The sequence below is a fragment of the Notechis scutatus genome, chromosome 3 (assembly GCF_049901735.1).
Source record: "Notechis scutatus isolate UNSWTSFEM ecotype Mainland chromosome 3, rNotScu1.2, whole genome shotgun sequence".
NCBI lineage: Eukaryota > Metazoa > Chordata > Lepidosauria > Squamata > Elapidae > Notechis > Notechis scutatus.
In genome coordinates this window covers 83,033,999-83,150,132 of record NC_142011.1, presented here as the reverse complement: position 1 = coordinate 83,150,132, position 116,134 = coordinate 83,033,999, and the positions used below count along the sequence as shown (strand labels likewise).

At 37.5% G+C, this 116,134-nt stretch overlaps 1 protein-coding gene across 1 annotated transcript; it reads left to right on the top strand.

Moving 5' to 3' along the window:
* Positions 1-42,433: 42,433 nt before the first annotated feature.
* HFM1 (helicase for meiosis 1) lies at positions 42,434-106,575 on the top strand. The gene is given in 38 exon segments (XM_087959982.1): positions 42,434-42,495; positions 43,558-43,686; positions 44,770-44,862; positions 46,093-46,340; positions 48,097-48,144; positions 48,659-48,729; positions 50,000-50,132; positions 51,203-51,354; positions 62,709-62,786; positions 62,867-63,028; positions 66,396-66,596; positions 66,685-66,773; positions 68,392-68,435; positions 68,528-68,629; positions 69,905-70,050; positions 71,131-71,225; positions 73,892-74,025; positions 81,648-81,695; positions 82,621-82,701; positions 85,203-85,294; positions 87,912-88,018; positions 89,448-89,495; positions 89,928-90,025; positions 90,569-90,700; positions 91,590-91,675; positions 92,001-92,084; positions 93,208-93,365; positions 93,455-93,558; positions 95,383-95,517; positions 96,549-96,644; positions 97,170-97,288; positions 99,798-99,880; positions 101,973-102,076; positions 102,557-102,784; positions 103,830-103,935; positions 104,431-104,542; positions 105,588-105,733; positions 106,387-106,575. Coding segments are annotated over 38 exon segments (4,218 nt in total). The 3' UTR covers positions 106,451-106,575.
* Positions 106,576-116,134: the final 9,559 nt, after the last annotated feature.

Genomic DNA, 116,134 nt, shown 5'->3' with positions numbered 1-116,134 from the left:
CTACGTTTTGTTTGTCTGTGTATTGTTTTTGAAAAGCAATGAAATTTTAAATAGCAAGAAATAAAATTTGAATAATAGAATGAAAGGGAGAAATAAAGAGAAGTTGGAATAAGATGTGAAGTTGAATAGATAACGTAAATATATATATTATAATTTGGAATTATTTTGTATGTTCTATTGGCTTTTTCAGAAAAGATCTTTTATGTTATTATGCCTTGTTTGTTTGTGTATTGTGTTGTAAAAACTATTAAAATTTGTTTAAAAAGAAAAAAGAAAGAAACGGGCAAGCCAATGCCTTTTTCAAATCAGGTGGAACATCCCACTCCACAGTGAGACACTGTAAGTATAGGCAATCTGAAGAAGAAACAGCCCTAGGCCATTATCTCTTGACAAAAATTAACCACACAGAACACTGTAAACTATTGGGCTCCTTGTCCTAAAACATTACATTTACATAATAATAATCAGATTTATTTTACAAATAGTATTACATATTCTATTCCCATAACAAAAAATGATACAGAAATGTATTTACCGGTACCTTTCATTATATTTACAGGCCAGGTCCATTGTCCCCAACACTTCGGGAGCATGACTATTCCATAACTGATAGAAATATTTTATGTAGTGATTTGATGGACTCAAAGTAATAGTCAAATGATTACATCACAAAGGACATTGTTTTAACAGCAAAAAAGGTGAAAGATTTATTTTCTCAATACATTTTTTTAAAAAAAATTGAGATGAAAATACAGGCAAAATTATACTTTTTTTACAGCACAATTAAGTTATATATAGAATAATATTAAGAAACAAATGGTTGTTAACTAAACACTCAGGTTAAAAAACATTTGCAATGTTAATCTGAGATAATTTCATTGTTTTTATTATTTTTAGAGGAACTAGAGGTTTGCTCTGGGAAGATTTCACATTTAATAAGCAATTAACAATAGTGATACTGAAACATAAACTTCATTACAGTAGTCAATAAAATTTAGGTAGCACTAATGAGACATCTTTGAGAAAAAATATTTTGGATCTTATATTAGAATGTCCTCCATGGAATTATTATATTAAAAATAAAAAAATAATTAAAAATGGCTTCCATGTTTATCCTTGGAATATAAGTATCATAATATTTTAATATGCTCTGAAAAATGTTTGTATTTTGCAAGTATTTCATTTTAAAATTATTAAGATTATAGAATAATTTTCCATATTCTTTAAAAATTGGCTGGTTTCAATGTATAATTATCTAGGCTATGCTTCAGTATTGAGGAAAATGTTTACATATTATGTCACATATTCCTAGTATTGGTATAAGTACTAGTAATACTATATATATCAAGGAACTATCCCATTCTAGATATCATTATAGGTTTCCATTTTGCCTCACAGTTTGTTCTGAGGTTAATAGTAGAGAGCCAAGTGGAGTCAAGTATGAGATATGCTTATATCAGTTGGCTTTGAAATGTGCAAAAAATATGGAAGTATGGGAAGTATTTTAATGTTATAAAGATTTTGCTTATATATAAGAAAAATAAGAGTAAAATTTTCAGAGCTCATAAAATTTCCAGACAACCAATATACCAACTGAAAACTGAATGTGCCTTTTAAAAAATGAGTTTTAAAAAATTCTGTAATCAATGGAACGTGCACCCTTTTTTTACAATCTTATTTATTTTTCTCTAGATGTAGTTATGTAGCTATTCCATTTCGTCCCCATAACAATTATATCTTTCCACAAGAGGTTTTCAGGCCTTGATTAATATTGCCCTGTCACTCACATACAGTGGTACTTAAAAATTAGAGATCCCTTTTGAATGTTCAATATTTCTGCATAAATATGGCCTAAAATTTGATCTCTTCTTCCCATAAGCCTTAAAACTAGATAAAGATAACCTAAATAAACAAATGAGTCAAAACATTATACCCATTAATTTGTTCATCAAGGAAAATATCCAAATGTATATTACAGTATTTATGTATGGCATGTACGGTATATATTAATCTCTAAGATTATCAGTTCACTTGAAGGAGAAATATGTCATGACTTAAAGCAGATTTCTGAAAGCAATTGTTCACAAACATGTAGATTTGGATTCATTTTCCTCAATAAATAGATGAACATGTATAATGTGTTGATAAATTTGTTTAATTGTATTTTTTAAATCAGATTTTAGGGCTTGTGTGAAGAAGTGATCATGGTTTAGGTCAAGTGTGTCAAACTCAAGGACCGCAGGCCGGATTTGGCCGGCAGGTGTTTAGATCTGGCCTACGGGGCCACCCTGGAAACAGTGAAGGCCCACGGTGTCTCTGCAAGCAAAAACAGAGCTCAGGAGGGCCGCGTGGAGCCCTCCCAGGATCTATTTTCAGCTGCGACAGCCTCCTGCCGCCCTCTGCCAGCAAGTTCTCGGGAGCCCATTTTCGCTGGCAGAGTGCTCAGGCCACCACAGATGTCCCCAACATGAGTGATGTCAAACTGACCAACCCACCCTGGGCGTGCCCACCCCGACCCCCAAGGTCAAACACAACCCTGATGTGGCCCTCAATGGAATCGAATTTGACACCCCTGGTTTAAGTCATGATTTTGCAGAAATATTAAAAATCAAAAGTGTTCACAAGTTTAAATATCATTGTATGACTGGAGGGTTGTTTCAGATTAATATTTGTGGTTGTGTAGCAAGAACTCATTTTTACTAACAACACCTCACACAGTTCTTCCATCTTTCCAGAAAAAAGCAACAGCCATGAATCAACTCTGCCTCTTTCCTGTTTCAATTTTCCATCTTCATCTAATCTATAAAGCCTATTGTTTTTAAAAGAGCCCAAAACAGAGTATTTGAAGGACATACGTTATCCATTTCCTTCAATGCATATGGATCTTATTGCTTGTGCTGTTGTCTTTTTTTGGGAGGGCAAGCATGTAGATGACAGCTATGAAATTACATAATGTGGGTAAGCAGTACCAATTAAAATGTCTTCCTAAAGGAAAATAAAAGACATGTTTACTTCTTTAGTAAATCCATTAATTAAATTTAATGTTACTCTTAAAGCAGTGGCACCTTTTCTCAGACGTGAATGGAAATCTAAATTGAACTTCTTTAACTATACAGGTTAAACTCGAAAAATTAGAATATCGTGCACAAGTTCATTTATTTCAGTAATGCAACTTAAAAGGTGAAACTAATATATGAGATAGACTCATTGCATGCAAAGCAAGATAGTTCAAGCCGTGATTTGTCATAATTGTGATGATTATGGCTTATAGCTCATGAAAACCCCAAATCCACAATCTCAGAAAATTAGAATATTACATGCAATCAATAAAAGAAGGATTGTACATAGAACAATATCGGACCTCTGAAAAGTATAAGCATGCATATGTTCTCAGTACTTGGTTTGGGCCCCTTTTGCAGCAATTACTGCCTCAATGTGACGTGGCATGGAAGCTATCAGCCTGTGGCACTGCTGAGGTGTTATGGAAGACCAGGATGCTTCAATAGCAGCCTTCAGCTCTTCTGCATTGTTCGGTCTCGTGTCTCTCATTTTTCTCTTGGCAATGCCCCAAAGATTCTCTATGGGGTTCAGGTCAGGTGAGTTTGCTGGCACAATAGTTCCACGGTCAATTAAGCACAGCAATTCCACGGTCATTGAACCAGGTTTTGGTGCTTTTGGCAGTGTGGGCAGGTGCCAAGTCCTGCTGGAAAATGAAGTCAGCATCCCCATAAAGCTCGTCTGCAGAAGGAAGCATGAAGTGCTCCAAAATCTTCTGGTAGATGGCTGCATTGACCCTGGACTTAATGAAGCACAGTGAACCAACACCAGCAGACGACATGGCTCCCCAAATCAACACAGACTGTGGAAACTTCACACTGGACTTCAAGCATCTTGCAGTGTGTGCCTCTCCATTCTTCCTCCAGACTCTGGGTCCTTGGTTTCCAAATGAGATGCAAAAGTTGCTCTCATCAGAAAAGAGCACTTTGGACCACTGAGCAACAGACCAGGTCTGTTTTTCTTTAGCCCAGGTAAGACGCTTCTGATGTTGTTTGTTGTTCAGGAGTGCCTTGACAAGAGGAATTCGACATTTGGCTTCCGGTTTTGCCAGGCTTCGGTGGCGGCAGGGTTTCGCGATCGTGCACGATCCCTGTTGCGCTAGCCGTCTTGGTGCCTCCGATCCCGACGGGTGTGGAGGATAAGGCTGCCCCGTAGAGGCAGCCGAAGATAGGGGGATCCGGACAGGGGTTTGGGGTTTTCGCAGACCCCCTCCCCACCAGGCATAACCCCCTTTTCTCAAGGTGGTGGAGTGGCGGTCAGTAATGGCCGCCACAAAGAAGCCGGCAGCTGGACAAGATCGTGCTGGAGGAAGAAGGAGAAAGTTTTGAAGCGAACGTTTTTTGGCTGAACTGGGACTATAAGATGCATTTAATATCCTGAAAATCTTGATTTTTTGAAAGATACTTTGTTTCCAGAAGAGATTTATAAGCAGCGAGTGAAAGTGCTGAAAGAGAAAGTTTACTCTCCTTCCCTATGGAATTAACAAATGGATATTGAAAAGCCTGCTATTTTATAGAAGGTAAAAATTTAAAGCTTTTTGTTACAAGTGGGAAGGGAGAGGACAAAAGAAAAAATTATATTAAGATTTTGTTGGAGGAGATGCCTGGAAGATTTTGAGATTGGAAGTTAATCGAAATAAGACTTTAAAATACAGATTGGGGTTGTTGTTTTTTCCTTTCCAATTGATATTACCCCAGGAAGAAAAAGTGTGAAGGGAAGAACTTTGTGCTCTGTTTGGATTGTTTGATGACTTTGGGATTTTGGGGAATTGTTCTAAGCTTTGAATTATCCTGGTTGTTCTAAGAAGAAGAAGAAGAAAAAAAAGAAGAAGAAAAGGTTTATAATGGCTTTATCTGTTGATGAACTGAGAGAGGAATATGGTAAAATAAAGAAAGAAGGCAAAGACGCTGTGAGAGAAATTTTTCGCTTTTAGAAATGGCGCTTGCTACTTATCAGCAAACACAACAATTGATGGAGGAGGAGGAGGAGGAGGAGGAGGAGGAGGAGGAGGAGGAGGAGAGGAGGAGGAGGAGGAAGAAGAAGAAGAAGAAGAAGAAGAAGAAGAAGAAGAAGAAGAAGAAGAAGAAGAAGAAGAAGAAGAAGAAGAAGAAGAAGCCATCTTTAACAAATCTACAAAGTTGATTAAGAAAGGAAGGAGAAAGAGAGGAAGGAAAAAGGACATAAGACTTAAAAAAACATCCAAGAAAGAGAAAAATAAGATGCAAAATCAATACAATGTTGGAAAGCAAAAGAAAAGAGAAATACAACAGAGAGGGGAAGCTAAGGGGGATAAAAAGACCAGATGGGATAAGATAGGAAGGAAGAAGGGGGAAAAAAGCCACAAAGGTATGAAACAAGATGTGAAAAAGAAATATATTTTTTTAGGGATAAAGGGTAATGTATAATTTTGTTTCAAAAGGATTCTGCAAGGTACATAAGATAGTATTGTAGTATTTGTATTAGAAATAGAAAATTAGAATTTTATAAGATTTAAGTAAAGATTAAAACATTAAAGGTTTAATAATGATAGATTTTAAAATTTAATAAAATATTAAAAGGAATGTTTAAAATATTTAGTTTAAGTATAGAGTTTAATTGACTATTGTGTGGATGTTAGTATTGAACTTATTATTGTAGCATTTGTTTTTGAAATAGATAATTGGAATGTTATGAGATTTAATGTTTAATTATATATTTAATTACTTTATGGATTTACTATTTTCTTTTTCTCTTAAAAACTAGTAGGTAGAATGTACCAAGCAGAATCAGATAGGGAACTAGGTGTTACCTTAAATGTTAATTTAGGGGAGCGATGGAAAGGCATCATACTTCGATTAGTGATTTCAGGAGAAATCTTTTTTTTTTTTCTACTATAGGGAATGAGATAAATGGATAATTGGAAAAGAATGGACAAAAGATACAAGTATAATGATTTAAATTAAGATGAAATAAATAAAATAGAATTAAGAAGAGTGGAAAGCGGGGAGAAGTTATAATGAAGATATAGAATGGTAAATAAGATAGGTAATGGTATATATGATGAGCATAAATTTAATTGAAGTCCATATAAAGAGAGGTAATCCGGGGCCAAGCTACTTTTTAAAAAGAAGTTTTATGGTTTTGTGTGTGTATGTCTGTTTGAGATTTAATAAAACCTTGGAGGAAAGCTAGAGGAGAATAATTGCAAACAAGACAGAGGGAAATATGAATTTGATGATTATAAAATGGATAAATATAGAAGAAATGTAACTGAATAAGAGCAAAGAGAAATAATGAGAAATCTGCTAAAAGATATTTAAGTGGAAATGGGATATATCAGAACTATATTGTATAAAACAATGTTTTATCTGCCTTGTAAAAATTTATAATGGAAAGAGGTTTAATGTCTTCAATGTTTAATGATGTTTTGTTTGTCTTTAAAAATTAATAAAATCTGTTTTTTTTTAAAAAAAGAGGAATTCGACATTTGAAGCCCATGTCCAGGATTCCTCTGTGTGTGGTGGCTCTTGATGCACTGATTCCAGCCTCAGTCCACTCCTTGTGAAAGTCCCCAACAGTTTTGAATGGCCTTTTCCTGACAATCCTCTCCAGGCTGCGGTCATCCCTGCTGCTTGTGCACCTTTTTCTTCACACTTTTCCCTTCCACATAACTTTCTATTAATGTGCTTTGATACAGCACTTTGGGAACATACAACTTCTTTTGCAATTACCTTTTGAGGCTTTCCCTCCTTATGGAGGGTGTCAATGATGGTTTTCTGCACAACTGTCAGTTCAGCAGTCTTTCTCATGATTGTGATTCCTACTGAACCAGACCGAGAGACCATTTAAAGGCTCAGGAACCCTTTGCAGGTGTTATGGCTTAATTAGCTGATTAGAGTGGGACACTTTGAGCCTAGAATATTGAACCTTTTCACAATAGTCTAATTTTCTGAGATTGTGGATTTGGGGTTTTCATGAGCTGTAAGCCATAATCATCTCAATTATGACAAATCACGGTTTGAACTATCTTGCTTTGCATGTAATGAGTCTATCTCATATATTAGTTTCACCTTTTAAGTTGCATTACTGAAATAAATGAACTTTTGTACGGTATTATAATTTTTCGAGTTTTATCTGTACAAGTGAACTGTCCCCTTGCGTGCTCCAAAGGACTTCTGTATCTCTTTCAAAGTATGCATAGCCCTACTAGAATCAAACTGTTCAGCAGACATCGGTATCTTCTGTATCTCTAATGATGGTACATACAAGGTAACCATGATGGAACTTAAAGGTGCTTGAGCTGGATGTCCTGACCCAAGTCCATAAATGCAGTTTTTGCTTGACGTTGTGCTGTCATTTTGATGTAATTAGGGTTTGCTGAAGAAGTTGCTAATAGCAAAAGTCTGGAGACTGAAACTATATTGTTTACCTTTCCCCTTTGTTCATTTATGGTGTGATAGTGGTGAATGAAGTCTACAACTAAACAGTTTTCTGGCCTCAGTGCTTCCAACATATATTCCTGGCTACTCTTCATTAATAGTAGCCTGATTAATAGCCTGATTTGTTTGCCACACATTTTAAGAATAAAATAATAATAGGAGTGATAGCCTTTCTATTTAGGATCATATCACTTCTGTTTTGTCCAGTAGTTGATTGTGTAAGGTACTTTTTAACCCAAATCCATTTTGATTGTATTATTACAGAAAAGGACATCAATCCTTAAGACCTAGTTGAAAATGTTCATTTCCTCCTCCATCTTATGTCTATGCACATTTTATCAGTACAGTAGCTGTATAGCCAATTTTCTATACTTTTTCCTTGTGCCTACAGTATCTGCTCACTATCACCAACATTTCCTTTATCACCTTTCAGACTACAGTATCTGATTCTTCTTTGTATTCTATAACTTTCTGGTTATAAGCTTTGTCCCGCTCTTCCACCCTGGTGCAGTTCTTTGGACATTTATTTCTCTTTTTCCATTTCCATTTCCATTTGTTGTTTTTAGTGGAGTCATCCCAAAGGAAAAGATTATGCCTGAAAGAGAACTTATTTACCATTACATCATTAGTAAATGATTTCAGAAAGTAAAATATCAATCTTTTTATTTTTAAAACTAAGAATGCCATCAAACCAATAAATTGCAGATGGAACAAAGTACAAAACATAAACTAAATATGTACCTATTCAACTGAGAACTAGAAGTAGCCAGTATATGACAGATTATTAAAATTCAGATTACCCTGTTGACTTGTATTGATGTATGTCGAATTAAAGAACTAAACTTTTAAGCAATTCAGTGTTCAGTAGAATTCATGACACTCATTTCCTCTGTGCGTATTATTGGACAAATGTGCTTCCCTATTGGAGCTGAAAATGTAGAAATCATAGTTCCATGATCACTTTGAGCTCCATCAAGTCACTGGTTTAGAGAAAAGAACAACATCTGGGCTTGTCAGAGCTGGTTAACTTTACAAGGTAGCTCCTTGTAGCAAGACTCCTGGTCAAATACAGACTTTCCACTACATTTAAACTGAAGTTTGAAAGCATAAATACTTTTTTAAAAAGCACAAACTACCTTAAACTTTGTCATTTAGATAACATATCAAATGAAACTATTTTTAAGGCACAGGAATGCTGATAGAGAAAAACAGGTGATTTTTCTATATATGCTTTTTATCAAAAAAAATGGCTTCCAAGTAAATTTTAATGTCCTTGTTGAGCCAGCTGGCTTTAAACACTCGTATTATTGCAGTAATTTATTCATTTGTTTATAACATAAATTACCTCACTGCAGATGCTGTAGGTTATGTACAGGCACAGTACAAAGCACAACATAATTTTAAAAAACCCTATGAAAAGGATAAGCAATAACAATTTAAGAATTATTTAATGTATATACTGTATTTTATATTGATTTTAATAATAAGAAGAGACCAATTCTGAAGGTTTTTCCAGCACCTGCTTTTACAAAAAGAATTTAAAGGGAAATGGAGAAAAAGTAGGCAACTAGATGAGAAAGAACAGATTGTGGTTCAACCCTGTCAAGACTGAGATTTAATAGATTTAGGAATCTCCTGGATTCCATAATTGACATATTTCCATCTTTTGTTTTGAACAGGGTGACATTACCCTATTGGTATATCTAGAGTTTCTCCTGGACTCACAGCTCAAAAAGCAGGTGGCAGCTGTAGTTAGGAGGGGTGGCGGTTGCACAATTGTATCTTGTGTGCCAGTTGCACCCATTCTTGCTCATGGTCAGTCAAACCTTAGTCACCTCCTGTTTGGACTCTGCAATGTTGTCTACAAAAACACCCAAAAACTTCAGTTGGTCCAGAATGCAGTGGTGCAAATAGTTATGGGCCCAGTTCATTATGACAATGCAACACCGCTTGCTTTGTAAATTGCATTGGCTTCCAGTAGATTTCTGGTTATAATTCAAGGTACTGATTATTACATTTAAAGCTATATATGGCATAGGACCAGGCTACTTGTGGGACTGCTTTCTCCCAAGAACAGCTGCATGTTCCCAAAAGAAGGACATGATCCAGATTTTCTCTTTTAAATATTTGTACCATGGGAGACCTAAGCAGCATTTTGGTGTGTGCCCATTCTCTGAAGTGATGTCACTCATATATAACATGGTCCTACTCTGCTTTCCTTTAGAAAAGCTATTAAGACTGGGTTTTCCCCCAAACCTTTGGGGTCAGTTGACAAGAGTCCCCTTTTCATTATAATGCCTGGTTGCCGTTTTATATTTAATATTTGTTCTGTATTCTGTACAGTGGTGGATTTGTCTTCTGTACAGATACAGATAGATAAACTCAACAAGACGTCCATAACAAAATACATTTATTGGTTCATCAGGTATCCTCATAACTCACATTTGTGACGAAGTTCTTCTTTAATGACCAATCCTTTGTATATCTGTCTTGTAGGTAAAAAGATGATTATCTTCTATCCTTTTTCCTCTCATCTCATGGTGATAGAGGTAGAACAGTTAGCATGAGTCCATGAGTTCAGCCAAGAGTGAGGAAAACTCCTCCTACCCATCGAGGGTCCATTTAGTGACCAATCAGGATTACAGATGTGGTCACGTGATATGGATTACATTTCCCAGGATACCTTAACTACATTTACCATGATGCATTCCCTTAAGGGGACAGCTCACAATTGCTACCTAACTATCCAAATCCCATTAATTCTTAAACTGTGGACAACACAATATTCAAATATTAATTGTATCTCTTTTAACGTGATTCTTTTTTTTTTGGTTTACAGTTTGTTTTGTTGTTGTTGCTGTACACTATCCAGAGACACAATGTTTGAGCTGGGTGGGCTTATCAGTCAATCAAATAAATAAATAAAAGAGGCCATTATTGGATCAAGCACATGTTAATTAAAAATGCCAGCTGCCAACCAACTGAGAACTTAGAAGACTAAGGGCAGCAACTGTCAGTATTTTCAAGTGCTATAGAGTGTCCATTTTGAAGGCCTTAAAAGTGTTTCTGGTCAGAAAATAACATGTTTGAATCACAAGTGGAAAACACTGGTGCAGATTGCATTTGCCATGGACTGGGAGTGAGTCGAGGATCACATCTTTCCCATTTCTGTACTCAAGAGTGGTGGGCATAGCTTGCCCTATACTGGAAGAAAAAAATAAGGATTTTAAAAATACCTGCTTACAGTGGATTTTTCTGTCTGTGAAGAATTCACAATAAATATTCTGCTGTGTTAAATTTGGATTTTCTAATTTTTCCTCAAAGGATATCTAATCTAGTTTTCCCTAGTTTGGTACCACATTGGATTATTTGATTCTGTCTGAAGATGAGGAAGAAAGAGCCACACAGGGCATAAAAGATTTCTTCCTGCCTTTTGCCACCATCCTTCCAGCTGATATGGCTTTTTGTTGGATTTGGTATATACTTGTGAAGAGAGAAGCAGATCTTTTCCAGTATGAACACAATGCTAAAACACAAACTAGATACAGAGGGTGCCTTATGTAATTGGAATACCCTTGTACTACATATGAATGCTAGCTTTGGAGAAGATTTAGTATGTTTAAAAACTTTGTCTCATTAAAAGTTTTGAATTTGTTCCCCTGACCCAGTCATCCAGAAATACAAAGCAGTATGAGCCAGTTAAGCATATAAACTAGGGCAAATTATAAATACTGTGTACAAATATTTCCCTACAATTATACCACATGTATCATCTGTATACATAAATCATATATCATTATATTTTCATATTGGAAAACATACATTCACCCCAGCAATAAATAATACTGTAAGAAAAAAATATGTTAAAATAGCATTTTAATAAAATATGCAAAACATATCTGAAATTTCAAAGCAACTGCTGCTTGTGAAATGTTGTCTTGCTACTCTCCTGAGGAATATTCACCCTGAGAGCTGGAAATAAATCAAGTTTTCTTCTCTCAAATAAACAGTTTGGGTTTTTTAAAGATGGTTTTTATTTAAATTAGATCCGATTGTGAACCTTGAATAAAATTAGCTTGTGCTTTTTTGGTTGTATACCTTGTGCACCCTCCCTCAATTAAATTAAATTTTTATGCTGGAACTGAAAGTGGGCTTTGTTTTTCTTTTTCTCCTTTTTTATTTATTAGATTTATTCTTCTAGGAAGAAGTTTGTTAAAAGTATAAAGAAGCTTGTCTCTTTGGGGAATGTAGGCCAGCCTATACCTGTAGGTTGTTTTGGAAATATATGAATGTTCTTATCAACATGAGCACTGATTCATGCACACATAAAAAGGTGTATAATAGAACTTAACATCATATCTTCCTTTAAAAAGTTGGGGAAGGGGAGAAAATTAAAATAATTCAACAAAACATACATTCATTTGTAATATATCACATAATCTTATAGTGAATAACAATTCAGGGTAATGTCTATTGTGGATGCCATCAAAAGGAAGCTGCACAGCACAGAGAAGAATCACACTTATTGCAATGATAGTTGGGCCCTGCTTTAGACGAAAGAGGAGCTCCGACAATATAGAGAGACTATAGGGTGGGAAAGCCCGAGGGTCAAATTTCTTGAACAGTTTTGGAGGGGCTAGATCAGGGGTCTCGAACTCGCGGCCCACGGGCCAATTGCGGCCCACAGGATGATATCCTGTGGCCCCCACCGTGAAAGTATAATATTAGTGCGGCCCGCAGGGGTAATGGACCTCTGAAGGAAGTCCTGCCCACCGTTCCTCATCGTGGCTTCTTCTCCACCCTGAACTTTAACAAGTCCAAGTACAGGTCCAGACTTACTGATGATCATCTTCAAGCCATACTGAGGGTCTCAAGTGCCTCCTCTCTCAAGCCAAATGTGGCTCAGATATGTGAGAGGAAGCGTTGTCAAGTCTCTGGCAGCAAGGAGTAAGCTGGAGAAGCCATGTTCTGAGGAACTGTTCATGATCTTCATTCAATGTTCCATTCATGTGTTCAGGACAGTTCATGTATTGGAGAAATCATTAACTGTTGACGACATTTGAGGATATTTTTTTAACAACGTTTTTTGTGGGATCCCTTATGCGGCCCAGCCTCACCCAGACTCTGCCTCCAGCAGCCCCCAGGTAAATTGAGTTTGAGACCCCTGGGCAAGATAGATTCTTGTAAATGAAAATGACCATGTAGGTAATGTCTATTGTCAGATAAAAACTGGGTTTTCAGAGGCAGTTGGACACAGAAAAAAAAATCAATTTTAAGGGAATAAATTGTTGAGGTAACCAGATTTGATAAATTCAGTTGACAATGGAACATTGTAGTGTCTCATTTTGCTATGTGTTGGTGCCCTTGGACTTAAGCCAGATTTGGTAAGCGCAGCTTCTATTCTTCTGATGATATCATGACCCTCACTCAGATTCAGATTCTGAATCTGAAGAAGGTGCTCCCGCTGAAGCTCTGGAATGTCAGCCTTAGGAGACACCAAGTCAAGAATCACACAAGGCTGATGAAATACAGGCACCATCTGGATAGTTAGAACAGTCAAATGACAATGACCTAAGGCCTCCCAGGCCCAAACCCAGTGAGTAGAGAGGAATGCAGAGATATTCCATGGGGCTTCTTTCCAAGCAAGGGAGTAACTCTCTTGATTGATGATGGTTGACTGCAGTTGATTTAAGAAGCAGCTCTGATCCATGTTCCCTTTGCTGGAAACAATGTCTGATCTCCAGCTTTTGTGTGACATTCCTACAAATCCTATTTGTATAAAAAAAACCTTGAACTTCTGACCTCTGGACTAGCTAAAAACTCTGACCTGGTTCTCAAAACTGTGGTTTGGATTTGGACTATTCTTCTGCCTGCTCCTATTAAAAGCAAATATTTTAGGCAAGCTTCTGTTTTGTTTACGTTCTTTGTTCGCTGTTATATTTTCAGCCTTGAAGTTAAAAGTGCTAATTTCCATTGCAACTGAGTGTGTGTGGCTGAAGCAGGACACATGAGGTAGGATTATAGGACACTCTGTCTATGGGTGAAGATGGTTAATTTGAGTCTGATGGGATTAGAAAAAGGAGAAAAGAGAGCAATCTAGGTCAAGGTGAAGTGGGAAGGCCATGAACACAATAGTCACTTTGAGATGCTAGTTTGTTTTCTCCATTACATTTCCCCTGTTTTACTACTTCTAACAATAACTTTAGCAATAATTGAAAAGTTTGGGGGGTTTGACTTTTGGGTAGGAAATGGTGAACTAGACATTACAGAAAGAACCAAGAGGACAATGCAGCAACAACTGACAGATCAGTTGTAGGCTTGGTCTGGTGAAATCTCCAGGCAAGGAAAGGATGACAGATTGCCCATTTGTGCTCCACATCAGGGGTCCCCAACCACCGGTCCGTGGACCGGTGCCGTCCGTGGAACAAGTCCTACCGGGCCCTGGCTTGCTGGGCGCCGCCATCTTGTTTTGATGAAAAAGTGCTTCGGTGAGCTTTTCCGGGTAGAAAGCCATTTCTACCGGAAAAGCTCATCGCAAGCTGCCGCCATCTTGTTTTGATCAAAAGTGCTTCCGGTGAGCTCACCGGAAGCACTTTTTCATCAAAACAAGATGGCGGCGCCCAGCTGATGTTCGTCCGGGCCACGCCATAAAAAGGTTGGGGATACCGGGCCGCGGCGTAAAAAGGTTGGGGATCACTGCTCCACATGGCTACTCGCCACAAGGACACTGCAGAAAACAGTGGTCCTACAGGTCTGAACATCAGACAAGAGAAATCAACAAGTTTTTAACTATGGTAGAGACTTTAAAGACACTGGGTTTATCTAATCTCATTTTCTAATCGTTTGGATTTCAGCATTTTAAAAGGTCTTATCAGTTTGAGTGAGAAAACATTTATGGTTGACTGTAACTGGCTTGCATTTTTGAAAGGCTTATTGAGGCTTTAAGACTCTGCTACTTCCTTATATATACTAGCTTTTATACTAGCTTCCAAGTCTCTTTATTCACTCTATCAACTTGAACCAATTTGATCTAGAACTTAAGGCACCAGGTGTGATGGACTGTGCTTCCGAGAATTGATAGTGGTGTTTAGATGGTGACAGAAATAGCCACAGATTGATTGAGGTGTTTTTGGCCAATGTAGGTAAGAATGATGGAATCCTAGATATACACAGATGCCAGGAGGTAATTTAATTTGAAAAGCCACCAGGTTGATAATGGAAATGACTGGAAATGAGCCCAGAAAGCTATGGTCCATTTTTTGCTATGGATGTTGTATTGTGAGATGTTTTGACTAAATCTATGACAGCTAGAAGAGCCAGATAAATGGAGTCTTCAAAATCACTTGCAATCTTCATTATCCTTTTCCAATTGGATGTAGAAGACTTGATGGATCACCCAAAATTTTAAGAAATGTATTCTAAGAAATCAACGGTTGGCCATTCAAATTCACACTTCTTGGCAGGAATAGCATAAGGTGCCTGGATTTGAGTAGCTCCCAATTTGGCCCAGTCTAGTTGCCAGTCTGTTTCGTAAGTGAGGAGGTGTAGACTTCTTGGCAGGACAGTGGCTAGTACAGTAGGTGACCCTGTCCTGCATAGTATAAGCAGAGTCCTTCTATTGCCATCTATCCAGCGGTGTGTTTTTTCTTTTTTAAAAAATTTTTTATTCTAGAAAAAACATTTATTTGACATACATTTAAAACAGACAAATCAACATATATGTGTATATACCCTGTTTCTCCAACAATACGGCCTCCCCCAATAGGAAGTCCCAGCATGTTTTATAGGCATGAAATGAAATTAAGACCCTCCCCCCAAATTAAGGCCTATATTAAAACATGTGAAATGGGGGGGAATGGTGGGGGGACTTGCCGTTAGGAAGTACTTTTGTTGCACACCCGGATATGGTGCTGCCTGGGTTGACCCTGATACGAAGTGCCCTACCAACGCCAAGGTCAACTTCCAAGCTGTCACCACCCGCCCACAGATGCAGGGGGGGGGGATTAAGTCACCCCCGAAAAGACGACCTAGCCATTTTTTCGGGGCTCAAAAAAAAAAAAGACCCGGCCTTATTATATGAGAAACACGGCATATATATATATTATTTATTTATTTATTTGATTTGCCAATTGTTTACAAGATAATAAGTATAAGTGTATACATAGTTGTGAATACATGAAATGGGTACATATAAGAAAAATAAAAGAAGAATAAGAGAAACAATAGGACAGGGACAGTAGGCACGTTGGTGCGCTTATGCACGCCCCCTACAGACCTCTTAGGAAAGGGGTGAGGTCAATAGTAGACAGTCTAAGGTTAAAGTTTTTGGGGTTGGGGAAGAAACTACAGAGTCAGGTAGAGTATTCCAGACATTGACCACTCTGTTGCTGAAGTCGTATTTCCTGCAATCAAATTTGGTGCGGTTAACCTTGAGTTTGTATCTATTGTGCGCTCTTGTGTTGTTATGGTTGAAGCTAAAGTATTCATTGACAGGTAGGACATTGCAATGTATGATTTTATATACCATGCTTAAATCAGACCGAAGACGGCGTAATTCAAGGTTTTCTAGTTCTAGAATTTCAAGTCTGGTGGCATAAGGTATTCTACAACGAGTAGAGGAGTGGAGAACTCTTCTTGTGAAATATTTCTGGACTTTCTCAATTGTGCTAATATCAGATATGTAGTGTGGGTTCCAGACTGATGAACTGTATTCGAGTATTGGTCTAGCAAATGTTTTGTATGCTCTGGTTAGTAGTGTGATATTACCAGATATATATATATATATATATACCGTATATACTTGAGTATAAGTCGACCCGAATATAAGCCGAGGCACCTAATTTTACACAAAAAAAACTGGGAAAACTTATTGACTCGAGTATAAGCCGAGGGTGGGAAATGCAGCAGCTACTGGTAAATTTCAAAAATAAAAATAATTAATTTGGGAAACGATCTCACTATCATGAAAGGTTTAATTGATTCACTAACCCAAAAGAAGAAGATGATGATGACAGCGGAGGCAGGAGTCACTCTCTTCCCCTCCCTCGGAGGCCCCTGAGTCAGGAGTCGCTACCGCCGGCGTGGCCCCAGTCCCGCGTCGCCTCTGGATGGGAAAGGCAAAAAGGAAGAGCCGCGGCAGCGCTTGCAACAGCGGCAGCGGCACCGGAGGCTCAGGCTCAGCGGCTCCTGGTTTTGCCCCACCCTTTCCAAGGCAACGCAGGACCGGAGCCGCACTGGCAGCAGCAACTCCCGACAGCCCCAGCCAGACACCTGAGTGGAGATGTAGGGAGAAGGCAAAAGCGATGGAAGATCCTTCAGGGGAAACTGAGGGGGACACTCACCCTTGGTCCAGATGAGCCCCCTTCCCCGCCCCTAAGGAAGCAGAGGCAGCCAGCAAGGGCAGGCAAGCTCCGCTTCACAGACTCCGTCCGTCCTCACTCCCACCCACCCATCCACCCACCCAAAGCCACGAAGTCCCCCAATCGTGCAGCCCAGAATCGCCCTCCCCTCAGGGGGCAGCAACGACGCCCGGTTTTTCCCGAGACAAGAAGCTCCGCCGTGCAATGAAAGCACCCTGGCTCTAGGCTCGCGGGCTCAGAAAACAACGCGAGCTGAGGTGGCTTCGGCTCCGCTCAGCTTCTCCAACATCCGGCACCGCCCTGTTCTATGTGCCGGGCCCGGCAAGTCCGAGCAGCCAGCGCATGGAGCAGGATGGCGCCGAGATCGTTGGCTGCCTCTTTCGCAGCACGGGAGGCCTCCCGGCTGGCCAGCTGCTCTCCTCCTTCTCTGCCTGTTCTGTGTGACCGAGGAGGAGGAGACCAGCCGGCTGGTTGGGGAGGCTTTCTGTGCCGAGGAGGCAGCTGCTGGTGTCCGGCTTTGCTCCGCTTCTCCGGCGCGGCCCTGTTCTTTACTTGGGCAGCCGGGCACCCGCAACGGCGCCCACGGCGGCAACAGGCAGTTCCGCCCGGGCTCCGCTCAGGTATCCGGCTGGGGCTGTCGGGAGTTGCCGCCGGTGCGGCCCCAGTCCCGTCGCCTCGCACCGGCGGCAGAAACTCCAGACAGCCCCAGCCGGACACCTGAGCGGAGCCCGGGTGGAACTGCCTGTTGCCGCCGTGGGCGCCGTTGCGGCGCCTGGCTGCCCAAGTAAAGAACAGGGCCGCGCCGGAGAAGCGGAGCAAAGCCGGACACCAGCAGCCGCCACCCTTGGCGCAGAAAGTTGCTGCCGCTGGTGCGGCCCCAGTCCAGCGTCGCCTCGGGAAGGGAAAGGCAAAGAGCTTTCCTTCCCGAGGCGACGCGGACTGGGCCACACCGGCGGCAGCAACCCAGACAGCCCCAGCCGGACACCTGAGCGGAGCCTGGGCGGAACTGCCTGTTGCCGCCGTGGCGCCGTTGCGGCGCCCGGCTGCCCAAGTAAAGAACAGGGCCGCGCCGGAGAAGCGGAGCAAAGCCGGACACCAGCAGCCGCCTCCCTTGGCGCAGAAAGTTGCTGCCGCCGGTGCGGCCCAGTCCCGCATCGCCTCGGGAAGGGAAAGGCAAAGCGCTTTCCTTCCCGAGCGATGAGGGACTGGGGCACACGGCGGCAGCAACTCCAGACAGCCCAGCCGGACACCTGAGCGGAGCCCGGCGGAACTGCCTGTTGCCGCCGTGGGCGCCGTTGCGGGCGCCCGGCTGCCCAAGTAAAGAACAGGGCCGCGCGGACCATCGGAGAAGCGGAGCAAAGCGGACACCAGCAGCCGCCTCCTCGGCGCAGAAAGCCTCCCCAACCAGCCGGCGGTCTCCTCCTCCTCGGCCACACAGAACAAACAGGCAGAGAAGGAGGAGAGCAGCTGGCCAGCCGGGGAGGCCTCCCGTGCTGCGAAAGAGGCAGCCAACGATCTCCGGCACCGCCCTGCTCGGCGCGCTGGCTGCTCGGACTTGCCAGGCCCGGCACACAGAACAGGGCGGTGCTGGATGTTGGAGAAGCTGAGCGGAGCCGAAGCCACCTCGGCTCGCGTTGTTTTCTGAGCCCACAAGCCTAGAGCCAGGGCGCTTTCATTGCACGGCGGAGCTTCTTGTCTCGGGAAAAACCAGGCATCGTTGCTGCCCCTGAGGGAAGGGCGATTCTGGGCTGCGCGACTGGGGGACTTCGTGGCTTTGGGTGGGAGGAGGACGGACAGAGTCCGTGAAGTGGGGCTTGCCTGCCCTTGCTGGCTGCCTCTGCTTCCTTAGGGCGGGAAGGGGCTCATCTGGACCAAGGGTGAGTCTCCCCCTCAGTTTCCCCTGAAGGATCTTCCGTCGCTTTTGCCTTCTCCCTACATCTTCCCTCTGTTAAAATTCCCCCCACACACACACACTTATTTTCGGGCGGATAGATTTCATGTCTGAGCATTCTCACATGACGGTGGGTCTTTCCCCCCTAAAAACAGTTAAAAAAAGAAAAAACAATATATCCTCACGCAAGAACTTTTCTGCTTCCGATTACCCCCATGCTTAAAAGTTGCAAAGGAAACACGGAAGCAGGAAGCGCCTGCCCAGCTCCAGAGCTCCACACCATTTTTTTTTTCAGAGGGGAATCTGACTCAGTATAAGCCGAGGGGTTTTTTTTCAGCACAAAAAATGGGCTGAAAAACTCGGCTTATACTTGAGTATATACGGTATACACACACACACACACACACACACACACACACACACACATTTTACAGCATATATTGAGCAATGGTTACATTTTTAAAATCTTTATCATTGACATGATCTGCTTTGTTACAATAACTCCTTCATTCTTTTAATGTTTTAATTTCTCTATATAGTTTGTGATTAAATGCACATCTTTTGACATTTGCATAACTTATCTAAATATCAAATATTACCTTTTCTTTAACCACTCATACCAAATGTTCCATATTTCATAATAGTCACTATCTTGTTTATTTTTTAATAGTTTGGTTAGGCTATCCATCTCAGCGCATTCATGTATTTTTTTTAATTACCATATCCACTGAAGGAATGGAAGACACTTTCCAGTTTTGTGCGTAGGTTATTCTGGCTGCAGTTATGATATGCAAAATTAAATATTGATATTTTTTCTCCATGTTTGAATCTATCATACTTAGCAGAAAGGTTTCGGGTTCAAGTTTTAAATTTTGTTTTGTTATATTTAAAATCCAATTTCTAATATTTCTCCAAAATTTCTGAGCACATGGGCAAGTCCACCACATGTGAAAATATGTTTGTTGTGCGTAGTTACATTTCCAACAATTGGGTGGTAGGTTGGGGAACATCTTAGCCAGTCTTGCAGGAGGTAGGTGCCAGCGATGAACCATTTTATATAAGTTTTCTTTATACGAGACTGACATGGTTAATTTGTAATTTGTTTGCCAAATGTGTTCCCAGTGGTGTGTTTCAAACATTTTTTACCAACGGTTCGGTGGGCGTGGCTTGGTGGGTGTGCTTTGCGCACGCGCATGCACTTTGCGTGTGCACATGTGCCACACTTTGCGCAGGTGCAGAGGCTTTCTGACTCACCTGCAATCCTGCACTCTCCCTGTCGCTTCAGCAGCTGCCATGTGGCAATCTGCTGTGCCGCACAAAGCAGCTGCGCTTCAAAAGCAGGGAATAAAAGTTAGTATGGGAGCCCCAGTGGGCGGGTGGGCCCAACAGCAGAGCATCGGAGAGAAGTGGCTTGGTCTCTGCTGCTCATCGGCACTACCAGCTCGGTAGAATCAGGCCGAACTGGTAGAATACCACCATTGCATCTATCCTTTTCTACTTGGCTGAGGCAAGGTGACAGATACTTTGCCACTCTCTCTCTTTCATCTAAGAAAGTAGATAACTTATCTGTTAGCCCAGGGGTCCCCAACCACCGGTCCGCGGACCGGTACCGGTCTGTGGAACAAGTCCTACCGGGCAGCTGGTTTGCTGGGCCGCATCTTTTTGATGAAAAGTGCTTCTGGTGAGCTTTTCCGGTAGAAAGCTCACCGAGCACTTTTCATCAAAAATAAGCGGCTACTTGAGCTTTCCGGTAGAAATGGCTTTCTACCGGAAAGCTCACGAAGCGCTAGCGCATCTTTTGATGAAAAGTGCTTCCGGTGAGGTCACCGGAAGCACTTTTTCATCAAAAAAAGATGGCTGCGCCCAGCTAATGCCGGTACCAGGCCGCGCCATAAAAAAGGTTGGGGATACCGGGCCGCGGCATAAGAAAGGTTGGGGATCACTGTGTTAGCCCACCTAAAACCACATTTGTGATTGGTGTCACATGACTTACCTTCAGATTGTCCTATTAAAATCTTGTGGATCTAACCAATGTTTATATCACCATTATTCTTTTGAATAATAGAAAAGCTATTGTCCCCCTTTTGTGGGTCATTCCATCTTAGAAAACACCCCACTGTTTTCTAAATGTACCAATGTCTCCTTAAGAACAATAAATAGCACTTTTGTGTATCCATAAATCACTAACATTATTGCAAGGTATTATTTCTGTGATGTTCTTCTTTAAACTCTTCCAGTCCTTGAAAATATCCACTTCGGAATTCAATAGCATATTTTGTTATTATTTCAAGTACTTCAGTATTATTCAGTAAGCAAACTAAGTCTAATTCTTTACATGCTGTTCTACCTAACGTAGAACATCTACCTAATGCAGGTCATGCCGAGATATCCACTAATGCATTCCAAATTAATTATTCCCAGTGGTACTATCAAGTTACTAAATATTGGTTTCGAGTTTTTGACAGTAACTTTTTACAAGAAAATTGCTAAAATGTTTCTGTGGGCTATATATTCACTTCTGCATCTAATTTAAACCTTATCATTTTGTTCTTACAAAAGCATTAGCTCTTCCTATTTTCCTAACAACAGAAAGTAGATTTCACCAGTGAATATGCTATCCATGTTTTTACTATACAATTAACAGCATTCATATCATGTTCCTTACAGTTTTAGAAATATATATATATATAGCTATTTTTGCAAAGCTCTATTTATTTCTACATTTAAAAACTAAGTTTTTCAAATGTGGGACAATTGTGAGAAAGGTGAAACCAATGACATTGAGGACAAATGTATACTTTTTTGGGGTGTTGAATTCAGTTTGATTTTCTATTTTTTCCCACCAGAACTGATGAAGCTTCTTGGATGAGAAGCAAAATGTCTTCTTCCTCAGGGAAAAATGCAGTCCTGTTGACTTTTAAAAAAGCACCTTTGAGATATTTTTCCTTGTAATTTCTTCATTTCCATATCATGGAAACACTAGCACCAGAGCATAATTGTCATAATTATTAAAGCAGTCCTATAAAAGCTATGAATTGTACAGGACAGGTACCTCTTTCGGTGTTCATTTGACTTTTCAGACTAGGAAAGACCATGGGTTTCAAAAAGAACAAAATTGGACATACATCGCCTCCTAGTGGTAGTGCTGAATCAAACTTACCATATTTTTCCCTGCTTCATATAAATCGATAGACTGCCAATCTTGCATAGTTTTGTTTGAAATTGGTAGAAACCATTCCAACAGTTTAAAATGGAAAATTCATTTTAGATGATATGTTCATTTTTACTTTCACAATGAGTCCAAGCCAAAAAAGTTTTAAATTCTTCTACCATTCTAGGCTTAATTCTCCCTTCTCATGATTTGTTATAATTGTTCTGAAAGATATATTTATTGCAGCCAATCAAATCAGAGATTTAGAATGGTAAATTATTTCACAATTTTCTCAATTCCTTTGCATAGCAATGCTTTTTTATTAGCAAAATTTGATACCCTAATTGGTAAATGTCTCTGTGGTGTTGGTGCTATCAAATTAATTGGGCCCTATATTTTTATACTGCAATTTTTACTATACCAGAAAGAGAAAATTAATATCTTCTCTCATGGGAAAATTTCTGGGCACTTAGATGAATTCTACATCACCTGACTGGAAAGTCCTTTCTTCTGCTTATATCGCATACCCAGAGTATATTTCTGCTTGCTCACTTTGTTTTTGTTTTTTGTTTTGTTTAATAATAATATCCCCAACAACCAAAATTGTGGTCAAATATTTAATCCTTAGGGACAATGGTAAAAGTGAAGAAAAATTGATTTGACATTACTGAGCTTCTGTGAAGTCTGCAGATGATCTCAGTTCTTACGATCAGTGTAAAGTGTTTTGTGATGTGCTGAACCCTGTAAAAGATCTTTCCAGTATTGGAAAATATACACTGCTCAAAAAAATAAAGGGAACACTTAAACAACACAATGTAACTCCAAGTCAATCACACTTCTGTGAAATCAAACTGTCCACTTAGGTAGCAACACTGTTGTGCAAATGGAATAGACAACAGGTGGAAAGCATAGGCAGTTAGCAAGACATCCCCAATAAAGGAGTGGTTCTGCAGGTGGTGACCACAGATCACTTCTCAGTTCCTATGCTTTCTGGCTGATGATTTGGTCACTTTTGAATGCTGGCAATGCTGTCACTCTAGCGGTAGCATGAGACGGAGTCTACAACCCACACAAGTGGCTCAGGTAGTGCAGCTCATCCAGGATGGCACATCAATGCGAGCTGTGGCAAGAAGGTTTGCTGTGTCTGTCAGGGTAGTGTCCAGAGCATTGGAGGTGCTACCAGGAGACAGGCCAGTACATCAGGAGACATGTAGGAGGCTGTAGGAGGGCAACAACCCAGCATCAGGACCACTACCTTCGCCTTTGTGCAAGGAGGGACAGGAGGAGCACTGCCAGAGCCCTGCAAAATGACCTCCAGCGGGCCACAAATGTGCATGTGGCTGCTCAAACAGTCAGAAGCAGACTCCATGAGGGTAGTATGAGGGCCCGACATCCACAGGTGGGGGTTGTGCTTACAGCCCAACACCATGCAGGATGTTTGGCATTTGCCAGAGAACACCAAGATTGGCAAATTCACCACTGGAGTCCTGTGCTCTTCACAGATGAAAGCAGGTTCACACTGAGCACATGTGACAGACGTGACAGGGTCTGGAGACGCCGTGGAGAACGTTCTGCTACCTGCAACATCCTCCAGCATGACCGTTTTGGCAGTGGGTCAGTAATGGTGTGGGGTGGCATTTCTTTAGGGGGCCGCACAGCCCTCCATGTGCTCACCAGAGGTAGCCTGACTGCCATTAGGTACTGAGATGAGACCCTCAGACCCCTTGTGAGACCATATGCTGGTGCGGTTGGCCCTGGGTTCCTCCTAATGCAAGACAATGCTAGACCTCATGTGGCTGGAGTGTGTCAGCAGTTCCTGCAAGACGAAGGCATTGATGCTATGGACTGGCCCGCTCGTTCCCCAGACCTGAATCCAATTGAGCACATCAGGGACATCATGTCTTGCTCCATCTACCGACACCATGTTGCACCACAGACTGTCCAGGAGTTGGGGGATGCTTTAGTCCAGGTGTGGGAGGAGATCCCTCCGGAGACCATCCGCCACCTCATCAGGAGCATGCCAAGGCGTTGTAGGGAGGTCATACAGGCACATGGAGGCCACACACACTACTGAGCCTCATTTTGACTTGTTTGAAAGACATTACATCAAAGTTGGATCTGCCTGTAGTGTTTTTTTCCACTTTAATTTTGAGTGTTTTAACTCCAAATCCAGACCTCCATGGGTTGCTAAATTTGATTTCCATTGATAATTTTTGTGTGATTTTGTTGTCAGCACATTCAACTATGTAATGAACAAAGAATTTAATAAGAATATTTCATTCATTCAGATTTAGGATGTCTTATTTTTGTGTTCCCTTTATTTTTTTGAGCAGTGTATTTTATGGCTAACAGTTCTTTGTTAAAAACATCATAGTTCAGTTCAACTGGTGAAAGCAGCATGGAATAAATGGCAGAAGGCAAGGGATCTTTTCTCCTCTCAGTTGTGTCTTAAAGGAGTATACCACCTAAGGCAAAGTTTGAAGCATCGATTAGCACAATGAAAGAATGAGTGTGGTCCAGATGGTGCAGCATAGGCTGGGAGGTAAAGATTTGTTTCTAATGCTAAAATGCTTCTTGAATCAGCAATCCACTTAAACAGAATTCCCACCCCAACCAACCCCCCTTTTTTTAGTTAGGTTTGAATTAAAATCTGGTACCTTCAGCAAAATGAGGTATAAAACATCTGTAAAAATTGCAGAAGCCTAAATACCATTGCACATCCCTGATAGTCTTTGCAGAATAGCAGGACAGAATGAGGTCCACCCTAGTAGAATCCATTTGTAGACTGTCTATAGAGATCCAGGCAGGGATGTTAAAAGCACGTTTTTTACACTTAGTTAATAGCCTATATACACAGTCTTTAAAAAAAAAATTCCTGACATAATTGACTTGGACAGTCAAATTGGGAAAATAAAAAATAGCATCTAAATATACCATGATATAAATGTCCAGGACTCCAAAAATACATTGTTCATGAATACAGAGGGTAATTAGACAGTCCTTGAGGTATGACCATGCATTAAAATCTCCCACAGCATGTGTCAAAGCTGGTTAAATACTCATGGCTTTCCTTCATATGGAACAATTTCCAAGCTCTTCAGAAGTCAAGTTTAGTAAAAAACAATATTTGCCTTTGGAGATGTTCCAGAAGACCAGAGATAAATTACAGTGAGTTAATGGTGGTTATCATTTCAGAAGTGTGAAATTGTAAACAATCTTCTATTGTCACTTTAGTATTTTGGGGTCAGGGAGCAAGGAGGAATACACAGGGGAACAATACACCAGCACAATTGCAGTTAATTAAAATGTTACATATTAGTAAGGATTAGCTGCATTGTTAAGTGTCTAACAGATATTTGGCACTTAGGGCAAAATCAGGAAATAATTATCTAACTGGGGTTATAGCTAGGAGTTTGATATCTCACTATGCATACTTAGCAAGGCATGCTGCTCAGTAAATAGAATAAGCTGGTTTAAGCAGCCTCTTTTTCTAGTGTCAACTAAAAAAGTGTGGGTCAGCCACAAGGGATCCTCAAAAAACCACTTTCCATTTGGCAAAGTTGAGCAGAGGCAAATGATTAAAACATTCTAATAAATCCTTTCTTAATGTTGTCATCAACAAATTGGCATACACAGAATATTGTCTTGAAGTTCACTAGATAGGGTTTCCTAAAATTGATTTGCTCAACCTAATTCAACCACATGCTGAACATCTTGGTGAAATTCTTTGATATATTCCTGCACTCACCTTGATATAATCTGGAATTTTATTATTGTTATTGTTATTATTATTATTTATGTGTCAAAAGCTTACAATACAACAGAAACAGGAATAAACATAAATTGAAATACAAGAAATAGGAACTAATAATTGGGGACAATAGGACAGGGACTGTAGGCACAATTGTGAGCTTATGCACGCCCCTTACAGACCTCTTAGGAATGGGGTGAGGTCAACAGAGTTTAGTTTGAGGGTAAAGGAATGGGGGTTTGAGCAGGTGATAACAGAATCAGGTAGTGAGTTCCAGACATTGACCACTCTGTTGCTGAAATCATACTTCCTGCAATCGAGTTTGGAGTGGTTTACATTAAGTTTATATCTGTTGTGTGCTCTTGTGTTGTTGTAGTTAAAGCTGAAATATTCATTAACTGGTAAGATGTTCTAACATATAATTTTATGTACTATGCTTAAGTCTCATCTTAGTCAGCGTAGTTCAAGGTTGTCTAAGCCTAGAATCTCAAGTCTGGTGATGTAGGGTATTCTGTTGCGAACAGAGGAATGTAGTACTCTTCTGGTAAAATACTTCTGGACTCGCTCAATTGTGTTTATGTCTGATATACAGTGCAGATTCCAGACAGCAGAGCTGAATTCAAGTATTGGTCTAGCAAAGGTTTTGAATGCCCTAGTTTGCAAATCAGTATTACCAGAGGAGAAGCTTCATAAAATTAAATTTACGACTCTTAAAGCCCTTTTGGCAATACCGTTGCAGTGAGCTTTGGCGCTTAGGTCATTTGATATGAGAACTCCAAGGTCCTTGACAAAGTGAGGGTCATCAACAAGGTCATATCCACCTAGCTTGTATTTGGTATACAGATTTTTTTTTACCAATGTGTAGGACAAAGCATTTGTTGGTAGAGATTTGGAGTTGCCAACTGTTAGACCATTCAGACACATAATCAAGGTCTTTTTGAAGGACAGTAGCATTGACGGTGGTGTTGAATAGGTTTACATCATCAGAGAAGAGGATGCAGTTGCTAATAAGGTGATCACAAAGGTCATTTATATAGAGTGTAAAGATTGTGGGACCTAGAACGCTTCCTTGGGGGACACCGCTGATAACTGGTGCAGGGTTTGATAGGGTGTTTCCTATTTTTACTATTGGTTGCCTGTTTGACAGGAAAGCAGTAATCTACTTCTGAAGGGATCTGGAAATGCCGTAAGAATTTAATTTTAATAGTAGCTTGTCATGTATCACTGAATCAAATGCTTTTGCAGAAATCAATGTAAATTACATCTATTGCTTTACCCTGGTCAAGAAGTGTAGTCCATATGTTTTTGCAGTGTAGAAGTTGCAAATTACAGGACAATTTTTTTCTGAAACCAAATTGTTTACTGGAGAGTACGTTGCTTGTCTCTAGGTGGAAGGTAATGCATTGATTAATAATTGATTCCATAACTTTGCATGTGACACAACACAACTAGATTGGTCTGTAATTTTCAATCAGGCAGGAATCACCTTTTTTGAAAATAGGGATGACTGTTGCTAAAGACCATAGGCTTGGTAAGGAGCTGGTTCTGAATGATAACTCATATATTATGCTTAGGGGTTCTGCTATGGTAGTGGAGAGCTTTTTTAAGAAGAATGCACATAAGCCATCAGGGCCAATAGATAAGGATGGTTTTAGGTGACGTATTGCATTTTCTATGTTATCTTCAGTAAAGTCAATTTGTAGATCGTTGTAGTTAGTTGTCGTACAATAAGGAAATGTGGGCATGAGCCATTACTGTTTACAAAGACTGAACTGAAGAACATGTTGAAGAGGTTTGCCTTAACGGCTTCATCACTATAGTCTTTCCCAATTAGCTATGGCTTTGATTGTAAAAATATCAAAGTTAGCCATGCATCTCTGAATAAAATTACACAGCTACTAACCATTTCTGACTCTTCTCTATTAAATTCTTTAATAATTCTACTGAACTGGGAATTGAAATTGATTTAATTTGGGGGAATAATATTATTTCTGTGGTAGACATCCTAGTGTATTCATCTGTTTCTTAAGATGTAAAAAGGAAAGTTCTGGTAGAGAGGCCTGACCTTTTCTAGTCTTAGTAAATATAAGTCATAATCTGTCTGAACAACAAATAATCTGTCTGAATACTCTACCCGACTCTGTAGTCTCTTCCCCAAACCCCAAAAACTTTAACCTTAGACTGTCTACTATTGACCTCACCCCTTTCCTAAGAGGTCTGTAGGGGGCGTGCATAAGCGCACCAACGTGCCTACCATCCCTGTCCTATTGTTTCTCTTATTCTTTTATTTTTCTTATATGTACCCATTTCATGTATTCACAACTATGTATACACTTATACTTATTATCTTGTAAACAATTGGCAAATCAAATAAATAAATAAATAAATAAATAAAACATAGCCAAAGAGGTCAAGCTATGTGTCCTACTTCAGACCTGCCTCAACCCTGGAATTGCAACCCACTGATTATTTGTTGATAAGACTTTTATTAAATTTAGCCTACTGGTGGTTGCTTCTCATCTTCATACTGAAGTCTGATGATAAAGAAACTCCTTACATTAGTAACAGTCCTCTGGAGAAATAATCTTCTGTTTGTAGAATCATCATTGTATTCAAACAGTTTTCAGCAAGCAATCATTTTACATCATCATTTGCCTCTGAAAGTGTCATCCACAAGGTAGACCAGATAACATAACGAGGTAAACTAATTCTACTTTACTGTTATATTAACAGTACTGTAAATCTGAAAGTATTTCTCTCTCCTGCCTGTTTTGCAACCCAAAAAACCAGGGAGAGTCTCTTCTGAGCTTGCAGTGGACTAAACTGCCTTTTATCTGGCCATTGTCTTGCCTGTATCTCGTTGCCCAGTTCTCCCAAGATTATTCCCACATACCACTGCAGAATATGAAAAGAGCTAAATTTGGGACAAACTGTAATATTTATCCTCTAGAATTTATATAATCTCCTTGTTCCTTATTTTTAATATTTCTTTTACAAAATTAATTATATAACCCCTTTCCCAGTTTGGTTAGAAATATTAAAAATATTAAATATTGGCTTGTATGTAGGATTGTAAATTGAAGTTTAAAAGGGTTATATTTCTGAATAGAAACAACATATATTCTAACCGCAGGAGGCAGGGGAGACATCATCCAGAAGTACCTCTGATCTCTATTGCTTTCACTTCATAGGGTGTGGGGATCCTCAGCAGCCCTTCTTGGGTGAATGTACGGGATGGGTTGATTCTGGTCAAGAGAGACAATGTTGGGGGTCCATAGTTTGTGATTCATGCAAGGGTTTAAAAGTTAAAATGAGCATCTTGAATTAGACCCAGAAGCCAAGTAAGATACAGCAAATGGCTGCCAGAGAAAGAGGATTTTGGTGATCTTTTTAAACATAGGCTTGTCTGATTACATTGTATTCAGTGAAGTTATTTTCCCTTTTTTTTTCCAGTTCAGTTTGTTTTTCAGTGTTTAGTGTTATTGTTGGCTATATTCTGTTCTGTTCTTTTTTTTTTTAATTATAAACCATCTGGAGAGCTTGGTTACTAGGTACACAAATATTGCAAGTACACAATGAAATAAATATACGGTATATTAATTCATACTAATTTACTTTATTAAAGAAAATGCTGAGTACCAAAGAGAATGGTGCAGTGGTAAGGAACTTTTTTCCATATAGATAATGCATTTTTTCCTTATGTACACTGAGAGCATATGCACCAAAGACAAATTCCTTGTGTGTCCAATCACTCTTGGCCAATAAAGAATTCTATTCTATTCTATTCATTTGTTGCATTGTTTCTATTGCATACCTATAATCTATAATCAGGATCTCCTTAAAGTTTTTTATTTTGTTACAAATACATGTTCTTTCTGTTGGCTATTACCAACTGAGTAAAAAGACTGTATTTCTGGAGCTTTGTTAATAAGATGTGAATAATTCAAACTACTCTGTGAAGAATTCACAGATTATCTTATTTGCATATAGATGAAATGATGCTTTAGTATCAAATTTGAATATTAAATACAATATAAAGTTTTACATTGATACCCTGACACTGATATAAACAGTAAGGTCAGAAGTTAACAATTTCTAACATCTTATCTTTTGCAAATATATGACTGAGAGGCCAAATCCTCTTTGCCATATTGATATGAACTGTTCCAAAGCCTAATATATGAATTAACATGTATAATACAAACAAATCCATAATGACATTGGATTGGGGAAGACAGATACTAACCCAATATATATATAGAAATTGAGGTTACATAAGTAAAAAGAAAAGAAGTATTAGATTGTGGGTGTATAATAGAATAGCTTATTTTTAAAAGTTAATGCTATAGAGAGTTATATTCTATGTACCTAATTTAACTTCGGTTTGACATCTAAAACAGACTTCTCTCGTTTTTCTTTACCCGTGAAAGACCTTCAGTACTCAGTTAAGACTACCAGAACCAGGTTGCAAAAATCCAAGCAGCCTCTAGATGAAACAAAGAGACACAGAAAACACTTTTGTGTGGTTTAATAGTCATGCAGATTTGTGCAACCTGTTCTAATAGCCTTAGGGCCAGGTCTCCACAGGAGGACAAATTATATTCATTGAATGGGCTCCCTTAGTGAACATGGTTTGACATTGTTCCTTTCAGTATTAAATGCAGTCTTGTTTTCCCAGATTTATGTCTTAACTTTATTCTAAAACATTTATAATTGCCTATAAATTTTGTTGGAAGTATTGCTAGCAAATGTAACAAATTCTGTAGCTTCACTCTCTCTTAGTTCAAATCCACATTACCATTTTAATAGTCTTGGTTAATATTTCAGTATGTTTTAAGATAGTAATTTACTTAAAATTAAGTCCTAATGGGTGAGTTCAGTAGGCAATACTCCCAGATAAAATGAGTTCTGAATTGCAGTTTAACTTACAATTTCCAAAATTTATAAATAATACTGGCATTGAGGAAGGGGAAATCAAAAGATATATGTTTTGTTATTACTAGAAAGAATTAATCATTACTTTTGATTGACTGGTATTGATCCTAAACCATTAATGCTCAGAATATTTTTAAACAGAAATAATCTGGATTCCTTTGTAGGTAGCACTTGAAATAAACATTATCTGAGAAACTCCTTTCTTCTGAATATTTCTCGCAATCTGAATTTCACTGCATTAATGGTTTGTCTGAACAGTTTATATAGATATTATTGTTGAAGTATGAAATGATTTCATAGTTATTTTTCACTGCTTTCGTGTCAAGCCCCACATGGCTTGCAAACTCAAGAAGTGAGAACCTCACAGATTTTAGAAAGCCATCTTTAATTCTAGTCAGGAGTAAGAACAATCTTGAAAACTGTAAAAGTAGGTTTTCAGGCAGACTTTTAGCAAGCCAATTAAGGCAGGATGTCTTTGAAATATTACTTTCCCACAGCCTCCACATCTGGGCTGAGTTGCTTATTCTCATACAAACTGAACTCCTCCTACTTCTCAGTCTCTCGCATTTTGCGGTGAAGTGAAATGTTAAATACTCTGTGTAGCAGCAGTGTAGTTACAATAAAAAATAGGAATTCTGGATAGGAATTAAGATCTATTGCAAAATGGGGGAAATTTATTTTAATGTAATGTAATATATTGATATTTATATTAAAACTGTAGCTTTAATTTTGCCAGAGACCTTACATTAGAAATGGATATTGGTTGATCTGGCCCAAGGAACTAATCAGAGTAAGTTTTAGTAGTATTTAGATGGAAAATTTCCAGAAATGCCATTGCTAAACTCGTAAACTTGATGGAAAAAAATCATGGAAGGCAGTGACAAACTATTTTTTTTATCACTACTGTTGGAAGAAATTTCCATCTGGATTCAGTTCTAAGTGGGAAGAAAGACACTGGAAACATGGTGAGTGCTTGGAAAGATGGTTTTAATGGTGGACAGAACCACATGCCTTGGATCTCCTGGTTGAAAAAGGGAAGAGATGCTGAGAGTCCCTTGGTTTTATGGCCTCTCTGGGCTTTGAACTTGCTTCCTGTTCCTGTGGCAAGAAATGTATCCTGATTGGTTGTCAGACTCCCATGGAGCCATGCAGGAGTAGCTTGGTTGAATCTTGCTGGATGATGCAATCTTCCTAGATGCCATGTGACGAGATGGGTAGAGGGTTAATCCTATCATGCCCTGATCCCACCACACTGGTGCTGAAGGGCGGGGGGGGGGGTCAGGGAGCTGCAGGGAGCTGTTTTGTCTTTAAAGACATGTTTCTCCTTTTCTCATCCAGGGAAATACAATATTCTGCCTTTTTAATATTTCCTAGAATATTTCATTCTTCTAGGAGAGGGGTGGGTGCTAACTTTCTACACTGCTAAGAAAACAATGTGGACTTGTCTATGAATTCACTAGAAATTATACTCAACACAAGGGACTATTTACAACGATATAAACATACTTTTATTTCTGCAATGTACAGTTTTCAAAGATGGCATTTATTTCTGTTATAGTGTAAAATCCTCCCTTTTCTGCATTTGTATTTTCAAATCATTGTGTGTTGCAATTACAGTAGTCCCAGAAATTCCCTACAGGGAGTATGACTAAAGCTATTTTACATCTGTTTAAAGTATGCCAAACAAGTAACAAAAGGGATTAACTTATTTACTTCAGTAAAATTATTTTAGTGGCAAATTAAGTTATTACTCTTGGGTATGTCCATTATGCCTTCTCCTGCAAATCTTTGTGTATTGCTTGAGTTATACAATACATTCCGTTAGAGAAATTAATATAACATTGCTTTTGTCAAATACTTATAGGTGGAACCACGACTTCTAGTATCTTAGCATCTCCCAACATCTTCCTCAAATGTCATAAAATTCTTCCCACAGGAACATACCTTGAAAATGTTTTCTGAAATTAAGCTTTTTTCCTACTTAACTACTACATTTGCTGGGCTCTCATATGTATCTATATGTACGTAGTTACGTATTTCTGTGATCCTTTTTAGCTAAAAGTCTATGCCAGGGGTGTCAAACTCACGTTGTCATGGCATTGTCAAATGATGTATTGTGGCTTTTTTCCCCTTCACTAAACTGGGCGTGGGTGTGGCCAGCGCATGGTGCATCCAGCCCACAGGCTGTGAGTTTGACAGCCCTGGTCTATGCCATCTCCAAATTAATTTCCTTGAGCACAAATGCAATGTGTCACATGTACAGTGACCATACTTTCTTTGAAAAAATAAAGGACAAATGAAAAAAAGACAAATCTGAAGGAGATTTATAAGGATTTTTAAAAAATGTTTATAATTTTGCTTTACAAAGAAAAATGTAAGCGGAAACCCAAGAAAAAAAATTAATTAAATAAACCTAAAGGACAATTTTCTGAAATAAAGGACTGTCCTTTATAATAAAGGATGTAAGTTCACTATAGTTCTGTGGCATCTGGCTACTTTATTAATAAAGAATGCAAATTCCAGTTAATTACTTGGAACTAGAGTTTCATTGTTCTTTGGTCTGTAGCTTGAAGGGCCCAGACCTATTGATAATTAGAAATAAATCCCACTGAGGTAGAAAGAGGACAACCTTGTTGCAGAAATAAAGCTGAAGAAAACAAGGCATAAGGGGAAAAGTCCAGCTGGGTAGTGGTGATCGATGTCCAACTTCTGGATGTTCTGAACAGAGATATGAAATGGGAAAGACTGAACAGTTTTACATATCACAATAGGTTCAAAGAGTGTTAATTAAAACAAACTGGTCAAATGGTATCCAGCAATTGAATGTAGTATTGGTATCATCTACATAACTGATTTGCCATGTTTTCTACTTCTATCAAAGCTGGGGAGAGTTGTATTGATTTAAAACAGGCACTCCCTCACTACAGTTGTTAGTGTATTGATTCATCATGGTGGTGGAAGGTTTTCTTGGATGAGGTAAATGAAGAACATTAAGAGGTAAAACGAGCAGATACCTATATTGGGTAGCAGTGATGTAGGAAGTTGCTGAAGGCGGACGATCATTTTAGCGAGGACCGGACATCATTTCATACTGCTCAAGAGAAGATAATTGTTAGGAATCTGTCCACCAATTAGTTGGGTTGGCAATATATAAACCAACAATGTATGTTTGTAGCTTTAAGACAAAATCACTGTATTGATTTATACTATATTCCGATTGGTTGATTATATTGCAAATTACCATAAGAGGGAGCTAAAGATCATAGCTTGCTCTCTCTGACATTCTGTCTCTCTGACATTCTGTTTCTATCTAAGATTCTCTGTTGTATTTATGCTGTGCTTATAGTTTGATATCTTTGTTTACTGTAAATGACAAAGGCAACTGGTAAGAAGACTTTGTAAGTGTATAATCTTTGGACTGTTAAACTTATATGACCAGGACCGTTTATTGGACTGTGCTATTTCTTAAAGTATACCTTAACTCAATTTAGTGTATCTGTGTGTGGCTGAATAATTATTCATAACTACTCTCATAAACATTTCCATGTGCATATCCTTGTTACTCAAGGGTTATTCTGTACATATCATAACAATAATGATAAAACATTTCTGTATTTTACAAGAGCATATCTGGATACAAGAAAAAATGATTGATAATATAATCCTGGATGCTGAATCTGTGGGTTAGATGGCAACTCTAATGTTACTGAGAAATTGATAAGGACCTTTTAGAGCAGGTTTGTCAAACTCAAGGTCCTTAGAGGTGCTTAGATCTGGCCTGCAGGGCTGCCCTGGAAATAGTGAAGGACCTGCCTGCAGTGCCTCTGCCAGCAATGATTCTCAGTAGAGCCACCCGCGGCCATCATGAGCTCCATTTTTGCTGGCAAAGGGTTGGAGGAGGCTGTCTCAGCTGGAAATGGAGCTTGGGCCACCAACATATGTGTGACATTGACCAGGCCACGGCCACCCTGGTCATGCTCACCCTGGCCCCTTGAGGTCAAACACAATCCTGATGCAGACCTCAATGAAATTGAGTTTGACACTCCTGTTTTAGAGTCTTAATGGTGTTTATGACGCTGTTGGATTAAAACTTTCTGGATTTCTAGTTGTCAATGTTGTTGTGCTGGAAAAAATAATCCAAAGTTCCCATCAGAGGGCAATATTTAGGGAAAAGGACTAAGAAAGTGCTTACCCAATCTGACCTGGTAGGACAGGTAGATGTCCTTAGGGAAAAGCAGTCTCACAGATAACCTAGACCTGTATCATATCAGCCTTAAAGGTGATGATCAGAACTTTGAAATGCACCTTGAAATAAAATGAAATCCAGTGTGGCTCACACTGGCTTTTGTTAGGACAAACCTAGGAGCACCCATTACTGTGTCCTGTATTCTGGACTAGTTGAAGTTTCCTTGTGGTCTTCAAGGGCTTAGGCAATCAGGCAGCTTCAATTAGTGGAAGATGGTTTCACTGATCTAGGTTAAAAACTGGGCTGCTAGATATTGCTTACCAGATGCAGGAGGACCTAACACTGTTAATTCATGCTCTCATCATCATGCATGTAGAGTACTGCAATGCCTTTTATAATGGGCTGTTTTTAAAAAGTTCAGGGAAATCACAATAAGCCTAGAATGTGGTAGTCAGTATGGAGCATATTACACCTCTATTGTGGCAGCTGCATGGTTACCATATACCAGTGGTGGTTAACCTTTTTGGGCTCCTGTGCCAAAAATTAAGTGTGTGCTTGCATGCCCGCACTTGCGTGCCAGCACCCAGAAGGCAATGTGCACCCCCACCACGTCCCCTACGCATGCACACGCAATCCCACCCCACCCCATCCCTGCCGCCTCCTTACCTGCACTGCACCTCACAGCTGATTTTCGGCAGGTTTGAGGCTTTTTTTTGCCTCCCAACGGCTTACGGAAGGCTTCTGCAGGCTTCTACAAGCTTTGTAGGCCAAAATCTAGCCCTGTTTCGTCACTTCCTGTTTTTCCAAAAATACCGGAAGTGACAAAACGGGGCTAGATTTCAGCCTACACAGCTTGTAGAAGCCTGCAGAAGCCTTCCTCAAGCCTTTAGGAGGCCGAAAAAGGCCTCAAACACACCGAAATTCAACTGTGAGGCACGCACATGCACAGTGAGGTAAGTTTGCTTGCAGCTTGCATGCCAGCACAAATGGCTCTACGTGCCACCTGTAGCACTCGTGCCATAGGTTCGCCATCACGGCCATATACAATTGAAAGTGCTTGTGTTAACCTATAAACCCCTGTTGACTTGGTGCCTGGGTATCTACAGGGTATCTCCTCCCAAATTTCTGGGATGCCAGGGGAATTGAAGCCAGAAGCTCCTGCTTCTTTATAGCAGAGCCAATACTATCAAATGGATTTTCCACTTGCCCCTTCCTGGTAACTTTTGGAAGTTACTGAAAACAGAACTTTTTAAAAAGAACTTTTTGGTAACATCATCAATACTTTTTGTACTTATTTCTCTTTCCTATTTTCATTTTATTTCTACAAATTGGTTGCATTGCGATAGCTAAGAGCCACTGCAGCAGGATAAAAAACAAATAACTAAATAAAAATAAAGTGCTACAATAAAGGTTAGGTCTAGTGATTACAACTGTACATAAAAAGAATTTATATAAGTAAATGAGACTTTTACAACTAAATTGTTAATAATTACCATGTTTAACTGAAAGCCTTTTTCTTCACTGTAGGAACAAGAAGAGGAGAACATAGAATTAGGTTTTGATTCTTCTAGTTCAGACCCCTTTCTAATCCATGATCTGCATTTTAGAAAGTTCCATACATCAGCACCCATTGTTGTTGAGAACAAGTTATTCTAATTAAATAAACCAGAAATAAAAATTCAACCCCCCTTTTTTTTCACATTTTCCCTACTGGGGAAAAATAGACATCAAGTGTTTTTAAAGTTCTCCAAACTGTCTGACTCATAGTCACAGATGTATTCCTTAAGGAAGTAGCACATGCGATAAAGTTTAATTATCTTTTCACAAAGCATTATGTGGCTGAGTAAGTAAATACTCAGGTTTCCATTTTTTTTCCTCTGAGCAAATATCCATTGTTATTTCATAGTCCAAGAGTGCAAATCCTGAGTGAATTTGTGGCTTGGCACTTCTTATTTTCAACACTGTTTTTTTTTTTTTTTTTTAAAAAGTATACATATGAAATCATGGCTATAGATACAAATTGTAGGTATTTCTGCCTGTGGTACCATCTAATGTGGCATCTTGGTAATTAGCCAAAATGAGGGTAATAGCATAGCCCAGACTGTTTTATTATTTATGAATTTACTGACAGTATTTCTTTCTGGATGGCAATGGTTTAGTTGTTATGACAACATCTTAGTGGCTATAGAATAATTAGGAGTTGAAAACAAATTTGTTTGATGAGATGGAGCAGTGGAGTAGATAGAGATGGCTTCCTGAGGTTCTGATGGAATCTAAGTCTTTCTTGCCCCCAGTGGTTCCTGATCCATGACTTGTCATAAGATAAACTTTTTTTAACAAAAAGGAATTATGTCAGAAGGCAATGGAGGGACTCAACACCTCAAAGTCCTCATTTTGGCCACATCAGCCAGCAACCTGCATTTATTAAGCTTCTAGGAAGATTAGTGTCCATAAAAAATAAGTGTGTGTTTGTATGTGTACCTATGTATACATTTATGTGTGTGTCTGTATGTGTGTGTGTTTACAGGTAGTTCTTAATAACTATTCATTTCGCAACAGTTCAAAGTTACAAGGGCACTGAAAAAAGTGACTTTACAACAAGTCCTCATACTTACAACTATTGCAGCATCCCCACAGTCACATGATTAAAATTTGGTTGCTTGGCAACCGGCATATATTTACAATGGTTGCAACGTTCCCGGGTCATGTGATTGCCATTTGTGACCTTTCCAACCAGCTTCCAACAAGCAAAACTAATAGAGGAAGCTTAATTGCATAATGACCACGTGATTCACTTAACAATTGCAATAATTTGCTTAACAACCATGATAAAAGGACATCATAAGATTGGGCGTGACTCATTTAACTTAGCAGTGGAAATTCTGGTCTCAATTGTGGTTGTAAGTCGAGGACTTTGGGCGTGTGTGAGTGTGTAGGCATTTCCTAAACAGGAATAGAGTTTAACTGAAAATGACAAGCTTTAGGTTGAGTTTTCTGAACCAGCAGAAGTGAGGCAGCCCTGCATAAAATGTTCAATCCCCGGAGAGGAAAAGGTTGTCACTTCAGTCCTGGGAGATTCCCTCTGGCGAACATACCGACAGTATTGGTGAGGTCTAGTGGGAGCCGTGTTTAGTTCTCTTAGGGCCCAATTTGGCAAACACTTATACACTCGGCTAACTTGAAGGGAGTCTTTTTTTGCATGAGCAATCTTACTCAAGTCTGTAAGTGTTTGCGGGACACAATGAGTCAAATGGATGGGTATTGAGGTCAGTAAACATTGTCAAATCACTCCTATCACAATATCGCATCCAAGCAAACTGCCTTGCTTATGGTGGTTTATTGTAAGACCATTAAAAATGCATTGAACAGGAATATTTTGAATAGTTATGGGGGCTTGGGGGTATTTTTCATTTAAAAGGGATCGAGAGATAAAAAACAATCGCTTAGATCTAAGCATTGAAAACAACAACCAAGGACAGTCAAAAGTCATAGTAGCAATGTTTCATTTGTGATTAATAGGCATTATTCTGAAAACTTAAAATAATGTTTAGACAGAACTTGCCAGGTTTTTAGAAAGATCTGATTCTAAAAGATTATTCTCCACATAAGGAGGCAGAACATTTTTTTACACTGTGTGTGTGTGTGTGTGTGTGTGTGTGTGTGTATTATTCAGCTTTGTTCAGGTATTTTCCCTCATCATGATAGTTGTGCTTTTAAAGTTGTAGCAATGTTTCGGCAGAATCTCATCTGCCATCATCAGGCTTCTGTATTGTGTTCGTCTGTGAGTCAGACTTTCACAGCCGTTTTTATATATATATATATGGTATTCAGCTTTGTTCAGATATTTGAATACCATACATGTAAGTACCCGCGAAAACTTAGAAAAATATTTTTATTTGTTTTTCTCGGCGACAAAGTCCTTTAGAATGTGTTTGTCTTTTATTCACATTTCTTCATAGATGAGATAAGTTTTATACTGTTCTTAAAACGGGTTTGACTTTCTGGTGGTGGTGATTTGTCTGTTCATATTGTTCCAGAATACACAGGTTTATAACTTGTTATGTGATCTCTGTGAGGGAAAAAGACTCAAAACATATGGATGATCAGATGTTAAGCTTGGGGGAAATCAAAAATTAAACTGTCTCAGAGCTGTTAAGAGTCTCCTTTGCTATATATTTTATGTGATGTGTGTATTGTACGGGTGTAGAGGGAGATGTCATCTTGGGGGAAAAACTCTGAGGAAAAAAAATGCTCTGAAAAATGAACTGTTTATATAGTTGCTTTAAAGTCTGGTCAGCTAAAAGCAGATGTTACAAATTAAGATGGAAACTTGCCTGAAGCCAAAAGGATTGGAGAGCATACTTTTTAATCATTAAAAAAGTGGGTCTGCTTTTGAAAACTGTGATGGATTAAATCCAGGAAGTTTAACAGTTTAAAATTCAAGTGACTTCAGCAGAAACTCTGTGGCTGAAATCAGTACTGGAATTTTAGACTGCTTAAATTAGGTTGTTTTTAAATTTTTTATTAGGATTATCATAATATAAAATACAAATGAAAATAAAGAGGAGAGGGGAATGTGAAACGGAAAAAGAAGTATACGGTAAAGGTGGAAAGAAAAAAAAAGGCATGGACTTCCAACTTTTTTCAGGGCAGTAAAATAAAAAATAAAATTTCAGCTTTCACTTTTTACTTTATCAGTTTAACAAATACAAGCCATTTCTATTATGAATGCTTAAATTGGGTTGCGTTCACTGCATTTCTTAGGTTAAATATGGCTGTTTTGGTTTTGTATAATTGTTACTAATGGTTAATATTTTAGAGGTTTACTAAAAGTGATTCAGATATTAATATCAAATATATCTGAAGAGATTTCAAATACCAATGAGCCCCCTACTATGAATTAGTGTCAACAACTTTACTCTGATGGACAGTGTTATTCATATAAATATTTTGATCATTTTGTGGCAAGAAAGACATTTTTAAAATCACAGTTGGAGCACTAGCCAAAGCTCAGAATACATATGAGCCAGTTTATACAATTTTTTTTTCTGTGAAGGTAGTTTGCTTTTTATAGGGTGAAATAACTCTGAATTAGTTGCCTCAGATTCTACCGGATGAATCTCAGCTCAGAATTATACATGATTAAACATTAATTGCTTCACTGTTAATTTCTATTAATATATAGAACCATTATTAGAATAGCAATTTTAAGAAATCATTACTGTTTTTCCTAAAACACTAAATTAAATATATACAAAAATTCCCATTTTAAATTTAGCAAATGATTTTAATGATTTAACCCTAAAACCAAAAAATTAAACGAAATAAATACGTTTTATTTCTTTGTTTTCATTTATTTTAAGCCATCCAATGCAAAAAAGCAGAGTGGATTATGACAGGTTAAAATCATGGGAGAAATTTAGTATCATTTCTGCTACTTTTTCCTCACACCCAGTTAAAATTGCCAGACTGTAGAGCTGCAGTTGTGATTGAATCAACAACATGCTCCCTATCTTTAAATCTAACCATCTTCAGCCCTACATTTAGGAATTTAGGAAGGAGAGTTGGCTCTCTGAGCGAAAATTTTAAAGATTTTTTTCCTCAGATAATTGTTTTTCTCAGTTATTTTCCCTCACACTGAGGTACATTAAGCTTGCTTGTTTGGTTTTTCCTCAGCTACTTTGAGGTCTCTAATATTTTCTGTTTAGATTTTAGTGGTTACATTTTTGGGGTATCTTCCTAATCAGCTCCTCCCTCCCTCCTTCCATGCCTGAAATAAAACAGGCCATGTTAACTATTAATTCTACCCTTGATAATATATCACACTGTAGCTTGCTTTGCCTGTTGGCATCTACCACCATGAATACATGAAGCTAGAAAGTAAATAAGCATGACACTGGGGTATGTTAGTATTTCCCAACATGAGCCACCTCTAGAAAGTGAGGATTTCAACTCCCTGAATTCTCCAGCCAAGATAGTCCTTGCTGAAAATTCTGAAAGTTAGCAATATTGGGAAATCAGGCATCAAGCTAGAATCTGGTTTCATGTTTTCCAATATAAATGGTTCTTCTAAGGAGATTGGGTTGTTCCCTGAGTAACTGGAAAGTTTCACTCCATGAAAATAGCTCATGGAGTCAGTGTAATGTCTCACTGCCATGTATGAAGTATAGTATAATCTAAAATTTAGGGGATTATCATTCTTCATGTGATGATAACTTTCTATCCAGAGTAGCTGGGGAATTTTGGGAGCTGAAATCCACATGTCTTAGAGTTGCCAAGGTTGAGAAACACTGATTTAGACTATCACAATTCTCTTCGTGTAGAACTGCTCTGAAGGACATTTTGAAAACTGGAGTTGGAAGACCAGAATGTTATTCCTAAACTGCTCCCAGAATATTACATTTAAAGCCACTTAGAGCCCCTTCAATAGTGACATGGGCAGCATAGAAATTTAATAAAGAAATAACTATGAGACATCTGATTTATAGCAATTAAACTGGCTGCAAATAGATTCCTGGTTAGAGATCAGGTTATTGTATTAATAATTACGTTCAGCTCTGAACCAGTTTCAGACCTAAACATTTGATGTGTAATATTTATCTAAATACTTCTATCCAAATATTATATTCCACCAAAATGGAGGTGGGGGGAACTCACTGTTAACAAGAGTGCATTAGGAGTGGGGTTACATGTCACAAAATGGAAGGCTAAAATGGAGCAGTTATAAAATTTTTGAAAATGTTTTCCATATGCTGCAATTCAGTTTTTAATTATCTGTGTGTCTTATTTATTCAGTGACACATTAGAGGTACTTGAAATAAGAGGCCTGAAAAAACTACATTTCCCAGAATTCCTCTGCAAAGCTTCCTTTATCATGAATGTGTTCCTTTCCTTTCCAAAACAGAAAAATTGAGAACTACTGATTTTACATACTATTACTTTATCTATGTGTAAATGCTTAAATGGCTGCTTCATTTGGTTTAAATGCCAGTAGAGAATCTGAAAACAACTTGAGATGGCATTAAATTTATCTCTTTCCAAATGGGTGAGAGGGAACTGTATTCTTCAAAATTACGTAGCTCATCAAATCAATTGTCTGAGACAGTATTACTGGACAAAATTGTCTACACATTTTGGTAGAGACAGGTTCCCTGAAGAAGGGCTATAGTGTGAGTCTAAAAGCTTGGAAGACTAAATCTCTCTGGTCCCAGTGATCAACCCAGATTAGATCCTGCAATATTATCCTGGGACACATATATTTGTGTTCATTCCTGGAAATTGGGACTGTTTTATTTGGAATTAAAGTGATCAAGAACAAGCATTGCCTCCTTAAATTTATCCAAAGGCCTCCCAGTTTTTCTAAAAAGGAAATGAATCCTGATTTAACTGTGCTTAGTTAAAATATTAGAGTAACTATTTTAAATAATACTTGTTTTAATAATAGATTATAACATGTATATTTTTAGTGAGTATGTCTATATGGTACAGAGTATTTTAAATTAAAACATACCCAGATTAAAATACTCTCAGCAATGAAACTCTTTATTATCACCCACTAGCCTAAACTTCCTCACAAAGTGGCTATGAGAATAAAAAGATGGGGGAAGACTTAATATGAACTAATATGAAATACATAAATATTTATTGCATGTTTTTACAGCTAACTGAAAAATCAGATTTCAGCCATGACAGAACCTGCCTTTTCTTTAGATAACTTGTTTTTTGAAGGACCAGGCACAAAGCAAATGTAAGTTGGCTCAGTGATTGATGAAAAATACTGATAATTTAAAATATGGTGTCAATATTGGCATCTGGGTAATGCAGTATTGGCTGAATACAGAGCCATCATGTATGCTTTCTGTACAATGAAATACTAATCTCCATTACATTAATTGAACATTTCTGCTTAAAATGGTTCTTTTAGAAATAATTGATACCTATTACTTTCATTCTTTACATTCTATAAGCCAGTGGTGGCTAACCTTTTCGACACCGAGTGCTGAAGCGGGAGTGTGTGTGTATGCCTGTGCGTGTTGGAAACCGGAAGAGCACTCCTCAATGCATGTGCGTGGGATGCTGGAAACTGTAAGCTTAGCTTCCCAATGTGCACATGTGCACCGGCCACCTGGTGTTCTGGTTTCTAACACGCATGAGTATACAAAGACCAGCTGGCCAGTGGGCGCATACGCTCCAGGAGCTGCTCTTTTGGTTTTCAACACTCCAACGCATATGAAAACCAGCTGGCCAGCGCATGCATGTGCGCCAGGGGTGCTGCTCTTCTGGTTTCTGGCACTCCCACATGCGTGAAGACCAGCTGGCCGGTATGCATGAGCGCACTGGAACCCAGAAGAGCAATGGGCAATGGCTGGCATGCCTGGAGAGATGGCTCTGCATGCCACTTCCAGCACACGTGGCATAGGTTCGCCATCACGGCTATAGACTATACTGATACAGTTTTGAACATTAATTCCACAATAAATAATTTATTCTATTTTATATTGGGTACTTTTTGGAGTTTCAATTATCTTACAAATTCATTCTGCATCTAAATTGTTTTTCGACATATAGGTTAGTTGTACAAGTAGAAAACCTGTGGGCTTGGCATTATGGTTGGTCACAATTGGCCACCACATAGCAAATTCATATTTAACTGAAGTGGGCTAACAGAAACCTTCAATGTTAAATATAACACTTTTTAGTCAAGTGTAATATTAAAAGAGCAAATTTAGAAGTCAATATGTTTGGTGGTTTCTCAGCAATTTGGATGGAACATCTTAAAGGTTTTTTTTGTGTATGTGTATTTTGAAAGATATCTAGAAAATGAAGAGCCAACAAACTGGGACCTTGCACCTGTTCCATCTGTTTTTGAAATTCCACCCACTCAGGAGCTACAAATGGATTTTGCAAAAACTAACCAAAAAGGTAGAATCTGTGATTAGTATTAATATGACAACTCATAAATGTTAAAATAGAAAATAAAATTTAGTATTTTTGTTTTAGAGAACTTGTCCTGATAACCACAGGAAATTAAATCAGGGTAAATATAGATAATACACAATGATGCTTCTGTAACTTCATTTAATAATCCTATTTGCTACTTATTCCAGGAGAAAACCTGCTATTGGCATCAATGGTGATACTTTTCCAGAGACAAAACAGCCTCTGAGCTGCAGCACAAAACTGTAACTGTTCCAGAAAGCCCCAGCCCAGAGTGCCGCATGAAGTCGCCTCACACCTGACCCAGCAGTACAGAGCAAAGCTGTAGTTGCCCCAGCTTGGCAGTGCAATGTGAATCCATAGTCATCTCCAAAAGCTGCAATTTCCCTAGCCTGGCCCAACAATGCAACACAAAGCCCTACTGCCTTAGCCCAGTCCCAATCCCATTTGCCATCAGCATCCTGCCCTCGTGAGGCCCCTGCCAGTCACCCTCCACTTTGCTGCCCCAGCCACTTTCATCCTGTACTTGCTCCTGCTGCTGACTAAGCATAACCTGCCTGGCCCTTCATTAGGTAACTTCTGGTCACATGCAAGCCTATTATTATCATTCTTGTGGCAATTTATAAATTTAATTGAATAAAATAAATATTTTTAAATCATGCGATGATACGTGCTTTTCGGTGGAAATCAGCTCAAAATAGTTTATTTTGAACAGAAGGTTCACATGTACTTCAATGTATGAATTACTTCTGAAATGTCAGTCTACAAAAAGAGGAGGAATCCCATTCTTTTAGATTTTCTTAATTTTACTGTGATGTTCTGAATTTATATTTCAAAGTGAAATCAAGTTTGAGTTTATAATTTGCTATATTGTATATATTTTGCAAGACTATTATCCATGACAGACGCACATAAGATATAAAAATGTGTTATCCATGTAATTTTTTTAAAAAAAATGAATACAATATAATCATTATTGAACTGACAGATTAATGACAAGCATGATATTGTGTATTTTTAGAAGACTGTTTACAAAGAGAATTATAGTAAATAAAGCCTAAAATTGGGGCAAGAACATAAGCAGAACTTGCCTTATAGAGTCCTTTGGAAAGTAAATATTAATTTATTTTCCAGAAGAAGATGGTGATGAAAGTGGTTACTCAACATTCAGGAAAAGGTATGATTCTATTCTATAATTATCAGAACCATACTACTATTCTTCTGAATGTAAAATATCTGGGAACAATGTTTTAGTCAGTAATTGGATTTGCCTTAGGCAAAACACCTTTTATAAGGGCTTAAACACACAGTTTAGTTTATTAATTAGTTAAAAAACAGCTGATTTGCCAAATGTCTATGGAGATTCTCAATCATCCAGGTCATGGTTGTCCCAAATATGCTTTTTCTAAAAGGTAATTGGACTTTCAACATCCAAAGAAAGTTTCACACCCATTTGCACTCTGATTCAGATAACTCTGAGAGTGACCTCTTACAGCTAAATCCCCAAGTGACCTCTATGACGCTCAGAAAGCTAAGCACTGACTCTCAAAGTGCTAACAACCAGATGACTGCAAAGTGTACAAATCCTTCCATTCCCCACCAATCAATTAGAGCTGAAGAAGCTTCTTGGATGAGAAGTGAAACGTTTCATCTTTGGAACAACTGATTTGCCATCACCCTTCAGTTTGCTCACAAAGACATATCCCATGGCATCTTACAGAATATAGATTTTGTAGTCCAATCTTCGTAGGTTAGTCATAAAAAAATTACTACATGAATAGGAATGTAACATCCCATTACTCTGGCATTAGAAAGTAGTCTTTGGTGATTTGTTACAATTCACTAGATCATCCTTTTTCAGGAATTTCTTTGAAAGTCTAAGTAACCTTAAGCTAGGTAGAGTTCATTTTAATGTGAACTTGATAAATCCTGATTCTCAGTTCAAAGAGGAATGCATATTTTTAATGTATAGCAACCATTGAGTTTTTCCTTCATTAAGTATCCAGATATAAACAATGAAATAAAATGAAAACAAGAAAGGAGTAAATTAGAATTAAATATTTTGTTACCTTCTGTTTTCTTCAGTTCCTCGAAAACCTTAAATTACTACTTCTTGCAATATACAAGTTATATAATTTTTTAGAAGCTCGATAGAAATGGATGTTATGGTGAGCTGAAAAAGCAGATATATGAGAGGTGATCTGAGTAATACCTCTCAACGAGAGCATATACTTACTTGTACTGGTAATGGACCAGTCAGCTGAATAATCAAAGTAATATAAGTTGTTTATAAGGTTTTAAGATTAATTATTAGAAACAATGCAACAGAGCAAAAATATATAATTGTCATATAAAAAGGTATGTATGTTTATGTATATTATAAAAAAATCCTTTGCATTCCTTACAGCTTATTTAAACCATCTTCTTATACATATGCAAATAATGCCAGTGCAAGGATAGAAATGGATACATATTGCAATATTATTAACAACAAAGAGATGAAAAAAGACTTATGGAAAAATAATATCCAGATAGCCCAAAATTCAGATTTTAATTGTCTTTCTATAAATAATACTTTTTCTGCTTCTGCAAATACAAAAGAAATTAAAAAGGCGTCATCATTTCCATGTATTTCAGAGATCTCTAGTATGGAAGGTAAATTATATTTTTTCTACACTTTTACCAGCAAAAGGTACTTAAATTACAGCTCTCATGAAACAACTATGAATAATGTATGTTCATGAACAGAATCAGATTCAGAAATACAGGTTAATCTATTATAATTATGTAGAACAAAAGTTAGGGTTAGGGCTACATTAATTATGTAGGAGGTAAATTGGATAAATTGCATACATTAGATAAACATAAATTAGAAAAAAACGAACCACAAAAAAGTATACATAAGTTAGATAACAGTGAAGTAGTTGTATTAGGGTACAAGAAAATGCCAGTCACATAGAATTAAATATTCCTCAATTTTAAGACCAAATAGAGAAAATGATGATGATTATTTGTACATTCACATCTTCTTTTCTCTTTTTCTTCCATTCCTATAGTTTAATCTAGTTATATAGCAATGAAGAAATATTAAAGTACAAGTAGTCCTTGTTTAATAACCACTCATACAACAACATTCAAGCTTACAATGTTGAATGAGTGATATTTACAGTAGGACTGATGCACAGTTATTACATTGCAGCATCCTATAATCATGTGATCACCATTTTGACCTTTATGGCAAGCAAAGTCAATTGGAAAACCGACAGGAGGTTGCAAATGGCAATCACCTGACATGCTTAGTAATAGCACAGGATTCACTTAATGATAGCAATCTGAAGTGCCAGAACTTGTGCTCTCATGTGATTTCAGTATCAGTTGCTGTCATTTACCCAAGGCTACTTGTATGACATTTAAAAAAAACCTCCAACTGTGTGGGGATTTGGGGTACAGACAGTGCTACCAATTCAAAGATATGTCTTGTCTTAGAAGTTTACTTGATAACAAGGAAGTATGGAAGGAATAGTGTGAAACCACAGGTGATTACTTATAAAATCCTGTAAATTATGAAGGTTTGATTATATCAGAAAAGCTTTGTTTGGAAGCACCCATCATAGAAGCACCCAGAAACAACTATAAAGTTTAAGTTAGGGTTAGAAATTATTTAAGTACAATAAATACATATTGTATTTATGCCTTCAAAGAAGCTTTTTATAAGTGTTACCTTCTTGTAAACTACATTTTGTGAATATGTTTGTCGTACTGAATAAAGCATGGATCATAATTTGCAGATTTCAAATAAATACAAAACACTTATCTCATCAGATAACCTGTTTGAAAATTTTAGAAAACAAGCAAAATTGGTCCAAGCTACTTTGTTTTCATTTGATAGTCCTTTCCAGTTCATGTACAAAAGCTAACTGGATTGGATATTAAAAGTTTCTCCAAAACCGTAAAGGACATACTTGTTTATCATATCAGGAAACAGCTGACAAGTAACTTTCTCCTTCAGCACTTTGTTGCTATTCCCAGCATTGGCTTCCTCTACCACTTACTTCACTGGTGGGGCTAACTTCAACCACCACATCAACCAACATCAATGTTATACCATTGCCAATGGGATTACAGCCTGACCTCAGCATGTCTGTTAACATAGCAAGCTGTAATAGAAAAGATAGCTATTATTTGCATTTTTCATGCTGTAAACATATCAAGATTTATACAGATTATCAATATTTAGTCTACCCTCTCCCAGTTGATTGATTGCACAACCAAGTACAACTAGGTCAGAATCTAAGCTATTATGTTTTTATTTGTGCTGTTTAAATAAATATTGGCTAAAATCAAGTATAATGTGTATGTGAATAAGAAAGAAAGAAAATTAAATCCAACCTTTGTTTTGTTTTGTTACTAGTAATATCTAAAAATGACTCTGTGGTTTTGAGGCCTGTGACTGAAATCCGTATCCTTTTATAACTTATTGCTATAACTATGTAACATTTCTTGGATGTAAATATTAGCATTTTTTAAAATCCAAAAATTCATCATGTGGCTAAAGGATTCCTGTATATGGCTGCATAATATCAGGAAAGCTAATTGAGCAAACTCATCATTATACCAAGGGTCATAATCCACAAGATTAATAATAAATATCTCTATGTTATTCATAGATTGAGGTACAGTGCTATTATATGTGGTCCACTAGCATGGCAGGGTCACTGGATTAGTTTACCCATATAAATGAATAACATTTACATTTGGTAACTTAATCAGTAATTTTATAAATATTTACTACAGATTTTCCCCAAAACATCTGTTTTCTTTCTTCTTTTAGTCTTGTCTTGCATTTTCTCTTTTGTTTTAAGACCTATTTTATGAAGTGCAACAAATGTGGAAAATTTGAAGGTTTTATTCTTATGTTTAGATAAACTTGTACCCACATTTCACTAAAATGTTTCCTTAATACAAGTTTTAAGCCACTCAATTTAGAAATATTTTCAAAGAGTTCCCTTATTTTAATTTTATTCAGTCTAAGGCTTTGGATGATGTAAGTTTGAGCTTTATACTGATATTAAACTATTCTTACATTCTCGGGAAGTAATCATAACAAAAACTAAAACAAAATAAATAAATACCCAGAAGTACCCTTCATCCTTAGTACCCAAATGCCCTGCAGGATAGTAGGATCTTAAGCACCTTCTTCAAGACCAGGAAGTTAGGGTAGAAATGCAGCATCACCTTATATTATGCTCCAGAAATTTGCACATTGTTGTCTTCTATCAAAATATGTCTCCACTAGTATTTATAGCAGCATGCTAAAATCTCAACAGACCTCTTTTTCTTGCTGTGACCCATGCTACAACCGCAAAGGAATAAATATTTTTAGAGTACAATGAGCAAATTTATAAGATATATTTTCCAAAATCTCTTTAGATGTCATAATTGCCCAAAGCTACAATCGAAAGAAGTTTTAGATTTAATGGGATTTACTGTTTGATAAACATTATAAGATCATGTCTTAAGCAATTTATACAGGACAATAACATATTTCAAACTCCTATATTGATAGGAATGTATATGGTTAACAATTTTTATTGTATATTTGTAAAGACAGATTAAAAATTAAAGACATTTATCTGCTGAAAGACTCAAATCCAGGAAACCCCCACTGGCACTTGCACATCTACAATTTCGACATTGATTCCCAATGGAAAGCCAAATGGGTCGCTAAATGCCCAGACATAGGTAGACATATAAATGACTGCATAAAAAAGGTGCCAGACTTTGAACTATCATGTCAACAATGGACAATCCTGAGTAGAATTTGCACCTTACACTGCATCAGCCAGCATTCTCTATATACCATAGAAGGCAGAGCTGGTATTCAGCAGATTCTGACCAGTTCTGAAGAACTGGTAGCGAAAATTTTGAGTAGTTCGAAGAACCGGCAAATACCATCTCTGATTGGCCCCGCCCCCATCTATTCTCTGCCTCTTGAGTCCCAGCTGATCATGTATGTCATGTACTAAATAAATAAATAAATTGTACATAATTTTTTCTCCTATGTGCACTATTTCTTCCTGGGACTTGAGAACTGGTTTTATGTTAGCAATGCTGTTTCAGACCATGCCACATAATCATTTCAAATACCATATATTCTTCACAATTGTTCAGTGGCAAATGCAAAGAAAAAAATAACATATTGCGGTTTAGGTTCCTTTGCCACTCATGTTTTTGAAAAAGTGGGGTTTTTAAAAAGTCAAATTGGATGTTGTTGGTTGCTGTGCTATATTTTACTATTTGTTACTATTTTGTAGCTCCTTTACACGGACAGAAATTTTGTAATCTGCGCACCAACTGGTTCTGGAAAAACTGTGATGTTTGAGCTTGCAGTTACCAGATTATTAATCAAAGTGCCAATACCTTGGTTAAATATTAAAATTGTATATAGTAAGTACATTACTTGTTAAATTATTATTACTGCTCAGGAAACATTTTTGTTTTTGCTTGTTTTGGTTATTGCATGTAACCTTATGGCAGCAACAAAACTATGTTTATATATTTTAATATGATTGATTGATTGATTGATTTTTGTTTTATAGTTGTGCATAATGTGGCTTTGATTTATCCTTTCATAAGTCTTGCTTTGGAAGTCCTCTTAGGACAGTAGTTAGTAGCTATGCCCCTTCGTGACATGATTCAGTGGGTAAGGTTGCAGATATAGGAAGATCTTCCTCCAAAGCTTAGTCCTCTGGTCTAAACTTTGCTTCTGTCACTTTATACTGGAAATTCTTCCTGCACAGAGAAAGGTGACTCTTGTTTAAAGCAGGCAGTGATATGTAATGATTGGGCTGCACTCTTTCTGCAGTGCCCAGAGAGGCAGAAATAGTTCTGCTCAGAGAGTGGGATTTCCTTTGCCTTCATTGCCTTTTTCTATTAAATCATCTATTTTATTGGTTTCACTAGTAAGGAAGATAAATCCAGAAGCTCCAAATTTGGCAAATATTTTTTGTACTTTCTAGTGGCACCACAAATAGGGACTGGAATCCAGCACCTGCAAGGTCTTGCCTGGTGCTTCTCAATATGTTTCTTTCTGTCCTGTAATCAGAATAATTGTCCTTTACTACTGACAGTGAAAATATGGCAAAGTTAACAAAAAAGACATTCATAAGATATAACGGCAGCACAGCCAATCTCCCCAAGAATGTAGAATTTCTCTCTTTAAACGTTGATTTATTACAAAATTAATCTCTAAACTAAAACAAAAAGGTTACTCTTTAAAAAAAAACTTTAGAGAAAAGTTAAAAACTTTAAAGAGTATATAGTTAAGGCTCTGTGAAAGAAGTAGACGACATATAGCATATGAAAAATCATTGGAGTATAGCCCTAAAAGGAGTTGGGACATTCAAAGGAATTTGAAATTGTGAGGGGGGGGTGTGAATGGAAAAGTATTGGAAATATTGTACTGAAGTTATTTTGTGGATGTCTTGTTCTCTCACAATACTTGGTATTGTTTTTAGTGGCTCCAATAAAAGCTCTCTGCAGTCAACGCTTTGATGATTGGAAAGAAAAATTTGGACCCATTGGACTCATCTGTAAGGAACTAACAGGAGATACGGCAGTGGATGACTTATTTGAAATACAGCACGCTCACATTATTTTGACTACGCCAGTAAGTTTCAAAAATTAGTTAATGTAGGTTTGTTAACTAGAAATATTCAGTACCATTCAAGTTATATTTTTATGTTTAGAAATAAAGTCTGATCAGTCTCCAGTTGATTTATCTATAGTTTCACTATGAATTGGTCACATGGCATGCATGAGAGGCTTCTTTGCTGCTGCGTAGAGTAGCATCAGCTAGACAGTCTGAAAAGTTGTTGCAGCCTTACTTTGTACAATGCATTAGATTACTCTGAAATTCTGTTTGGATTTGATCTGTGGTACATATATATATATATGTAGACGTAGTGAGAGTAGTGAAAAATAACACACAAACAGCACACAGATACACTGTACAGTAAATGTAGGTTTTTACTTCCAATAAACCTTTAAGCAAAGTCCAAGATAAGCAGTTCAAGTCATTCACAGGTAAAGCAGTCAGTGTTCAGTTCAGGGATAATCCAAATATCAAAGTCCAGTATCAAAAAACAGTTCAGTAACAGACTTACATCAACGATCAGTAACAGTCAATAGGAGGAACGGCAGCTCTCTCCAACAGAAGAAACAGAGACTCACTGAGACGAAACAACCCAGGTTTCTGGCTCCATCTTATGGCCATTTGAGAAACCACACCCAATTACAGGTTTAGCATTCTCTTAAAGGCATAGTATTAAAATGTCTATCCTAGTTTATATATCCAACCCAAATAACTGTTAGGTGAATTACATTCCTAACATTCTCCCCTTTTGGGTAGGACAATATATACAATCTTACATTCTAAGTCCATAATCCTCGCAGTAAGCCTTATGCTTTATAGAGCCTTGGGCCCTTGTAAAATGATCTGCTATATGGTTTTCTGACATAAAGTATTCCAGCTTAATCATTTTACTTTACACACATTGTCTCACATTTAAATATCATAAATCTGTGTGTTTCATTCTTGTTTTAACAGCAATATTTGAAGCCATCTGTATTGCTGATTTATTATCTTAAAAAACAACAATAGAATCTGTTACATCAACTCCCATATCAATTAATACTTGCTTATAACAAACTAAATCTGTACATAGTAAAGACAAACATGAGAATTCAGCCTCCATTGTTGACAAACTTAAATGTTTCTGTCTAATACAGTGATCCCCAACCTTTCTTATGCCGCGGCCCGGTATCCCCAACCTTTTTATGGCGCGGCCCGGTACGGCATTAGCTGGCGCGCCATCTTTTTGGCGAAAAAGTGCTTCCGGTGAGCTTTCTACCGGAAAAGCTCACGGAAGCACTTTTTCATCAAAAAGATGGCGGCGCTCATCAGCAGCCCCGGTAGGACTTGTTCCACGGACCGGTACCGGTCTGCGGACCGGTGGTTGGGGACCCCTGGTCTAATAGACCTCCATCCAATCAACATTTTTCCCAATAATACTACAGTACCTGATGTAGATTTTTGTGTATTTATGTCTGTAGCAAAACTTGCATCAGCATATGCAGTTAAACTCAGTTCATCTTTAGGCTCCAAATACAATGCATAATGCATTGTTTGTTTTAGATATTTTAACACATGCTTAGCAGCTTGCCAGTGCCTTTCAGTTGGCTCAGCGTTAAATCTCGCTAATTGATTAACACTGTATGCTATATCTGGCCTTGACCAATTACTGAGATAAGATAAACTACCAATCAAGGACTGATGAATGTTCTTATCAAAAATAGGAATTTGAACATCACTATGGCTAAACTCTTGGCTCATTGGTGTTTTAGCCGGTTTACAAAGTTCCATTTTATAACTTTTTAGTAATTGGTTAATTTTATCTGCTTGTGAGATTTTGTATCCTCCCCTAGTTCTATCTATCTTTAAACCAAGATATTGTTTGATTTCTCCTAACTGTTTTATCTTAAATTTCTTCTCTAACAGTGAGATTATTTTAGTAGCTTCTTGTTCAGTTTTGGTGATTAATACTATGTCATCAGTAAATAATAGCAACAATGAAATTACACCATTACTTTCTCTTTTGAATAAACATGGATCAGCCATGCCAGCTGCAAAAACCTATCTTAGTTCTTTAACTATACATTGGTTCCACTCATATCCTGATTGCTTCAAGCCATAAAGACTCTTTTTCAATCTCCAGCAATCAGTTGTATTATCATTTTTGATACCTAAAGGTTTTCTTAAATATATAGTGTGTTGCAATGGTGCATGCAGATATGCCGTTTCTACATCCAAATGATTTATAATGTATTTCTCCTTAGCTGCCCACACTAATGCTGCTCGTAATATAGCCTTCAGGCTAGGTGCAAACACCTCATCGTAGTCATTTGCTGTCTGATTGAACCCTTGTGCTACTAACCGGGCTTTTTGAGTAACAGTCCCTGTCTTTAGTTTATATATCCATTTACATGGCATTCCTATGGCATGTTTACCTGGTGGTAACTTAACGCTTTCGTATACCTCCAACTTTTTTAATGATTTCAGTTCCTTATCCATTGCTTCCTGCCAAGCAGCCTGATCCTTAGCAGGATACAGTTTTAGTTCATTATAATTACTTGGAACTGTATTCACTTGGCATACAACACTAGCCTGATATCTATCAGGTGGTCGTGTTACTCGGGTTGAATGTCTTGGTAATACAGGGCTTACTGGTGGACTCACCTGTTCCACCTGCTCCTGTTCTTCTATTACTTCCTGTGCCTGTTCTACTACTTCCTCCTGTTCTTCCTCTTTAATGGCTATTTGTGGTTTACTTATTTTATTTTTAGGGACTATTTGGGTGTCAATAATAATATCATTGCTGGATTCCTGTTCCAGTTTATCCCACCTAACGTGCTCAGGAAATTTTGCACTAGCACTACAATAAACATGAGCTGTGCCTTGATCCCAGAATCTAAATGATCTATGGTTGGCCTCGTAACCTACGAAAAATAACTTCTTAGCTCTATGTTGCCCTTTCAGTCTTACTTGTAAGGGAATATGCACCCATGCTGGAGCTCCAAATGTATGTAGGTAACTTAAATTTGGTTTTCTGCCATGCCAACAAGTGAATGGCAATTCTCCAGTTGTGTTAACTACATTGTTTAACACATGATTGCTACACATTATGGCCTCACCCCACAGTGTTTCAGGCAAACCTGAATCAGATAACATAGTACGAGTAATGGCTTGTAATGTTTGCCCTCTTCGTTCTACAAATGAGTTATGTTGTGGTCTGTAAGGTGCAGAACATTTATGCTCAACACCAGCCAATTTCAACATAGTTTGGAATCTTTTGGAATCAGTCCCATTATCAGTAACTAAAGTAATTACTTTACTCCTCATTTTTATCTCAGCAAACCCTAGCCAATTAAAGAAATGTTGGAATGTTTCTGTTTTGTTTTTCATGAGATAGCAGAAACCGTATCGTGAGTAATGGTCCATAATACTCAAAATATAGCAGGCACTTCCTAAACTAGGTTTCTTAGGACCAGTTATGTCAGCAAACACAACCTCTAAAGGTTCTTTGGTCTTAAACCCATTTAGTTTGTTTGCAGGAGTAACCTTGCTCTTCTCTTGGCTACAGGCATTACAGTTTAAATACTTACTACAGGGTTTAAATTTTACTCCCTCTGACAATTCAACAGTTTGTTTGAGCATTTTGAAATTAATGTGCCCCAGATGTCTATGCAGTAAATGTATACATTCATCATGTGGCTTAACATTGTTATAAACTGAGTTAGCCCTCTTCAACTGGTCATCATGTATCACATATAAATCATTCTCTAAAGTAGCAGTAACACTTTTACCCTCTTTCTCTATTATACAGTTATCTCCCCTAAAGGTTACTACATAACCAATATTAACTAAAGCCCTTACTGATAACAAATTAAATTTCAGTTTAGGTACACATAACATAGTTAAATGTTTGTTTATACAAGAACAATATACAGTACCTTCACCAGAGGCTTTCATCTTCCATCCATTTGCCAATGATACATGTTGTTTACTCATGGACATTTTTACAAACCTCTCTCTATCTTTAGTAATGCATTGCGATGCTCAACTATCAACAACCCACAAATCATGGTTTACAGTTGAATTGCTAGACATAGCTAAACTAACAGTCTTCTTGGCCTTCTGGTGTTTACTAGTATTCTGTTGTTTTCTTTTCTTACAGAATCTAGCTATATGTTCCCTAGCCCCACAAGAAAAACATTTCCTAACAGTATAGGCAGTTGAAGACAAATTCTCTTCTTGTGGTTGTTCCTTCCTCAGTTGGTCCCTATCCAGCCGTCTTCTTGCTTCTTCCAGCAACCTTCCAGTTATGTCAGTCAATGTCAGTTCATCTCTGGTCAGGACTTCCAGTGAAGATACGTAATCATCATAACTTTCATCCAATGAGGAAAGAATGATGTAAACTTGATGCAGCTCTGAAAATATCAGTCCCTTTTCATGTAGCTCCTGAAAAGTTCTTTTCATGAAGTTCAAATGAGCTAACATATCTCCACCTTTCAGAAGATGTGCTCTAAACAGTTGACATGTAAGATGTATGTGTGCACCTACACTGTCACGAACATAAATCCTCTTCAAATTCTCCCAACACCTAGCAGCAGACTCTTCTCCACGAATTTGGACTAGCTGCTGGTCACTCAGTGTTAGTCCAATTATACAAAGAGCTCGTTCGTTGTTCTATTTAAAGTCAGCAAGCTTCTTGGCATCGTCCTCATTTTCTGGATCCCAAGCATTTACATCCGGTGGGTCCATAACCCTTCTCTACGCAGAAGTAGACTGCACTTCATAGACCAGGAAACATAGTTTGTTCCATCCAACCGAGTTATCAGTGATAAACTTGTTGAAGTGTCTTGTGCGATCTTTACCAGGATAGTAACCCACAATTAAACAGTAAACAGCTGTCTGTATATGGTACTGTGTATCCACACCAACTCTCAATTATCTGAGCCTGGTATGGCCTGGGCCCATAACCAGTGTTCAGGTAATTCCCTGTTAGGAGAATGAGTGCATACAAGGAGACGTAGTGAGAGTAGTGAAAAATAACACACAAACAGCACACAAATACACTGTACAGTAAATGTAGGTTTTTACTTCCAATAAACCTTTAAGCAAAGTCCAAGATAAGCAGTTCAAGTCATTCACAGGTAAAGCAGTCAGTGTTCAGTTCAGGGATAATCCAAATATCAAAGTCCAGTATCAAAAAACAGTTCAGTAACAGACTTACATCAACGATCAGTAACAGTCAATAGGAGGAACGGCAGCTCTCTCCAACAGAAGAAACAGAGACTTACTGAGACTAAAAAACCCAGGTTTCTGGCTCCATCTTATGGCCGTTTGAGAAACCACACCCATTTACAGGCTTAGCATTCTCTTAAAGGCATAGTATCAAAAAGGCCAACCTAGTTTATATATTTCCAACCCAAATAACTGTTAGGTGACTTACATTCCATATATATATATATATATATATATATATATATATATATATATATATATATATATATATATATATATATATATGTGGATCTTTGGTTATTCGGGTTTTCTCCCGTAAGATTCAAAGTGTCTAGGCAACGTTTGGCGAGGTCCCACTCGCCATCTTCAGGCTGGTGCTTTCGGCTTAGTGCCAGTGCAAGCAGTGTGTGACCGGAGCTGCCATCTCTCTATATATACAAGTGGTGGGGATGGTGTGCTGGGCTGGTTGGCTGTGCTGCAGCCTCTTGATTGGTTGATGGAGTTGATGTTGGTATAATGGGCTGTGTAATGGCCTTTTGTTGTAGAGATATCCTGGATCTTGTGCTGTCATCTCCTGGGTCGTTAGCCTCTTGTGTTTTAACGGCTTGGGTAATGGGTTGTGTGATGGGCTTGTGAGTTCTTTTGTTGTGGTATCCTGGGTCTTGCGTTGTAATCTCCTGGGTCGTTTGTGTTTTGATCTCTTTTCCATTAGCCTCCTGTGTAGTAACAGCTTGGGTAATGGGTTGTGTGATGACCTTGTGAGATTTATTGCTGTGGTATCCTTGGTCTTGTGCTGTGATATCCTGGGTCATTTGCTGTGTTGTGACTTCTTGAGTTCTTGAGGTGTAATTTCTTGAGTTTTCTGATGTGATGTCCTGAGCGGGTGGCTGTGATGTAGCATTTTGGGTTTTTAATATGGCTTTGAGTTTGGGGTCTGGGTCTGTGTTCGTTTGGCTTCGAGTTCGTGGTCGTGCCACATCTTCATGGTGGGGGTCAGTTCGCTTCATATATGGTTCAGAGGAGTTTGAAGTGGGTAGTGATGCAGCTGCAGTGCGGCTTCTGGTCTGTGGTCGTGTCTCATCTTCTGTGTGGGTGTGAGTCTGATTTTTACGTGGAAGTGTGGTGGTGGCATCTTGTGTGGCCCTCATGGGTGTGGGTCTGGTGTCATTTATCATGGTGGGTACTGCGTCTGTTCATGAGGGCGGGTTTCCAAATGGCTGGTAAGCGGGAGGTGTCATCTCTTTTATTCATGCTGTGTGGGCGTTTTTCTATCTCTATGGCTTCTCTGATTATTCTGCTGCTGTGGTGTTCAGTTTTGGCGATAGTTCTGGTATTTTTAAGGTCAATCTCATGTCCTGTGGCTTTGAGGTGTTGGACCAGGGAAGAGGTTGGTTCTTCTTTTTGATTGAGTTCTTATGTTCTTCAACGCGTGCACTTATTCTTCTGTTAGTTTGTCCAATGTATGTGGTGAGGCAGGCAGTGCAGGGATTTCATATACTCCTTGGTTTTCTAACTCGATTTTGTCTTTAGGGTTTCTTAGGATGGTGGATATTTTTCTGTTTGTGCAGAATGCTGTTTTAATGTTGTGTTTTGGAGGATCTTGCTGATTTTGTCTGTAGTGCCTTTTATATATGGGAGGAGGGCTTTGCCGTTCTCTTGTTCTCTGTCTTGGATTTTGGTTGGGGTTTCTTTTTGGATTAGGTGGGTGATCTTCTTTCTTTGAAATCCATTGGCTGTTAGTACGTTGGTGAGAGTGTTTAGTTCGGTTTTTAGGTGTTGTTCATCAGCTAAGCATTTTGTTCTGGAGATGAGTGTCTCAGCTACGGAATTGATCTGTGCTGGGTGGTGGTGTGAGAGTGCGTGTAGATAGCGGTTTGTATGTGTTTTCTTTTGGTAGATGGTGTGTCCTAGGGAGCCATTGGGTTTTTTGTATACCAAGACATCTAGGAAGGGAAGTTGATTGTTAGCTTCTGTTTCCATGGTGAATTGTATTTTGGGGTGTAGGCTGTTGAGGTGTGTGAGGAAGTTGTTCAGTTTTTCTTTCCCGTGTGGCCAGATTATGAAGGTGTCATCTACGTATCTGAGCCAGAGTTTGGGTTTGTGATCATATTTTTCTAGAGCTTGTGTTTCAAAGTGTTCCATGTAGAGGTTTGCGATGACAGGTGAGAGGGGTGATCCCATGGGTGCTCCTTCTATTTGTTTGTATTTTTGTCCATTGTAGGTGAAGTATGTATTGGATAGACAGTGGTTGGTCAGATCTAGGATGTGCTTGGGGGTTGTATTTGTTTTGGATGGCTGTCAAGGCTTCTTTTATTGGCACTTGGGTGAAGAGGGATATGACATCGAAGCTAACTAGTAGGTCGCTGGGTTGTAAGTTTTGTTTCTTTATGATCTCGATGAACTGGAATGAGTGACCTCGCATTCCTATGCAACTGCCGAGATCAAAATTTAATTCCCACAAGCTTCCAATTGAAATTCCACACCAACACAGCAGCCACCAAACGCATCCTAAAAAGAACAGAATTGGCCCTAATTAGAAATGAACTTCACACAAAAGATTTCTCCTAGACCAAATCAACAAAGATCTTCTTACACTTCACCTCAGACTCAGCAACAAGATTCACCCCTTACTTTGGGACAAATCAAACAACTCGCTGTCTGGAGAGCCGAAACACAGACCACCCTCAAGACAGACACACACACCAACAAACTCAGAAAACTACAACAATGCCAGAAACCAACTCCCCCCTCACAGCCACACATGAAACAAACAGTGCACAACATCTCAGACAAGATCCTCACGAAGCCGAAACCAAGGTCCTTTCAAAAGGATTCAACTTTGCTGTTGCTCCCAAACACATCCCCACAGAAACCATCATATGCGGAGTTGAAACCAGCCTGACCAAAACCAACCCTGATGAGGCTAATAGAATCAGACTCGAAATCACCAACATCCTCTGCACTAGCAAACCACCCAAAAGCAACTTATCCAAAGAAGAACAAACTGCACTACGTAACCTGAAAGAAGACACCAGCATAATAATCCTACCAGCAGACAAGGGCAACGCAACAGTGGTTATGAACACATCTGACTACCAAACCAAGTTAACCAACCTACTCCTAGACCCCACATACAAACCCCTAAAGACAGACCCCACCACCTACCTAGAAAAAACCACCAGATCCAAAATAAAAGCCTCCCCATCAGTGAAGAAATCCAGCAAAGAATCATACCCAGAGAGAAATCATCCAGATGCCCTAAGCTTTATGGTCTCCCCAAGATACACAAAGAAGGAACTCCACTTAGACCAATAGTCAGCTCCATAGGCTCACCTCTACAAAACCTAGCCAAATTTCTCGCCAAACAACTACAGCCCTATGCAGAATCCATCAACTCACATGTAAGAAACTCATTCCAGTTCATCGAGATCATAAAGAAACAAAACTTACAACCCAGCGACCTACTAGTTAGCTTCGATGTCATATCCCTCTTCACCCAAGTGCCAATAAAAGAAGCCTTGACAGCCATCCAAAACAAATACAACCCCCAAGCACATCCTAGATCTGACCAACCACTGTCTATCCAATACATACTTCACCTACAATGGACAAAAATACAAACAAATAGAAGGAGCACCCATGGGATCACCCCTCTCACCTGTCATCGCAAACCTCTACATGGAACACTTTGAAACACAAGCTCTAGAAAAATATGATCACAAACCCAAACTCTGGCTCAGATACGTAGATGACACCTTCATAATCTGGCCACACGGGAAAGAAAAACTGAACAACTTCCTCACACACCTCAACAGCCTACACCCCAAAATACAATTCACCATGGAAACAGAAGCTAACAATCAACTTCCCTTCCTAGATGTCTTGGTATACAAAAACCCAATGGCTCCCTAGGACACACCATCTACCAAAAGAAAACACATACAAACCGCTATCTACACGCACTCTCACACCACCACCCAGCACAGATCAATTCCGTAGCTGAGACACTCATCTCCAGAACAAAATGCTTAGCTGATGAACAACACCTAAAAACCGAACTAAACACTCTCACCAACGTACTAACAGCCAATGGATTTCAAAGAAAGAAGATCACCCACCTAATCCAAAAAGAAACCCCAACCAAAATCCAAGACAGAGAACAAGAGAACGGCAAAGCCCTCCTCCCATATATAAAAGGCACTACAGACAAAATCAGCAAGATCCTCCAAAAACACAACATTAAAACAGCATTCTGCACAAACAGAAAAAATATCCACCATCCTAAGAAACCCTAAAGACAAAATCGAGTTAGAAAACCAAGGAGTATATGAAATCCCCTGCACTGCCTGCCTCACCACATACATTGGACAAACTAACAGAAGAATAAGTGCACGCGTTGAAGAACATAAGAACTCAATCAAAAAAGAAGAACCAACCTCTTCCCTGGTCCAACACCTCAAAGCCACAGGACATGAGATTGACCTTAAAAATACCAGAACTATCGCCAAAACTGAACACCACAGCAGCAGAATAATCAGAGAAGCCATAGAGATAGAAAAACGCCCACACAGCATGAATAAAAGAGATGACACCTCCCGCTTACCAGCCATTTGGAAACCCGCCCTCATGAACAGACGAGTACCCACCATGATAAATGACACCAGACCCACACCCATGAGGGCCACACAAGATGCCACCACCACACTTCCACGTAAAATCAGACTCACACCCACACAGAAGATGAGACACGACCACAGACCAGAAGCCGCACTGCAGCTGCATCACTACCCACTTCAAACTCCTCTGAACCATATATGAAGCGAACTGACCCCACCATGAAGATGTGGCACCACCACGAACTCAAGCCAAACGAACACAGACCCAGACCCCAAACTCAAAGCCATATTAAAAACCCAAAATGCTACATCACAGCCACCCGCTCAGGACATCACATCAGAAAACTCAAGAAATTACACCTCAAGAACTCAAGAAGTCACAACACAGCAAATGACCCAGGATATCACAGCACAAGACCAAGGATACCACAGCAATAAATCTCACAAGGTCATCACACAACCCATTACCCAAGCTGTTACTACACAGGAGGCTAATGGAAAAGAGATCAAAACACAAACGACCCAGGAGATTACAACGCAAGACCCAGGATACCACAACAAAAGAACTCACAAGCCCATCACACAACCCATTACCCAAGCCGTTAAAACACAAGAGGCTAACGACCCAGGAGATGACAGCACAAGATCCAGGATATCTCTACAACAAAAGGCCATTACACAGCCCATTATACCAACATCAACTCCATCAACCAATCAAGAGGCTGCAGCACAGCCAACCAGCCCAGCACACCATCCCCCACCACTTGTATATATAGAGAGATGGCAGCTCCGGTCACACACTGCTTGCACTGGCACTAAGCCGAAAGCACCAGCCTGAAGATGGCGAGTGGGACCTCGCCAAACGTTGCCTAGACACTTTGAATCTTACGCGGGAGAAAACCCAATAACTAAAGATCCACATACAAATACCCGCGAGAACCTCAGAAAACATATATATATATATATATATATATATATATATATATATATATATATATATATATATATATATATATATATATATATATATATATATATATATATATATATATATATATATATATAATTTCACGGGTATTTATATGTATGGTATTCAGTTTGTTCAGGTATTTTCCCATGTCATTATAGTTGTACTTTTAAAGTTGTAGTGACGTTTCAGCAGAATCTCATCTGCTATCATCAGGCTTGTGTAGACGAACACAATACAGAAGCCTGATGATGGCAGATGAGATTCTGCTGAAGTGTCGCTACAACTTTAAAAGCACAACTATAATGATGTGGAAAAATACCCAAACAAAGCTGAATACCATGTATGTATGTATGTATGTATGTATGTATATATTTTGTTTCAAGCTAGCAGCATATATATATATACTGCTAGCTTGAAACAAAAACATATTGAAATAATTGTTAGTATTTATAATGCTAAAGTGGATTGCTAGGTGTAGTAATAATGATTGACAATACCAACGGTATTTGAATCCTATAAAACAGATGATTTAGATTGTACTACAATATTATTTTTTTTCTATTATCCTTTAGGAAAAGTGGGATAGCATGACTAGAAAGTGGAGAGATAACTCTTTAGTTCAGCTCGTGAGACTTATCCTGATTGATGAGGTAAAGTAGTAATTGATGACTTAAAATATAATAATGGAAAGCAGTAGATGTTTTATATAGAGTTGTATTTAATTCCATAGGTACATGTTGTAAAAGATGAGAGCCGAGGTGCTACTCTTGAAGTTGTGGTCAGCCGGATGAAAACTATTCAGTCTTCTTTCTCACAAAGTTCTGACAATCCTAGCTCAGTATTTCCCATGAGATTTGTGGCAGTTTCTGCAACAATTCCAAATGCAGAAGATGTAAGAAACATGAATTAACTTTTCTTTTTATACGCTATACTATATACTTAAGATTTCAAAAAGATTTTTTTCTTTCTGATCAACTGCTTGCTATCCAAAATCAAATATCCAAAAAAGAAAGGAAAGGAAAGGATAATTACAGCATTTTAAATTTAAAAGGCTATGCTTGATGGGAAAACTCTGTAGTTCTCTCATATTTGTTGAATATAGATACAGGTTACAGTACTGGCAATCTAATGATTGTATTCCAAAATGCATTGATGGGTCGTAAGTATGTAATGTATGTGCTTAGAACAGTGAATGTTTCTGTTTCACACTGTCATCTCTAAATAAGTGATTGCTTATTACCACAAGTCAGTATCAGCTCTTAGCATAAGCTAGCATAAGCATAGATAAACCTGCCCCTTCAGCTCTTCCAGTAGTAGATTTTTGCAAAATGTGTCCAATGTGTTACAATTTCAGTGTCATTTTTACCTGAAGTGAGAATTCCCTAACTCTCCAGCTTTTTCAAAATCTAACTTTTGTTCCCATAGACTATCCTGGGGGAAACTATTGCTAACATGATTCTGGTCTTCATAGATACGGACTCTTCACAGCACTTGAATATCTTTTTCAAAGCCTCGAGTGCTACCTTACCAAATAGTTGATTCATTTTATCTTTCACTGTGCTGAGCTTTCCTACATTTATGTTTCTGACAGTCCATATTCCCACAGTAACTCTGTTTTTGCAGTTTTGGATTTTCTGTTCCTGTGTGGCAACATTAGCAACTAGATAACTGGAAAGCTTTAATCTAGCTGAGCCATAAATACCATTAGTACTCCAAAAAAATCCCAATTCCTCAATAGAATATTAAGTGCCATCCAACCTGAAAAAGCCAGCACTATATCATCAATTACTTTATTTTGTCTATCCACATGATTTTCTTAGTAAAATGTGTGTTTATCATTTCTTTCTTTCACATAGTATAAAATTATTCATTTGCTATTGTCACTAAAATGACCATCCACCGCCAGCACGTTCCTATACTGCTGCTGCTGTTGCTTGTTTAACCTTGGATGATCCTTTTGGGACTTGGCATATAATCCCTACATTGTTCATGCCTCCATTGCAGGAACACTCCCCATCATAATGAGACAGCACAGCAAGACTTGAAGGGAGAATTACATATTTACAGTTTCATTTTCTTCCTAAAACCTCAGTCAGCATGGCTTCTGCATAAATTTCAGTCCAATAGTACTGTATATAGTTTGGTAATTCACATCCTGATCCTTTCTCCTGTTTTGGGAGAATCCATTTGAGCATTTCTGCTGTCACTACCTATTTTCCAGGAGACACCTCATCTGGTGTCCATGCCATGGACTATTGCACTTATAGCTTGTTCCACTGGTTCTCATTCAATCAGTTTTGTCCCTCATGATATATAGTCTGAATCTGTTTCACTGTAGTTTTAACCATTAATAAAGAATAAATTCATCTCTCTTCTGTGGCAGCTCTTCAGATATGATATGCAGTCACTGTCATATCTCTCCTGATCTTCTAATGCAGGGGTCCCCAACCACCGGGCCCCGGACCGGTACCAGTCCGTGGAACATTTTCTACCGGGCTGCTGGTTTGCTGGGCGCCGCCATCTTGTTTTGATGATAAAGTGCTTCCAGGTGAGCTTTTCCGGTTGGAAAGCGGCGTTTGGGTCCTGAAGGAATCCTTGCGCCTTAGTTTCATCGAAGGGGGGGGCGGCTTCGAACTAAACTAAGGCACGAGGATTCTTTCAGCACCCAAGGCAAGGCGAGTCGAGCGACCGTCCCGAAGCCGTCCCGAAGCCCATCGACAAAGGTACAAAGGAGGAGTTGAAGGTGGCGGGAGAAGCGGGGACGGCTGGCTGGCCGGTCGCTCGGCTCGCCTTGCCTTGTCATGCGTGCTGATGCCGGTACCGGGCCGCGGATCATTTTGTGATGCCGGTACCGGGCCGTGGCACAAAAAGGTTGGGGGCCACTGCTCTAATGCATCAGACTACTATATTTTAAAACAAAAGAATCTAAAAGCAAAATTTAACCCTAATCTTACTTAAGATAGAAATGATTTCTCTTACTGTGCTTATCCAGCTAGCTTGTCCTACGTAATCCCGACTCTCATACCTTGCAACCTTCAGTCAGAGTTGTAGAAGCACTTCCTCTTAGCTCCTCTTGGCTCCCTACAGATTTTTGCTTTATGCCTCAATGCCTTATCTTACCTCCAATGCCAAACTACTTTGGCCTGCTTTTACCATGGGTCCCACTCTGATCATGTAGAAACTTTTATTGTTCCTGCAAACAGTGCTTTTATGTTCTCAAAATATTTTCTTGGCTCAGACATGTTGCCCTTCCATGCTTCCAGTTCAGAAATGGTTATCTTTGCTCTTACTATAATCCCTCCTTCTCAAGCATCTCTTGGTTGTGTGTTTCTCCTGGAAACTAATCTATTGAACCCATGTTGTTATTTTTCCACTCTTCATTTTGCTTACATTTTACTGCAATAGAAAAAAATCTATGTTTTCTTTCCATTGGTCTTCCTGAGTGATCTGCTTCTTTTCATGTCTACCTTCCTACCTGCTATTTGTCTCAAGATAATTTTTTTTAAACAGAATGGGGAATTTCCTGATGGTTTTTCTTAGGAAAGTTCTGCCAGCATTACTGCTACCTGCTAGTGGCCAGAATACCAGAAACAACCTAGTATTTGTCCTCTATAGCTAAAAAAAAAGAAAGAAAGAAATTATCCCAGTTTGCATTTATATATGTTTGCATTTATAGTCATGGATTCTCCTGCCTATTTGCTCAGGCAACTAGGATATGTGTACTGGCTATTTGGCTGAATGTAGAGGAAGGAATGGTTTGCTATGTCCTACTTGAGTGAATAAGGGATCACTCATTTACTACATTCATAATGTTTATTTCTGATTCCTGAAATTGTATTGTTTTCTTTTCTCAGTATTTACATTTACTGCAGTTTCTACTCAGTTTTTTTTACTGTTATGCCAGGGATGCAGTGATTGAATATTATACAGAACATCTAATGTCTTGCATATAGATAACATTATCCATTCACCCATCTTCATATAAAGTAGGAAGCACTCTATCATAGCAGAAAGGTAGTCATGTAGGCAGTATTTAGCTGTATTAATTGGTAAATCTTGGTAAAAATTCTGGAACAGTACTTTGTATTCATGACACAGATAAGCACACTGAATACCCAGTACAGTAAATCTAAAAATATTTGTGCCAGTGGAGCTTTCATGATTAAAGTACAGTTCCTCTTGAGCAAGTCTTTGCAGGACTGCAGCCCAAGGCATTTTTTCCCAATTTCAATGCTAACATGTTTTCTTTTCCTTTAAAGATTGCAGAATGGCTTTCAGATGGCAAGAGGCCTGCTGTATGCCTGAAAATAGATGAAAGACACCGTCCAGTGAAGCTGCACAAAGTTGTGCTTGGATTTCCCTGCAGTAGCAATCAAACTGAATTCAAATTTGACTTAACACTTAACTATAAAGTAGCTAGTGTTATTCAAACATACTCTGAACAAAAGCCAACACTTGTGGTATGCATGACAATTTCCCCCTTAACAATTGTCATGTTCTAGTGTATATTTCAAAATTATTATAAACAATGGATTTTCTTATTTACAGTTCTGTGCCACAAGGAAAGGAGTTCAGCAAGCTGCTTCTGTACTAGCAAAAGATGCTAAATTTATTATGACTATAGAACAAAAACAAAGGTACCTTATAATGCAGGCTTTCTCCTGGTTACAACATATGTATAGTTTATATGTAGCAAAATCTGTGCTTCTCATCAATTTACAATGGACTGCTATAGAATCACTACATTATTTGTTAGCATGTGGTGATTGGATAGTGAAGTAATTTTGCTAAGAATATTTTTTATTTATTTTATTTGTTTTATTTATTTATTTTATTTTATTTTTTATTTTTTTATTTGATTTGCCAATTGTTTACAAGATAATAAGTATAAGTGTATACATAGTTGTGAATACATGAAATGGGTACATATAAGAAAAATAAAAGAAGAATAAGATAAACAATAGGACAGGGACGGTAGGCACATTGGTGCGCTTATGCACGCCCCCTACAGACCTCTTAGGAAAGGGGTGAGGTCAATAGTAGATAGTCTAAGGTTAAAGTTTTTGGGGTTTGGGGAAGAAACTACAGAGTCGGGTAGAGTATTCCAGACATTGACCACTCTATTGCTGAAGTCGTATTTCCTGCAATCAAGTTTGGTGCGGTTAACTTTGAGTTTGTATCTATTGTGTGCTGTTGTGTTGTTATGGTTGAAGCTGAAGTATTCATTGACAGGTAGGACATTGCAATGTATGATTTTATATACCATGCTTAAATCAGACCGAAGACGGCGTAATTCAAGGTTTTCTAGTTCTAGAATTTCAAGTCTGGTGGCATAAGGTATTCTACAACGAGTAGAGGAGTGGAGAACTCTTCTTGTGAAATAGAGTTCTCCACTCCTCTACTCGTTGTAGAATAGGACTATTTCAGGGAATGCAAATTAATAGCATCAGACCACATACTTATGAGGTAATTGAATTCATCCTTTTGTAAAGTAATTGCTTTTGGAATATCTAAGATAAGTCTCTCTGTGTTTTAAAATTGTCAGATACCAACAATTAAAGCATTAGTGCTGAATATTTTCATTATTTTTCCAGGCCCTCCCCCAATTCCTTAAAATACACTTCATTGATTTGCAGTCAATTTCTTGAAGCAGTAATTTTACTGCTTTAATTGCATACTCCATATAAATATTTCTCTGTATCATTACAGTAAAAAGTATTGAATTTATTTATTTCAATTTTATAGTTGCCCATCTCAATTAGATGGTTTTGGGTGACTTACAATTAAAAGTAAAACAAAAAAGAATACAGTATAAAATATAAAATAATATAAAACCATATAATATTTACATAACACAATTCACAACCAGGGTATACAAAAAGCCAACAACACTCAATGAAACCATTGTATACGTTCTATTGCACAGCCAGGTCTCCAAGCCTCGTGAGAAACTATGTATTCATTGAAGAATGAAGAAGTTGGTGTGAGAACGATTTGTAATGAGTTAAAAATGGAAATTTTATTTGTAGCCTTTTCTGAACTAAAAACGTTTATTTATTACTGTCATGAAACAAGTGAAATTATTTTAGTCTTATCAGGTAATAAATGAGGTTCTCCTATTTTTCATCCCAGTCCAATTTGAAGTTTACCATGATGAAATCAAACAGTGTGATCTTTAAAAAAAAAACTATTACTTTTTTGTACTTATTTAATGACTTATTGAAACTGCCATATTTTCTTGTTCTCTCCTTTAAGATTACAAAGATCTGCAAATATAATAAAAGAAGCCAAGCTAAAGGGTATGTATGTTATGCTAATTGGAGAAACTATAATAATTATTTATGTATAAAGGGAAAACAATCAATATTTCAAGTTTGAATTTCATTTGTAGATCTCCTAATTTGTGGAGTTGCTTATCATCATGCTGGAGTAGAAATGTCTGATAGAAAAATAATTGAAGCAGCTTTTAATATGGGAGACATACCAGTTCTTTGTGAGTACAAGGCATTTCAGAATAAAAATAATTTTGATACTTTATTTCTTAAAAAAGTTAATTGATTTGTTAATTGATTGATTGATTATGTGCTGTCATATCAATGTTGACTGTCAGCAACCACATGAGTAGAATTTCTTCATAACAATCTGTTCCTTTCAGCTCTCCCAACAATGCACTCCTCACTACTGTAACCATTTTGATGCTGGTCATCTTCTTCTTCCTTCCATTTTCCCCAGCATTAAAGTTTTCTCCAAACAGCTAGATTTTCACATAGTATATCTAAAGTAGACCAATTTGAGATTGGAGTTCATTTTTTTAAACTGAGATAATCTTTAAAAACCTTAAGTTGTAAAATTCGAATTTATCATGATAGTTTATAAATGTGGTATGGGGACAGAATGTTTGCCTCTTTTTCACTTAATAATATTGAAATTAAATATCTTGATGAGGTATTCTGTTTTTTGCACTTTTATTTCATTTTTATGTGCTGTTAGATTTAATTTTTATTATAACTATAAAAGTCCAAAGTTGGAAAACTCTGGGTCTCTGGATTTCTGAAAGGGCCAGTTAGTAAATTAATAAATATTTTTTAAAAAATTGCTATTCAGAATTATCTAAATGCAAAGGCAGCACAGCATGGAAAAGTAAATGGTTATGGACATGAAGAGGGCTTGGATCACACTTCCTATTTTGTTGCAGATTTTCTGAATTTTAGTTTTGCTAACTAACTACTTATAGATATCATATTTCATTACCAAACTAGTAACATTATCAGTGTTTTGACACAAACAAGTGGTGTTTGTTAAATTTTATATGTGTAAACTGCCTTGTTTAGAGCCCTGATTATATTAGTTAATTCAGTAATGAAACATTGGAAGAAGAAACCAAGATCAGCAAACAGCAATATCTCAAAATTTTAATCCTGAGCTACATATATCTCCACTTTCTAGCCTTTTAGATGTATGTGTCACTGGTAAACTAGTGTACCGTACTTACACAGTTGTTGCATATGATATATGCAAAATGAAATGTCTTGCTACAACTTGATATAATATTTGAGTATACTTGATTGAAATAATAGGGGTTTGTCAACAAAATATAATATACAATGTTATAAGATGGAGAATTGAATGACGAATACTCATTCAAACTTTTTTTCTCACTTCATTGTGTCGAAAGGAAGAAAGTCTAGTATATTACAAAAATATAGTTATATCCACAATTTTTTAAAAACTAATCTCTTGTAACAAGTTCAATATTTCATTTTTACAGTTACTACTAGTACACTTGCCATGGGAGTAAATTTACCAGCACACCTGGTAGTTATAAAATCAACTATGCATTATGCTGGAGGAATGTTTCAAGAGTATAGTGAAACTGATATTTTGCAAATGATTGGGAGAGCAGGAAGACCTCAGGTAAGATGAATTTATCTTAAACCAAGTTAAATATGGAATTAGTAAAAGTTGGCACTAATATGTTTTATTTTGTGTATGTGTCCCTTGGAGTCATTGCTAACTCTTAGCAACTGCCTGGGTCAATCCCTGAAGTTTTCTTGGCAAGCTTTCAGAATTGGTGTGCAACTGCCTGCTTCAAAGGGCAGAGAGGGTATGACTGGACCAAGGTCACACAGCAGGCTTTGTATCCAAGGCAGAATTAGAAATCACAGTCTCATTGTTTCTAACCTAATGCCTTAACTACTACACCAAACTGTCTCTCACATTTGATATATTAATTTTGTTGTAAATGAATGTCTGCCCATTTTATTGTCAAAGTTTTTATTACCACACTAGAGCTATTGTTGAATAATTAATATAACTATGTTTATGAGAAAATGTATAGTTGTTACCAGGGTTTAAAATTGAAGATTAAATGTTTCTGAATTAAGAATAATCTGTAGAACATCAATAGGAAAAAAATAATTTTCATAAAAGTATCAGCAGTTCATATTGCTTGTTGTTAGCACTAGCTAGAATGTTCTAATTTTATTTTTTAACTTTTGCAACTGATAAGCAAGGCTGCAAGAAAAAATGTATATGAAGTATAATGATGGCAATTGTACCATTTTGCGCAACTTTCATATAAATTCTATTCCTAGACAGAACCAAAACTTGATATTTTAATGTTCATTCTATGAATTTATGAAAAAATTGTTAGAGCAGTGTTCAGCTCATGCTCCTTATTGATCATCTCTTAAATGAGACCCCTGTTTTTATACTTATTTATAATATTTTAATAGAGGGTGAAACATAATTCCTGCTCATTATCTTTGTAAAGTGTTTTTTTAATTGAATTAAAGTAAAAGTACTTTTTGGAAATTCCCTTTTGGTATTTTCAATAGCAAATAAAAGACATGGGGGATGTCTTGAATTAACACAATAATAATATTAACACAACAATAATATTCCTAAAGCCTTCAGAAGTACAAATCCCAAATACTTCAGTTTGTTTACTTTCTACTATACTTGAAGGTGTATTGTATATATATTTTTCCACAGTTTGATACAACAGCAACAGCAGTTATCATGACAAGGCTAAGTACAAGAGACAAGTATGTTCATATGTTAAATGGTGCAGATACAATAGAAAGCAGGTAACTTAAATGGTTTTTAGTATGTAACTAGAAATGCTGTCATATTTGTTTGATTATTGCTAAGAAATGTTTCTCTAGGATCATGAAGATAGGCCTACGAAGGGAAAAAACTTTAGAAAATCTTTGTCTTTCAAGCATGAACCAGAATAGTAAGCCATAAGGCAAACAGACTACACAGTATTTTCACTGAATGTTTACTGTAACAATCTGAATATAAGAGGAACAAATGTATGTTGAAATCCTACATATGCAACCATCTGTAGTACAATAGCAGTAATATGAGAATTAGAATAAGAAAATACATATGATTCTTTATTTATTTTCATTTTCTCTTAAGCATTTTGAAAGGAGCTTTGGGAATGAGAAAATATTGGATTTATCTGGGGAAAGGGCTTCTTCCCTTAGTCCTGTTATTCAGATTCAATTTGGAATCTCTTACGGTTACTTTCAATTCAAAATTGAGATACTTTGAGATTACACAGTTTTCCCATAGTATATAATCTGAACTTGATCATCATTATTATCACATTTTTATTCCATCTTTTATAAGTATACATGTACATGAACATGTATATATATATATATATATATACACACATACATACACATACATACATACATACATGCATCGAAGTGGTGAACATAATTAATACTCCTGCCTCCTATTTTCCCTACAAAAACTTTGAAGTGGGTTGGATTTGAAAGACAACATGCGGGGCCGACCAAGCCATGCTCCCCTTAAAATAGCTTTACCCCCCGGATTCCCTCCTCCTAAACTTGAAAAAGTGACTGACCCAAGCCAGCTTCCATGCCTAATATATGCTTAGATTGTCATTTTATTGTATTTTGAGTGACTTCTGGAGCTCTGCCCAGAAAAATAATAGCTAGCCACATTTTAAAATGTATCATAAAACTGACATAGTTTAACATGCTCTTTAAACCCAAATTCCAACAAAAGCAAGCTAAGTATGGAAGCAGGTATTTCTGCATATCTCTAAAATTGCATTTTAAGGTTATTTTGCTGCTGTGTGTTGGAAAAATCAGCACTAGCTGCTAAAAATGGTGATGTTCAAATTCTTTATTGTTCTACTTATGAAATGTGAAGGAATTTGAAACTGAATCCAAGCCACTAACTACATCAGGGGTGTCAAACTCACGGTGTCATGGCGGTGTCATGTGATGTATTGCAACTTTCCCCCACTTTGCTAAACTGGGCATGGTCAGTGCATGACATATCTGGCCTGTGGGCCATGAGTTTGACAGCCCTGCACTTCATAATCATGTAAAATCATATAAAACCTGGTACATGAAAGACAAGGAAACCAGACCACTCTGAACATTGGGGGCATCACAAAATGTAACATCTGTATATCTCTGCTTTGACCTTAAAGGTAGGTGGACCATGTATACTCTGAGAGGGTCTATATATCACTTCTGCAACTGCTGAACAGCAAGGCCTAGATAGTTAATGCAATTTATTTATTTGTTTATTTATTTATTTAGTCAAACGCTTACAATATAATAGAAATAAGAATAAACATAAGTTTAAATACATGAAATAGGAACTAATAATTGGGGACAATAGCACAGGGACAGTAGGCACGATTGTGCATGTCCTTTACAGACCTCTTAGGAATGGGGTGAGGTCAATAGAGGTTAGTTTGAGGGTAAAGGAGTAGGGGTTTGAGCATGTGACAAAAGAATCAGGTAGTGAGTTCCAGACATTGACCATTCTGTTGCTGAAATTGTACTTCCTGCAATCAAGTTAGAAGTGGTTTACATTTAGTTTATATCTGTTGTGTGCTCTTGTGTTGTTGTGGTTAAAGCTGAAATATTCATTAACCTGTAAGACATTGTAACATATGATTTTATGCACTATGCTTAAGTCCAATCTTAGCCGGTGTATTTATATAGTCTTTATACTGATTCCCAATAGAAAGACAGTATTGGATGATTGCTATCATGTCACCCTCAAGCCTTCTCTTCATTAGGCCTAACATACTGTTCCCTTAGCCATTCATTGTGTGATTTAGCCTCCAGATCCCTTATCATTTTTGTTGTTCTTCTCTGCACACTAGGGCCTCAGCTTCTCTTTTTGTATTGTGGTAACTTAGCACTTAGACTTAAATACCACTTCACAGTGCTTTACGGTCCTCTCTAAGCAGTTTACAGAGTCAGCATATTGCCCTCAACAATCTGGGCCCTCATTTTACTGACCTTGAAAGGATGGAAAGCTGAGTCAACCTTGAGCTGCTCCCATGTTCCTGATGCTATCCTTCTGCTAATGCAGCCTAGAACTGCATCCGCCTTTTTGGCAGCAGCAATCAAACTGCTGACCCACAAGCAGTGGTCCACCAAGACACTTTCATAGATACTATTATTGAGCCAGGAACTGCTTATCCTGTACCTGTGCATTTAGTTTGAATTACATAAAAATGTCTTTAAGCTCTCCCAGTAAGAAATGAAACCAACTACTTATATCTTAATATTTAACTATTACTTAATTAAATGTATTATTGTTTTAAATATTTATATTTTAGGGGTTCAGCACTAGATCACAAATCACTAGTTCTCTATTTAAGAATAAATTGTGTTGGTAATAATATATATTTTATGCATGTAATTTGTATCTTATTTTTTTCCTTTTCTCTCTCTCTTTATATTAGTTTGCACAAACATCTAATTGAGCACTTAAATGCTGAAATAGTGCTTCACACCATCACTGATGTGAACATAGCTTTAGAATGGGTGAGATCAACTTTCCTCTATATCAGAGCTTTGAAGAATCCAGCCTATTATGGTAGGTGGCACTTAAAATTTGTGAATTGAAGTAGACAATTAAAATGTGATGTGGTAATTTGTTTCTTATGATAAAACAGTTTTCTGTTGGCAAATAATTTACTCAAAACATTAATGGTATTTCTTATGCATTTCCTTTTTCAGTAGAGATCTAGGCAATCAGGATATGTAGTTTCTTATTGCTTATGTTCATCTGTCTTTTCCTGCTTACAGGAATACAGAACAATATTTTTTGCGGGGTAATTAAGCAAATGCCATGATCATTAAGTGAACAGCATAGTCGTTAGTTAAATCCATTATACCCAATGGGTGTTTTTTTTGCTGGAAACCAGAAGTGAACACTGGAAACTAGCAAACAATGTAAAAAATCATGCTCATATGATCATGGGATGCTGCAAAATGGCACAAAGTGAGCCAGTTGCCAAGCACCCAAAATGCAATCAAATTAACAAAAGCAAATTTGAAAATTAACTGGAGCAAGCTGGGAACTAAGAAAAACTTTCCAGAAAAAAGTCCCCCAGTCCATCTCAACGGGAGATTCAGCTGGGTGATAATTTAGCACCTCAATTTTAAATTTTCCTCTCTCACTCTTCTTAATTATATGACCGAGAACAAAGAGTATTTTCCCACGTCATTATAGTTGTGCTTTTAAAGTTGTAGCAACGTTTCAGCAGAATCTCATCTGCTATCATCAGGCTTCTATATTGTGTTCGTTAGATATATATATAACACACCCCAACCAGGCACCCAGATGAAACCTAGCTTCCTAATAAACAATAGCCGTCTGTTTACTCAGAGCCAGGCCGCACTAAAAGCCTCCATTACAGGAAACACAATGTTGCCAGCCAATCAAGACAAAAAAAGCTACAAAACAGACAGAAGATATCAGAAACACAAATCAAGCAGAACACAGCAAACTCCAAGACCAATAAACACAGACCAAGACTCCCAACCAATCAGGATGAAGAAAAAACCATTCTGGCACAGCAGTAGGCTAGCACCAAATTTAAAACAGAAATGGCTGTGAAAATCTGACTCACAGACGAACACTATACAGAAGCCTGATGATGGCAGATGAGATTCTGCCGAAACGTTGCTATAACTTTAAAAGCACAACTATAATAACATGGGAAAATACCCAAACAAAGCTGAATACCATATATATATACACATACATAGATACTACCTGTTATTTTGTTACACAGATGAAAATATACAAACTCTGCAGCAAGTGGGATCAAACAGATTCCTAACCAACTTAGCTGGCAACTTTGTCATTCAAAAGGTAAAGGAGGAAACTAGAGGTAAAACTATACTGGATCTAATTCTTACTAATAGAGAAGAAATGATAGAGGGAGTTGAAGTTGCTGGAACCTTGGGTGAGAGTGACCACATCATACCAGAATTCAATATAAATGCAAACACAAGCAATAGAATATAATCCAACCAGTGTCTTAAACTTTAAAAGAGCTGATTTTAACAAATTAAGAGAGAGCCTAAGCAAAATTTCATGGATAAAAATCCTAAAGGGGAAAACAACTCAAGAAGCATGGGAAACATTGAAAAATATGATCATAAAAGCCCAACACAACACCATACCACAAAAAAACAAGAAATCCAAGAAAAAACCAGCATGGTTGCACAAAGATCTCTCTGATAAACTGAAAGACAAAAAGGATAAGTACAAAAAATGGAAAGAGGGACACATAACCAAGGAAGAATATCAGCAGATGGTTGATTAGGAATCTGAAAAGATGAAGTCAGGAAAGCAAAAGTTCACAATGAACAAAGACTTGAAGCAAAAGTCAAAGATAATAAAAAGTTTCTTTCAATGTATAAATAACAAGAAAAAAGTCAAGGAAACAGTCGGCCCACTAAAGAGAGAATATGGCAAGGAAGTAACGAGCAGTGGAGAGAAAGCAGAGCTGCTTAACTCATTCTTTGCATCAGTCTTCATAAAAAAGAAGCTATAGCCCAATTTACCAAAAGACAGACTAAAAATTAAAATAAGCAAGAAAATGGCAAGAGAATACCTGTCTGACCCTGATGAATATAAATCACCTGGACCCGATGGATTACATCCCAGATTTCTGAAGGAGCTGGCAGATGTTATCTCAGAACCATTGTATCATATCTTTAAAATATCTTGGAGCATTGGGGAATTATCAGAAGATGGGAAAAGAGCTGATGTAATTCCCATCTTCAAATGAAAATGGGGGTGGGAACAGACCAGTGGTGGTATTCAGCCAGTTTGTACTGATTCAGACGAACTGGTAGCGAGGATTTGGCATGGGTTGCCGAACCAGTAGTAACTTCTGGCTGACCACGCCTCCAACCTGGTCGCCGCTCACTCGCTTGCCCCACCCACCCAATGCCCGATGCCCGCTCACCCTGTCTACCCGATGCTTGCCTACCCAGTCACTCCTTAAGGTATTTCCCTTTTTTTTTTAACCTTCCGACAATTGGGATTCCCCTCGCTTCTTACTGCTTCGCTCAGGAGGCTTTCCTGAGTCCCAGGGAAGCTTCCTGGGAGCAAAAATGCCCCCACTAGAGGCTCCTCTGAGGCCAGGATGGCCCCAAAATGGAGCATGGAGGAGCGCTGTGTGCCCTTCCTATGCTCTGTTTTTTTTTCCTGAGCCCCAATGGAGCCTTCTGTAAGCAACCCCCCCATAGGCTCCCCTGAAGCCAGAAAGGCCCCAAAATGGAGTGTGGAGGGGTGCTGTGTGAGTCTCCTATGCTCTAATTTTTTTCCTGAGCCCCAATGGAACCTTCTGTAAGCAATCCCCCATAGGCTCCCCTGAAGCCAGAAAGGCCCCAAAATGGAGTGTGGAGGGTGCTGTGTGAGTCTCCTATGCTCTAATTTTTTTTCCTGAGCCCCAATGGAGCCTTCTGTAAGCAACCCCCATAGGCTCCCCTGAAGCCAGAAAGGCCCCAAAATGGAGTGTGGAGGGGTGCTGTGTGAGTCTCCTATGCTCTAATTTTTTTCCCTGAGCCCCAATGGAGCCTTCTGTAAGCAATCCCCCATAGGCTCCCCTGAAGCCTGAAAGGCCCCAAAATGGAGTGTGGAGGGGTGCTGTGTGAGTCTCCTATGCTCTAATTTTTTTTCCTGAGCCCCAATGGAACCTTCTGTAAGCAACCCCCATAGGCTCCCTGAAGCCAGAAAGGCCCCAAAATGGAGTGTGGAGGGGTGCTGTGTGAGTCTCCTATGCTCTAATTTTTTTTCCTGAGCCCCAATGGAGCCTTCTGTAAGCAACCCCCCATAGGCTCCCCTGAAGCCAGAAAGGCCCCAAAATGGAGTGTGGAGGGGTGCTGTGTGAGTCTCCTATGCTCTAATTTTTTTTCCTGAGCCCCAATGGAGCCTTCTGTAAGCAACCCCCCCATAGGCTCCCCTGAAGCCAGAAAGGCCCCAAAATGGAGTGTGGAGGGGTGCTGTGTGAGTCTCCTATGCTCTAATTTTTTTTCCTGAGCCCCAATGGAGCCTTCTGTAAGCAATCCCCCCATAGGCTCCCCTGAAGCCAGAAAGGCCCCAAAATGGAGTGTGGAGGGGTGCTGTGTGAGTCTCCTATGCTCTAATTTTTTTTCCTGAACTCCAGGGGAGCCTTTTGGGAGCAAAAATGCCCCCCAGAGGCTCCCCTGAGGCCATGAAGGCCCCCAAAAATGGGGGTGGGGGGTGTGCTGCAAAAAAAGAAGAAGCCATGCCCACCTAGCCATGCCCACGGAACCGGTAGTAAAAACTTTTGAATCCCACCATTGAAACCGACCCAGGAAACTACAGAACAATCAGTCTAACACCAATACCTGGAAGATACTGGAAAAAATAATCAAAAACCATATATGTGAACATCTAGAAACAAATAAAGTTATAACAAGTAGCCAGTATGGGTTTGTTAAAAAGAGATCATGTGAAACCAATCTTATTTCATTCTTTGATAAAGTGACTAAATTAATAGACCAGTGAATTGCTGTGGATATAGTATATTTAGACTTCATTGTTTGATGAAGTAAACCAGTATTTGATGAAGTAAACCAGTATTTAGACTTCAGTATTTGATTAAGTAAACCACAACCCACTTCTTGATAAATAAGAAAAATGTGGGATAGATAGAATCACCACCAGATGGATTTGTAACTGGCTGACAAACCGTACTCAATGAGTAATTCTTAATGCTACTACGTTCATCTACATGGAAGTAAGCAGTGGAGTACCACAAGGTTCTGTCTTAGGCCCAGTACTCTTCAATATTTCATAAATGGCTTAGATGAGGGTCTAGAAGGGGAACTCATCAAATTTGCAGATGACAGTAAGCTCACAGGAATAGCCAACACCTCAGAAGACACGCTCAGGATCCAAAAAGATCTTGACAGACTTGAACAATGGGCCCTATCCAACAAAATTAATATGGAGAAAATCAAAATTACATGAAGTATTAGTATCCCTTTATAAAGCCTTAGTAAGGCCACACCTGGAATACTGCATCCAGTTTTGGTCACCTCATTACATAAAAGATGTTGAAACTTTGGAAAAAGTTAGCAAAGAAGAGCAACTAAGATGATTAAAGACCTGGAGACTAAAACATATGAAGAATGGTTGAAGGATTTGGGTTTGGCTAGTCTAGAGAAAAGAAGGATTAGTGGGGATATGATAGCAGTATTCCAGTATTTGAGAGGTTGCCCAAAGAGGAAGGAGTCAATTTATTTTCCAAAGTGTCACAGGGCAGAACAAGAAACAATGGGTGAAAACAAGAAACAATGGAGAGAAGCAACCTAGAATTAAGGAGAAATTTCTTAACAGTGAGGACAGTTAAGCAGTAGAACAACTTGCCTTCAGAAGTCGTGGGTGCTTCATTACTGGAAGATTTTAAGAAGAGACTGGACAGTCACTTGTCTCAAATGGTACATGGTCTCCTGTTTGAGCAGGGCGCTGGGCTAGAAGACCTCCAAGATCCTTTCCAGCTCTATTGAGATTGAGTTACTTAGTAAAAGTGTTAGGAAAAATGGCTGAAACCCGGTCAAGCTATGTAGTTTCCTTATCTTATCTTCAAAACAGTTAGATTTGACAAGAGCTTTTATGAATACTGAACCTCTTTTGTATCTTTATGTGAACGCTTTGCTTACCAACCATCTCATAGTCTGTAAGGTGCTCGATAAATTATTACCCAGGATTACAGATTAGAATTTTTACTAAACTCATAAATGGCATGCTTGGATTTGCGCAGTCAAAATGGAAAGTTAAAATTATGCAAGAAAACTTGGAAATAGAAAATCAGTCTGTCTTTGGGATATTGCAGCTGTAGTTCTTATTTCTTCTTGTTCCATTGATGGCCTTGAGGTTACTTAAACTTTTAACAGATTTATTGCAGTTTCATACTGCAATTTCTTTTGTAGAAGTCTGATAATTCTTTCTATGCAACATTTCGAAATATTAAAATGTTAGTTGCATATTGGAATGTGATACAGATAGTATTTTGTTTCCAACAGTAAGTATTAGGCTGCCTGTTTTTGAAGAAGATGGATTCACTTTCTTGAATAGTGTATAATTTTTTTAAGTTTTCAGCTAAATAGGCTTGTTTTTATAGAGAATCAAATGAGAACATTAAAATTCATAAACTATTTTATATCAAGTGAATGCAGATCTATTTCCCCCAAAGGCAGAGTTACTGTTTCTTCACTGATCCTTCTTGCTGTCATCACCACAGCATAAGGCATTCTGCAGTGTTCAGCACAGTAGGATCTCTCTGTATGTGGAACAGCTGCTTTTTAGAACTGTGAAAGAAAAGGGGGAGGGAAAAAGTGGTAAATGAAATACTTACTTTCTTGAAATGCCCTTAAATGATAACAGTTAGGACATTTAGCACCTTTCACTACATCTGTTTTCACACTGATTTTGTATATATGTGTGTATGTGTGAGAGAAAGAGCAAGAAGAAAGTGAGAGAGAGATGAAAGCAGATATAAAATCTTTGTAGTAGTCACTGGAAAAATATTCACAAAAATAAGTATTTTTTTTAAAAAAAGGTCTGTATTTGTTAGCAGAAATACAGTGGAACAAATGTTAATGTTTGAATGCTATCTTGCTTTTTCTGTAATAAGCTGAGATTTTAAAAAATAGAAATAGAAAATAGGGAAAAAGTCAGATGCTGAAAGCATTTTGAACTATGACAACTGAATATTATTTTCTAAGCCATTTTTAGTGCTAGAACAGATTCCTTTGTTGTCTCATGAATAATGGACAAACATTTATATGTGCAATTAGGATGCTTACGTTAAAGGAGGAAAGGAGAAATTCAGAGCTCTGAGGGGAAGGTGGTCAATTCCTAAGATGAAGCACTATGACAGATTGCTATATGTGAGAACAGCAAGCAGCAGTTACTTTAGTCCTACAAGCCAGTTTTAAAGGAAATTTGAAATTTCTGGTATATCTAGGTCATTAGCTGACTACCTATGGACTATAGCATGAATTTGTGGGTTGATACATTCTAAAATATAGTGTATGGTGTCTATATCTTCTTATCCATTGTTCCTTCTATATTGGAAGGACAACAATATGTGTAGCAAGGTACCAGCAGGTGCTGGAAATCTGTTCCAGAAGTTGGAAATTGTACAAAAAGAGATGGTACATGTGTATGTGTAAACAAGGGCTAGAAGAGTGATAGGAAGTAGAAGTAGCACTTGATTTATGAACACAATTGGAACCAGAATCTCAGTTGTTAAGCAAAGTGGTTAAGCAAGATGCCCACATGACTACTTTGCTCAACAACTGCAATCCCAACTCTCCCGGTTGCAATCTTTAAGCGATCTCCTAGGTCACTGAGTGGAATAATAAGAGTTGCCTGGAGAGATGATTTAAGCTCCATGAAAAGCTGAAATCCTCCCTGCAAGCAGCCCTTTTGCTTTCAAATGTTCTTGCAGCTGTAATCAGCTCCCCTCTGTGCAAGGAGGGAAAATCATTTGGTAAGCTCCAGGAATTGAACTTAAATCATTGAAAACCTGGATCTGGATCAAGGCCCGAGGCTGAAGTTTATTATTTGTTCATGTTTTGTTTTGTTGTTTTTGAGGTCCATTAAATCTGGACTGTCAATGTAATTCAATATTTTTATGTATACACTAGTTTTGTATGTCATCCAGAGTCCATTGGTACTGGGTGACCAATAAATTTAAATAAATAAGTAAATTTTGACTGAATGTAATATATATTTGCTGGAGAATTGTACTTGAGAAACTTGTACATAATTGCACAGAAGTAAAGCAAGATAACATGACATGCTTCTAAGGATTAGAACCATATTTATTTATTTACTTATTAGTGATGCTTCTCTTAGATTACTTATTTTACAATGAATTAATTAATTAGTGATTTTTTAATTGGTTGCTGATGACAACAATGAAATAAATAAAAACCCAAATTGTATAATGTGTGTGTTTTTTGTTTAAGCTGCGACAATTTTAAAGTTAACATTAATAAATAAATTATAAATCTCGTTAAGCATCCTTTTGTGTCCCATAATAAATTGTATGCTTAATATACAAATCTGTAAAACTTCACATAGGTTTCTATAACAAAAGATCTGCACATGATTCTTTTACAAATTAAGCATTAATAATCAAATGTATTCTTTTAACCAAGGGTTTTCAGCTGGGCTGGACAGAAATGGAATTGAAGCAAAATTACAAGGTTAGATTTCTTGAAAACGCAAAGAACAGTGCATTTAAATAGGCTTTAACTTGATACTTAAATTTGTTTGTTCGGTTTGCTTCACATCCTAGTACTAGTTCTGCTAATTCTTTTGTTTTTCCTCTTAGCTCTTGTGGAATCCTTAGGGATTATTGGACCACAATAAAGTGCCTTTTTTCCCTTGAGCCCAAAGAGAGATAGCTCTGCTCTTACCACCAACTCCAGAATTCTTTCCCTTTCACCTAGAATCTCTGCCTTTCTGAATATAGCAAGACTATTTCTCTGTCCCCAAAAAGGTTCCAAGCCATATCTACTTTCACCTCCAATCCTAAAGTTCAGCTCTGCTCCTATTGTGGCTCCTCTCACTTCAACATTGCTTAGTTCTTTTCTTGGGATCTCGCTCATTAGGACTATGTGGTCATTTTCAGTCTTTTATCTTGCTTACATCTTCTCCTTCTGGCATCTTCCTTTTTGGCTATTTCCCAGAAGAGCTTTCCTTCATCTCTTTCAACCATGCTGTTTCCCTTTGTCCCAAAATAAAGCTTTTACTCAAACAAAGGTTGATCTGAAAAGAACCTTCTCCGCAACTCCCTACTTTTATGTGAGGCTAAGATTTTAAACTCACCTTTATAAAGAATCCCCTTTATTTTATCTGGGCAAGTGTAAACTTGTTTTTCTTGTTTGGTCACATGTTCATAGCTATTGCATAGATATTTAAGAAATTGATTTTATATCTGAGAAATAGGGTGAGTGAATGTGGGGAATGGAAGTGCTTGCCTTAAATCAGTTAAATCATTGCCTTGCCTTAAATCAGTTAAATCAGTGTTTTGCCTGTTTACAGAAGATAGATAAATGTTGTGGTTTTTCTATCTGCAAAAATTATTTTTTTCCTGCATGTCAAAAATGATCACTTCAACTTGGACAGAACTATGTTTGAAGAATTTGAATGATTTGTCATCACTTGATTTGATCAAGATGGATGATAATCTCTATTTCAAAACCACAGGTAATAATAATTGATATTATCTGAAAGTTCATAATTTATTTTTTTAATATTTCAATATTTAAAATGTTTTCTGGTGCAGTTGTTCTCATAAAAACTGTGCCCTAGGGCAATGTGCAATTGCAAGACTTCACATAGCTCTCAAGTCTCTGTTATGTGTCCAGCTCTTTCTTTCCATAATGACTGAAAACTGACAGTGTAGTTTTTGTCATTTTCAGTAAACACCTGAAAATTGTAACATCAGCCATAAAATAGACATAACACTATTTTTAAAAAAAATCAAATAGAAAATATACATCATAAAAAATACAAGCATAGCCACATTTATAGTGTCATGATTCTGCCTATCATGATACTATTTACTGCAAATCTCAGGTCTCAGAAAAGTGTTAACTGTGACCAACTCCAATTATAAAAGTCTGTTTCTCCTTGTCTTACAGCATTCCATTAATTAAGGGCAGCTTCTTGATAAGATTTTTGTATTATAAACATGGACTAGGAAAATTGGATAACGGGGGCAGAAACTTAAGACTTTAAGTCACTGTCACATAGCAATAGCACATAGACTTATAAACTGCTTCACAGTGCTTTACAGCCGGGGTGGGATTCAAATTTTTTAACAACCGGTTCTGTGGGCATGGCTTAGGTGGTGGGCGTGGCTTGGTGATGACTGGGTGAACATGGCTTGGTGGTCATGTTATTGGCTGGATGTGGCCAACTCAATATCACTCACATCAAGGCATGCATCTCCTCGCCTGGCCTCTCATGACTGTGGGGATGCTGCAACAGTCGTAAGTGTTAAAAATGGTCATAAGTCACTTTTTTCAGTGCCATTGTAATTTGAATGGTCACTCCACACAAGCAAAGTACCAGCAAAGGAAGGGAAAAAAATTCCAGAGAAGTTCCTGAGACAGGAAGTCTAGTCCTGCCAAGAATGTAATAAGGGTTAATGGAGAGGCAGTTTCTGTAAGCAACACCAGAATGTTTCCTTCCTGCCTTTCTTACAGGATTAGAATTTCTTCTAACAACTGGTTCTCCAAACTGCTTAGAATGTTAACAACCGGTTCTAGCGAATAGGTGCGAACTGGTAGAATCCCACCCCTGTTTACAGCCCTCTCTAAACGGTTTACAGAGTCAGCATATTGCCCCTAACTATCTGGGCCTTCATTTTACTGACTTTGGAAGGATGGAAGGCTTAGTCAACCTTGAGCTAGTGGCACTTGAACTGCCAAACTATGTATGAAAGAGTAGAATCTAGACTCATCTTCCTGTGGAAAACTCCCATTGATATTAACATTTCTTCTGAGGATAATGGAAATCAACCAGAAAATTAACCAATAGACAACCATAAGAAAACAAACTTTTTTTTCCAGATTTGTAGAAAGGCATGATTATAAGGCAGGAGTGTCAAACTCAAGGCCCGCGGGCCAAATCCAGCCCGTGGGGTGCTTAGATCTGGCCCATGGGGCTGACCTGGAAACTGTGAAGGACTGGCCCGCGGTGCCTCTGCCAGTGAAAACGGAGCTCAGGAGGGCTGCATGTGGCCCTCGTGAGCTCCGTTTTCACTGGCAGAGGGTTGCAGGAGGCTGTCACAGCTGAAAATGGAGCTTGGGAGCCCGTTGTCACTGACAGAGCCCTCAGAGCACTACAGGCATCCCCAACATGAATGACATTGAGCTGACCACACTGACCACGCCCATCTCGGCCCTCTGAGGTCAAACAAACCCTGATGTGGGCCTCAATGAAATTGAGTTTGACACCTCTGTTATAAGGCCAATGCAAATAGAGGGGGTAGTATTTATCAGAGTTTTGTGCCATAGAAGAATTTTGTCAGTTCTTTCATACCTACTTGGGAGTGTGGAGAACTGATGAATAGTTTTGAATGTTATATAGTTTTAAATAGTAGCAACATTTTCTTTTTGAAATGTATACTGAACATGTGATAATTAGAAGGCCAGTTAATAGATTAACCATATTTTATGGTTAGATCTAGTTTTTGATATGTTCCCATTCTATAAAAACGAGTAGCTAAAATAATTTGAAGTCCTTGGAATTAAAATCAATGTCACAGAATCATAGAGTTGGAAAATCCCTTTAAACCAGAGGTCTCTAACTTTAGCAACTTTAAGATTTGTGGACTTCAACTCCCAGAATTCCTCAGCCAGCAAAGCCAGCAAAGGAATTCTGGGAGTTGAAGTCCACAAGTCTTAAAGTTGTCAAGGTTGGAGACCCCTGCTTTAAACCATTGAGCTACATTGTATGCGAGAATCCAAACTGAAGCATCCTAAAACCGATGGCTGTCTAGCCAGTCTAGTGAAGAGGAACCTCCCACCTCTTTAGATAATTGGTTCTAAAGGAGAACTGGACTTACTATTAAAAAGGAGTTTTCTTTATCATAAGCGCTCTTAAAATTTAAAGCTATTGTTCAACTAGAAAAAAATTGTCTTTTATATTTCACTTATTAAAAATATTTCATTGTTTTATATATTTATTTTTTTCTACAGAAACTGGACGACAGATGGCTTGGTATTATATTGCATTTGACACTGTAAAAAAGTGTTTCATGGTTAATGGAACAGCAACTTTATCTGAACTGGTAATTTTATTATTCATATGAAGAATTAATACTCTTACAAATTAGCTGAAAACTCATTTATGGTTTCAGATTTTTGAAAGTTGCTTTTGATTGAAACTTTACATAATTCATACCATTTGGCTTAGATCTGTGATAAGAGTTTGAGCTGGAGGAGAAATGACTTGTAGTTCATTAATTATTGTGCAAGCTACTAGAAGAATTCATATTGTGCAATTATAAACAATTATCAGGAATGGCATTAAACTCTAATGCAGAATTATTAGGAAATAATCTGTTCAACTTGAAAATAACTTTTGTGGAATTGGATCACCAATTCTCTGTGGCTCACAAACAAATGGTCTATTTAAAGAAGACCACTGCATTACCAAATCATTATTTCTCATTGATAAGAATTCAAAAATTTGTTATTACTTACTTCCTAGTGCTGAGAGAGAGTGATTGTGGCTTTGTGCTCAAGGTGAGACTAGACCTCATGGTCTCTTGGATTCTATCCTGTGCCTTAACTAATAACCAACCTGGCTTTCATATTAAACTATTGTAATATTTTTTTCTAAAATTCTTGCTACAGATGTCAAATCTTATTACATTTTAGTCTTTAACAGTAAATAATTAATTAATACTGAGTGGATACTTTTCATCTTCCTTTTTTGCCTTTATTACTGATATTATTTGTATATACTTATTGTGGTTCAGCTTAAGGCAGTGGTGGTATTCAACTGATTTTCACCAGTTCGGGCTAACCGGTTGTTGAATTAACACCCCCCCCCCCGCTATCCAAGTGGATCCTGGGTGCTGTGCTGCAATGGAGAAACAGACAATGGAACTTTCTCTCTTTCTTCTCCCTGCTCCTTCTCCATCCCTTGTGCTGGATGCTATGTTTCCCGTTTCTCCATTGTAGCACAGCACCCAGGATCCACTTTGATTGCAGAGGACGGGTAATTTAACAACCGGTTTGCCCAGGGTCAGATTGGCTGTCATGGGAGGCTCATCCCATATGTGTGGAGAAGCTGGAGGATGGGGATGGACTATACCTCCCACGACAGCCAACCTGACCTTGGGCAAACCGGTTGTTAAATTAATTGAATCCCACCACTGTCTTAAGCATATAGTACAGATTAGATAAAGTGAATGTTATGGATCTAAGGTCAATGTATTGTTGCTTATGTTTATTTTTTTAATGTTTTTATATGCTATTAGGTGCTCAGAGTCACTGTGGTAAATTGGGGGAGGGTCATACAGACTGAGTCAATAAATAAATAAGCTAAGTCCTTTTTAAAGTTGGTCTGGACAAAAAGTACCCAATCTATCCCTAATTTCTAAATGAAAAAAATAATTTCCTAAAATTTCCTTTAAACATTGGGGAAAGTTATCTATTTTGCTTAGGTAATTTGCTTGTAAAATATTTATCCTCTGGAGCAATTAAATCTCACTTTGCCTTGAAATGTCACACATAATTTTCCCTGTATTTGGACAGGGACTGTATTTGGACTAAAAACCCAATGAAAGAAATATGAAAAAGCCTTTAAGCTGTTTTTTGATAGGGTTTTTGTGCTGAAGCATATTGTTTGAGAACCACAGCAATATATGCAAGTTTTATTTTTTAAATGATATATAACATAGAAAGGCATTTTGTGGCAAAACAGGCAAACATTTTTCATTGCTTTCCTTGTTTGTCTATGGTGGTTTTTTCTTCTTCATTAGACCATTGAGATACTATTTTGCAACAATTCACTGAACCATGAATTTTGGTATTTGTATGGTACCAATGGGACTATGTATCAATGAAATTTAGTTCCCATTTCATTTTGAATGTATTTGATGTTACATAATAAATATAGGTTTATGATGATACTGTCGTTGTATGGTATTATCTGGATTTTCAGAAGTGTCAGTCGTACTTTGCCAGTCTGTTTACAGAGAAAAATTAAAGTATTCAATGAATTAAATAATGAGATAAATTAATATGTAAAGCCAGGTTTTAACTTTATAGTACAACTGATAAATATGAACCAATCAAATTTTATTTATACAATTTATATGTCCTCCCATCTTACTGCAGGTGAGTGTAGGTGGTATACAAAGTTAAAAACAACAATTTAAACAACTTAAATCATACATTCCTGAGGTCATAAAAAGCTACTCCAATTCATAATACAACAACAGTAGCTCGTTTAACCTCTTGGCTCAAATTCATGGGATGCTTCTAAAAGCAAATTGTTTGCTTTTTAGGGTGTTACATACTTGTGTAGGGACTCTGTTAAATGTACCCAATATGTGGTATCTTGATACTTACAATTTAGATAAAATTAAGAAATAAATAATAAAAACAACAGATTTAGTAATAAAAACAATTATCCAATACACGTCTGTTTAAAAGTAAAATCTACTGAGATCAATGCATTCTGTTTTCACATAAATATGGATAAGCTAAACAATCATAAAAATAACTACCACGAATAAAAATACTAAATAATATCTCCATCAAGTCTGAACTGCCAGAAATAATTCTGAATGTATTTCTCTGCAATTACATCCAAGTAATTAGATAATTTTTAACATAAGTGCTTAAAATATATTAAAATAAATAGAACAAAATTAATGAAAGAAACTATTGCAGGTTGTATTGATATCTGGTTGCAGTGAATTTTCAGACATCAAGTTAAGAACAAATGAGAAAAAAGTACTTAATTCCTTGAACAAAGATAAGAAGTGGATGAACATAAGGTACAAGATTAAAATTATTTTCTACTAAGCAGTAATTTTAATTACAGCAACATTTTTGTTTTCTGCATAGTGTATGTGCTTAAAACCTATATGGTAATTTATATGCTATAAATTCTGTCCTACTTACAATTAATTCTGTTTCACAGTAGAGATGTCAGTGCCTGGGCTAAGACTTTCCTCGTCATGTCCTTTACCTGCTATTCCCCAAATTCAGAAGAACTTCCAGATTGCAAACCTACTGTTCTTGGGGGAATACAATCCCATCAAGAATCTATGATAGTATTTTGGGGGAATTAGTAGGCTTTAACCCAAAATTGCTTGGATTGAGTTTGAACCTTTTTTTCCCTTCTAAGCTTCTAAACACCAGGTCATAACTTCTATCAGCTCTCCTATTTGGTAGATGATACAGCTTTGTAACATTCACATGTTGATATTGTGCCATTGTGAATTGAAAGATAATTTCTCCCAGTAGTTTTGCATGGATATTAAATAACATTAAGGAAAGGATTGAGCTCTGCGATACTTTATACTGGAGTGACCAACCTGTTGCCACCAACACAAAATATGCAGACAGCAGTTCATTGTCAAAACTGAACAGCCTTCTCAACAGAGGGAGAGAGATATGACATCATTTATTTCCATTCTACAGCACAGTCCTTTCAATTGTTCTAAGAAGGCTCCAGAGCCATTTGCACTACTCAGGTGACCCTGACAACACTCCAGGTGGCCTCAATGACTCTCTAAAAGAATACAAATGAACAGGTGTCTGCAAGGACTATAAATCCTTCAATTCCCCACCATCCAGCCAGAACTGAAGAAGCTTCCTGGGTGAGAACCAAAATGTCCTCAAAGAAAAACCAAAAAGTCCAGTTGCCTCTTGAAAAAGCACCTTTGGGACAACCATGACCTGGATGACTGAGAATCTCCATAGACAAATGAAGTAGATAAGCAAGCCTGTTCTGATTGTATCACGAAAGAGTAAGCTCAGATGTCCCATTGTACTCACTCCAGGAAATGTCCAAACATCTCTTTACCCATTTTTGAGAACTCTCAAAAATGAGCTCACTGGGATCAGTGGATGAGGAGCCATACCCGTTAGAGCTTTCAATGTTAAAATGTGCACATTTGAAGCTGTAAAGTATGGAGAAATTTTATTTTCCCAGAGATTGGCAAACCCTATCTCAAGTCCACATGGCCAAAACTGAACAGCATAATTCAAGAGCATCTGGAGGGTCACAAGTCTCATAAACCTTCTCTGAAACTATAACTCTATAGTAATATAGTTATAAATAAATCTTAATGAACTCTTATTTATATGTATGATACCACTATATCTTCTTGATAATGAGAAATGCATCTCATTTTATGTTATAAATTAATGTCATATATTTAGCACAAGTAAATAAAAACTTATATATTTTATGTACAGATATCCAATGGAAGGAAAAATAAAAACAAGAGAAATGAAAGTAAACTGGTAATTATTTTATACAATATGTTATTATTATTTTAAAATAGTAATAAAAGTTATTGGTGAATTATTGTATGGTATTTCTTTATACTCCATCCTCTCTAGATTTTATCTAGAGCTGTGGTAGTGCAATGGTTAGAATGCAGTACTGCAGGCTATTTTGGCTGACTGATGGCTGCCAGGAGTTTGGCAGTTCAAGTCTCATTGGCTCAAGATTGACTCAGCCTTGCATCCTTCCGAGTTTGGTAAAATGAGGACCCAGATTGTTGGGGGCAATATGCTGACTCTGTAAACTGCTTAGAGAGGGCTGTAAAACAGTGTGAAGTTGTATATAAGTCTAAGTGCTATTGATTTTTTAAAAATCAGTGGATTTACTGTTTATGATATTTACACATTGGTATTTTCAATATTTTGAAAAATTTATAACTTCTTTTTCAGTCTTATTCAGGCACAGTTAGGATGCATTCCCATACAAGATTTCACCTTGACGCAAGATATAGGAAACATTTTTAGAAATGGCATAAGACTTACAAAATGTATGGTAAAATTTAAAATTACTCTTTTTGTTGTATATTTGCTTACAGCTAATCCTTGTTTAGTGACCACAAATGGAACTGGCAACTCAATTATTAAGTATAGTGGCTCCTAAGTAAAATAGTGCAATTTTACAATGTTCAGTTTTCCTTTGCTTTACAGACCTACAAAGACCGGACACAAAGTTATTTTTGTAATCACCATCGAACTGGAGATGGTCACTAAATGAGGCAGTGACTAATTTAAATTTGTAGGGCATTTTCTAATAAGTGTGAGTGATTTATAAGAGTAAAAAAGAGAAGCAATGTATTTTAAAGAATAATAATAAGCTTACATCCTGCGATGATAGTTGTAATACCATCAAATTTCCACATCTGCCTATTCCAGGTCCTTGAAAATAATTCAAAACAAAAATGCCAAATCCATCTGAACATCTGGCTAACTGTGCAATATACAGTATAAATATAATGTAATAAGGATAATATACATGAGCATGTATTTTTTAATCTCTTCCTGTTTTTACACTTGTTTCTTTTCTTGTGTAGGGTTATCTGAATTTCTGGCTACCCATAAAAACAACTTTATTGTATTACTAAACTCTTTGATTTTAGCGAAGTGCTTCAGATGTAGACTTTGGGAAAATTCACTGAATGTATCCAAACAGCTTGAAAAAATCGGTAGGTATAATAAAATTTATTCTACCTTTCAACTCAGGATACAGTACAAAAGTTAAACTTTTTTCTGTTTAGAGTAAAATCCAATCATTTCAATCTCATCACATAAAAATATTACGATAGAATTGTTTTCTTTTTCCATCCTCAGATTGGACAAGTCTTGAGATATTGAAGAAAAATTAAATTCAGGAGATGTGTGATTAATGTTACATTAAATATCACTTGTGAAAATGTTCAGAATCTATGGATGTTTTGTAGACCTTTCTTATAGTAATTAATATGCTGCTTAGCTTTACAAAAGGAAGTGGCAACAGTGATGAGAATTTTGCACAGCAGTATGTTATACATTAGAAGTACAAACTGCAAAAGAATATTGAGGATTATTCCTACATTTTCTATTGTTTTTTTTAAATATCAGATTTTAAAAAATTACAGGTGATATTTGCTTAACAGCCAAAATTAGGATTGTTAATATTGGTTGTTGAGCAAAGCAATAATTAAAAAAGACACCCACATGACTGCTTTACTCAATGATTGTAATCCTAGCACTTTCAGTTGTGGTCATTAAGCTACCTCTCAAGTTATAAAGTGGATGGAGAACCACCAGCTGGATATTGTTGATGCTTTGGACTTTGCCAACAATCTCTGCTGTTGACTTTTTTTCCCTATTACCCTGCACTTCAGTCTAAAACACCTCCAGGGATAAAGCACCCAAACTGCAGTCTGGAAAAACCTCACCATCCTTAAACCATCAGCCACATTTTGAAATATATTTCAGAGTAGATGCTTAGTTTAAATGATATTTTATATTTGCTTATTAGTAAAAAAAAGATAAGTTATGAGGAAATGCAATTTGACAAATTAATCTTTAGCATATTTCAATTTTCAATAGGCATGAGTTTATCAAATACAATGATGAATGCAGGACTGACATCCTTTAAAAAAATAGAAGATACAAATGCAAGAGAGCTTGAATTGGTATTTATTTTATAATTTTTATGTTGTGTGTTACATATACTATTCTACATTTGCTCACATATCTGATAAATCTGCATCAAGATACATTTTAATGAACATTTGACAATGCATTTTCAAGTCAATGGTATGTGCCCAAAGCAAGGCAGACAAACTGAATATACATTAACCCCAAATGCACTGTTGCCATGTTGATTGATTTAAAGAAGAACGCTAACAATGTAATGCTAGGAAGACTATGTTTTGTAAATAGCTTTTGTGCTATGTTTAACAAATATTGGTCTATGTTCTAAATTAATATGAATGCTGTTTGAATTTAAATTTCCAGATTTTGAACAGACATCCTCCTTTTGGAAATCAGATTAAAGAGTCAGTAGCACACCTTCCAAAATATGAACTTAACATAGAGCAGGTATATTTTTGTTTTGTGTTTCCACTACAAAACAACTGAATTCAAAAGAAAATTTAGAAGAAATTCTCCTTCCTAAAATTTTGCAAAATATTCATTAAGTACATTTGTGATTTAGGTGCTGATTACACAAAAAAAGTCTTCAAACTATGGAGCCAATAGTTCGTTATGATGTACTGGAGTCAAATGTAGTAGCTAGTACAGTATTGAGAGTGATAGACTAAAAAGCCTATAGTGAAGATTTATAATTGTAGATTGGAAAAATTGAGAAATTGAGCTCTGTGGTAAGAACAGCAGATGCTTTGTTATAATGTAGCAAGATAACTCCATTGGTCATACTGTCGGCCACATCACTAATGAGTGACATTTGCTCTTAAACTGTCTAACTCTGCATGGGATTATTTAATAATCCATACCATAGAATTAGCAAGAATGATCTAGGAACTAGATATAACAATTACTTAGACATCTCACCACCACCCATGTTTTCTCCTGAGTTTGAATATGCCTTGCTTTTCTAAATGCTGGTTTATACCACGGGTATATACAATAAGGCAAGCACAAGGGAAATTATACATGAGTGACAACATCATCATACAAACGCTGCAACTAAGGGGTGACACGACAGCGGTCTTCCAGTATTCGAGAGAACCTCACAGAAAAGAGGGGGACAACCTATTCTCCAAAGCACTTGAAGGCAAGACAAGAAGTAATGGTTGGAAACTTATCAAAGAGATATCCAACCTAGAACTAGGGAGAAATTCTTGTCTTCAGCTTGCCTTCAGAAGTTGTGGGTGCTCCATCAGTGGAGGTTTTTAAGAAATGATTGGACAGCCATTTATTCAGAATAGTATAGGTTCCCTTCCTTGAGCAGGGGGTTGGACTAGAAGTCCCTTCCAACTCTGTTATTCTGTATTCTATATTCTGTAACATATGTATCAGAATTTGGGGTCCAATTATGTAATGGTAGCATTAAGCGGAATGGCATCATTACACACGTGTCATAACATTGAAATAGCTTAGCATGGTATCTGAATCCAGCCAATATGAATCTATTCATATTTATTTACCATATCATATGCGAAAGCTAATTTTATTTTTGAATTGTATGTCATTTATTTTCAAGCTGGCAAAGTACAATGAAGCAGTAGCTGAAATCATAGTTACAATCACATTAACCAACTTTGAACAGCTGCAGATAAAAAGAACTGCTCCAGATTTTCATTATACAACCCTAGTAATAGGAGATAATGATAATCATGTGGTTTTTAGACAAAGGATTACGTGAGTAAATGTAATTTATTTTGAAACGTTAACAATTGTGCATTTTTGCACATTTAATTTTAAGCTATTGATTCACTATATACTTGCAGGGATTCTGCTTTGCTGAAAACTGGAAACTGGACTAAAAAGATTGAAGTAAGAAGAGCTGTTAATTCTGATGAGCTTAATATAAATCTAATCAGTTCTGAATATGGTAAATTAATTTATGGATTTGGATTTTAAAAATAAGTCTAAGTTTTAAATGGAGAACCTCTTGGGTTTCATGTTTCTTAAATTACTATATGCTGATTTTACAGTGAAACTGCATTTCTGCTTTACAACATATTGTGTCATGGAAAAAAAGTCATCCAGTGAATTTGAACAAAAAGCAATGGAGATCTGAAACAAAAGTTATTTACTGAAATATCTTAAACAATGATCACTGGGCTCCCAGCCAAACTGTCTGAGAAGCACATCAATAGATTGAAAAAGGTTGTCATATGAGATAATGACACATTTATATCAATGGTGGTATTCAGCTGGTTCACACCAGTTCTGGTAAACCGATAGCAAGGATTTGGTGTGGGTTGCCGAACCGGTAGTAACTTCTGGCTGGCCATGCCCCCAATCCGGCTGCCTAGTCACCGCTCGCTTGCCCCACCCAACTGATGCTCGCTCACCCTGGGCCGGCCACCTGACGCTCACCTGCTCAGTCACTCCTTAAAGTATTTCTTTTTTTCCCCCTCCCAACAATCAGCTGTTCCTAAGATCAGCTGTACCAGGATTCCCCTTGCTTACTTACTGCTTCACCCAGGAGGCTTCCCTGAGGCCCAGAAAGGCAAAAAATGGAGGAGGGCCACAGCCCCCCACCCCCTCCATTTTTAGCCTTCCAGGGCCACAGGGAGGCCCCAAAACGAAGCATGGGGGAGTGCTATATGCCCCTCCTATCCTCCATTTTCTGCCTGACTGAGCCCAAGGGAAGCCTTCTGGGATCAAACCCCCCCCCCCCCAAGAAGGCTTATCTGACGCTCAGTACACCCCAAAATGGAGTGCAGGGGAGTGCTGCATGCTCATCCTATCCTCCTTTTTCTGCCTAACTGAGCCCAACGGAAACTTCTCTGAGGCTCAGAAGGCCCAAAAGGGGGGGGAGGGGGTGCAAAAAGCAAAAACAAAAGAACCTCAAGCCCATCCAATCACATGGCTATGCTCCCTAGCCATACCCCCTAGCCATGCCCACATAACCGATAGTAAAAAATTCTGAATCCCACCACTGATTTATATAACTGTATTTTAAGGATGGAGCTTGGAATGAGGTTTAAGTTTTTAAACTGGTTTAGTCCAGTAGTTAAGCCTCTAGACTAGATACTGTGGGATTGTGAGTTCTAGTGACACCTTAGCCATGAAAGCCATCTAGGTGACTTTGGACCAGTCACTCAGCCCAACCTACCTCACATGGTGGTTTTTATGGAGAAAGTTGGAGAAAGGATATTCATCGCCTTGAGTTATTTATATAAATAATAAATATAATAAACAATAAAATAATTAGTATTTTATAATATTTTTATTAGAAAAAGTAATAAAAAACAAAACTCACTATGATTATTTTTACAATGGCAAGTGAATATTATATTTGTATAATAAGTACATTTTACCTAGTATATAATTCCTAGATCATTTGGACCTATAAAGAGTGTTATTGTTACCTAATAGAATGCATATCCATATTTTCTTCCACTCTCTGCAAGCTTGTTGGAAGATACAATCAATAGAAAACATTGGAAAAAGAAAAAGGAAGAGGCTCAGTAAAAGATATGTTTAAATATTTAAATTAGCTTCTGATCCAGTACTCTTACATACTATTTACCATACAAAATACATTGTAACATTCTGTTGGCAAGAGAGTGGAATTTGCATTAAAATTAGTTTTTCTTCTGTTCCTTCCATTTATTTATATTTTACATACACACACACACAAACACATATGTATTTGAGATATATTTGTAAAACTATATATATATATAATTCTCTCCCCTAATAGTTGGATTGGATATTCAGCAGAAATATAAACCATTTTACTTGGGACCAAAGAAGTTTGGAATCATGATAACTCATGGAAAATCTGATAGCTCTCAGACATCTTCAGTAGGGTCATCAAAATTAAGAACAAATAAAGGTAAATAAAAATTCCATATTAAATATTTATTGGTAGCAGCCGAATAGATTTTAGATAAGTGTTTGATGTCAGAACCCAGTTTGATAGTGAATAATGTATAACTATAAAGGGTACCGGCCTACTTCAGAAGTTTTTGATTGCAGAATATTAAAATAATTATGATAAGAATTGGCAAAGGAAAAAAAATCAATGTGCTTTTGGGTTTAATATTCAAAATGCAAATCCCACTTATTTAGTAGGCATTTGAAATTTGCCCAAGGTATTCTCTTTGTGATGATAAATAGCACTAGAATTCTGATGAATTTTTGTTATTTTAAAGTTTGTTTTTAATATTTTAAATAGCAAATAACTTTTTAATGATTTTAGGCCAATTCATTAAAAATAATATATAAAATGGATCCATAATGTATAGGTATTTTGTTTTTCGAATCTGAATATTTTAGTTGGTTTTTATTTAAATTGTAGATTCCTCAGATAAATTTTCCAGAGATTGCCTTACTGAACACAGTGGGATTTAATTTGGTACAAACGTTTTAGAAACGGAATGTATACTTTATGTCTTATCCTTTTGTTCTGACATTAAAGTGTTGGTGTATACCAGAGGTGCTATTCAGCAGGTTCTGACCAGTTCTGGAGAACCGGTAGCGGAAATTTTGAGTAGTTCGGAGAACTGGCAAATACCACCTCTGACTGGACATTTTACAGTATCCTTCTCTTGCCACGCCCACCAAGCCACACCCACAGAACCAGTAGTAAAAAAAATTTAATCCCACCACTGGTAAATTAAGGACAAATTCACTTAAATTATAGTAAACTTTAAGTAGTCTTATCACCTGTTTCCTACATGATCATTTTCAAATGTTTTTACATGTTCCTTCTTCACTTACATATTACCTTATAGAATTTGTGGAAAAAACAGTAAAATAATGTGCAAAGGCTGCCATTTTTCAGTGATTACCATGTATTTGATTCTGATATAATGTTTAAAGTTTTATTTTCTTTTATGCCATCAAATTGACATAAAAAAAAAGAAGCCACTTGTAGCCAAGAATCACTAAGCATAAAGAATGGAAATAGAAAATGCAATCACCACTGCAAAAATAAAGAAACATGTGGACATGATTGTTGTGAGTTATTTTTTTATTGTAACTTATACAGTACAGCTTGCATGTAGAGAAAGATTCACTCAGCCTCTTGAGTTTAGAAATGTGCACATTCTCATAAATGTAAACACTTTAAAAAATGGGTATATAGGAGAAAGCTTTACATTTGGAACATGACAGATTCTTAATGTACAGCAGCAGTCCCCACCCTTTTTGGCACCAGGGACTAGTTTCATGGAAGACAATTTTTCCATGGACAAGGGTGATGGATGATTTTACATGAAACCTAAATCCAGCACATGCATAGATGAAATTTTGCTTGCTCGTCTGCTGCTCATGTTCAGCTGCACAGCCCAATTCCTAACAGGCCATGGCCTGGTACATGAAATAATTGGTACGTGCAATGTTGTCAATAAAATGGAAGTGGTTGGCTGTTGTCATACAAGAATTTACTTGAAACTTTTATGAATTATTTTTCTTTTGTTTCTAGTTTTGTGTAACAAAAATAAAATATGCCTGTAAAATGAAAATATATATTACATTTTAAAGGTAAAATTGGAGTTTCAGAGAAATCTAACGTGAAGAATGAGTCAGCTTTTTCTTCATATCTTACTGACTTAAGAAACAGGCATGCTGAATCTGCCATTCCCCCAGTCAAGCGACTAAAGGTACATGAATTTGGAAAAAATATGTCTGCCCTTTTAAAATAAAATAACTATTTGAAATTAAGACCATTTTTGTTAGTGAAATATAATATCTAATGCTGAATATATCCTGTGAAATAGGAAAAAAAGTGGAATATTATATTAACATTAAAAATGCCTACAAAAAGATTAAGGCGACGGTACAAATTATGCCAGAAAAAATATTGGGAAATAAATGTTTTATAATCTTCTAGACCAGGGGTGTCAAACTCAAATTCATCGGGGGCCGCATCAGCAGTTTGGTCCCCATCAAAGGGCCGGTTGTATCTGTAGGTCTATGTGTCCACTCTTTATTATCATAAATTAATGTCACTGCATTCAATTATTACTGTTTTTTGTAATAATGTAAGTAATTCCCTCTGCATCAACTTTTCTTTTCTTGGACATTTTTGGGGTATTTGATTGTAGTTTATGGTCCCTATACCACTGTAAAGTGACATGGAAGTGGTCAGTATATCCAAAATTTACCGCTCCACCTGCCTTATATGTGCCCAGCCATCTGCCCCCTTTTAAAGTGCCCAGCCATGTGCCCCCTTTTATAGTGCCCAGCCATGTGCCCCCTTTTATAGTGCCCAGCCATGTGCCCCCTTTTAAAGTGCCCAGCCATCTGCCCCTTTTATAGTGCCCAGCCATCTGCCCCTTTTATAGTGCCCAGCCATCTGCCCCTCCATTTACTTTACTTACCTTTTACTTCTTTCTTTCTTTTACTTCTTTCTTCTTGCTCCTCTCCGCGGCGTCCGCGCGCTCCTCTGATCCCTGGAGATGTCGGGCGGACGCCACGTGATGACGCCACGTCCGACACCCAGGGAGCAGTGCGGGGCAGGAAGAAGTCGGGCCAGGTCCCGGAAGGTAAGTAAATTATTTTTTTTTTTAACTTGAGCCATTTTTAAAATGAATTTACTCCGTGCAGGCACGGAGTAAATTCATTGAAAAAAAAAACGGGGAGGCTGCAAGGCTGGCGGCGGCACCGCGGGCCATCAGACGAGGTCTGGCGGGCCGGATTTGGCCCGCGGGCCTTGTGTTTGACACCCCTGTTCTAGACCATTTATTTGGAATAAGTATAGAAGCTGACACCAGTATTCCACAGGAGGTAGCTTTGAAATGAAAAAAATATGTGCATTTTTCTTTAAACATTAGTGGCTAATTTGAATATGATTGTTGGACTGAATAATAAACTAAGATTGGATATTGTACATTATGCTACTTTTTTCAGACAAAAGTTTGACAATGCTTCTTGACTGCCATCTTGCAGGATTTGGGGGATAATACTTTGTTCTTAAGATTTTACAGTGCAATCATTTTTATTTCTATGGAATCGCCATCTAGTCTTTCCCTTTACTAAAGGGAGACAAATTTACAGATTTCAAACTATTCTTGCCTTTTGTAGGAGTTTTCTCTATCATAAAATGATATAACAATTATAATAGTGAGTGAAATATAATAAATTATATTTCTATAATACACCGTAATAATAAACTATAAATAGATTTATAGCCGCCCTTCACTTGCTGAGATCTTTGCATAATTCAAAGCTGACATTTACTGAAATCACTATCATCATTCCAAATCAATCAATTCCCACTTGAAGCTCTTTTCACTGAAGGTTATGCCTGTTATCTGTTATGTTAGTTTAATACATGTTGGTAGCAAATCCCAAAGGTGCTTTTTCAAGAGGCAACTGGACTTTCTGGAGTTTTTTTTAAAGATGTTTCGCTTCTCATCCAGGAAGCTTCTTCAGCTCTATATATTGGACTCATGGAGGAGGATTCAAAGGGCCCACCTGCAACAGGTAATTCAGTATGTTATGCTCTCAGAAATGAACTTAACCATCCAGTCAAGAGCTGAAGAAGCTTCTTGAATGAGAAGCAAACTGTCTTCAAAGAAAAATAAGAAACTCCAGTTGCCTCTTGAAAAAGCACCTTTGGGACAACCATGACCTGGATGACAGAGAATCTGCAGGGGTGGGATTCAACCGGTGTTACTACCGCTTTAGTGACTACATTTTGTGCGCGCGTGTAAAAAAAACCTTAAGCTGTGCTGCCCAGACAGCTAAAAAGCACTGTGTGCAGGTGCGCAGCGTTTGAAAAGCTACTTTTTTTCCTGCTTTTTCAACCTCAGCTGTGCCACGCAAAGCAGCTGAGGTTGAAAAAGCAGGAAATAAAGGACAGGTAAAAGCCTGGGCGGGCCGGTGGGCCAAACAGCAGCAAACACAGAATTGGTTCAGTGTCTGCTGCTCTTCAGAGCTACCGGTTCTATAGAGCCAGGCAGAACCGGGAGCATCCCACTCCTGAGAATCTCCATAGACATGTTGGTAGCATGGTAGTTTTTAGGATTGAAGTCTGAGAGAGAATAATGTTCATATATAGGTTTTTTAATTAGTGGTGGTTTCTCATTTTCTAGCTGTTCACAAGAAATAAATATATGTGTACCTGTATATTATAATAATAATAATAATATTTTTTCTACATTTTAGATGCAGATGTCAAATAAATCTCAAAAAGTCGATCTTAAACAATTTAGTTATATTCCAAAAGCTTTTCTTCCAGGATTGCCAAGGTATTGTAGTAACAGTAAGAGTCATCTATCATCATTGTCTTTCTTTATTACAGCTCAAGATTAGTAAGACATAAATTAGAACAACTCTGGTACAATCCAAACATATAATAATGTTAACAGTTTAATATATGACATACCTTTAATAAGAAATCTAGATATGATGTAGCTTGATCACTATAGCACAACATTTGAATGTTAAAACAAATGATTGTAAGATGTCTGTGATTTAAGAAAACTTCTAGATAAATAATATTGATCTGGGGGGCAAGGCAGCGTTTCCAAAAAGTGAATTAATTGACAACACAGTTCTGCATCAAATTTACATCACAGAGAAACATATTCTAGTGCTTCAGTTTCACCTGAAACACAAAGGATTCCTTTATACCTGCTATCCATAACTGCAGAAGGAAGGGCATTAAAACATGCTTGGAAAATGAATACAGAATAACTTGAATAAATATTATGCGGGTTATGGTTCTGTTGATTTACTGAGGAGACAATATAATCTGGAGGTGTTCCTAAATTACTGTATACTGAAGTTCAATATCTGGAAGAAATTAAGGGGCATGCCAAGATGAAGCGCTGTGTTAATTATGACTGTACCATATATCATCTAAATTTAAAGTGAACATCCCTAAACTAGGAGAGGCACAAGCCCCATGGGGGAAGATAGATAGAATTTAAGCCAATAATATACACATAGGACAGGAGTATTTCTCAGAGGAAGGGCTAAAAACACAAGACATAAAGGTCCTTCCAGTTGCCCAGCTAAAGCAAGCAGTCACCTATAACTGGGAAATAGCAATTACAGGAAGATGATGGAAAGGCATAATCACTTTAGAGATAACAGATAACAGATAATCAGAGTTGGAAGGGACCTTATAGGTCTTCTAGTCCAACCTGCCGCCCAAGCGGGAGACCCTATACCATTTCTGACGAATGGCAGTCCAATCTCTTCTTGAAGGTCTCAAGTGATGGTGCTCCCTCAATTTCTGAGGGCAAGCTGTTCCATTGGTTAATTGTTCCCACTGTCAGAAAGTTTCTCCTTATTTCCAGGTTAAATCTCTCCTTGTTCAGTTTCCATCCATTATTCCTTGTCTGGCCTACAGGCGCTATAGAAAATAGATTGACCCCTTCCTCTCTGTGGCAGCTCCTCAAATATTGGAAGACTGCTATCATTCCTCCCCGGTCCTTCTCTTTACTAGACTAGCCAAGCCCAGTTCATGTAACCGTTCTTCATATGCCTTAGTCTCCAGTCCCCTAATCATCCTGGTTGCTCTTCTTTGTACTTTTTCTAGAGTTTCAACATCTTTTTTATAATGTGGTGACCAAAACTGGATTCAGTACTCTAGGTGTGGTCTTACTAAGGCTTTATAGAGTGGTATTCGTACCTCACTTGATCTTGATTGTATCCCTCTGTTAATGCAATTTAGGATTGCATTAGCTTTTTTGGCTGCTGCTGCACACTGCTGGCTCATATTTAGCTGGTTGTCCACTAAGACTCCAAGATCCCTCTCACAGTTATTGCTATTGAGCCTGGTTTCACCCAGTCTATATGGGTACTTTTGGTTTTTCTTGCCTACTTTTCTCTACATTGAATTTCATTTTGTTAGATACAGCCCAGTGTTCTAGTCCAGTGATCCCCAACCTTTTTTATGCCGTGGCCCGGTACCGGCATCAGCTGGGCGCCGCGGCCCGGTACCGGCATCAGCTGGGCGCCGCCATCTTTTTGATGAAAAAGTGCTTCCGGTGACCTCACCGGAAGCACTTTTTCATCAAAAAGATGGCGGCGCAGCTTCGATGAGCTTTTCCGGTAGAAATGGCTTTCTACCCGGAAAAGCTCACCGGAAGCACTTTTTCATCAAAAAAAGATGGCGGCGCCCAGCAAACCAGTGGCCCAGTAGGACTTGTTCCATGGACCGGTACCGGTCCGTGGACCGGTGGTTGGGGACCCCTGTTCTAGTCTGTCAAGATCCATGGTAATGGCATCAAGTTGTACTGTGTAGGAAAAGGCAATTGTTTGTTTTCTTTAATAATAGTCTCAAATTTATTTCACTAAAACATTGATTCTAATTATTTCATTTTTCTAAAGATTAGAACATGTACAACATCCAAGATCCCCTTTACCAGAAGACATCTACAGTTCTAATGTCTGTCAAACATTTCAACTGAAACCTGAAGTTTGCAAAATGAATGGTACATTTTTAATGATTTTTAACATTTATTTTACTTGGCCACAATTTAGTCACAGTTCAATTCTTTTAATTCCTGTAGTTTCAATGATATAAATTAATTGCATTAAGTATTTGGAACATCATGCTTCCTCACTTCATTATATGGTAACATAAAGGAATAACTGGGTTATCTTTATTATCCCAGAATATTCTTATTTTGTAGATTTTTGACACAAAATAATACATTTACTATCAAAGCCAGTGTCATAAGTATCTGAATGTGAATGTTTCAGATCAGTATAAAATAATTAGAAAAGCTTGTAAAAATTAATGCAATCAAATGCACATTTTATAAATAAATATCTGCTCCATATTAGAAACATGATACTTACTTCCAAAAATGGTGTTGTGGATTCACTTGTCTTTGTTTAAATTGGAGAAATTTATTACTTTAATAATGTAAAAAATTACATTGGAATATTATTGTTATGTCAAATTTTAGGTTTCTTTGCTATGAAGCAGTCTGATGAAAAGAGTAATCCGACAATGGGCTCATATGAAAATCTTGAAGAATCTTCAATGAGCAACTTGACTGATGCAGATAAAAGCGTCTCTTTGTTTTCTGAAACTTTGAATGTAAATTTTGAATTAGGAAATGAAATTTGGAATGATTATAATGATGGGAGTTTTGTACACAACAACACTAATATGCAGGAGTTAAAAGATCCAGGTAAAAAATAAATGTAGTAGCTAATTTTAGTTTAAATTATGTACTAGTATTTTGTATATAAAATCTGCATTATTAGTTTCAGCCAAAAAAGAAAACCTCTCCAGTCACAAACATAGTGCAAAAAAATGTTTTTAACATGTGACTAAAATATTATTTTATTATATAAAAAGGAGTAAATAAAATAATAGAATATAGATTCTAAAACATAATATAGCATACCCATAGTCAGGGGTGGGATTCTACCAGTTCGCACCTATTCGCTAGAACCGGTTGTTAACATTCTAAGCAGTTTGGAGAACCGGTTGTTAGAAGAAATTACTGGCCTAATCCTGTAAGGAAGGCAGGAAGGAAACATTCTGGTGTTGCTTACAGAAACTGCCTCTCCGTTAACCCTTATTACATTCTTGGCAGGACTAGACTTCCTGTCTCAGGAACGTCTCTGGAGTTTTCCCCCCCTCCTTTGCTGGTACTTTGCCTGTGTGGAGTGACCATTCAAAGTTACAATGGCACTGAAAAAAGTGACTTATGACCATTTTTCACACTTACAACTGTTGCAGCATCCCCACAGTCATGAGAGGCCAGGCGAGGAGGTGCGTGCCTCAATGTGAGTTATATTGAGTTGGCCACACCCAGTTGGAACACTGGAGGCAGATACACTTAATTGTCATATCTGATCTTTTTGTGTATTGGTTTTAGGAATATAGACAAGATTTTAAGGAGAAATGTTTACTTTGCGGTATATCACTGAGTAAGAAGTTAGATTTAAATCACAAATAAGCATGCTGTATGATTGATTAGCTTTTGTTTTGATAAGGATTCTGTTTTGCTTAACTCCTGGTAACTAAATTGAAATATTAGTGTGAATATTTGGCAAAAATGCAGAAGTGGCTTTGCACTATCTTTTTACAAGATTACTTTTTACTTCCCAATTTAGGCTACAACCATTTGATTATTTTATGAAACAAAGGTCAACTCTATATCAGATCAATTTCAGTTATCTTTAGATACTATTTGCAAGATGTTTGGCATTATTTTTATGTTTTAGAATCTTCTCCCCTGGAATCCAAAAACACGTGCATTCAGAATTTGAGAAAAAATACATCACTTTGCCAAAACACCCAGAAAAAACCTCCTGAGGCACTTTTTAAAAGGTATATATAATGTAATAAAACAACTACTTATGTATCTTCAGTTATACTTGCATATACAAAGACTTTCAAATTTAAATTCCCCAGAGATACACTATCCCACTTGTCTTCTGGCCGCCTCTAACAGACTGCTTTTGCATAAGAAGATATGTTTATGATTTCTTTAAAAAGGCCATTCTGGTTCACAAGTATAAGAGTTATATATGCACAAAATCTTTTTTGTATGCAAATCTTTATTCTTTAATGCAGACTGAATCTTGGTATCAGATCAATCTTGTAAACAAAACTTCTGCAGAAACATCCTAAATATACATATATTAAGACTGGAGTGCAGAGATGTATATATTTCCTACTGTTACTACACACCTTCGTATATGTTTAGAATGAAAATGCTCCAAAATGTTACATAATTTATTGTGATAGCACCTTGCTGTCTTTTAAAACCTTATAATCTTTTATTTTTGCATTTTGGATTCCATTTCGGTGTGTTTTTTTTAGTTATTCTCCAAATAAAACAAAACCCGATGTCTGTTTACACAATTCTTACTCTCCTTCACTGACTCCTCCATCCAGTAACAAATTACTTCTAGAATATGGAAATCAAAATATTGTAAGTGATAATATACACATTTGATAATCTTGTCTAATATTGTACTAAATGCATATTGAAAAGATGCCTGGTTTTTATTAGGTTTATTACCAATTATGTCTGATAAACTTTTCCGACATTTGTATGTTTACATATGCATGACTGAGGCAGGACAGAAGTTGTATGTACATTTTCTGAAAGATAGTTGCTGTCGTGAAAAATTCAGAAGAAAGGGGTATCACACAGAGCAGAAATAACCAAACGTTTATTCAGTGATTGTTGGATCCCAGTTTTACAAGAAATAGGAATGGCAAACAATGGGAAAGCAAAGATTTTTACAGGGCTACAGGTAGCAAATCTTAAAAATCTAGTTTATTGGTAAATATTGGGGTAACTCAGCAGGTTCTTGAGTATGGGCCTGGAACATTTCTATGGTTAGGCAAAAGCTCCACTTTCAGAAGTGGCAGCAGCACTGGGGAAGTTCATTGTTAAGGAGATGCTAATCAACTGCCTGACTATGATTAAGGATGATACCTTCATCACCTAGTTATTCTATTGCAATTCTTTATTAAGGCTGCCCTCAGGTAATAGCATAAGCAGTGAGTGAAGTTTCTAGCCTTTGGTTAGATGGAATAAGGGGAGGTTCTCTCTGAAAGCAGGGTTGATTGTTTATGCTAAGATGCAGTTAAGCACTGCTCAGGTCATATCTATAAGTTTATTTATTTATTTATTTATTTGATTTGCCAATTGTTTACAAGATAATAAGTATAAGTGTATACATAGTTGTGAATACATGAAATGGGTACATATAAGAAAAATAAAAGAATAAGAGAAACAATAGGACAGGGAAGTTTGGGAAGATGGGGCCACAGTCCCTCTCTCTCTCCCTCTCCCACTCCCTCTCCCTCTCTCTCTTTCTCATAGAGGCATAGAATCATCTTAGTATAATATTAGGTCTTTATATTCCCAAGATTCAATTGTGTAAATCTATATAAAATAAAAGTAAACCGTTGATCATATGATGCTAACTGTATCTACTTGTTTTTTGGGGGGGGTTGTATTACAGTTTAGACTTCAAGAATATAATCCACCAGAAAAGCTGAAAATGAAATTAACTACAACTTCAGAAACAGCCTTGAGATCTTACCAAGTTGCTGGAAAGGGAGACTTTTTTATTACTAACAGAACTATGACAAAGGGGGTTGATCTTAGGTATTAAGAAACATTTCAGTAGAATCTTCAAACTGAAATTTTCATAATGTTTTCTCGACATGTATTTCAAAAGGCATAAACTCACAACTAGCTAACTCTTTTTACTTTCCTACAATATATTTCAGACTTCTCCCAAGCATGGCTGCAAATCTGAACTCTCTATAACTGCATATAGACACAACTCAACTAGTTTCTTTATTTCAGACAACAGTAAAACCATAAACACAAAAGATTGACCATTGCAGTATGCAGTAGTCTCTGTGTGCTCCAAGTTTAGATTCTAAACTTTTTCTTTCTGACCGAGATAAAAGATATTCAATTGTTCTATTTACAGCCTTGAGAATGCTCATTGTTGACATAAGACAAGACATGCAAATAATTAAGGCTGTACAAAACTCATTGTTTTAGGAATGAAATATTCTAGAAAATCCTGGAACACATTTTTTTTTCTCCAGATCAATATCAGGACCATTTTCATTTTGAAATGATACAGTGGTTTCCAGGAGTAAATTCTCTGTTTGCACATCCTACTAATATTTATACTCTAGCGCAATATTTTGGTTTAATAGTATTTTCATGTTATGTTAAAATAGTAATTTTATAGGGTTTAATATAGTAAAAATAATACCTTCTTTGTATTTTTTTTGTCCTAGGCATCAGCTTGATGATGATGGTGATATTAAGCCTTTTCTTGGCATATTTGATGGCCTTTTCTAATGCTCATAAACACAATATTTTATCAGTGGGAAAGAATAAACCAATTTTGAGGATGAGAGATCTTCAATTGCTAATTGAGAAGTTTCTACTTTTTGGTTATAATAATTCACTGATAGTCAATTTTGCTATAGGGATAATACCATAATTGCAAAAATGCTATATATTTACTTACATGCATACTTCAGTTGTAATATTATTTAAATGTCAGAATGTTTCATTAGATAAGATTGTACTCAAAATATACTATTTTTGAATTTTAAATTTTACAGTTTTATTCCGGAAAATAATATATTTGCCAAATATATTTAAATAAATATCTTTTTGAACTACTTTTTTATTGTTATCTTTCCTTTGATCAGTGTTGACAACTGATGGCTGCTTAGACAAATCCCTGCAGTTTTCTTGGCAAGATTTCAGAAGCGACTTGCCCTTGCATTTTGGTTAGGGATGAGATAGAGTGGGACTAGCCCAGGCTATCCAGCTGGCTTTTTGCCTAAGGCAGGACTAAAATTCATGGGCTCAAGACCTCTAACTCAGCATCTTTAACCACTAATAAAAATCACAATAGCTTTATTCTTAAATTATTACTGAAAAAAAACTTTTTTCCAGATTTTTATATCTGTCAATTACTTGCATTGACTTTGCATTTTAAAACTAAGTGTATGTTTGTGAGTGTAATTTATGCTCATTGTAGTTTTAAGTACTATTATCTCAAATTGGTTATTATTCAACAACATTAAGAATGGGTTGGATCCAAATATTTTCATTATAGTATATTCTATATTATAGAAAAAGTTTTCTATGAAAAAAGGAAACCTTCCCCCACCTCACCCGAAGCAGAACCCCCCTTTCATGAGCAGAATAAAATCTTTGGAGTCAATCAGTCTAATATATTTGCATCTTAATTGGAGAAATAGACTCAGAATAATATAAAATGTATATTTTAATTGGACATTAGGATATTACCACATAGAATAGAATGGTATTTACAAAAAAACAGGAGCATACTGTAGATATATGTATGTATCTTTCTCAGCTGTTCCTTCTGCATGCAATTCTGGTGACTTCTAAAAAGCCCATCCCCATGGGTTTTACTTAAAGTGGGGTGTGTGTGTGTGTGTACTAAAGAACAAAAGGCAGCAGATACAATTATCTTTGGACATTTATGGTTATATATGTGTCAATCATAAAAACAGAAATGTATAGCTCTAAGAAGTACTGCTCAAATGTTTGTAAATATTCCATTGTCATTAACTGAATCTTACTGTCTCCAGTTTGTATGCAGAAACTTAAGTGCAATCGATAGATTCTTTGAAAATTAAATTAGATTTCTTGAGTGTTAACAGATCCACGTTTTAAGAAACTAATTCAGTGATCAAAATAGCCAAAGAAACAAGTCTTCTTAATTTTAGTGTGGCAACTGGTATAGGTTAGACTCAAATCTCTGTTCTTTCTTCTTTCTTTAGTCAGACCTATTACCCGGGGTGGGATGCTACCAGTTCAGCACAGTTCTATAGAACCGGTAGCTGCAAAGAGCAGCTGACACCAAACCGGTTTGGTGTTTGGCCCACCCACCTGCCTGGGCTCTAGGCTGTCCTTTATTCCCTGCTTTTCCCTCCTCAGCTGCTTTGTGCGGCACAGCTGAGGTTGAAAAAGCAGGAAACAAGAGGATTTTCAAATGCTGCGCATGCGTGTGCAGCGCTTGTCAACTGTCCAGGCGGCACAGCTAATGATTTCTTGCAAATGCTTCACACACACGTATTATGATTGTCCACAGTTCGGAGAACCGGAAATCACTCCACTGGCTGGCCCTGCCCCTCCCCGCCCACTCCTTACCTGGCATGCGAGACATCCAACTTGCCTGGTTCGGTAAGTTGCAATTTTTCCTTCCCCCCACCCCGCCCCGACCATCAGCTGTTAAGCTCTGCCGGGTTGCTTTCTTTAGCTAATCTAAAAGCACAGCTGAACCTTCCTTAGGACTGAAGCTTCTACCTTTCAGTGCAGGCTCAGGTAGCCGATTGTAGATTGATAGATCTCTAAGTGAATCTGTGATTCTGTGAGCAACTCAATCTGCCTGCCTGCTTTTCCTGCTTTTGGATAAAAGTTGCTCTTTTTTAATAAAAAATTCAATATTTACATACATGGTGTGTTGTGAGTTAATTTTGTGAGTTTGCCTGCTAGCAAATTTTATGTGACAGACTCAGGTAGTCAATTGCAGAAAGATAGATCTCTAAGTGAATCGGTAATTCTGTGAGCAACTCAATCTGCCTGCCTGCTTTGCCTGCTTTTGGATAAAAGTTGCTTTTTTATATTAAAAAAAATCAATATTTACATCAATATTTATAATATTTACATACAAGCCATGCCCAGCCAGTCACATGACCACCAAGCCACACCCACAAATTAGGCCACACCCACAGAACCTGTTAAGAAATTTGGATCCTACCCCTGCCTATTACTTGTTCTTCTCTTCAGTCATCTGTGGCCATCATTTCAAAATTAGATGTTAAAATGATTTGCAGCCTACCAGAGCTTTCCACCATCATAATGGAAACAATTGATCAATATAAACAGATTTAGTACTACTGTTTACTTAGATACCTGGGAGAAAATTCAATGGCATAAGTGGGGCTTAATTCTTAGTAGATATATAAGGATTATCAGTCTGACTCTTAGATGAAATGAATGGAATATTATCCTCCCAACTTACATTTTGGGTAGATTTTATATCAGATAGTATCATGGAAAAAAATAACTCTCCAAGTTATTTTCTTTTTCTTCTTAAATAAAATCTTGCCCAAGGGTGGGATTAGTAGTTATTAATGTTTTTATTTCAGTCTTAAAAGTGATTAATGTTCAAAAGATAAATTTGAAGTTTCTTCTTACAACTTTTTTCTTTATGTAATATTGCCTTCATTTTTCATATGCTGCTCATCAATAATCTGTCTCTCATACCTTAGGGAACAGCTTCAGTTCTTTTTGCAATATACTTTACACTGTTCTTTTTATTTTAAGAGGCTTTAATTTCCATGTTCTACCACAGGATAAGAGTAAAACCCACCAGCAAGTTCTTGAAGTTATGAATGATAGAATATATTTCTGATAATCTATGTCCGATAAAGCTTTTAATAAACAATTGCTACTACAGTACATCCTCTGGCATCTACATTTATAGTTAAAAATTTCTTATAATAAATATGAAATCTACAAGACTATTAAATCTGTGCTGTGCCAAACAAAAAGTTGTGTTGGTTTCCCCCACTAATTAATTTTAGTTGGTTTTGTGTTTCTTTCAGAGTCCAACCTCCCTCCATAAATCAATTTATGGGGAATCTTTTAGATATGCTATTTTGAAACTTTCTCAATTGTTTGTTTTTCTGGTTTTACTTATTAATTAAATTTTTACATTGCCCAACTCCAATAATGGGTGCACTTCCGCAATCACCACTTGCCTATCTCCCCCACCACATCTCTGTTCTTTTGGTCCCCTACACTCTGCCAGTTTTCATAGGAATAAGTTGGAGACAGTTCTTCCCCATTCACATTGGCACAGCCTCCAGGTATAGTCAACAACAACATTGAGTATAATCATAAAATGTAAATGATTATATTTACCTTTGAAAATAATCATAATTGTCCTTGAATTCAGTTGTCCTAAATTTTTCAGTTGAAAGTTAGTCAAACCCTGTATGTTTATTTTATTTTATTTTATTTATTTTGTCAAACAATTATTATATAACAGGTATAAGTATAAACATGGTTATAAATACATGAAATAGATACGAATAAGAAAAAAAGAAACAATAGGACAGGGATGGTAGGCACGTTTTGGTGTGCTTATGCATGCCCCCTACAGACCTCTTAGGAAAGGGGTGAGGTCAATAGTAGACAGTCTAATGTTGAAGATTTTGGGGTTTGGGGAAGAAACCACAGAGTCAGGTAAAGTATTCCAGACATTGACTACTCTGTTGCTAAAGTCGTATTTCCTGCAATCAAGTTTGGTGTGTTTTACCTTCAGTTTGTATCTATTATGTGCTCTTGTATTGTTATGATTGAAGCTGAAGTATTAATTGACAGGTAGGACATTGCAGTAGATAATTTTATGTACTATACTTAGATCGGACTGAAGGCGGCGTAGTTCTAGGTTGTCTAGGTCTAAAATTTAAAGTCTGGTACCCTAAGGTATTCTGCTATGAGTAGAGGAGTGGAGGACTCTTCTCGTAAAATATTTCTGGACTTTCTCAATTGTACTAAGAATTATTAATTAATTGAATAGAGACAGAAACCTGCCAGCTTCACTTGGAAGGCCCAAGGTTGAAAGATATTGTATAACTGGGTATCATCGGTGTACTGATGATACTGAATTGTAAGATAGTGAATGGCCTTGCCCAACATGTCGATGTTGAACAGGAGGGGAGAGAGAGTAAAATCCTGTGGCATCCCACAAAAAAGCCTATTGAGCAACCTCTTTCCCCTGACCAAGACTGACTGAAACCACTCTGAAAGACAGAAAAATATTGTAAATTGATTTTACAATTTACTGAATTTTGAGCCCTTGGAGCAGGCTCAGGATTCCTTGATCAACAGTATTGAAAGCCACTGAACGATCAAGGTGCACAAGGACTTTGGTTTTGCCCAGGAGTGGGATTCTACCGATTCAGACCAGTTCAGGCAAACCGGATGTTAAATTTGCATCTGGTTCGTTGAACTGGTATTTGAACCGACCAGTGACCCCGGGACACTGCAGCCATTGTAAATATGAACCAGTTGCCAAGCATCCAAATTTTGATCCTAGAACCATGGGGGTGTTATAACGGTCGTAAGTATGAAAAATGGTCATAAGTTGCCTTTTTCGGTGCTACTTTGAATGCTCAGTAAACAAATGGTTGCAAGCCAAGGACTCCTATACCTTTATAGTTTAGTTTAGTTTACTTTATTGTCATTGCACCTCATACAATGAAATCAAACACCATCTTCAGTGCACATCATGACCATGAAAATAAACACAAACACACATCCTTCACACTCCACACATTGAATTAAAACCCCCGACACTGCACCAACACTGCACTATACAGCAGAATTCAAAAGAGCTACTGCCCTGGGATAGAAGCTGTTTTTCAACCTATTTGTCCTTGTTTTTATTATTCCGTATCGTCTGCCAGATGGTAATAGTTCAAAAAAACGGTTCCCAGGATGAGGTGGATCTTTGAGAATGTTTTGAGCTTTCTTAAGGTAGCGGGAGCTATAAAGCTCTTCCAAAGAGGGGAGAGGGCAACCAATGATCTTCTGGGCAATGACATTAACCCTCTGGAGTGCTTTCCTATCTACCACTGTGCAATTGCAAACAATACAGAGGTGCAGTAAGTTAAAATACTCTCTATGGTGCAGCGGTACAAGGTAGAAGTAGAGTAGAAGAACTTTATTGTCATTGTACAAGTACAACGAAACTGTGGATGCACCCCAGCAACTGTTCGCAATACAATAAAACCAAATCACTTAAAAATGAAGATAAGAAAAACAGAGTACCCACGTCTCTATTTGCAATTTGAGAGTACAATATCTATGAATATACACAAAATATACATCCAACACTGACAGTAACGCTTAGCCGAGTATAATACACAAGAGATGGATTGTATTGTAATATGTTATTATACATTTGAATGGGGTATTGGGATTTCACATCTTTTCACATCTTAATAAGCTAGTGACTTCATGTTTATTTGCAATTCGGATAGCCCAGGGAAAGAAACTATTTGTTAGTCTAGTGGTGTGGGATTTTATTAACCTAAAACTCCATCCAGACGGCAGCAGGTCAAAAATATAATTGCCAGGGTGTGCGGGGTCTTCTATAATGGCCTTGATTCTGCTTTGGCAGCGGGACGTGGCTAAGTCTTCCAGGGAGGGCAGAGGGCATCCAATGATCTTTTGAACTGTGTTTATCACCCTCTGTACAGTTTTCCTATCCTCAACTGTGGAACCTGCACACCACACATCCAGACAATATGTCAGAGTGCTCTCCACAGAGGCTTTATAGAAAGCCAGCAACAGCTTCTTATCCAGATTGTTCTTCCTGAGAACCCGCAGGAAGTGCAGCTGCTGCTGAGCCTTCTTCACTATGGCCTTGGTGTTAAAGGACCAGGAGATATCAGCTGAAATATGGATGCCAAGGAATCTGATCATAGGGAGAGTTTCCACTCATTCTCCGTTGATGATGGGGGGCATGGTTCTGTCCATGTTTCCTGAAGTCCATAATCAGTTCTTTGGTTTTATGGTCATTCAGTGACAGATTGTTCTGTGAACACCAGATAAACAGGTTCTCTACTTCTGCCCTATATGCCGTCTCATCCTCTCTGGAGATGAGACCAATCACGGTTGTGTCATCCACAAACTTTATGATGGTGTTTGTTGCGTGGCTTGGTGAGCAGTCAAAGGTGTACAAGGCATATAGCAGGGGGCTCAAGACACAACCCTGGGGGGAACCAGTACTGAGTGTAATAGTGGAAGAAAGGTGGGGGCCAAGTCAAACAGACTGTGGTCTGTTTGTCAAAAAGTTCTTAATCCAGGAGCACGTGGGGGTGGGGACCTGCAGATTATACAGTTTGGTTACTAGTATATCTGGGATGATAGTGTTAAACACAGAGCTGTAGTCCACAAAGAGCATCCTCACACAGCTCTGTTTGTTCTCCAGATGACTCAGCGCTCTATGAAGTGTGATGGCCACAGCATCCTCTGTAGATCGGTTTGCTCTATAAGCAAACTGATGTTTATCAAAGGAGGGTGGGAGACAGTCTCTGATGTGCTGTGAAACTAGTCGCTCAAAAACCTTCATAATGGAGCTTGTTAACGCTATGGGCCTATAGTCATTGAGAGTGTTTATATTTGTTTTTGGGGAACGGGGATGATGGTTGCAGCCTTCAGGCATTGTGGGATGATGGCATGTGTTAAAGATAGATTGAACAGCTCTGTAAGTATTTCTGCCAACTGGTCAGCAAACGCTTTAGTCACCAGCACCAGGTCACCAGCAGTTTTTCATTCAGTTGTTGTTTTCTGAGAAGTCTCGGGTAGTATAATCTCAGCTGGGCCCTTTTGACCAGGGCTGCAATGTGATTGCCCCGGGTCAGGTCTTCTTTTATGGTAACACCCAGAAACTTAAAACTGGCCACTTGCTCCACTCGGTCTCATAGTCTTTCTAAAAGATGATTACTGAAACAAAGTTTTACTAGGGTTACATGGAACTCATACGAGACAATGATTTAGCTGCTACAGAAATTACTCCAAACTAAGATGCTTACTTAAATCATTAGTATCACATATTTCTTGAACTAAAATGTAACACTACATGGTATTCTTTATTCAGAAAGGAAAGAAGTGAGATATATAACTCTCAAATGATATAGTAGAATGCTAAAGCTGTTATTCAACAAAGGAGTCTATATAATTTGCATCACAACTATATTTTTCTTATAACAATGTAAACAAAGAAAAATTCAATATAACAAGAATCACATTTACCATCATACTGGTTTGAGTTTGGTAATAAACTACTGTACAGGTTGATACCTGTTTTTAATTTTATTTCAGCACCATTATATGTTTTCTTGTCTTACCGAGTATATTGATTTGAATTATAAAGTGAGTTTGACAGAATCTGCACCTGAACATGAAAGGGAAACATTTTTTTTTAATTTTCCTTCTCTGAAAAAAATCAGGAACTCAAAGGAACTGTCAGAAAAGTACTTTTGCTTTTAGTGCTTAGACATGCTTCCAATAACATATCAGACCATACAATATCACACATCAGATAAGCTCAGTAATATAGAGGCACATTGTTTTAAGAACAAGACGCAGTTTTATATTTTGTAGTTTATTTTGAAATGAAATAGTTCAAAATTGAAATATAAAATAGCCAACAAAGTGCTTTCCATTATATTTGATTTGGCCCAAAGTAAATGTTAAATAATAAAAATTAATTATATTTGTTGTCTGATATCCATTACTATTTTACAATTAGTTCTAAAAACCTGTGTTACATTAAATTTCCTTAATTCTTTTAGCATCACACAAGTCTTTATGCCAAACTCTGTTCAGTATTGTTGTTGTTGTTTTATTTTCCAACCCCACAGTTTAAAATTCCCCTAATCCAATTTGCCACTGCACTGGTTGGAGAATTGATCTAGATAATTGTAGACATGGTTCCAGAAACCAAAATTATCCTCTCATTGTACTTACTTCAAGTAAAATTTATTGCTTTCCTTTCTCATCTCTTTCCATAACTTCCAGAATGGATGAAAAACACCATCTGAACTTCCAGAATGTTATACTTCCTTCCTAGATCTTTAAAGTTTACATGATATATTTATAGCTTCCCGATCTCTGTGTGAATGAACAGGAAACAATGGCTTTCAATGGACTTGATAAATTTTACCTTAAGAACGTTGTTCCTAATTTTTATAAGCCACCCCAAGTGGCTTGGAGTGAGACGGCCTCTAAAATATATTAAATAAATAAACGTTGACAGTTGTTCTGTCACAATTTTGCTTTTGGCAGACAATACATTTCACAAACCTGCTGGCACCCATTTGCTTCAAAGCTTTGGAATAGAGAGGTATCAACTACTCCAATATTTCTGAGAAAAGTGACAAAAGGACCAATTTGGATCTAATTTTAACTTTTTCTCCAAGTGAAGAGAAGAAAGGACTTTGGTCTTATTGCAGGACATAGTTGTTCCCTTAATTCTGTAATGTCTTATTTCCTTCCCCTGAAGGTTCAGATCCATTTCTTCTCTGAGACCCTGGACATTTTCTGAATTGCAGGTAAACGAAGACCTCTTCTATAACTTTTATTTCTAGTTGCTATTCTCAACCAGTAGTGCTGCTCCTTGTCTTCTTTGTAGAGAGTATGTTCTTTGCCTGCTTCTGCTTATAAACTCTTATCTGATGTGACAAATTCTTTTGTCACCTGAAATGGGGCCGTTCACTTCAAGGACTGCTGCAAGACTGTACTTGCTGCAAATAAGTTCCCAAATACTGCCAGGCAATGATACAAACATACCACGAGATCTGCAGGCTTCTTTCTGTCTGTTCCTTTTCATTTTGTCTCTAGAGGCATTGCTGGTGGTAGTCTTATATTCCCTTTATTTCCAGGCTTTCAGATTAAGCTCTTGATTTAAAAGGGAAAATTGGTTAAAGACTACCTTTAGCTCATTGCCCTGGCAAACTCCCATTAACCCTTCCTGTTCACTTTCCCTGTAGAATGTGGGTTTTTCTATGCCTCCTGCTGGCTCACTGGGAAGCAATCACTCTGAATGGACAATCGGGAGATGAATCTTCGGTTAGATCGCGGGAAGGAGAGACTCGAGACCAGCGTGACAGTTCAGCTCTTTATTTCCCTGTATAGATCTGTGTAAGATCTTAGAGCCACGGCAGCCCTTCATATAGGGATTGCTCGCGGCTTGCCAGCCAATGACAGGTCTTTGAATCTCCCGCGATCGGCTCGGCCAATCGCGGTTGATTCTTAGCAGACCAATCACTGTCGTTTAGTGGACCAATCGCAATGCAGTTTGTGTGGACAAATCTGAAGTTAGCATTTGGAGTATGTTAATACAGAACATCTTTCTTTGAATTTGTTCTAAAATAAGTGTAACTAGCCATGATAGTTGTAAGTCATGATTTATATGTT